This window comes from Sminthopsis crassicaudata, chromosome 2 (assembly GCF_048593235.1).
Source record: "Sminthopsis crassicaudata isolate SCR6 chromosome 2, ASM4859323v1, whole genome shotgun sequence".
In the NCBI taxonomy this organism is placed as follows: domain Eukaryota; kingdom Metazoa; phylum Chordata; class Mammalia; order Dasyuromorphia; family Dasyuridae; genus Sminthopsis; species Sminthopsis crassicaudata.
The window spans coordinates 269,893,604-270,037,782 of record NC_133618.1 but is presented as its reverse complement, the minus strand read 5'-3'; the positions used below and the strand labels follow the sequence as shown (position 1 = coordinate 270,037,782).

General features: G+C 36.0%; 2 protein-coding genes and 1 pseudogene across 6 annotated transcripts in view; 1 reads left to right on the top strand and 2 right to left on the bottom strand.

Moving 5' to 3' along the window:
• Positions 1-12,263, bottom strand: part of PAK6 (p21 (RAC1) activated kinase 6) — a 93,763-nt gene extending 81,500 nt beyond the window's left edge. For 2 of the 5 annotated variants that reach the window (XM_074289276.1, XM_074289283.1), the window contains exons 1-3: positions 12,081-12,263; positions 10,943-11,032; positions 9,971-10,081 (exon numbers count right to left, since the gene is read on the bottom strand). The gene's annotated coding sequence lies outside the window, so the exon portion shown is untranslated. Of the gene's footprint in view, positions 1-9,821; positions 9,839-9,970; positions 10,082-10,942; positions 11,033-12,080 lie in introns of those variants that run through there. The other 3 variants (XM_074289277.1, XM_074289281.1, XM_074289282.1) reach the window with 3 other exon arrangements.
• A 47,256-nt stretch (positions 12,264-59,519) lies between these two features.
• LOC141552797 (cyclin-G1 pseudogene) lies at positions 59,520-60,455 on the top strand (annotated as a pseudogene).
• Positions 60,456-70,735: 10,280 nt separating this feature from the next.
• Positions 70,736-136,481, bottom strand: BUB1B (BUB1 mitotic checkpoint serine/threonine kinase B). The gene is made up of 23 exons (XM_074289259.1): positions 136,352-136,481; positions 134,020-134,162; positions 132,965-133,024; positions 132,644-132,788; positions 127,165-127,361; positions 126,221-126,390; positions 124,713-124,912; positions 124,432-124,520; positions 117,138-117,367; positions 107,315-107,427; positions 104,581-104,669; positions 104,160-104,206; positions 103,157-103,217; positions 102,924-103,029; positions 99,666-99,943; positions 85,785-85,936; positions 85,407-85,547; positions 81,164-81,264; positions 79,518-79,679; positions 77,574-77,716; positions 75,575-75,746; positions 74,533-74,639; positions 70,736-71,256 (listed from the first exon to the last, which is right to left on the bottom strand). Exons 2-23 carry the CDS (start codon positions 134,151-134,153, stop codon positions 71,022-71,024), a joined length of 3,132 nt encoding a protein of 1,043 aa, XP_074145360.1. The 5' UTR covers positions 134,154-134,162; positions 136,352-136,481; the 3' UTR covers positions 70,736-71,021.
• Between the last annotated feature and the right edge of the window lie 7,698 nt (positions 136,482-144,179).

The window sequence follows — 144,179 nt, the reverse complement described above, 5'->3', positions numbered from 1 at the left end:
TCAGAACAGATTAATTATACCATGACAATATATGAGCAAATTGCTAAGGCTGCAATAAAAGCTTGGGGTGTCCTCCCTGGACAGAAAGATCGGGGAGAGGCTTTCACTAAAATAGAGCAAGGTCCCAATGAACCTTTTGTGGATTTTGTGGGATGTTTGCAAACTGCTGTCAAAAGAACTATTGGAGAAAATGCAGCTACAGAAATAATGACCAGATATCTGGGTAAGGAAAATGCCAATGAGATTTGCAAAATAATTATATGGGGATTAGACAAAGATGCTCCTTTAGAGGAGATCATAAGATGCTGTGCTACAGTGGGAACAAATGCTTTTTACACCCGGACTATGATGAACATGGAAAGACAGGGTCCCTCCTGGCAAGGAACTTCTAGAGAAGCTCGGCGATGTTTCCAATGTGGAAAAATTGGACATCTAAGATCTCAGTGTAAATATGGAGATAGAGTGAGAAGACAGGGTGAAAGAAGACCTAAAACCCCATGTCCAAAATGCAACAGAGGACTCCATTGGGCATCAGAGTGTAGAATAATTCAGGGAAATGGGATGAGGGGCCCATGTCCAGGACCCCAGGCAAAAAAGACTTGGGGCATGATGGCAGCTGATGTTACACCCAAAGAGCCTTTAGAAGGTCAGGACTCTGATTTGATCAACCAGCAGAAAAGCCATCACATGGCAGAAAGGGATTACCTGATAAGTCATCTAAAAGGCAATTAGATTGCAAAAATGGATTACACTTGGGGAGAATACAGGCCTTTTAAACCAACAGAGCTGTGTCCAGTGCAAACAACTCCAATGTAATTGCCAGATGATGAGGAGATTTAGAAAGTGGTAAATAGAAGGAAATTAGATAGGTTAACTGCTTGGGGGAGAGGGTTTGCTTGTATTTCTTCAGAAGGAGAAGGAATCAGATGGGTGCCAACGAGTCATATTCGCCTTGTCCATCAGAGAGAGATAGAAAAAGAGAAAGACCTCAAAACAAAGGAGGAAATCTAAGAAACATCTGACACTGAAAGAACATGGTTAATAAGAAGACTGTTAAAGAACTTTAAAAACCAGCAGGAATCATTGGATTTCCTAACACAAGATGAGACTAATGGACAATGGACTTATGGACATTTATAAATTCTCAATTTATGATTATTTGATCATGTTATTTGTCACATACTTCTAGCATGTATTATGTTACTATGTTACTATGTGTTTATGTAATCTATGTAATTATGTGTAATGTCTCCCATATTGATGGATTTATGTTTCAAGGTTATGACCACCCTATGTTCTAAATCAAAAGAAAGGGGGAGATGTTAGGTTCTTACTAAGTGCTAATGAGATAATGAGATATTAGGTTCTTACTAAGTGCTAAATCGGTACTTAACAATTCTCTAGTTCTGGCCTTTCCTGGGGAAGAGCTTGCTTGCATGCTTAGGAGGAGCAAGTTCATTGGTTGAAGTGATTTTTCCCAGAAGCCCTTGCATTATCCCACCCCCATTCTCTGGGAGGATAAAGAAGGCAGCTCTGGAGGAAAGAGGGAGTTTTTGTCTGGATGAGATTTGAGGCTGCTCTCTGCAGGAAGGGAAGTGGGCTCTCTATAGGAAGAAGAATCTGTCTGAGAGATTTGAGTTGGCACAGCAGATCTCCTCCCAGAGAGTGATCTGCAGCTTCTGGAGACAACGGCACATTGCAGTTAATCACTGTGCTGATCCATAAATCATAAACTGCTGCCTAAGCTACCCAGCCTTTTCTTTACTTTTTTTTTTTTTTTAAGTGTTCACAAGCTGTCAAGGAAATAGGAAGACAATAAAGCATTGTTTATAGACAGCTTTACTTGTCATTCAATGTCACTTAAATAAAAGGTCCGTAGTCTCAGAGAAGGGTGGAACCAAAACCAAGACTCAGGCCTCATAGGTCCCTGTGTTACCCATGATGTCTATTCATCTACATCCTTTCCTGAGTCTTTGAAGAAGAAAGCAGCTCAATAAGGACTCTTCCTTCTTCAATTAATCTGACAGGCTCCTGAGCCTCAGAGGAATTCCCTGGAAATTATAAGAAAAGGGGAGAGTCCCGGACATTTAACATTGAACTAATAAAATGCAGCGTTGACAAAACCATAACCAGGATTGCTTTGCTTCCTTAGCTTTTTGAGAAAAGGATAAAGGGGCAAATTAGGTATCTAGAAAGAATGCGAACTGAATTCTGTATGATAGGATAGCTAGACTTGGCCCCAAAGAAGAGATGGGAAAATATAGGGGCACAGTGTTCCAGTCCTGAAGTCAGAAGGCTCTGAGTTAGAATTCTGCCTCAGACACTTAACTAACTGTGTGACTCTGGACACGTCACTTAATCCTGATTGCCTCTAAAAAAAAGGAGATGTAACTCTTCTGTTCTTGGAAGAGGGTTAAGATGATAGCTAAGAAATGTTGTATTCCCAGGAGTTCTTAAACTTTTTCCACTAGGGATCTCTTCTTACCTAAGAAAGTTTTATGTGATTCCTAATTTTATTTATATAGATATATAAAATAGGCACACAAAGTAAACATTTAATGATAATAAATCATAATTTTGGGTCTTCCACATTCAATTATAAGACTCCATATGGAATCAAGACCCATAGTTTATGAAGCTGAGACATATTCTGAGAGGCCCAGGTGATAGATTGGTTAATTTTGCTGAATTATTTCCTGCACCCTCTTTCTCTTTTATTTTTTTTTTTTGTTGTTGTTGTTGAAATGGCATGGCTCAATAGGGAGGGAATGGGAGAGAAATAGGAAGCTATTAAAAATGTTTCAATAAGAATTGAAACAAAAAAAGTGAATACCAGATCTTCTTGGGACAAATTTCTTCCTCAAATTCTTAGGTGTCTGCTGTTGTAAGAAAAGCTCTCTCCCCTCGATATCATACTGCCTTCCAAATCCTTTTAGGATTCTAAAGAAAACCTTATCTAGTTCCAATGGTCTGGTGATGAAGAGATCCATGTGCACCCAGAGAGAAGACTATGGGGGCTGACTGTGGATCACAATATAGCATTTTCACTTTTTTGTTGCTTGTTTGCATTTTATTTTTCTCATTTTCTCCTTTTTGATCTGATTTTTCTTATGCAGTATGATAATTGTGGAAATATGTATAGAAGAATTGCACATATTTAACATATATTGGATTACTTGCCATCTAGAGAAGGGGTGAGGGGAAAGGAGGGGGAAAATTTGGAATACAGGGTTTTGCAAAGGTAAATGTTGAAAATTATCTATGCATATGTTTTGAAAAAAAAAAAAAAAGAGAGAGAGAATTTAGAGTTCAGCTTGTCCAACCCATTGGTGCCACTAGGGAAAAACAAGGTCCCTTTCTCTGATCCTTCATCAGAAGTCCAGTTTTATTGTTACCACTTCTGTTGGGCAGCCTGATTGTATGCTGACCACAAGGGTCAGTGAACAACACAGATCAAGAAATCTCACCATGTCCCACAAAGCTAGGTTCTTGGGAAATGGCTTGCTTTCCTTTTGCAGATTCAGTAACTCTCATGGCCTGGATATTTGGAGTAATGATATTTCCTTCCTGAGGACCACGGGCTTGAAGGAGCCATGCCTGAATCTGGAGTTGCTATTTGTTATGCTTCCCCAAATCCCATTGCTGATGGTGAAAATGATCAGCATTGACCTGTGCTTGTGTGTGTGTTGGGGATCACCCTGAAGGCAGGCTTTTCTTGTACATGGTACAGTGGAAAGAGCACTGAATTTTGTTTCAAGGGATCCAGCTTCATGAGATTATAGATTTATAGATTTTGCAGTAAAATGGACCTTCTAAGCCTTGTAGTTGACCCTCTCCCCACCTGATAGAGGATCAGAGAGTTTCCACGACTTGCTTTTGATGACATAGGTAGAAACTGGCAAATCCAGCATTGGAACCCAGGTCTTTTGCAGTGTTCACTATACTAGCCTCTTCTCTCTATACTAGTTCTCCAAAACAGCTCTTGTGCATCTTGGGCAACCCACTTAATCTGGGCAACTAGGAGGCAGTAGGTAGTACGGCCAGGACCTAAGTTCAGATCTACTCTCAGACACTCACTAGCTGTAGGACCCTGGACAAATGACTTCACTTCTGTCTTCCTCAGTTTCCTCAACTGTAAAATATGAATAATTATAGTACCTACCTCTCAGAGTTGTTGTGAGGATTGAATGAGATATCTGTAAAGTGCTTAACAAAGTGCTTGGTATAGAGTAGGTGTTTAATAAGTGCTTATTTCCTTCCTTCCTTTCTGAGCTTTAGCATCTGTAAAATGAGGTTAGCTGATCTCCAAGGTACTTTTTAGCTCTAAATACTAAGATCCCATATATAACCACTTGTTCATTAGGCCATTTTTCTGTTTATTTTGGGGTACCCAAGGTCCTCTTCCTGGCCAGCAGAGTCCAGCCTGACAACAGAATGAGCTCGAAAATCCACCCTAGGCCCTGTTATGACACATTGTTGAGGATTACACCGTCTGTAGTTGCAGGATTTATTAAAGCCTCTTGGCACCTTAGGGGAAGAACCTTCTGCTCTCTACCTGTCTCCTCCCCAGATCTTTAACAATGCCTTCCCTGTCCTTGCTTCCTGGCATGGCTCTCGTGCCCTGCCTGTTTGCTCTCTCTGCTTGGCACTGCCTTCTCATCGCTCATCCCTTCCCTGCTGTCGGGCTTGTCCAGCAACCACTCTGCCCATCTGTTCTCTGCCTCTTAGGGTCCAGCTGCTGCTCAGCTTGTCCTCCTGATGCTTGGCACTCCACAGCCACTGCTGCTCCATTTACCTGCTAGTATCCAGCTGTTTCCCAGTTGCTGCCCAGCTTCTTATGCTTGGAATTGGCATTTCATCTACCCAGAGAGAAAATTCCCAGGGTTGGAGTCACCTTTCAAGAGTCAGCATGCTGGAAGGACCCTCACTGCCTGGGCATTTCCTTCTTATGTGGCCAAAAGTCTTGAGTCACAGACATCAAAGTTGGGGACCTACCTGCCTACAGGGGGGAGAACTGTGTTTCTGAGATTCTTTTCTCATCTGTATTTTACTACTTGTGTTAAAGCTAGAAGGGAAAATAGAGGCCATTTAGGCAAAGAATTGGACTTAAGCTTAAATCCTGTCTCAGCCATTTATTAGCTGTTGGACAAGTCATTTATTTCTCTCCCCTCCGTTTCCTCATCTGTAAAATAGTTATTGAGGGCCCATAGCCCACAGGATTGTGTGAAGATCACATGAGATACCATGTATAGAAAGTGCTTTACAAACCTTAAAATGCTCTATTATTGTTAATCTAACCTCTTTGTTTTATGAATAAGGAACTTGAGATAGTGATTTACACAGTCACACTGGTAGTGAAGAGCACTTTGTTTCTTTGCAGGTGACCACTGATACTCACACCTATATGAATCAGAGCTGGACAGACTACTGCCTCCTTTAGCTTCCTCAACACTGACTCCTACTGGGTCTCCTCCTACCTGCCTGACTAATCCTCATCTTCCTTTGCTGGATTACCAGCCAATTCTTGCCCCCATAGTTCAGGTGACTCACAGAACCTCTTCTCTGTCTACTTTCCTTCCTTCAATGAGCTTATTGTCACACGGGTTCTAATATTATCAGTATAGAGGTAATTCATAGGTCTATACCCTTAGCTTTGCTTCTCTCCTGAGCTGCAAGTCTATGTGACTGCTGGACATCTTCTAATGTCTTATAGGTATCACAAACCAAACATAGATCAGCATCTTAGAGATCTAAGATGTGGAGCTGTGGGGAGGGAGCGCCTATTAGGCATGGGAGAGAACATCTGTGAATTCCTAAGAAAGATGGTTAGCCGAGTTCAGGGAAATGCTACTAGTCTAGTTTGGCTAGAATATTGACTTTGGTATGGAGAGCAGCTAAGAGGTGCCATAGTGCATAGGGTGCTGGCCCAGGAGTCAGAACCACTCATCTTCCTGAGTTCAAATTTGGCCTCATTCCCTTTTTAGCTATGCGATCCTGGGCAAGTCACTTAACCCTGTCTACCTCAGTTTCCTCCTCTGTGAAAATGAGCTGGAGTAGGAAATGATCTATCACTCCAGGATCTCTGCCAATAAAACCTCAAATGGGGTCATCGCATATGACTGAAACAACTGAACAACAATGTTAGTAGAGAAAATTCCCTCAGCCACAAATTGCCCATACCCATGAAATCCAAGGCTTATTTTTGAACTTAAGATCTTAGATTTATCTCTGGAAGGGATGTTATCCCCTTGTTTTACAGTGGAGGAAAGGGAGAGTTGAAATTACTTATCCAAAGTTATGCAGCTAGTAAGCTAGGATTTGAGCCAAGGTTAGTAGACTCCAAATCTATAACTCTCCAATATCATGCTGCCCATATTGTTTCTTTCCTCCTCCCCTAAGATACAAGTTCCTCGAGAACAGGGACTGTTCCATTTTTGTCTTTATATTTCTCTGAACTTAGCCCAATGCCTGGCCCACATTGAAAGCTTAATAAATGTTTGTTTAATTGAATTGATTCATCCCTTGCTACTCCCTCATTTTATGATGAGGAAATTGAGACTTAGAGAGAGAGTGATAATTTCCTTCCCTCCTTCCTTCCTTCTTTCTTTCCTTCCTTCCTTCCTTCCTTCCTTCCTTCCTTCCTTCCTTCCTTCCTTCCTTCCTTCCTTCCTTCCTTCCTTCCTTCCTTCCTTCCTTCCTTCCTTCCTTCCTTCTTTCCTTCTTTCTTTCCTTCCTTCCTTCCTTCCTTTCTTCTTTTCTTTCTTTCTTTTTTTTTTTTTTTTTGTGAGGCAATTAGGATTAAGTGACTTGTCCACAGCCACACAACCAGTAAGTGTTAAGTTCTGAGACTGGCTTTGAACTGAGGTCTTCCTGATTACAGGGCTATCTAGCTGCCCCTGAGGGTAATATTTTAACACCATAAAATGGTTTATTGGCAGGGCCAGGAATAGAACTCATGGCCCCCTTCCATTTCACTGAGACTGCTTCTCCTGGATGGGTGATGTCATTTTGGTTCTCTCTGAGTAGGAAGAAACCTCCCAAAGAACAATATGACTGGAGGAATGCATCCAGGCCCTGGTGCCTGAGCTAGTTAACATTCTGCTGCCACAGAACCTTTAGGAGATGGGAATAAGGACATGATTGGACTGTTCCATAGACCTGGCACAATGCTCTATAGTATCGTTACCCTTTTCTATTCTGGGAAAATGGACTTCAGGACTCACTAGCCTTGTTGGTCTTTGTCAAAGTGGCCTCTTGCCTAAGTCTGATTGTTGCAGGTGTCAGTCATCCAGACTTTTTGTATCCTCAAGTTCAGCCCAGTGCCAGGAACATAGGAGGCATTTAATATCTGCTTATTACTTGATTAATAGATTCTCCAATCTAATGCCTGGCACCTAGTAGGCACTTGATAATATACTTATTGCCTGACTGATTGACTGAAAGACTCCCCAGGGTCCTTTTCCAGGACCAGTAGGGGAAGGTGAATATCCTACCAGGGGATAGCTGACAAGGAGAAACCAATCTCACGCTTCCAGGTCTATATCTCCTATGGGAATCTCAGGGAGTTCCCTTAACTTAGATTCCTGGCTCTGATATCTTATGGCATTGGAAATCAACAAATACAACTCCCTCATTTCACAGATGAGGCTACAGCTCCAGAGAAGTTAAATGACTTGGGTAGGATCACAAAGTTAATACATGAAATGGGATTAGAAGCCAGGTCTTTAGTTGTTTCAAACACAGATCTGACCACATTTGCTCTCTTTTCCTCCTCCAACTCAATAAATCCCAATGGATCTTAATTACTTCTGAAACTAAATGCAAACAACTTTGGCATTCTAGATCTTCACAATCTAGCCTACCCTACCTTTCTTGCATCAATACAAATTGGTCTACTCTCTGAACACTGAGATCTAGCCAGTTTGCTGTTTCTCACACACAATATTCCAGTCTATGTCTTTTCCCAGGCCCAAAGCTAGAAATGAAGTCTTTCCCCAACCCTGCCATTTTAAGACCCCCTATTTTCTATCACAAGTCTACACAAATGCTACATCCTAAATGAGGCTTTCCCTATCACCTCAGTTGTTAGGGAATCTCCCCCCAAAATTTTCTACTTCAAAATTATTCTATTATCTGTCCATGTTATCGTCCCTATAGAATGTAAGCTATTTCAGTTGAGTCTATTTCATTCATGTAGTATATCATCCTTCATTGATACTTAATAAATGCTTGGTGATTAATTGACTAATCAGTAGTCAAACATTTTTAAACACCTTACTTCTCAAATCCCCAATTTCCTCATTTGTGAAACTGGAATGAACTTGTCCAATCTACTTCAAAGGCTTATCTTGAAGAAAGTACTTTGTAAACTATAGAGTACTATGAATGAATGAGTGAGTGAGTGAAAAGCATTTATTAAACACATGCTTTGTGCCAAACCTGTGCTAAATCCTGGGATGCAAAGAGAAAAGTAGCCTCATTCCTGCCCTCTGGGAGCTTGCATTTAGGACATATACCTTAAACCATCATAATCATTAATTCTGGTTCTAGATCATATTCCTGGGGTTTTCAGGCTGAACTGAAGGCCCAATTCCCTAGCAAGTTTCCCTGGCTCTCAGTGGCAGGATATGTGGACCCAAAGCATGAGCACTGTACCCAGGTATTTTAGACCCAGGACAGATGATGATGACTGCATTGCTGTAGCCTAGCTCCTCTGCTGAGCTCCAAGCGTTTGTAAACATGAGCTCATTGGTGCTTACAAAACCCCTGGGAGAATCAGGGGGAGGAGGGGGTCATTAACACAGCGTCAGAGACAAAGCCAGAGGAACAAATGGGGATGAAATGTGCTCAAATTCCCACTGCAGTGTGGACTAGAACCCAGGTATCCAGCTTCCCAGCACAGCACAATATTAACTAGGTCACGCTTCCTCTCTTGCATATCCCAGCAGACTCAGGATTGAGGGAGAAACACTTTTCTCCAGAGAGGGACAGATGGGGACCTATTAGGGAAGAGAAAATGCTTTATCTGCCCCAAAGGGGAACATTTCTATAAAAGGACCAGGTGTTGAAGGCTTTGGCATAGCAGGAACAAGAAAGGTAGTCCAAGAAAAGTGATTCCCTTGAACTCCCTGGCTCCTGCCTGGCTTCCATGATGCTAAGGTGGTCCCTTTAATCATAGAATATTAGCATCAGAAGAGATTTTCAGAGTTATATTGTAGCTCATTTGTAGCCCCTGAGTTTTACAAAGGAAACTGAGGCTACAAGTAGTTAAATGATTAGCCAGCTCTGTGAAGAATCAGAATAAAACCCTGCCTCCTATTCTGTTTCAGGCTCTTTGCCTTATCTTGCCTTTGTATTTCCATTCCAAAGTTTAGCACAAGGCTTGGTACTTTGTAAGTCCATTAATTAGTCAATTAATCACCAAGCATTTATTAAGTACTGATTATGGGCCTGACATTCCAGATACAACAACATAAATGAAATAGTCTGAATTGACAGAGCTTACATGCTATAAGGAAGATAACATAAGCATACAATAGTGCTTAATAAATGCACTTTTGCCAGTGCACCTTGACAGGTAGAATCTTAGGAGAGCACCCACCTTTTCTCAAACCCTACCCCTCAGATCTCAGCTGGACTGGGACCAAATCCCCATTCAGAAACCCACCCTACAGCTATGGGAAGGCTGCAGCCACTGGTACCACAGGCTTTTAAAGGTTAAGAGGGTTCTGTCAGATCTTGCCCTTTCAAGTTGGCCAATCAGAATTGGCCAAGGGGTTGGCAGGGAGAGGGAGTGGCAGGGAGCCAGGTGAATATAGTACCTGAGTCCAAACTCCTGCATCCAGGATTCTTCAGGGATCTCACTGTCTAATTCCTCCAGAAGGGCTCCTAGACTGGATGTAGAAGAGGCTGGACTACTGTGCTTCCTGCCCCTGAGCTCAGAATGCCAGGTTCTTGGAGAGAAGCTTACCTGGGACACTATCGGATCAGGCTCTTCTTGGCCCCTATTTTAGCAGCTGGGGCCCTTACAGCTCTCTGACTGCAGGCTGCTGCTTGTCTTTAACCCAGGAAACAGCCCTCCCTTCAGGCAAAAGAAAAAGAAAAAAAAATCTCAGTCCTTTCCTCTCTCAGCTTCTTTCTAAAGCTCCTGGTTTGCTGTCATCCTGTCTCCATATGCAGAGATCCTCCCTCCAGCTGCTTACTCACCGGCACTAACTTGCTGCCAGCTGCTGTGGAGGAGGGCAGAAAGGGGATGGCGCCCCCTCTCTCTGGCACATGCCAGGGGTAGGTACCTTGGGGGCTGAATACTCTAACAGCAGGTAGAGGTCAGAAATTTTGCTTACTGCTAGCTCTAATAGAAAGTTCTGGGCTCTTAATATCAGGTGAGAATTTCCTATCTTGGAAATAAAGTAAGTTAGGGATGCGTCTTGGGACCCCTTTTATTGCAACATAGTAGTGTGATTAGTGGAGAGGATAAGATTTAAGTGCTGAATGATGTTCAGGGAGTCAAGATTCCAGGGGAGAAAATGTTGTGGGTTTCCCCCCCCCGCAGATGCCTTAGACTGAACGTGTGCATTGACGGTACCTAGTGTACTATTTGTCCCTGTGAGGAACATACCATGGGGCCTCCCATTTTAATGCTCCCAAGTGGAAAAACTGCTGTACTGAGTCATTATAAATTCAATATCCCTTTAGACCCAGATCTATGGTGAATGAGGCTAGACCCTGGATAGGCAAGTGTTTTTTGTTTTTTTCTCTGTAATACTGACCAAATCTAGTGTAGTGCAGTGGAAAGAGCATTGACTTTGGAGTGAAATGTTATTCTTCAGTCGTGGCTTTTTATTATCCCATTTGGGATTTTCTTGGCAAAGATACTAGAGTGAAAAGAGGTGATGAGCAGAAAAAATTTAAAAAGTCCTGCTATAGCCACTTTGTCACCTACCTGCCCTGAAGTGAGATGGTCCAGGTTCAAATCTGCCTACTTCTGCAATTTTAGCCAAACCTCAGTTTCCATGGGTCTCAGATTCCTCCTCTGTAAAATTAAGGGGTTGGTCTAGGATTACTAAGGACTCCTAAGAGCAGCAGCATGGAAGAGTGGATAGAGCACTGGAATTAATATTCGGATAGATCTGGCTTCATATTCCATTTAAAACATTCAATACATGTGTGATCAGAGACAAGTCATCTAACTTCTGGAAACTTTATCTACAAGATGAGAAGGTTGGATTCAATGGCTTCTAAGGTGCCTTCCAATTCTATATCTATCGCTCTATTCCCCTTCCAGCTTTCAATCCATAATTCTGTGATCCTGATTGAAGCCACCCATCCTGCTGTCATTCCAGCCCCTTATGTGGCCTTCCAATGTTAGTACCAGAGACCTGTGATATCCCAGTGTTTATTGGGATAGAGCCCTCATGGAGTGCCCCATTGTTTCACCTGACCAACCTGCTGCCCTTGGCAATTCCACACTTAAAAGTTTTACAAAGATATAGATAGATAGATAGATAGATAGATAGATAGATAGATAGATAGATAGATAGAGATGTTTCTGTCTCTCTGTCTCTGTCTCTGTCTCTCTCTCTGACTGTATATCTTTGCCTCTGTCTCCTTTCTCTGACTCTCTCCATATGTGTGTGTATCCACACCCCACTGCCAACCCTCATTTCTACCCCCAGCCTCCAGAAATGGGTGCTTTCGTCTCACACTTCTCCTTGTGAGGGTATATTTATATACCCTCACAGTTACCCCATGAGGTATCACCTACCCATTTTACAGATAAAAAGATTGGGGCTCAGGGCAGTTGACTTGCCCATGATGGTTCAGCAAGTATGCTACTGAAGCAATTTTCAAACGTGTCTTCCTGCACCCTACTCCCAATACCACACTGATTCTCTCTATAGAATCTGGTTCATAGAAGAAACAGTCCATTGGGAAAGGAGATGAAACCTCCTGAGCTGCTTGCCAGATCGGGTGGAAATTACCCTTCTTTTCCCAGAATTAGAATTAATGAAATGCACACACCCCACCCCCTCCCCTTCTCCGGCAGCTTTCAAAGGGACAGAAAGAGAAAGTCACCATACCTGCCATTTGACTCTGCTAATTCTCTTCTGATCAGAGACACCCCAGGGCCACACAGCGCGTCCGGAACCACTGGTCCAGAAGAGCCCCACCGGTCATTTCATCCTCTTGGTACCCAAAGGGGGAAGGAGGGCGGGAAGGGGAGAGCTCTGATAATTGCTCCAAGTTTTCCAAGCGAAAAAAATCAGATCAAATTAAGAATTTAAAAAAAAAAAAAAAAAAAAAAAAAAAAAAAAGGAGGCACATAATCTAGGGGTGAGTCAGTCCCCGCTCTCTTGCTTAGTCACCTGGATTGCACGTTAAGGATGGGAAAGAGAACGCCCTGCTGCCCCCTCCCCCCAGCCTTCCTCCTTCTCCTTCCCGCTTTTGACTTAAAAAAGGGAGAGCAGCAGAAGGGGTAAGGCTTCACAAAGCCCTCGCCTCAGACACGTAAGGCTCTCCAGCCGATGAAAGCAGCCGCCTGCCCGGGAACCCATCACGGCTCTCCCCATGTTTCCCCAGAACGCACAAGCACCCGTGGCTCTCTCAATTAAATCATCGGGCTCGTTTTGGGGGCACCAAGTCTCTCCAACGTTGCTTGGCAATTTCGATATCGTCGGGAGTTGCCATGGGGAGAAGGGTGATGTCATTGACACAAAAAACCCCACTGAATTTACAAATATGCCGGGGCTGAAGCTATTTATAAAAGCTCGAGTGTTTAATTTATTTGTTTATTTTAAGCCCCCCTCCCTTTCTTTGTTGGGGGAGGGGAAGCTCTTCTGCCCATAGACTCCCCACCCCCACCCAGCCATCAGAAATGGGCGCTCTTGTCTCACACACCTGGCCCTTCCGAGCTGCCCGGTTTAGACTTCGCAGCATGCAATCTACAGATCTTGGCTTGAACTCCTCTCACTGGTTTATTATGGGTTTTCCCCCTTGAAGTGGTAGGAGGTGGAGCTCTAGGTAGGCTGAGGTTCTATCCTCAGTTCTATCAAGGATGAGAAACTAATCACTCCCATCCCTGTTTCCTATTTCAAAGATCAGGACATGTGTGTGTGTAAAGCACAGTGAGATGCTTAATTGGAAAGTGAGTTACCCCTGAGCCTCAGTTTCCCCATCTGTGAAATATACCCCCCCCCCATTTCTAAAACATTTCCTCATTACAAAAAAAGAGTTAATACTAAGACCCATTCCAGCACTATAATCCTGAATGTATTTAAGAAGCTCAGATTAGAACCCATTCTCTTTGTGAGAGAGGAATCGTGAGGGGGAAATTCAGAAGCCATTCAGTCCCACTCCATTTTATCCATCAGTTTCTCCAACTGTGAAAAGAGGGAGTTGGACTACATGTTCATTGAAATTTCTTTTAGTTCTAGATCCATGAATTTAAGAAAATTAACTTACCTTCTTCCCCACCCTGTCCTAACCCCTTCTGTCTTCTTTAGAGTTCCTAGTTCTGTGAAGGTCTCACCATCCGCTCAGGATTTTAACCTTAGTGATATCCTTGATTTTTCCTTCTTCATTCTCCTCCTATCTAATCAGTTATTAAGTGGATTATGCCTTTATGACTTTTTCCAAACTCTTCCCCTCACACAGCCCCTAGCCTAGAGTTCAAACTTCTCTAATTACTTCTTAGCTATCTCTCCCAGCTTCTAGTCTCCATACCTTCTCCAAGTTGTCTTCTACACAATGGCCAAAATCATCTTCCTAAAGCTCAGGTCTGACTGTGTAATTTCACTACTGAAAACCCCATTATTTCCAGGATAAAATATAGACTCCTTAGCCTGGTGTTTCAGGTTTCTCACAATCTGGCTTCATTCTACCTTTTATAGTATTTTCCTTCACACATTCTTCATGCCATCCAAGTTAAATCAACAACTATTCCCAGAACTGGACATCCCAAATCTTAATTTCAAGCATTAGCTCAGGCATGGAACCTTCCATCTCTAAGAAACATCATTTTTCTTTAAAGGTTAACTCAGGAGTCACCTTCTCCATGAAACCTTTCTGGCTCTCCATGTTTTTTATTCTTTCCTTCCCTTTTCAAATTATCTTGAATTTTTTCTTCTGGAGATGTAGAATTCAAGCAGAATACCAGTAGAATGAATACAAGTTCCATAAGGTGAGCGCCTGTCTGATTTTTTCTTTGTTTCTGAGCAGAATGCTTTGTATATAGGAGGCACTTCATCAATCTATTCAGTGTTGTGACTTCAAGAATTGTCTTTATGTTAGCAAATCTCCAATTCTATTCTCCATCTTTCATCCAGAATGCAGTAACTCCACATTTCCTGGTTGGTAGAATTTTCCATTCAGATGTTTAGCCAACTTAGAAGACAACATATTTAAAACAGACTCAACTTCCCCACCAGTCATCTCCCTTTTAACTTCCCCATTTCCATTATTGACCTATTATTCTCCTCTTAGTTTCAAGGTTTGAAGACTCAGAGCTATGTTTGAGTCTTTTCATTTCCTTTTAATATCCAAGCAATCACCAACTCCAGTTGATTCTTTCTGCAAAATCTCTCTTGGATGTTTCCTTCTTCCTTCCTACTGCTGTGGTTCTCATCACACAAGCAGCCTATCCTGACTGCCTCTCAGCAGTCACAAGAGACCTTTCTGATTCAGTCTCTCCTCCAATCTTACACATTCACTCCTAGGAGGAATTTCCCTAAAATATCATTTTTATAATTTTACTCCCCCATTTAAAGCCTCACAATGTTTCCCTATTGCCTATTGCACTGAATAAAAATCCCTCTGTCTAGTATTAAAGATTCTCTATAACATAAGGAACTCTCCTTTTCCATTTTCCCCACTGATCAACCCTCTCCTCCCCAACCCCAGACTGGCACTCCCAAAGTTTGGTATCTAAGTCACCCCTCTTTCTTGTTTTCTCTTCTCCAACCATCATATTCCCATGTCCATTACTTCCCACTCCCCTCTTTCCTGATTCCTGGAATCGGGGAAGATGAGAAGTCATAGACTATTAGCTGATGTGCAGGGGCTCAGGCTGAGTTAGAAAACTGGTTTCTGCCTCTTTGGGGCAAAACTGCCCTTCCATGGCAGCCTCAGTTTTGTACAATGCTCAACACATGTTTTCCTGATTCCTTTATCATATGCAAACTCAAATAACATTGAAAAATGCACGCATATTATATGTATATACATACCTATACACTATATATATGCAAGTATTTAATTAGTTATTCCATACACCTGCATTTAATATTTCATTCATAGCCCAAGGTACCTTGTCCAATGCTAGGGACAGGGAAGATCTTGTTAACATTTACTTACTGGTCAATTGATCAGGCTCAGACTACCACTGTTCAATTCTGCCCTTCCCTACAGACACAAAATATTTTCTCCATGATGGAAGAAGGGACTGAAGGGAAGGAAATACACATTTTTGAATTAACTGAAGTAAATCTCTTTTGACTTAATCCTCTGAAACGAATTCAAATCTTCATAAATAATCAATAAGCATTTATTAAGTATCTACTAGGTATCAGACTTTGAAGATGTAAAGACAATAAATGGAAAAATTCTTATTCACAAAAGCTCACATTTTACAAGATATACTTGTTATATAAGAAGATATAATGAAGAGAACAGAGACATATGTAAATATAGAGAGAATAAATATAAAGATAATAAAACACAAACAAGTATGAGACAGATCTCTAAACTATTTACATACGATTGAGCTTTTTGCCCTAATCTATTGATTCAATAGTAGTTGTAGTAGTAATAATAATCAGAATTTATAGAGTATTTTTAGGTTTGCAAAACATTTTATGAATATTATTTCTATAACACTGTGTGTTGTCTTTATAATCTCATATGAGTAAGTTCACTACTAATCAATGTAAACGCAATGCATTGTAGTAGAAAAAGTCCTCTCTTTAGAGTCAGGGGATTTGGGTTTAAAGCGATATTTTTCACTTAATAGAAACATAAGCAGAGCCAGAAATTGAACCCAAGTTTTCTGACTACAAATCTATGGCATGGGAATCTTTTCTTTCTTTTTTTTAAAAAAACAAATGTTTACTGATTTTTTTTTTGTTTTACATTTCAAAATTTGTTTTCTCTGCTTCTCTTCATTTTGAAGAGTCATATATATGACTTTTTTTTTGACAGTACATATGCATGGGTAATTTTTTACATTAGCCCTTGCACTCACTTCTGTTCTGAATTTTCCCTCCTTCCCTCCACCCCTTCCCCTAGATGACAGGCAGTCCCATACATGTTAAATATGTTATAGTATATCATACATACAATATATATGTGCAGAACTGAATTTCTTGTTGCACAGGAAGAATTGGATTCAGAAGGTAAAAATAACCTGGGGAGAAAAACAAAAAAGCAAACAGTTTATACTCATTTCCCAGTGTTCCTTCTCTAGGTGTAGCTGATTCTGTCCATCATTGATCAATTAGAACTGAATTAAATCTTCTCTTTGTTTAAGATATCCACTTCCATCAGAATATATCCTCATATAGGTATTGTTGTTGAAGTGTATAATGATCTCCTGGTTCTGCTCATTTCACTCAGCATCAGTTGATGTAAGTCTCTCCAAGCCTCTCTGTATTCATCCTGCTGGTCATTTCTTACAGAACAATAATATTCCATAACATTCATATACCACAATTTACCCAATCATTCTCCAATTGATGGACATCCATTCATCTTCCAGTTTCTAGCCACTACAAAAAGGGATGCCACAAACATTTTGAGAGACATTCTTTATAACAAATAATTTTTCTTAAGTAAAAGAACATCAAAGGATATGAACAGACAATTTTCAGATGAGGAAATAAAAATTATCTGTAGTTACATGAAAAAAATGCCCTAAATCACTATTGATTAGAGAAATGCAAGTTAAAACAACTCTAAGGTCCTACCTCACACCTCTCAGGTTGGCTAAAATGACAGAAAAGAAAATTATAAATGTTGGAGGGAAATTGGGAAAACTGGAACATTAGTGCATTGTTGGTAGAGTTGTGAAATGATCTGGAGAACAATTTGGAACTATGCCCAATGGTTGAGTAAGTTATGGTATACTAATATAATAAAATATTATTGTTCTATAAGAAATGATGAGCATGTGGATGTCAGAAAACCTGGAAAGACTTACATCAATTGATGCTGAATGAAGTGAGCAGAACCACAAGAACATTGTTCTCAGAACAGAAAGGTTGGGTAATGATCAACTATAACAGACCTAGCTCTTCTCAGCATTGCAGTGATCCAAGGCAATTCCAATAGACTTGGGATGGAAAAGGCCATCCATAAACAAAGAGAGAAGTGTTGAGAATGATTGCAGATTGAAGCATATCATTTTCATTTTTTAAATGTTTTTTACTTTCTCATGTTTTTCCCCTTTTGTTATGATTTTTCTTTCACAATATGACTTGATACGAAAATATGTTTAACATGATTGTACTTTTGTAACCTATATCGGATTACTTGCTGTCTTGGGGAACTGGGAGATAAGGGAGGGAGAAAAATTTGGAACTCAAAATCTTACTGTTGAAAACTATCTTTACATGTAATTGGAAAAAATAGAATACTATTTGTGGCGACCGCATTAGGACCCTGAGTACCTTAGAGTCAGCTGGAGTCAGGATAAGCAAAAATCTTTATTCTTGGTCTTTAGCACTAGAAGTGAAGAGAGAGGGGACAGGGGACACATAGGATCTCTGCAACCTCACCTCATTGTCTCTCAATGAAGTGACTCTGGCTAGTCTCACTGCACCTCCTAGTCCCTCCCACAATTCTCTGTATACACTACACATTTGCTTTTTTTTGTTTTAGAACACAGGAGGTCACACCATCCCTGACTTCTCAGGAAAGGAGATGAAAACACCGAAAAGGAGGTGATCACACCTTCCCTAACATCTCAGGAAGGGAGATGAAAAGCACCAAAGGGAAGTGGGGATTGCTGGCGGGTTTCTGGGTTGAAGGGTCTTATTAGAGACAGGTATGCACAAACCCATTAGCATGGGAGGTATTACACAAGCACATAGCAATAAGGCACAGGCTATTAGTGATAACTTCCCCAAAGCCAGTGCAGGCTCAATGTGGTGTAACAAACATGAGTTGTACATGCAAGTAGTGATATAATAAAAGATATGAATCAACACGGTGTTGTAAAAGATTTCCAGAAATTCTAGGAGGGTATGTAAATAACAATTACACATATGCCTTCTTCAGCAGTCAAGAGATAGTCTGAAACCAATCTATTGTCCATTGCTTCACGTTTCAGGGAATCCAATCATCCCCGCAAGTGTTTGAAGTCCTGTAAGAGTCCTTTTATGTGTTAGGGAATCCAATGATTCCTGCAGATTTTGAAGTCCTGCAACAGTTTTATCATTTCTCAGAAAATCCAATGATTCCTGAGGGTTTTTAAGTCCTACAACAGTCTTATCATGTCTCAGAGAATCCAATGATTCCTGAGAGTTTAGAAGTCCAACAACAATCTTTTCATGTCTCAGAGAATCCAATGATTCCTACAGATTTTGAAGTCCTACAACAATCTTTTCATGTCTCAGGGATTCCAATGATTTCTGAGGATTTTGAAGTCCAACAATTTTTGATGTCCATGAGTCAAATGCCATAGCTGCCATGCTCTTTCAGTGGTGGGCACAGTCAGCAATGGAACCACCCAATGTTTCTTGGGTCTTCTCCTTCGTTTCAAGGGTCTGCTCCATCTCTCTCTGATGGACAAGGTGAATACGGCTCATTGGCAGCCATCTGATTCCTTCTCCATCTGTAGAGATACAAGCAAATCCTCTCCCCCAAGCAGTTAACCTATTTGGTCCCTTCCATTCACCACTTTCTGGGTCTCTCCACATCATCTGGCAATTATCTAAAGATAGTGGAGCTGCTCGCACTGGACACCCCTTCTGGAGAGTTATAAAGCCTGTCTGCCAGAGCCAGTGCATCTTTGTCAAAAATCAAGAAGTTGATAGTATAAAGAGTTAGATCTAGAAGTTCTCTAGGGTTACCCATGGCTCCCCCTTTCTTTTGTTTTTGGAGGAGTGTCTTAATGTCTCTGTTTCTCCTCTCTATTATTTGCCTGTCCTTGAGGATTAAAAGGTATGCCAGTGGTGTGTAAAATCTTATACTGTGCACAAAAGTGTGCAAAATGTTTAGAAGTATATGCAGGTCCATTGTCAGTTTTTATTGCTTGTGGCACACCCATAATTGCAAATGCTTGTATAAAGAATTCAGTGACCACTTGGGCTCTCTTTTGCTGCTGGTATTGCAAAAATGAATCCTGAAAAAGTATCTACTACAACATGGATAAAAGACAGATGACCAAAAGATTTATAATGGGTCACATCCATTTGCCAAATTACATTAGGTCTCAAACCAAGAGAGCTCTTCCCAGGAGAGAGTGTAGGAGTGTGGAAAGGAATGCAAGCTGTACAGGCTTTGAGGACCTTTATCATTGTAGTATTCACATAGTTGATCTCCTACCAGTTTCCAATTATCTGCCCTTATATCTTCTTCCTTTAAGAACCAAGGAGATGTGTATTCTAATGTACCCAAGAGTCTAGCGATCTGCAACCAACTTATAATTAAGCCTTGTCCCTTGATCACCTTAAGCATGCTTTCTATAGTGCCCCTTCGGGGTGTGGGTGTGGGTGGGGCTGGGGCTGGGAGAGAATCTTTTCCTAATATTTGCCCCATTTCAGCTAGAAAAGGTTACTAGTTTAGACCTTGACAAAGTAAGTTCCCTGTTTGTCTATTAAAATACTCACCCTATTTCCTGGTCACCAGGGACTTCTTCAGTGAAATTAGGGTCCTTGGACCTGCCTTGGGCACCAAATGTGATAACTGAGTTAGCACCCTGGATACCTTCAAATCAGCCAGAGTTAGGATAAGCAAAAGTATTTATTCTTGGTCTTTAGCGGTAGAAGTGAACTCACTGCCTCATCTCTCAAAGTGACCCTGGCTAGTCTCACTGCACCCCCTAGTCCCTCCCACAATTCTCTGTATACACCAAACAATTGGGCTAGCATAGGATAGTGGGAAGGGCCATTTTTTAAGCATATTCTTAAAGAGTATTGTCCAATCAGTAATTAGGCTCAAGTGCTCCATTGTCCCACCTTAGTGCATTTGACTCAAGAGTTTCAGCCCTTCACACTATTAAATGAAAAAAAGAGAGAGAGAGAACATTTTGGCTACCCACCTGTCATTCCTCCTCATCAAGACATAAAGTCATTCTCTCTTCTTACCATATATTTCCTTGATACTGTTTTTTTGCTCCTTTTTTTTTTTTTTTTTTTTTTTTTTTGGAGTTCTTCATTGCTTTTGAGTTGCAGTCTGCTCACATTGACAGTGCACCCCTCCACTGTCCCCTGCAAAGGTCTCATTTCCTTTGAGGCTGAATCAATTCAATTCAACAACACTGGCAAAAATATTAGTATTAAACAAATCATTGATATGTCAGAGAACTGACATTTATCTATCAATCAACATATCTACATATCTATTCATCTATCACTCTATCTATGATGCAGTAACATGCAACCACTTTTTAATTTTTACTTATTTATTTATTCACCAGAAGTAGCAATATCAGAAGTAGATTGAAAAATATCCTCCAAGTGAGGGAAATCTGCTTTCCAGTAGCACTTCTGCTGCATGTTGATTGGGTGACCAGAAACAATTCAATTAACTTTAATCATCTAGGCAATCTTCTAAGATTACAAAGGTCAAAGAAAGTGCTAATATGATATACATTGGTAAAGGAAATTTTACAGGCGTTTCCTGTACAAATGAAATAACAGTTCCAGTCCTTATCCCTCTTTAAAAATAAGTTTTATTAATGCTTTTTGTTTTGACATTACATTTTAGGAATATTTTCCTTCTCCCATACCCACACCCAAATTGAGCCATTCCTTGTAATGAAGAAAATCTTTAAACAAAAATACCTAATTCCATGATAATATATACAGTATTCTTCCCTAGAAGTCCCTTCATCTCTGATGACACAAGGAATATAGGTTTTATTACCTAGTCTTCTAAATCCCTATTTATTTTTCATACGCTCAGTTTGACTTTTTGTGAGTGATCTTTTTATTTACAATGATGTGGTCAATATATGTGTGTGTGTGTGTATGTGTGTATGTATGTATGTGTATCTCAGAAAGTCAATTTGAAACTATTAAAACTTTAGAAAAGACTTCATGACTCATTCAAGATGGTAAAACCAGTAAATAGCACAGCTGAGACTATAATACAAAACTTATGGTTCCAGGAATTTCAGACAATGATCCTCATTTTTTTTAATTTATTAATTATAGTTTTTATTTACCAGATATATGCATGGGAAATTTTACAGCATTGACAATTGCCAAACCTTTTGTTCTAATTTTTCCTCTCCTTCCCACCCCCAGATGGCAGGTTGACCAATACATGTTAAATATGTTAAAGTATAAATTAAATACAATATATGTATACATGAATGACCCTCATTTTAAAAATTGCCCTAATGAACTGATAAGGTATTTCCTAAGGTTCATGAATCTGTGTTACAGATTATTAAAATGAAACAACTCTTGTTAAATAAAAGAGTTGTTAAATAAAAGATAGAAAAAGAAGAAAAAAAATGAGCAAAAATGAATAATACAAAGACAACCACCTCACAATGTATGCAATGATCCTTATTGCATATGGTCTCATGCACTTCTACCTTTGCTAAAGAGAAGTGGAGAAGTGTCATATCTCTTCTTTAGAGCCATATTTATTCTTTGTGATTCTGACCATTTATTTTCAATGGCCTCTTTTAATGTCCTACAAGTATTGGTATTTACCACAAAGCATATGTAGTACATGTATTTTGTAGCAAAGAAAAGATATCCAGGTCTCTAGTGCATGTTAAAAGAGTCACTCCTTAGGTCTTGAGGATCAGATTCTCAAAGCAGTACATACTTTTGTTTTCTTTCAGTTCCCACTTCCTGCTGTAACTTTGAATTAGATAGGCTATAAAGTCCTATCAAGTGAGATAATTTATTTTATTTTTTAAACATTTTAATTTAAAATTTGGAGCTCTTCCCATCCCTTTTCCCTTTCCTGAGAGGGTAAATAATCAGATATAGGTTATAAATGTGCAATTATGTAAAACATTTCCATATTAGTCATTTTTACAAGAAGATTTGAATAAAAGAAAAAATGACAAAGTAAAAAATAGCATGCTGCTGTCTGTACTCAAAACAATTTCAGTTCTTTCTCTGGAGGTGGCTAGTATGCATCATCCATGAGTCCTTTGGGATTGTCTTGTATCATCATATTGTTTGAGAATAGCTAAGTCATTCACAATTCTTCATCGAACAATATTGCTATTACTGTGTACAGAATTCTCTTGGTTCTGTTCACTTCACTATGCACAAGTTCATGTAAGTCTTTACAGGTTTTTTCTGAAAGTATCCTACTTGTCATTTCTTATAGCACAATAATAATTCATTATAAACATTCCATGGATTGTTTAACCATTCCTTAATTGAGTTCTTATTCCTAGATTCTGCAAAAAAGGGCTCCTGTGAATATTTTTTTATATAAATAGATCCTTTTCCATTTTTTTGGATGTTTTTGAGATATAGACGTAGCAGTGGATCAAAGAGTATGCACAGTTTTATAACCCTTTGGGCATGGTTCCAAATTGCTCTCCAGAATAGTTGGATCAGTTCACAACTCTATTGACAGTACATCAGTGTCCAAGTTTTCTCATATCTCCTCCAACATCCAGCCTTTTCCTTTTCTGGTCCTTTAGCTACTCTGAGAGGTATGAGATTGATATGGTCATTTACTACAATGTAATATATACCTAATTTATTCCACTGATCCACTATGGTATTTCTTAGCTAGTACTAGATTGTTTTGATAATTATTGATTTATAACAGAGTTTGACATCTGGGAGAGCTATACCGCCTTCTTTCATATTTTTCCCCATTAATTTCCTTGAGTTTTTGTTTTTCCAGAAAAAATTGTTATTATTTTCTCTAGCTCTAAAAGATAATTTTTGATAGTTTAGTATGGCATTGAATAAATAGATTAATTTAGGTATAATTGTCATTTTATTATAATGGCTCAGCCCACTCATAAGCAATTCATATTTTTTCCAATTCTTTAGATTTTATTTCATTTGTGTGAAAAATGTTTTTATGATTATGTTGATATACTTCTTGGGTTTGTCTTGGCAGATAGACTTCTATATTGTCTACTGTTATTTTAAGTGGAATTTCTTCTTCTATTTCTTGCTACTGCACTTTGTTGACAATATATAGATATGCTGGTAACTTAGGTAGATTTATTTTGTATCTCAAAAAATTGCTAAAATTGTTAATAATGTCAAGTAATTTTTGGTTAATTCTTTAGGATTTTCTAAGAATAACATTATATCATCGGCAAAGAATGATAGCTATGTTTCCTCATTGTTTATTCCAATTCCTTTCATTTTATCCTTTCTCTTATTGCTATAGCTAATAATTATAGTGAAATATTAAATAATAGAAGTGATAATGCATATCATTGTTTCACCCCAATTGTATTGGAAGGCATCTAGTTTCACCCCATTATAGATAATGCTTGCTGATGGTTTTAGAGAATATTATTTATCATTTTAAGGTAAGTGCTATCCCTCTAAAGCTTTTAATAAGAATGGCTGCTGTATTTTGTCATTTTGCATTTATTGAAATAATCATATGATTTCTGTTGGTTCTGTTATTCATATAGTCAACTATGCCAATAGTTTTCCTAATGTTGAACTAGTCCTGTATTTTTGGTATTAAAGAAAAATACCTGGTCAGAATATATGATCCTTATAATATATTACTGTAATTTATTTGCTAGTATTTTATTTAAAATTTTTGCTTCAATATTCATTAGGGAAATTTGTCTATAATTTTCTTTCTCTATTTTGGCTCTTCTTGGTTTAGGGATTAGCATCATATTTGTGCCATTCATGTCATTTGGTAGGACTCCTTTGCCTATTTTTCCAAACAATTTATATAGTATTAGGATTAATTGTTCTTTAAATGTTTGGTAGAATTCTTTTGTTAATCTATTTTTTCTTAGGAGGTTCATTAATGGTTTGTTCAGTTTGTTTTTCTAAGATTGGATTATTTATTTCTTTTTGCTTTTTTTTTTAATGAAAAGTATTTTTTATTATAGCTTTTTATTGACAGAACATATGCATGAGTAATTTTTCAACATTGACCCTTGCAAATAGTTCTATTCCAACTTTTCCCTTTCTTTCCTCCAGCCCCTCCCCTAGATGGCAAGCTGTCTCATACATATTAAACATATGGAAGTATATAATTTAAGTACTTTATTTCTTCTTCTATTAACCTGGATAACAATATTTTTATTATATTCATCAGTTTCATTTAGGTTGTAAAGTTATTAGTGGCAGAATATTATTGGGTAGAATAGTTCCTAACAATTTTCTTAATTTCCTCTTCATTAGTGGTTTATCCCTTTCATTTTTGATACAGTACTTTGATTTTCTTCTTTTCTTTTAAAAAAATCAAATTAACTGATCATTTGTCTAATTTATTAGTTTTTTCATAAAACCAGCTTCCACTTTTATTTATTAATTCAATTGTTTTCTTACTTTCCATTTTATTATTATTATTTATTATTTTTATTATTATTTGATTTTCAGGATTTCCAATTTGGTGTCTAATTGGAGATTTTTAATTTTGTCTTTTTCTAGAATTTTAATTACTTGTCTTATTCATATGCTTTTCTGATATTTTTAAAGCATTAGTAAAATGCCTAGAACATTATTATTCAGTTATGTTTCAGTCATGTCTGACTATTAATAATTCAATTTGGGATTTTCTTCACAAAGATTAGAGTAGTCATTTTCCCACATCTAACACCATATACCAAGATAAGATTGAAATAAATGGGTTCATTATCTAGATGTAAAGAATGATATCATAAACAGATTAGAAGAACATAGAATAGTTTTCCTCTCAGATCTGTGGAAGAGGAAGGAATTTGTGACCAAAAAAAGAATTGAAGATCATTATTGATCACAAAATAGATAATTTTGATTATATTAAGTTAAAAAATTTTTGTACAAACAAAACTAATGCAGACAAGATTAGAGGGAAAACAATAAACTGGGAAAACAATTTTATATTCAAGGGTTCTGATAAAGGCCTCATTTCCAACATACATAGAGAATTGACCTAAATTTATAAGAATTCAAGCCATTCTCCAACTGATAAATGGTCAAAGGATATGAGCAGACAATTTTCAGATGAAGAAATTGAAACCATTTCCAGTCATATGAAAAAGTGCTCTAAATCATTATTGATCCGAGAAATGCAAATTAAAACAACTCTGAGATACCACTACACACGTTTCAGATTGGCTAAGATGACAGAAAAAGACAAGGATGAAGGCTGGAGAGGATGTGGGAAAACTGGGACACTAATACATTGTTGGTGGAGCTGTGAATGGATCCAGCCATTCCAAGAGCAATTTGGAATTATGTTCAAAAAGTTGTGCATACCCTTTGATCCAGCAGTGTTTCTATGGGTTTATATCCCAAAGAGGTCTTAAAGGAGAGAAAGGGACCCACATGTGCAAAAATGTTTGTGTCAGCCCTTTTTGTAGTGGCAAGAAATTGGAACTGAAGTAGATGCCCATCAGGTGGAGAATGGCTGAATAAGTGATGGTATATGAATGTTGTGGAATATTATTGTTCTATAAGAAATGATCAGGAGGATTATTTCAGAGAGGGCTGGAGAAATTTATGTGAACTGATGCTAAGTGAAATAAGCAGAATCAGGAAATCATTGTACATGAAAACATCAATATTATATGATGATCAATTCTGATGAATGTGACTCTTTCCAACAATGAGATGCTTGATACCAGTTCCAATGATCTTGTGATGAAGAGAACCATGTATACCCAAAGAGAGGATTGTGAAACTGAATGTGGATCATAACATAACATTCTCACTCTTTTTGTTGTTGTTTGCTTGCCTTATGTTTTCTTCATCATTTTCTTTTCTAGTTTGATTTGATTTTTCTTTTACAGCAAGATAATTGTATAAAGATGTATGCATATGTTGGATTTAACATATACTTCTAACATGTTTAACATATATTGGACTTGCCATCAGGGGAGGGGGGTGGGAGAAGGCAGGGAAAAACTGGAACACAAAGTTTTGCAAGGGTTAATGCAGAATTATCTATGGATATGTTTTGAAAAATAAAAAGCTTTAATTTTAAAAGTTAAAAAAACCAACAAAGATACTAGAGTGCTTTTTTCATGTCCCTTTCCAGTTCATTTTACAGATGAGGACCTGAGGCAAACAGGGTTCAGTGATATGCCCAGGATCATATAACTAGTAAATGTGTTAGGTCATAAAAATGAGTGATTCTCAATCCAGTGCTCTATCCAATGCACCAAGTAATAGATGCTTAATTAATGTCTGTTCCCTTCTCCCACTCCTATCTAACACTAAATTTCCCAGTCTATCATTTTGGACCTTCTTACCATGCCAGCTGGCTTCCTCTGCATGTACCCCAGCAGGCTAATGAACATTCTAAAATTTGATGAGGACTAGACAAAGTATTTAGATTTGGTCAAGAAAATGAACAATGGGAAGGTTGGCTATTTCTCTTGTTTTGAAAATTATATTTCTATTGATGCTATCTAAGAGTGCAATAGATTTTTGACTGTTGAATTACACTGTTGGACACATGATATACTTGATATGTACTAATACCTCTAGGTTATTTTCAAATGAATTGCTTTTGAAACACAATCATAATAATAAATCAACAAGCATTCAATGCACACTTACACACTGGGCACTGGGCACTTATGGCACTGGGAATATGAAGAAAGATGAAAAGATGGTATCTGCCCTCAATGAGTTTACATTCTAATGGAGGAAAAAAAAAAAACCTGTGTGTGCCTAGAAGATATATATAGAGATAAATGGTTACATAACACTTAAAGTTTTGCAAAGTGCTTTGTATAGATCACACCATTTGAGCTTCACAATAACCCTGTGAAGGAGCCTCATCATTCATATCCAGTAGATGTGCCACTGATTTTTTTTTGAAATTCAAACTGTATTGCTTCATCTTAGTAGTTTTAATCCATGATTTCATTATGTCAAGATCGTTTTAGATCCTGAGCCCACCCAATATACAGGCATTCACTCCCAGCCCTGTGTCATTCACCTATTTGATAATCATGCCATCTAGGCCTATATTCAGTAATTAATAAAAAAATGACAGAGACTTGGAACATTACCAGAGACTTCCTTCCAATTTAGCATCCATGGATCTAATCATCACTTCTCTTTGTATCTAGTTAGTTAGAAATTATGCCATCATCCAGTTCACATTTTTTTTCCAAATGATCCACAAGGATTTTGTAAAAAAAAAATTCTCAAATGATTTGCTAAAATCCACATATACTCCAGCAGCTAGGTGGCACGGTTAACAGAGCTCTAGGCTTACTTACTTAACCCTATTTGCTGCAGTTTCCTCATGAGGAAAATGAGCTGGAGAAGGAAATGGTAACCCACTCCAGTATCTTTGATAAGAAATCCCCAAATGGGGTCCTGAAGAATTAGATATGACTAAAATGACTCAATAACTACACATATATATCACATCTATGACATTCTCCATGGCTGAGATGTAGCAGGGCCATGATAGCTCCCTCATCTTCTGGCATGGTTACATCGTTTAGGAAGTTTTGTGTTCTGTTCTGGACGCTGTGTTTTAGGAAGCACATTGGCAAGCTGGAAAGGTGAATGGATGGTAAATGGGCCCAACTTCATGCCACCCAAACAAGTAGTCAACTAACAAGTATTTATGAAGCAACTATTATATGGTAGGAGCTAGAATGAAGAAGACCAAAACAGACCCTGGTCTTAAAAAGCTTAGATTCATTCTACTGGGGAGGAAGAGAGAAATATTACATGTTCATAAAGAAGGAAATATAGTATAGACAAAATAAAGATTTTTTTTTTATTCATTTTTCCAAATTATCCCCTCCCTCCCTCCACTCCCTCCCCCCGATGGCAGGTAATCCCATACATTTTACATGTGTTACAATATAACCTAGATACAATATATGTGTGTAAATACCATTTTCTTGTTGCATATTAATTATTAGCTTCCAAAGGTATAAGTAACCTGGGTAGATAGACAGTAGTGCTAACAATTTACATTCGCTTCCCAGTGTTCCTTCTCTGGGTATAGTTATTTCTGTCCATCATTGATCAACTGGAAGTGAGTTGGAGCTTCAATAAAGATATTTTTAGAGAAGCTTTTCATTTAGACTCTTTTATGTAATATTTCCAGAAAGGAATATTAACAACTGGAGGAAATCAAGGAAAGCCAATCGAAGGAGGTGGCACTTGAGCTAAGACTTGAAGAGAGCTAGACATTCCAAAGAAGTAAAAGAAGAACATTTAAGACATGAAGAATGAGTGCAAAAGCATGGGACTGTTGGGAGACTGGCTACAATGTACAGAAACCAGCAAGTGGACCAATTTGACTGAAATGTAGAATGTATCCAGGGAATAATGTATAACATTCCTGGAAAGATAATTTGTAACTCTACTATAAAGGGCTTTAAATGCCAACCAGAAGCATATGCATTTTATCTTAAAAACAATGAGTGGAGAATTATTAAAGTATCTTGGGCTGAAGAGTGACGGGGACAGCCCTGTCCTTGATGAATATCAATTTGACAGTTGTGTTGAGGTTAGATGAGAGAGGGGATAAGATCCCAATCACAAGACTATTGCAATAGTTTGGGCAAGAGGGCTTGAACTAAAATGGTTAAGTGCAGCTGGAGAGAGAGGTATATAAATCATTGTGACAGATGTTGAGGAAACTAAAGAGGTTCACATTTCGGGGAATGAATGGCATTTGAATGTAATAGAATATCTGTCATAATAAGAAAATGACAGAAAGAACAGTGTCAGGGAAAACTGGAAAGAACTGTATGAACTAAAGCAGAGCAAAGCTGTCAGAACCAGGAGAACATATTACACAATAAGAACAGCTCATTTCTTAGTCAAAATAAACCATGAAAAAGCCTTTTCACATCAAGTCCTAAGTGGGCTGATTGTTTTGTAATTCATTCAAATTGAATAGTAGCGCAGTCATCCCTTAATTTCTGCTTCTAATTTTTGGACTCGCCAAGATTTGTAGCAACAAAGATGAATGATCAAAAAATTGTTTCTATTTCTTAGAGGCATTGTCATAGGCAGCTAGGTGATATAGTGGATAGAGCACTGGGCCTGGATTGAGGAAGACCCCAGTTCAAATACAAACTCAGACATTTACTAGCTATATGATCCTGGATTAAGTCACTTAATCTCTGCCTGCCTCAGTTTCCTCATGGGTAAAATAAAGATAATAATCACATTTACCTCCCAGGATTGCTATTTAGCACATTGACTGCTATATAGTAAGTTCTATATACAAATGCTAGCTATTATTTTTTTTTATTAGAGTCTTTCAGCTTACTTTTTCTGTACTCATAAGTAGTAATAGGTTTAGATTCTCAAAACAAGTTTATTTTATATGAGCCATTTGGATAACCTTTGGGCAACAGAAATAAGATCTGGTCCAGAGATCCCAATTGCTATAAAAAGTTTAATATTGATACTTTCCTCTTGCATTAGGCATTTGGAGCAGGAAATGGATGGTAGAGGTAAAAGCCAGACATCACTAGAGCCTTATTTTAAATATTTATTCATAAATCTAGAAAAAAAACTGAAATTCCAAGTCTTTCCATTTTTTTAAAGGAAAAAAGTTTGAGGGGGGATGGGAGAAAATTTTTTATTTTTGTTTCCAATTTTTCACAGGCATTTAGCTCTACTCCAAGCAGCTTCCCCTTCAGTGATGGAGAGCTTATCCAAATGATTTCTGCAAGATTAGATTATGATTAGGTCTATATGTTTGGGGGCAGGAGGGAAGATGGGGGAGCTTTTTAAATTGTTCTGTTCTCTGGAATGACTCCTGTACTCAGCTTGACTATATTTGCCCAAGTTTTCATTTACTTGTCTAAGAAGAAATAAGTAGGTTCTCCTTTCCCCTGGGCAGCCTCAGAAAGAAAGGAAGGAATTAGATTTGATGGACATATGTTCACCACTGAATGTCTGTCAAAGTCAAAAATATCCATAAGAGATTCTCAACTAGGGACATTCATGTAGAGCAGGCATCTCCCAAGCTCTGCTCAGCCCCTATCAACTTAATGAAAGTCTCTGCCAGAAGCAAAAATGCTTCCCCTCACATCTGGAGTTTCCTTCCCCTTGTGGTAGGTGAGGCAGCTGGCTAATCAAGTCAAACATTTATTATGCACCTACTATATAACAAGCACTGTGCTAAGCTCTAGAAATGCAAAAAAGGGCAAAAGATAGTCCCTGGTCTTCAAGGTGTCCCAATTTAATAAAGGATACAAAATATGAACGACTATATAAGCAAACAAGCTGTATAAAAGACAAATTTGAGATAATTAGCAGAAGAAAGGCAGGAAGGGGACTTAAAGGGGACTGGGAAAAGCTTTTAGAAGATGGGATTTTATTTAGAACTTGAAGGAAGTCAGGAAATGGAGTTGGGGAGGTTGAGCTTTCCAGACATGGAAGACAGCTATTGAAAATTCCTAAAAAAAGGAGTTGGAATTGTATACATTGAACAAAAGGTTTGGCAATTGTCAATGTTGTAAAATTACCCATGCATTTTTCTGGTAAATAAAAACTAATAAAAAAAAAAGAAAGAAAGAAAGGAGATGGAATGCCATGTGTTCAAGGAACCCCAAATAGGTTGGATTGCATAGTGTACGGAGGGAAAAAATGTATTAGAAGACTAAAAAAATAATAATTTTTAAAAGACCAGGTAAAAAGGACTTTGAATATCAAAGAAAAGATTTTATACTTGATCCTGGAAGAAATAGAGAACCACTATAATTTATTGAATGAGCAATCTGGGGATTGACAAGCTCAGATCTTGTTTTTTTTTAAGATAGATTTGACAGCCGAGTGGAAAATGGGCTGGAATGGGAAAAAACAAGGCAGGAAAATCAGCCAGAAGATTCTTGCAATAGTCCAACTGTATGGCAAAGATTTCCTGGGAGACAGACTACACTCTTTTTCAGTGTTTGTATTAGACTACTTGGTTATTGTCCTTCATTATTGAAGAGGACCAAAATAACATCACTCTGTTAGAGTTGAGTTACGGTGTTCTGACTGTGGTTGATGAGACCAATGTGAGCTTGGAATGCTCTGCCACAGGTCTGATACAAAAGTCCATATAAACATTTGGGGCAGCTTCTCTAATTTTATACATTTCTTTTTCTTTCTTTCTTTCTTTCTTTCTTTCTTTCTTTCTTTCTTTCTTTCTTTCTTTCTTTCTTTCTTTCTTTCTTTCTTTCTTTCTTTCTTTCTTTCTTTCTTTCTTTCTTTCTTTCTTTCTTTCTTTCTTTCTTTCTTTCTTTCTTTCTTTTTTTTTTTCCTGAGGCTGGGGTTAAGTGACTTGCCCAGGGTCACACAGCCAGGAAGCGTTAAGTGTCTGAGATCAAATTTGAACTTGGGTCCTCCTGAATTCAGGGCTGGTGCTCTATCCACTGCGCCACCTAGATGCCCCAAATTTTGCACATTTCAAGTTCCTAAAGGGCTAATTCAATTCTGCTTTGCTCATAGAGCATAGGATCTTCTCTGATGTGGGCATTCCATGCTGGGCAATCCTATGCCAGTGTCTCCTCTGTCATACAATCGATTTTAAAGTTCTTAAGAGATACCTCAAGAATGTCCTGATACTGCTTTTTCTGACCACTTGTTGTAAGCACTTGTCCTGTGTGAGTTCTCCATAAAATATTTTTTTTGGCAAGCATACATTTGTCATTGAAACAATGTAGCCAGTGCAATGGAGTTGTACTCCCTGCAGGAGAGTGGGAATGCCTGGCAGTTTAATTTAAGAAAGGACCTCAGTGTCTGGTACCTTATCCTGCCAGGAGATTTTCAGAATCTTCCTGAGACAGTTCAAATGGAAGTAATTCAGTTCCTTGCCATGGCCCTGGTGTACTGTCCAAATTTCACAGTCATACAAAAATGAGGTCAGCAGAACAGCTCTGTAGACCTTCAGTTTGGTAGGCAGCCTAATCCCTTTCCTCTCCCACATTTTCCTTCAGAGCCTCCTAAACACTGAGCTAGCTCTGGCAATGCATTGTCAATGTGGACATCCCTGGAAAGTCTACTGCCAAGGTAAGAGAACTTATCCTCATCATTCAGAACTTCACTGTAACTGATGGTTTCACATATGGTCAGTGCGATACTAGCTGTTGTATTGGACTAGTGAAAGGACAGTCCCAAGGTCAGGCATAGTTTTGTGACACTTCAGCTAAAGACAACTAATTTGGTTCTTTATGCCTCACCTTATTGGGTAAGAAAAAGAAGCAAAGACAAGTGAATTTCAGGACTGAGGAGAGTATTCAGGATGACAATGAAATAAAGGCCTCTTCCTTCCCAACTACTGCCTCAATCGCTAACCAGCTGAGTTGAAAGTGTAGGTGATTTTTTCTTAGAAGTGAGGGGCATGGGGCAGCTTGGTAGCCCATTAAAGAGAGTGCTGGTGCTGGAGTCAGGAAGAACTGAATTCAAATTCGCCTTCAGATACTTCCTAGATATATAACTCTAGGCAAGCCACTTAACCCTAACTGCCTCTCCATCCCCAAAAAAAAGCAATGATAGGCACAATTGGTGTGTGGCTAAACCTGTGGTAATGAAGGAATTCTGTGAATAAAATGGTTGTAATTCAAAAGTATCTGGGATAGAAAGTCTAAGATGGGAACGTGATAAATTAGATAAAATTTGGGAGTTAAGTGGACATGGGTTAAAATCCCATCTCTGATGTTTGCTAGTTGTGTGCTCTTGGGCAAGTGAATTAACCTGAGACTCAGTTTTCTCATCTGTAAAATAAGGTAGGGTGGTCTCTTCCGGTTCTAAACCTATGACCTATGAATCTTACCTCAGAAACTTAGTAGCTAGGAGTCTCTGGGCAAGTCATCTAGTCCATCAGAGTTTAAATTTCTCCATCTTTAAAATGGGTATATTCTACATCCCAGCATTATTGTGAAGGTTAAATGAGATAATGAAAGTAAAACCATTTGCAAATCTGAGAACTATATACCTTGTGTCTCTTCTGTCTACTTTTCCAGAAAAAAAAAAAAAAAAAAACTGGAGAATTAAAGCACTTGCTGAAAAAGTTAACAGAACTCAAGATCTGGCTGCCTCCACATTAAAGGATCAAAGGGCCTGGAACCTGATATTCCTAAAGGCAAAAGAACAAGGATTGCAACCAAGAATAAACTACCCAGCTAAGTTTAGCATTTTCTTCCATGGAAGAAGATGGTCATTTAATGAAACAGGAATTCCATATGTTTCTAAGAAAAAAACTAGACTTAAACAAAAAATTTGATCTACATCCACAAGACTCAAGAGAAACAGAAAAAGGCAAAAAGAACTCTTGAGAACTGTATCTCTGTTGTGGATATACAGAAAGTCCACATGGATAATTTTACTGATATAACATAAAATAAGGGAAGTAGTAAAGGGAAGGGGATTATCAGAAAAAGGGAAAGGAGAGATAAAAAGAAGGAAATTACATCCCAGGAAGAGGCATAGAAAACCTACCACATCTGAGGGAATTTAGAGAGGGGGAGAAACATTTCGTGAATCTTATTCTCATCAGAGTAGGCTCAAAGAGTAAATAATTGACATATTTGTTTTTCAGAGAATTCTCTCTCACCTCATTATAAGGGGGGAGAGGAAAAGGGAAAAGGAAAAGGGGAATAAGGGAAGGGTACAAGAAAGGGGAAGGAACTTAAAAGGAGGGGGAGGGATACTAAAAAGGGAAGGCTGTGCATCACAAGTGGGGTCCATAACCTAAATACTGGGGAAGGGGTTCAGGGGGGACAAGGGAAAAAAAGCATATTCAGGGGGTAATATGATGGCAGGAAATATAGAATTAGTAATTTTAACTGTAAATGTGAATGGGATGAACTCTTCCATTAAACAGAGGTGGATAGCAGACTGGATCAAAAGTCAGAACCCTATGATATGTTGTTTATAGGAAACACACTTAAAGTAGGGAGATACATACAGAGTAAAGGTAAAAGGTTGGAGCAGAATCTATTATGCTTCAGGTAAAGCCAAAAAAGCAGGGGTAGCCATCCTTATCTCAGATCAAGCAAAAGCAGAAATTGATCTAATTAAAAGAGATAAGGAAGGAAACTATATCTTGCTAAAATGTAGAATAGACAATGAAGCCATATCAATACTAAACATATATGCACCAAGTGGTATAGCATCTAACTTCCTAAGGGAAAAGTTAAGAGAGTTGCAAGAAGAAATAGATAGCAAAACTATAATAGTGAGAGATCTCAACCTTGCACTCTCAGAATTAGATAAATCAAACCACAAAACAAATAAGAAAAAAATTAAAGAGGTAAATAGAACATTAGAAAAAAACAGGTATCATAGACCTTTGGAGAAAACTGAATGGTGATGGAAAGGAGTATACTTTCTTTTCAGCAGTTCATGGAACCTATACAAAAATTGACCATATATTGGGACATAAAGATCTCAAAATTAAATGCAGGAAGGCAGAAATAGTAAATGCCTTCTTCTCAGATTACAATGCAATAAAAGCTACATTCAATAAGAAGTTAGGGGTAAATAGACCAAAAAGTAATTGGAAACTAAATAATCTCATCTTAAAGAATGACTGGGTGAAACAGCAAATTATAGAAACAATTAATAATTTCACCCAAGACAATGACAACGATGAGACATCATACCAAAATGTGTGGGATGCAGCTAAACCAGTAATAAGGGAAAATTTTATATCTTTAGAGGCTTATTTGAATAAAATAGAGAAAGAGAAGATTAATGAATTGGGCCTGCAACTTAAAAATCTAGAAAAAGACCAAATTAAAAACCCCCAACCAAAAACTAAACTTGAATTTTTAAAATTAAAAGGAGAAATCAATAATATTGAAAGTAAAAAAAAAAAACTATTGAATTAATAAATAAAACCAAGAATTGGTTTTATGAAAAAACCAATAAAATAGATAAACCTTTGGTAAATCTGATCAAAAAAAGGAAAGAGGAAAATCAAATTGTTAGTCTTAAAAATGAAAAGGGGCATCTTTCCACCAATGAAGAGGAAATTAGAGAAATAATGAGTTACTTTGCCCAACTTTATGCCAATAAATTTGATAACTTAAGTGAAATGGATGACTACCTCCAAAAATACAGGTTTCCTAGATTAACAGAGGAGGAGGTAAACTGCTTAAATAGTCCCATTTCAGAAAAAGAAATAGAACAAACTATTAATCAACTTCCCAGGAAAAAATCCCCAGGACCAGATGGATTTACATGTGAATTCTACCAAACATTTAAAGAACAATTAGCCCCAATGTTATATAAACTATTTGAAAAAAATAGGGGATGAAGGAGTCCTACCAAACTCCTTTTATGACATAGACATGGTACTGATACCTAAACCAGGTAGATTAAAAACAGAAAGGAAACTATAGACCAATCTCCTTAATGAATATTGATGCTAAAATCTTAAATGAGATATTAGCAAAAAGATTTCAGAAAATCATCCCCAGGATAATATAGTATGATCAAGTAGGATTTATACCAGGAATGCAGGGCTGGTTTAATATTAGGAAAACTATTAGTATAATTGACCATTAATAATCAAATTAATAAATACCATATGATCATCTCAATAGATGCAGAAAAAGCATTTGATAAAATACAACATTCATTCCTACTAAAAACACTTGAGAGTGTAGGAATACATGGACTATTCCTTAAAATAGTCAGGAGCATATATTTAAGACCATCAGTAAGCATAATATGTAATGGAGATAAACTGGAACCTTACCCAGTAAGATCAGGAGTGCAACAAGGTTGCCCACTATCACCATTACTATTCAATATTGTATTAGAAATGCTAGCCTTGGCAATAAGAGTCGAGAAAGAGATTAAAGGAATAAGAGTAGGAAATGAGGAAATCAAACTGTCACTCTTTGCAGATGATATGATGGTATACTTAGAGAACCCCAGAGATTCTAATAAAAAGTTATTAGAAATAATTCACAACTTTAGCAAAATTGCTGAATACAAAATAAATCCACATAAATCCTCAGCATTTTTATACATCACCAACAAAATGCAACAGCAAGAGATACAAAGAGAAATTCCATTCAAAACAAATGTCGAGAGTATAAAATATTTGGGAATCCATCTACCAAAGGAAAGTCAGGAATTATATGAGAAAAATTACAAAACACTTGCCACAAAAATAAAGTCAGATTTAAATAATTGGAAAGACATTCAGTGCTCTTGGATAGACCGAGTGAATATAATAAAGATGACAATACTCCCCAAACTAATCTATTTATTTAGTGCTATACCAATCAGACTCCCAAGAAACTATTTTAATGACCTAGAAAAAATAACAACAAAATTCATATGGAAGAATAAAAGGTTGAGAATTTCAAGTGAATTAATGAAAAAAAAGTCAGATGAAGGTGGTCTAGCTGTACCTGATCTAAAGCTATATTATAAAGCAGCAGTCACCAAAATCATTTGGTATTGGCTAAGAAATAGACCAGTCGATCAGTAGAACAGATTAGGTACACAGGACAAAATAGGGTACAACTATAGCAATCTAGTGTTTGACAAACCCAAAGATACCAACATTTGGGATAAGAATTCATTATTTGAAAAAAAAAAAAAAACTGTTGGGAAAACTGGAAATTAGTATGGCAGAAACTAGGCATGGACCCACATTTAACACCATATACCAAGATAAGATCAAAATGGATCCATGATTTAGGCATAAAGAATGAGATCATAAATAGATTAGAGGAACAGACCTACCTCTCAGACCTGTGGAGGAGGAAGGAATTTATGACCAGAGGAGAATTAGAGATCATTATTGATCACAAAATAGAAGATTTTGATTACATCAAATTAACTTTTGTACAAACAGAACTAATGCAAACAAGATTAGAAGGGAAGTAACAAATTGGGAAAATATTTTTACTGTTAAAGGTTCTGATAAAGGCCTCATTTCCAAAATATACAGAAAAGTGACTCTAATTTATAAGAAATCAAACCATTCTCCAATTGATAAATGGTCAAAGGATATGAACAGACAATTTTCAGATGATGAAATTGAAACTATATTCACTTATATGAAAGTGTTCTAACTCACTATTGATCAGAGAAATGCAAATTAAGACAACTCTGAGATACCACTACACACCTGTCAGATTGGCTAAGATGACAGGAACAAATAATGATGAATTTTGGAGGGGATGTGGGAAAACTGGGACACTGATGCATTGTTGGTGGAGTTGTGAAAGAATCTGGCCATTCTGGAGAGCAGTTTGGAACTATGCCCAAAAAGTTATCAAACTATGTATACCCTTTGATCCAGCAGTGCTACTACTGGGTTTATATCCCAAAGAAATACTAAAGATGAGAAAGGGACCTGTATGTGCCAAAATGTTTGTGGCAGCTCTTTTTTTTTCTTTTTTATTAATTTTTATAATTATAACATTTTCTTTGACAGTACATATGCATAGGTAAATTTTTTTTTTACAACATTATCCCTTGTACTCCCTTCTGTTCCGAGTTTTTCCCCTCCTTCCCTCCACCCCCTCCCCTACATGGCAAGCATTCCCATACATGTTAAATATCTTATAGTACATCCTAGGTACAATATATATGTGCAGAACCGAATTTTGTTGTTGTTGCTATTGCAAAGGAAGGATTGTATTCAGAACGTAAAAATAATCTGGGAAGAGAAACAAAACAAAACAAAACCAAAAAAAAAAAAAAAAAAACAAAAAACAATGCTCACAGTTTACACTCATTTCCCAGTGTTCCTTTTCTGGATGTAGCTGATTCTGTCCATCACTGATCAATTGGAATTAGATTAGCTCTTCTCTATGTTGAAGATATCCACTTCCATCAGAATACATCCTCATACTGTATCATTGTTGAAGTGTATAATGATCCCCTAGTTCTGCTCATTTCACTCAGCATCAGTTGATGTAAGTCTCTCCAAGCCTCTCTGTATTCCTCCTGTTGGTCATTTCTTACAGAGCAATAATATTCCATAACATTCATATACCATAATTTACCCAACCATTCTCCAATTGATGGGCATCCATTCATTTTCCAGTTTCTAGCCACTATGAAAAGGGCTGCCACAAACATTTTGGCACATACAGATCCCTTTCCCTTTTTTAGTATTTCCTTGGGATATAAGCCCAGTAGTAGTATGGGCTGGGTCAAAGGGTATGCACATTTTGGTAACTTTTTGGGCATAATTCCAGATTGCTCTCCAGAATGGTTGGATTCTTTCACAACTCCACCAACAATGCATCAGTGTCCCAGTTTTCCCACAGCCCCTCCAAAATTCATCATTATTTGTTCCTGTCATCTTAGAGTGGCAGCTCCTTTTGTAGTGGCTAGAAACTGGAAGATAAATGGATGTCCATCAATTGGAGAATGGTTGGGTAAATTATGGTATATGAATGTTATGGAATATTATTGATCTGTAAGAAATGACCAGCAGGATGAATACAGAGAGGTTTGGAGAGACTTACATGAACTGATGGCAAGTGAAATGAGCAGAACCAGAAGATCACTATACACTTCAACAACAATACTATATGAAGATATATTCTGATGGAAGTGGATATCTTCAACATAAAGAAGATACAACTCACTTCCAGTTGATCAATGATGGACAGAAACAGCTACACCCAGAGAAGGAACACTGGAAATTGAATGTAAACTATTAGCACTACTGTCTTTCTACACAGGTTACTTATACCTTCGGAATCCAATTCTTAATGTGCAACAAGAAAATTGGATTTACACACATATATTGTACCTAGGTTATACTATAACACATTTAATATGTGTGGGATTGCCTGTTATCTAGGGAAGGGAGCAGAGGGAGGGAGGGAAAAATTTAAAAAAAAAAAAAAAAAAGAAAAAGTTGACAGAATTTTCTATCTACCTTCCAGAAACTATCTTTTGCTTTTCTTTGTATTTCTAAAGTTTTGCCTAATGCTTGGTACATAGCAGGTTCAGTAGGTTTCCATTCATATCCAGTTCTTTATAACCTTAATCATGTCCTCCATCTTCTCACCATTGGCCCCCCTTTCCCTCTATAACACTTGAAAGGTAATAAGAAGAGATGTGGCCTTGCTAAGAAATTATGCATAAAGAAAGGGACAATATGTCCTAGTGGATATGGCTACCCCAGTGTGGATCTGGAGTCAGAGAGATGCAAATTTGAATTCTCCTTCAGATATTTTCTAGCAGGGTGAACCTGGGTAATGCATTAAATTCTCAGTGCCTCAGTTTCCTCATTTGTAAAATGAGTGAACTGAACTCTCTCTAAGTGTCTTTTGGATCTATGATCCTATGAAACTGGAATCCTTTGGGGGTGAGATTTTCAACTCTGCCTAAGCTGTTACTTAGCTGAGTATGAGATCAATGATTCAGGGAAGATACAAATATAGACTCAAGTCCTGCAAAGTAATCCACATATGTAATCATAGCTAATGCCTCAGTGATGATTACCTTCTTTTCCTTGGGTGGGGTTAGGAGGAGCTATTGGGGTCTTCAAACATTTAAAGAAAAAGTCAGGAGGATGAGATTTGTTCTGTTTGGTTCCAGAGGCCAGAACCAGCAACCACTGAGGAAAATTGCAAAGACTCAAATTTAGGCTTGAAAAACTTCTCCATAATTCAGTTGGCCCGAATGGAATGGCCTGCCTGAAAAAGTGGTGGGTTCTTCCTCCTTGGAGCTGAATCTTTGGAGGATTGATGTTATGTATGTTTCATGTATGGGTTGGACTGGACAGCTTTCCTTAAAATTCTGTGTTTACCTCAGGGATAACTTAAAGTTTTAAGTGAGATTAGAATTCCTCTGAGAGAGGATCATAGAATTAGGACTGAAAAGAATTTTAGAGGTCAATTAATCCAACCCCCTTATTTTACAGATTAAGAAACTAAGGTTCAGAAAATTTAAATTATTTGTCAGTGTTGCACGATACTATGAGAGGGGAATTTGAATTGAGGTCCTTTGATCAAATCTAGCTTTCTTTTCATTTCATCATGCTAATAATCATCATCTTTTGAGTGAAAAGGAGAAGAGGACAAGAGGAATGATGATTGCACTTAGGGAATTTCTTAAGGTGTAGATGAGAGTGGAAAGTGTAGAGATAGGGAATTCAGATAAGTTTTTGCTTCATCTCCAGCTTGGAACAGTGAACAGAGACAGCTGAGATCTGCCAAATACAAGCAAGCTGAATATAGGGTGTGGCTGGCCAGGAGGTCTCTGGAACTTGTACCAACATGACTAGAAGCTATCAGTTTATCTGTCTCTTGCAACTGGATCCAGTAAAGTTAGAGGCTCTCCAGGTACTGCTCATACCTGTTGTCTCTTCTGTCTACTTTTCCAAAAAAAAACCTGGAGAACTAAAGCACTTGCTCAAAAAAGTTGACAGAATTTTCTATCTACCTTCCAGAACTATGTTTTGCTTTTCTTTGTATTTCTAAAGTTTTGCCTAATGCTTGGTACATAGCAGGTTCAGTAGATTTGCAGTCATATCCAATTCTTTATAACCTTAATCAGATTCTTTCGGAGTTCTTTCTTTTCTCCCTCCCTCCCTCCCCCCTCTTTCTCTCTTTCTTTCTTTCTTTCTTTCTTTCTTTCTTTCTTTCTTTCTTTCTTCTTTCTTTCTTCTTTCTTTCTTTCTTTCTTTCTTTCTTTCTTTCTTTCTTTCTTTCTTTCCTTCTTTCTTCTTTCTTTCTTTCTTTCTTTCTTTCTTTCTTTCTTTCTTTCTTTCTTTCTTTCTTCTTCTTTCTTCCTTTCTTTCTTCCTTCCTTCCTTCCTTCCTTCCTTCCTTCCTTCCTTCCTTCCTTCTTCTTTCTTTCTTTCTTTCTTTCTTTCTTTCTTTCTTTCTTTCTTTCTTTCTTTCTTTCTTTTCTTTCTTCTTTCTTTCTTCTTCCTTTCTTTCTTCTTCCTTCCTTCCTTCCTTCCTTCCTTCCTTCCTTCCTTCCTTCCTTCCTTCCTTCCTTCCTTCCTTCCTTCCTTCCTTCCTTCCTTCCTTCCTTCCTTCCTTCCTTCCTCCCTCCTCCCTTCCCTCCCTTCCCTCCCTCCCTTCCCTCCCTCCCTCCCTCCCTCCCTCCCTCCTTTCTTTCTTTCTTTCTTTCTTTCTTTCTTTCTTTCTTTCTTTCTTTCTTTCTTTCTTTCTTTCTTTCTTTCTTTCTTTCTTTCTTTCTTTCTTTCTTTCTTTCTTTCTTTCTTTCTTTCTTTCTTTCTTTCTTTCTTTCTTTCTTTCTTTCTTTCTTTCTTTCTCTTCTTTCTTTCTTTTTAATAGTATTTTATTTTTTTCAATTACATGTAAAGATGATTTCCAACACTTTTATAAGGTCTAATTTTCATTTTCCTCTCTCGTTTCCTTCTTTCCTCCTTCCTCAAGACCACAATTTTACAAAGTTTATACATGTACAATCATATTAAACATATTTCCACATTTGTCATAAAGTGAAAGAAGAATCAGGACAAAAGAGAAAAACTAAAAGAAAGAAAAAACAAAAAAACCCCATGAAAATAGTATGTTTTCATTTGCATTCAGTCTCCATCATTCTTTCTCTGGATTTGGATGGCATTTTCTATCACGAATCTTTTGCAAGTGTCTTGGATTACTATATTGCTGAGAAGAGCTAAGTCTGTCATAGTTGATCATCACAATATCTTGCTGTTACCATGGTTCTGCTCCCTTCATTCAACCATCTATTATTTTTCAGGCACTATGCTAAGCACTTCATAACTATTATCTCATAACACTCTGGGAAATAGGTGTTATTATTATTCCCATTTTATAGATGAAGAAACTGAGGCAAACAGAGGTTAGGTGACTTTCCCAGAATAAAGCAATTCGTCAGTGTCTTATGCTCTATTCACTGTTCTACCAGGTGCTTCTTGGAAGCTTTTGACTTTGACAGACATCCAGGGCCCACGGGTGCCCACTAAATCCAATCCCTTCTCTCTTTTTGATCCTGCCTTGGGGGCAAGGAATATAGTACTCACTTGATGTCTTATGACATTTGTAAACTATGATTTCCTTATTTATATGTTCAAGTTTTTATATCTTGTCTACTCAACTGGAGTATAATCAATCAGTCAATCTATAATAGACTTCATGGGAGAGGATCATTATATTTTTCTGTCACACACAAACACACACATATATACACACAGTGCTTATCTATAAGATTTCTCTGAACATAATAGAGACTCAAATCTATTTCATTGCTTTATTTTATTTGACTATGTTCCAAGAAAGGCAGTCTAGTATAACAGACATAGGGCTGGCTTTGGATTCAGAATAATCTGGTTTGAAGCTCTGCTCCTGATACATATTGGCTGGGTATATGTCACTCTCAGTGCCCTGTCACCTAAGAAAGTAACCTACAGATTGTATATCAAGCCAAAGCAATAGAGAAGGCTTCCCAGGCTGGGAAAATCATTTAATGAAATCACAAAATCTCCAAATAATTTAAAAATATTCTGAGATGTCATTTACTATTGGGGGTTGGGGAGATAGATTTTGATCAGAGGTAAAACTAGATTCTCAAGTAAATAAAGACACCTAAGTTTAAGAAGGAGTTCAGATGGGATGGGTGGAATTTTAGGAAAACGGAAAGCCACGTCACCTAGTTTGAGATAGAAGGTGATACAGATAAAACCAAAGGACTCAAAAGTGAAATGGGGGGAGGGGGTGCAGCTAGTTTGCTTAGTAAAAAGAGCACCAGCCCTCAGGAGGCCGTGTAGGATTCAAATCCAACTTCAGACACTTAACACTTATTAGCTGTGGGATCCTAGGCAAGTCAGTTAACCCCATTTCCCTTCCCTCCTTTCCCCTCTTCCCATTCTCCATTCACAGAATGAAACAACTGGAGCCAGACTGGGAAAAGCAATATCGGGGAGTAAAATAGAAAATTTTATCCTAGAAGCATTAGGAGCGGTTTCTTTATCTAAAGATCACTAGAGATTCTTGAAGGGGACTGATAGGATCAGACTAGTACTTTAGATAGATTCTGGTGTGTGTGTGTGTGTAGGATGGTTTGGAGAGGAAAGAGACTAGAATTCAATCCCCAAATCCACTAGACATGTTTGTTCACAAACAGAATTAAGGTGGGTGTGTGTCGATTTGTATCGTATGGTAAACGATATATCAGAACTAGCTTCTTGCCTTAAGGCTTGTTTAGAATATTTTCAGGCAAATCATCCAATCCACTTGAAGCCTTTAACTTCTTTCTTTATAAAAAAAAAAAAAAAAAAAAAAAAAAAACAAAAAATAAAATACAAAAACAAATCCAAGCATACTTAAGAATTTGAGCATGTGAAAGAGGAAAGGTCTCCTCTCTCTGGAGACATTGTTATTTCATAAAATGGAAGTGACCCTTATACCATTAAATCCTCAAATATATGCAGTATATTTCCCAGCAGTATAACAAGTATTTTCAGGAGATATTTATATTGATTTGTCTAGTCCCTCATCCCAAAGAGTTAGGTGATAAGAATGCTAAATCTGCAGTCTAGAAGTCTGAGTTCAAGTTATCCCTCAAACACATATCTTCAGTAAATCATTTATACTTTGATCCCCATCTGTAAATGGGGATAACAACAACTATGATAATATTATTGTTATTAATAATAATGATAGCACCTACTTAATGAGGTTGTATCAAATGAGATAATTTGAGTACTTTGTAAATCTTAACTATTTAAGCATTAATTAGCTATTTTCCTGAGGCAGATAAGTGGCGTTGGACTTGGGATCAGGACTAACTTCCTTGGAAATGAGTAAATGGTTTTGCTATTTCAGTTATTTATGACAAGACCTGAGATATAAATATGTCCAATAAACTGTTTTGGAGGTTTGGGGGGAGAAAGGGAGGGAGAGGGGAAGGGAGAAAGAATAATTTTTCTCAAAAAGTATACAAAAATCACTGAAGTCAGAGAGGATATGATCCAGGGTAACTGGACCAGAAGCCAATCTCACTGTTCACAGTAAGGGAAATGCCAAGTTATTTGTGGAAAGGAAGTTGTGCCTTGTAAACAATTTCATTTTTAAAATGCGCTGGGATTAAATAGAATAAGTAAGAAAAACTTCTGAGAGCGTGACCGATCTTGGTAATAAAACTTTTTTAAGTCTAAATCTTTTGATTCCCAGAAGGGAATTTGTAAATTCTTCTCCTTTACCCCAAATAACTGATCTTCTCTGATCTTTAGGCTCCAGGATTCAGGGGCTATTCTTTCAATAGCCATTATCTAACTGCTTGGATTTTTTATTGTTGTCTGTGTTTGCTCCAGAGTAACATTAATATAAATGCAATCTATTTTAATTTGTTGCTGTTATAACGCTTACCATTGGGATAGTTATTGTATACATTGTTTTCTGGTTCTCTATCATCACTCCATATATATCTTCTCATGGTTCTCTTGTCATCATACTAATTTCTTCAGCATAGCAATATTCTATTATATTCATGCACCCTAGCCTGTTTAGACATTCTTCAACAGAGGAGTATAAATAAACTTTGTTACAAGTTCTTTGCTACTAAAAAAAAGTGCTGCTGTAAATATTTTGGTCTGTGGGGAGCCTTTCTTTTTTACATTGACGTCCTCAGACTGGATTGTCTGGGAGGGGAATCTTTGGGACAATCTCATGGCAACTTCTGGAAGCCCCAAGTAAAAATTGTCAGAAAAGAGCACAGCAGAAAGCCAACAATTGAATCTCAATGGTTTTAAGATTAGCGATCATGAAATAGATTATTTCTACCCACACATTAGGGGACAGAGCAGATTCCATGTTAAAAAAAAACAAAACTAGGTATTTTCAAAAGACTCCTTAAGAATTTTTTTTGTTACTTTCTTTGCACTAATTCCAAATGGTTTTCCCATGATGGGTTGGACCAATTCATAGTTCTACCAGTAATGGATATTTCTTTCTACAAGCCTCGAAGCCTCACTCTGCCTTTGGAATACATTCCTGATCTTATGCCACAGAAGAACTTTTAGTTACCGACCATTTTTCTCTAATGGGAAGCAACCATGGGACTGGTTCCGTATTTTTCACCTTTTTTGGTATCCCCAATAAACTTTAAAATGCTTGTTAAGAAGTCTCTTATTTTCTGAATTTCATCAGTTACCAGATCTCCTTTGCTATTTTTTCCTTTCTCAGACAGTATACTTATTTTAATATTCACTCATTTTTCTGGTATTTGCTTTCTGGTTTTTGTTTTTGAAAGGCCAGCTGAGTATTTCTGAATCACAGAGCAGGAACAGTTATTAAGGGCAAAGTTCACTTCAGCTACATAATGAAACCATAATATCAAATGGTTTAATAAAGTGTTTTAATGATCTCATATAATAGGTGCTTAGCATTTCCATTTAATGTACATATGGAGGGAGGGGGGAAATGAAGCTATTTAGAAAGTATGAGTCCTTTATAAATTGAAATAATAGACAGTATGACAAGCATTGTAAGGTCGTGTTGTAGGGTGTAGGATATGTTGTCATCTTCAGCACAGTGAGATGAATAATGTAGTGAGAGTTAAGAGGCCTCCGTACCAATTCTGATTTTTTGCCACTAGCCAATAGAACAAAATAAGTGGAGATTGGTTGGTTTGTTTGTTTCTTTTTGGAGTAAAACAGAAGGTGGAAAGGATGATTAACCTGGAAGCACATGTGAAACAGGTATCAGTAAGCTAAAACCACAGGTAGAAAACAATGACATTTGTTAACAAGAATGTGAAGTTAGTGTTTTGCCCATATCAAATACCTTGGACATTCATAACAGAATCCAGAATTCTCATAGCACAGGAACTAAATCCCATAGTAAACACTAAAACAAAATACCTGAAGGATCAACATTTAAAGACAATCATAGGAGCTTATGTATAATGTTATTCAACCATTTTATTCAATCAAGACCCTTTTTTGAGATGTTTTTACCAAAGACACTGAAGTAAGTGATTTGCTATTTACTTCTCCAACTCATTTTATAGAAGTGGAAACTGAGATAAACAAGACCAAGAGACTTGTCCAGGGTCACACAACTAGTAAATGTCTGAGGTTGTATCCAAACTCATAAAGAGAAGTTTTCTTGATAACAGGTCCAAAATACCTTTATATACAATTGATGAAAAAATTAATTCTCCATGGGACACAAGAATTACATTTACATATCTGTATATTCACAATACATACATAGGATATATACACATTCTTTCACAGTAGTCCTACTTTGATGCTTTTTTGTTGTGTGGAGATAATCTTGAATTTTTGAAGATTGAGCCAGAGGAGACCAAAAACTCCAGCTGCTTCTACAAGGTTTGAAGGGTTTTGTCTAGGGTTCCAAAGACATATTGTCATCTGAAGAACAGTCTAGTTTTGTCTTTAAAGGCATATCATGAGGAGGTTGGCCAGAAGGTGATGAAATTTTTTTCCATAACAACTCATGAAAACCATCTACTAAGATGTGGCATATATACATATATATATACATATATATATATATATATATATATGCGTAGGATTGGGATCTCTGCATCAGGGGTATGTGCAGTTTGATTAGTTATTTAAAATATATAATTCCAAATTGCCTTTCAATGATTGCATCAATTCATAGCTCCACCAATGGTGTTGGAGTGCCTATCTTTTTGAAACCCTTCCAGCAGAGATTACTTCCTTCTTTTGCCATCTTTGATAATTTCCTGGGTTATGACAGCAAGTACTGGGATTTTTGTTTTGATTTGGCTTCTACTAGTGATTCATCCTGGCAACAAGCATTTATTAAGGATAAGGATAGAGACTATGTTATGCCTCAGTTTCCCTGAATTATTATTCCCTGAATAAAATTATTATGGCCATCTACACACCCCCCCTCCCCTTTCCTGGCCATTTGGACTGAGAGAATTAAAATCACAAAGCTCTGACCACTTTACATTCCAAAGAGTCATAAAACTCCAGGTGGTTTATCTCAAATGCCTGCTGGGATTTGCCCCTCCAACTCCAGTCTCCTGCCCTCAACCTCCTTATCTTGACCCCCCATTCTGTCAGGACTAAAGTTATCCTTCCCTGGAATTATGGCTTGTCTCCCATCCAGTATGCTTGTCCCCTCCTTAACTGCCTTACTCAGGCCATATGTCCTGTGTATCTAAAAGAACATATAAAAAGTCTGTGCCTTAATTGCTACGGATTGGACATCTTTTGTACATGAATCCTGTCCAACCAGCTAGCCCAAATTCTCCACTCTTAAAATATTAAAAACTAATCTCTGTCTTGTTTCAGTTTCTGCAACATTACAACTGTGACTTCACTAATATAAGAGCTTTCTGTTGAGAAACTCTGTCTACCCGTGCAGATCACCACCTCTACAACTTAGAATCTGAGAGGTGCCTAACATTGTGATGTCAAAATCAAGTAGAAACATATCCACTGAATTATAGCTAGGGATCCCTGTGGGTCACAAACTTATAAAGGAATACATTAATATTATGTGTGTTTTGTTGTATTTTTAGTATTTATTTATAATATTTATTTAATTTTCCAAATATTGTTCAATTATATTTTAACCTTCTGGTTGGGCCTCTCTTGAGAGTGTTGTGGGCTGTGTTTGACATCTCTGATCTCAAGCATTGAGAAGCTAAGTGATTTGTTTTGAATCAAAAGTGGGAACTGAGCCAAGGATTTCCTGGCTCCAAGAAGAGCACTCTCTATATTATACTTTAATTTTTAAATTTTTTTTAGTAAGAGACCTACTATGTACAAAGAACTGTGCTAAGTAATGCAGAAACAAAGACAAAACCAAAATCATAAGCTCAATGGGCTTACATGCTAAGAAAACAACATGCATGCACATATAAAAAGTCAATCAACTAGCATTTTATAAAGCATCTACTATATGTCAGGTTCTGTTTTAAATAAGAGAGATATGAAAAAAGACAAAAATCAGTTCCTGTCTTGTAAAAAGAGAAACTTAAGGCTAAGAAAAGATTTGGAAAAAGCAAGAATGAGTCAGGTTTGAAAAGTCAGATGAAGGATTTTGTATTTCATCTTGGAGTCAACAGGGAAACACCAAAGTTTATTGAATGGGAGAGAAGGGTGTGATATTACCTGTGCTTTAAGATCAGTTTGATAGGTGAGTAGAGGATGGATTTGAGTGGAGATTGACTTGAGGCAGGGAGTCCAACCAATAGACAAAAAAGTAAATACAATCTGTATAGAAACAAAAAGTAATTTTGTGTCAGGGAGAGGTTTTAACAGTGGAAATTAGGAAAAGCCTTCAGGAGAAGGTGAATTGAACTTTTAAGAAAGCTAAAGATTCTATGAAGTGCACCTTAAAGCAAATAGTTTTATTATTATGTGTCAGACACTGTGCTAAATATTGAGGATACAAAGAAAGGCTAAAATCAGTCTGCTTTCATGAAACACAAAGTCTAATGGAGGTGAGAAAGGAGGGCTATTAAGCACTAGGAATAGTCTGTGCAAAGACAGAGATGGGAATTGAATTACTGATGTATAGAAAATCAGTTTGTTTGGACCATAGCATCCATAGAGAGGGAATAATGTATAAAAAAGCTAGAAAAATAGGCTGGAGTCAGAAGGTGAGGTCAAACAGGAATTTACATTTGATCCTAGAGGCAAAAGAAAGCGAGGAGTTTCTAAAGCAGGTAAAAGACATGGTCAGATCTGTACTTCAGTAGTTGTGTGATGAATAGAATGGAATAGAGAATAATGGAAGAAAGGAGGCCAAAAATGAAGTGACTACAATTGTGTAGGTGAGTAGTAATAAAGGTGGACAGAGCTATTGTATGAGTAGAGAAAGAAGCTACATTTATAAGATGTTATGGAAATTGAATCTATAAAACTTGGTAATTAATTGGATGTGGAGGTGGAGGGAGAGTGAAGAATTAGGGATCAATCAGATTGTGAACATAGAAAAATGGTGCTACCATTGATAGAAACAAGGATAATGTTAGGAAGAAATGTCTTCCACATCATCCTTCCTAGTTAACAATCCTTTTGAGAATCCTTTGTTCATATCTTTAGTATGAACTGGAAAATGGATCTTGTGCTTATATATCTATATTCCCATAATAATAGCTCTTAGACCCTTATTGGACATATCTGATGCAAATTTTTTTTTCCAGTAGGATGTTTCCCTTCTTCCTCACTGCATTTTTCTTATTTATTCAAAAGCCAAAATAAGTTTTTAATATTCTTTTTTCGAACAACTTAACTGTAGAGATAAAGGAACTCTAACAGCCAAAGTCTGACTTCTTTAAAAGCTTCGTGCCTGCTTAGAATTCAGTTAACACTAGGTGACTTTGCCTGAGGCTGTTCCAGGCCTGTTGCTGGAATCTATTTCAATATTCTGGGTGTGGTTTTATTCTGGTGTTCCTTAAACTTAATTCAAAATTCTAGTTCATGTTTATTTTAGGCAGATTTAAAATCATTCTCTTCTTCATTCACATTCCACTGGATCCTTTAAATTATTTTATATTCTGTAGCATATTTGTTCTCTTTTTTCTGAATCTTCTTTTTTCCCATATACTATTGTTATCCAGATCTATAAGCCCCAATAACAAAAGAAATGATAGGTAACAAACCAACCATACTGGAACCTTGCCATTTGAGGGTGTGGAGGCAACTCCTTCTACATTATATCAGAGAAGGCAGCAGCAAAATAAATACAGGAGCCAAACATGAAACAGTATGAACATATACCTCTACTTATATAGGCAGTCCCGAATGTTCAGTTAAAAACTTTTTATTAGGATTCCCTCATTAAATGAAAGAAGCATTTATTAAGTACCTATTCTGTTCAAGGCCACTGTGCTAGGCAATGGGAATGCAGAGATAAAAAATCCTAGGGGGATAAAATACAGAAATATCTGTGGAGTAATTTCATGAGGGAAAGAGCACTAATAAATGGACATTTATTAGGGTTGGAGGTCAAGAGGGTCTTTGTATAAGAGGTAGTTCCTGAACTATGCTGTAAAGGAAGTTTAGACTCTACAAAGAATTGTAAAAGGAGAATATTTCAGATGTAGGAGACTACTGGTGTAAATAAAAAGAGGTAAGTTAGAATGTTGTTTATATAGAGGGATCGCTCATAAATTAATTTAACTGTAATGGAAATTATGTAAAGGGTAGGGGCAGCTAAATGATACAGTGTATAGAGCAGCAGCCCTGAAATCAGGAGGACCTGAGTTTAAATATGAACTCAGACACTTAAAACTTCTTGGCTGTGTGACCCTGGGCAAGTCACTTAACCCCGATTACCGCAGGAGGCAAAAATATATGTAAAGGGAGAGGTGAGATAGATTTAAGGAGGCCTTTGAATGTTAGGTTAAACATTGATGTGGAATCAGTTACTTTAATTTTTAAGGTTTTTTTTTTTTAAGTTTAGTTTGTCAAGGTAGCTTTATTTTTTCCTTAAAAAAGTATTTTTCAACTAAAAAAGCATTTATTTTCTCTTCTTTCCATCTTCCTATTCCCTCCATGGAAAAACAAATCACAAAATCTTTGCGATAATATGTAGTTAAGCAAAATAAATTTCCCTAAGGGACATTTTCAAAAATGACATCTCCTTCTGTTGAGGTTGGGAAGGGGACCCCAAAAGTTTGGGGTCACAGACCAGTGTCACAAGATATCTCAAAAGAACCTTCAGGCTTGAACCTATTTCCTAGTCAAGAGACAAAATGTATTGTAATTGTAATGTAATGCCAGAGAAACTGAGGCAATATAGAGATTAGAGAGTTTTTAATATTTTACTTGGATTTCTGAGAGGGAGAAATTTTCAGGACCAAAGAATCCCTTTTGGTCCCAGGGTTGATGTCCTAAAGCATTCAGCAGCAGTAGCATCAAATGTGAGATTCCGTTGAATTATATATGTGGCTCCAAGATCGGGAGACAAAGGCAGGGGGTGAAGTCCAAACACTGAGAGCGGTAGAGGTAATTTCCAGGCAGGGACCATCAATCTGGTTCTGACAGAGTCGGGGGTAAGGACCATAAATTCTGATAAACTGGGAGTGAAAGGGGTAGTTAAACTAGAGACAGAAAATTTGGAACTGAGAGATAGAGGATGCCAATTAGGTATCTGAGATAGGACATCTGGAGTTTTTGGAATGCCGGAGTGGCCAATAATCCATAGCCCTAATTATTTCAGTCCTAATGAACAGGAAAGGGGGTTGCAACCAGGGCGATTGAGGCAGAACAATTAAGGAACTGAGGCAGAACAATTTAGGGAAACTGAGGAAGGACAATAAAAGGAAACTGTGGCACAACATTCCACACTCTCTGTTCTGAATATTCAAATCTTCCCTTAGATACCTGGGAGATCTTAGCACCATAATTTTGACTAATCCTATGTGAGGCAAAGAAACCAAAATAAAAGTAGAAAAATGCAAGGTTCTTATGGAAAGGACAAGTCTCTCCCTGATGACCCCAGACTTAACATCAGTACAAAGGCTCTCCCTGTTGCAAACATGTCAGGCCCTCTGAAGTTCTGGAGCATCATTTCAACCAGGGAATCCAGCTTGAGATGCATAATTCCCTGTGAGTTAGATCTGTAGTCATTTGTGCACTTAACAGCCTCTGCTTATAGAGGGAGTAGCTGCGCTCAAGATAGTTGAGCTACCCATCCTAGGAGGGGCACCCCATGACTGTCAAAAACTCCAGGGGGGCAGTTTCCCTAATTCCTTATCTTTTCTTCCCTTTTTGATTTCACTGAAAGGAATCATGCAAGGAGGAGTAAATAAATTGTCAAGTAACCATCCCACATATAAATCCTGAAAGTAAATTAAAGTTCCTATACATAACAGACTAGTACAGTAGGGTTTCCCAAAAATTCCTCAAACAATTACATATTCTGAAGGGAACTTCCTTAACAGCAATAGTTATACAATTTTAATATTTCCATCCTAAATCTTAAACACACAGTAATAGATGACCTAGTTAGGGTTTACCAATAATTCATCAACCCTTCCTAAATTCTCCATATTAAAGTCCATCAGGGGCAGGGGGTGAAGTCTCAGTCAAAACTACTTCTTGCTGAGAATGGGTGAAGGGCTGACTTTTAATCATGGAGGGGGATGGGTGTGGTGTGATGTGCTGAAAATGATCAAAGCTTCCAATGGGCTGATCCTGATCCCAGAAGCAGGGCAATATAGCTGTAATTTTAACCAAAATCTAGAACAAAAAACAAATCTAACAAATAAAGTTTTATTTTATTTATTTTTTTACATTTTTAAAAATTAATTTTATAATTATAACTTTTTTTTTGACAGTACATATGCATGGGTAATTTTTTACACCATTGTCCCTTGCACTCACTTCTGTTCCGAATTTTCCCTCCTTCCCTCCACCCCCTCCCCTAGATGGCAGGCAGTCCCATACATGTTAAATGTGTTATAGTATATCCTAGATACAATATATGTGTGCAGAACTGAACAGTTCTCTTGTTGCACAGGAAGAATTGGATTCAGAAGGTAAAAACAAAAGAAGAAAAACAAAAATGCAAACAGTTCACACTCATTTCCCAGTATTCCTTCTCTGGGTAGCTGATTCGGTCCATCAATTGGAACTGAATTAGATTTTCTCTTTAACAAATAAAGTTTAGTACAATATGAGAGAGAAAGATTGGTTTTCATAAAACAGAGAGAGGGCAGTATAGACTGACCAGCAGCTTCCCATGTGAAGAGACAAGTTTGCCTCACAGGACAGGCAAATGACTGTAGTCCCAATAAACAAAACAGCAGTTAGATCTGACAGACTATTGTTCATTATCCACTCATTATTTAGAAACCTTTAAAAACCTAAATATCCACAGACACAAATATTCAGTAACAGACAGATGACCAGGCTAAATACTTACTTGCCTAAGTATTTAGGATATAATGATTACATATAATCAGATTGGTAACAGCAAGGTATGACATAATTAAATTGCATTAACAATTTTTATTGACCATTTGCTCTGATCAGTCACAGGAGGAAAATATAAGCAGTCAAAACTGATTCTTCAGCATATACAGGATAAAATAGCCTTAACTCAGTTCTACTCCAGCTAATTGTCCCAATAACTTTCAGAAGGTGGAGCTTTAGAACCCCCCAAAATAATAATAGCTACAAGCCCAAGAAATCTTACCTCCAATAACAAATCCCATTAACCAAAGTTTCAGATAAAACCTTAACAGGTATTTTCTATGACCTTATACTGTTAACAGAAAGAAATTTGTCCCAGAAAGTTCATACAATTATCTTTCATATCTAAGTAGATGTTTCATAAGTGAACATTACACAAATCATGTTGTTTTTAAAATACCCAATACACAGAAAAATCCCAAATTGCATATTGTGCATCACAGAACCATTTTTAAAATAGTTTTTATTTACCAGATATATGCATGGTTAATTTCAAAACATTGACAATTGCCAAACCTTTTGTTCTAATTTTTCCCCTCCTTCCAGCCCCCCCCCCCCCCATGGCAGGTTGAGCAATACATGTTAAATATGTTAAAGTATAAATTAAATACAATATATGTATACATGTCCAAATAATTATTTTGCTGTACAAAAAGAATCGGACTTTGAAATAGTGTACAATTAGTCTGTGAAGGAAATCCAAAATGCAGGCGGACAAAATTAGAGGGATTGGGAATTCTATGTAGTGGTTCAAAGTCATCTCCCAGAGTTCTTTTGCTGGGTGTAGCTGGTTCAGTTCATTACTGCTCTATTGGAACTGATTTGGTTCATCTCATTGTTGGAGAGGGCCACGTCCATAAGAATTGATCATCATATAGGATTGTTGTTGAAGTGTATAATGATCTCCTGGTCCTGCTCATTTCACTCAGCATCAGTTCATGTCAGTCTCTCCAGGCCTTTCTGAAATCATCCTGTTGGTCATTTCTTATAGATCAATAATATTCCATATCATTCATATACCACAATTTATTCAGCCATTCTACAATTGATGGGTATCCATTCAGTTTCCAGTTTCTAGCTTCTATAAAAAGGGCTGCCACAAACATTCTTGCAGGTCCCTTTCCCTTCTTTAAAATCTCTTTGGGATATAAGCCCAGTAGTAACACTGCTGGGTCAAAGGGTATGCACAGTTTGATAACTTTTTGAGCATAGTTCCAAAATGCTCTCCAGAATGGCTGGATGTATTCACAATTCCACCAACAATGTATCAGTGTCCCTGTTTTCCCACATCCCCTCCAACATTGCACATTATCTTTCCCTGTCATTCTAGCCAATCTGGCAGGTGTGTAGTGGTATCTCAGAGTTGTCTTAATTTGCATTTCTCTGATTAATAATGACTTGGAACATCTTTTCATATGGCTAGAAATAGTTTCAGTTTCTTCATCTAAGAATTTCTGTTTAACAGAAAAATTTTCAAAAGGACAAAGGAAAAAAACTATTATTCTCAGAGGTCCTTTAAATAATGGGCATAACTTCAGAATGACTCAATATAATCAATTAAAACTTATGCAGAACATCCTATATGGAATATCCTACTTCCACATAAAAGAATCCAAAATGTTCTTTAAAATATTAATTAAACTTTTAAAAATAACTCTACCAAATTATAGATCACATTTATGACCATATTCCTTAAACAAGGAAACCATTATATATCTAAAGAAACAAATATTCAATCAATTTATTATAATAAAAGTGGGCTGTCCCTTTAAATCACAATTTGCTCTCTGCATCAAGAGCCAAGCTACTGTAACTTGGTAAAAAAAGTGGCTGGAACACACTTAGTGGGAGGAAGGGGAATTTGATTATCACCTTGACAAGGCTCTTTCCATGTGGTCATCCTTTCCCCACTCCACTTGGCATTTCTCCCAAGTCCATGATGCTTCCAGACTCCCATTTCTGACAGCTAACCTTGTCTGACATACTTTAAACAAATTCCCAGACCAACAACCCTTCCAACTAGATGCTCCATTTAAACTATTTATTGTATTTGCAAATTAATCTTTCTTATCCCAGTTCTTCAGAATCCCTGTCTTATCTCATTCCTTTCCTTTAAAAACTTTTAAGGTTCACAATACAATGAATAGCTAAATAACTTCATAAAATCCACACATATGTTCAGCAAAACTGACACAATTTAAAAAGCATAACTTATAATGTTTGCAAATTACCCAATTTGTGTTTCAGAAGGCAACATAAACTGAACCAAATCAAAAACAGTTTTTAAAAAGTTTTTTTCTTCAGTAGTAAAGTTTTCAATATTCAAACAAATTCTAAAATTTTATACTCAGAAAAATCTAGCATGCACAAAGCAACAGTAAAATTATTTTCCACAATTTCTGAATCATAATAACATTTTAAATTACCTAAAAAATATATTTTTTTCTTCTCCTGGCTGAATTTTCTTCTCACAGCAATTAGCATCAACTTCTTTGTTCTGCAAAGCTCTTATCTCTCCAGGCTGAGTTTGAATTTTATTGCTCTTTCCCTCTTCTCTAAGAGCTTTTCAGGAGGAAAAAAAGCCCTTTTCTGCCAGTTTTAAAAGTAGCAAAACTTTTCCTGTTCCTTTTACTCACAAATTAGGGCAACAGTTTAAGAAGTTAAGAACAATAAGCAATTTTAAAATACTAAACACATTTGCAACATTAAAATGACCAATTGCCAAATTTCTTAGTCACACTTCTTAAAACTTAACAGAGCTCTTAATCAACAAAACAACCAAACAAGTCACACAGAACACAGAACACTAATCACACAAACATAGGCTGCACAGTTACAACATTTAACAAGACATTTTACATGTACAGACTTCAGGAATGCCCTCAAGGAAGGTTTTTTTTTGTTGTTGTTGTTTTGTTTTGTTTTGTTTTTTAATTCAGCTCAAGACTCTTTCCTCAGAAATCCAGAGACTTTTTATAGGCTTCCAAACTCCAGTTTGGTGCATTTCTCTGCCTTCACAGAGAATGCCCACAGATAACCAGGCAGTGCCAAAAGACACTCAGAACCAGATCCAGAACACAGAATACCAGAACCAGATGACACCACAGCTACATCCGGCCCGTATCTCCCAGATTAACGGTTTATCAACCTAATGTCTGGGGACCTGAAGCTAACACAGACTGAGTAGACAGACAGAGAATCATTTACCCTGCAGAGATTTTAAAACAGACTCTCCTTTGACCAGGTGGAGGTGTTTGCAAAGAGTCTTGTAGCTGCTGAAAAACTGCTCTCTTCCCCAAAACTCTGGAGCAATCCAGAGGGCTAGCCTTTCCAAACCAAGAGCCCAGACTTCAGCCGTCCCAAGGCCCAAGGAGGAGACCCAAAGGTCTCTAATCTCTAATCTTGCTCTCATATCTCGCTGGGGCCTCCAAATGTAATGCTGAAGAAACTGAGGCAAGATAGAGATTAGAGCAGTGGTCCTCAAACTTTTTAAATAGGGGCCAGTTCACTGTTCCTCAGACTTGGGAGGGCCGGGCTATAGTAAAAACAAAAACTCACACTCTGTCTCCACCCTCAGCCCATTTGCCATAACCTGGTAGGCTGCATAAACGTCCTCAGCTGCTGCGTCTGGCCCATGGGCCGTAGTTTGAGAACCCCTGGATTAGAAATTTTTAATATTTTACTTGGATTTCTGAGAGAGAGAGAGATTTTCTGGGACCAAAGGATGCATTTTGGTCCCAGGGCTGATGTCTTAAAGCATTTAGCAGCAGCAGCAGCAGCAGCAGCAGCAGCATTGAATGTGAGATTCCAATGAATTATATATGTGGTTCCAAGATCAGGGAGATAAAGGCAGGGGGTGGAGTCCAAACTCTGAGAGCAGGAATTTCCAAAAAGGGACCATCAATCCGTTTCTGACAGGTTGGGGGTAGTCAAAAAGAGAGACAAAAAGCCTGGAATTTTAGAGATGGAGGATGCCAATTAGGTATCTGAGATAGGACATCTGGAGTTTTATCTTTTGGAATGCCAGTGGCCAGATCTCTACAGCCCTAATTATCTTAGTCCTAATGAACAGGAAGTGGGGTTGCAGCCAGGGGGATTGAGGCAGAACAATTAAGGAACTGAGGCAGAACAATTTAGGGAAACCGAGGCAGGACAATTTAGGAAACTTAAGCAGGATAATTTAGGGAAATTGAGGCAGAACAATTTAGGGAAACTGAGGCAGGACAATAAAGGAAATGGGCACAATAGCAAAGTGGGCTGAATTCCAAAAGAAATAAGCAAAGTTCTAAGAGAGAGGAGATCCCTTTATCCAGCTTTCTATCATTGACATGCTAATTCTATGGCCCAAAGGAGTGGTCTTCAGAATTTGGTTATCACTGACCACCAGATTATCTACCTGACAGTCAGCAATGAACTGAGGAGTGGCTCTGGAATTTGGTTCTTACTGACCAGATTATCAGTTATCAATGAATTGAGGAGTGGTTTATTGTCTCACAAATTTGATCTGTGGGATTATCCTGAGGCCAGAAGCTATCTGAGTGTGGGGTGATCGATTCAGAATCAGATTGGGCGTGGGAGTTTCCTGAGATAGACTCCAAGAGTCAGAAGATTTAGGATCACTGAATTATTGCCCCCCCTAAAAATCAGGGGACCACAAAATAATATTACATCACTTCTGCATTGAATCCTTTAACCCTCTGTCAGGAAGCAACATGCTTCATCAGTGGACTTCTTAGAATTGTGGTTTGGTCAATGCATTGACCAGAGTTCCTAAAACTTTCAAAGTTGTCTTTATAATGTTGTTATAATGATAATTTTGATGGTGACATTAATAATAATAGCATTTTTATAGCACTTTAAGATTTTCAAGGTGAAAGATTTTAGGGGATCATTTCCTGGCACTGGGTGCAGCTGGTGCTGATTGGGAACCCTATTGCCCATAAGCAATTCTAGGTCAAAGTTCAGGGCAGAGAGGTGCAATAGAACTTGTGACTGCAAGGGGACTGGGCTCTTCAGAGTGTCAGCCAGGTGAGCAGTGACCACACCTCTCCCTGGATCCCACCACCTTAGAAACATTGCTTTGAACTAACTTTGAAAACTAGCAGCATGAAAAAAACCTGATAGTGTCTCCCAATCTCTGTGTGAGCAGAGCCCAACTTTAACATACTAAAGTTCCAAGTCAAGAATATGCTGGGGAAAATGAAAACAACAACAACAACAACAAAAGACTTGATCATAAAAAGTTACTACGGTAGTAGAGAAGACCAAGACATAAATTTAGAAGACAACAATGTTAAAACAGCTACAAACAAAGCCTCAAAAAAAAGCTAATTGGAACCAAGAATTCCTAGGAGAGTTAAATAGATAAAAATGGTAGAAGAAAAATTGGGAAAATGAGAGTGAGGCAAGAAAATTATAAAAAGAGATTTAACAGCTTGGTAAAAAAGACACAAAAAATACTGAAGAAAATAACAGCTTAAAAAATAAAACTGACCTAGTGGTAAAAATTCACTATAGAAAAGAACTTTAAAAGCAGTGTTGGGAGAAACCCTCTTCATTATTTCCTCCTCCATCCCCACCCCTGTCTTTCTCTTCTCCCCCATATAGTTTTCTGACATCTGGATTAATTTTTCAGGATGGGGGGAGGTAAAGTATAAGGAGGGAGGCAGCTTGCTATCAAGGTTAGAGCCACCAGGATGGAGTGAATAAAACCCCAGATATTTGGTGGTTAGGTGGGCCATAGGCTGGGGCCTTCACAGGAGGCGTTTTTGGTTGAATTTAAGTGGAAGTGGGCCTTAGTTGTAGTGGACCCTTGGTAGAATTCCCACAGTTACTCCTTGAGGCAAAAAAGAAGAGCCATTAAAGGGATTATCTTGTCCTTAACTGGGCCCCTTTGCTATCCTTAAGTGGGCTTTTGTTGCAGTGGGCCTGGGTTGAATTTTTTGTGTATTCCTTGCACTGACAAAATTATCATGACCCCATAGTTACCAAACCCAAACAGAAGGGCAAGATCTAGATGTCAACCCCTAAGGTTATTTTCCTCTTATAAAAGAACCTACTGGTATCTTCTATGCTTACTCCTTTTAGGAACTTATTCCCCACACTGGTGTCTTCTCCTTTTGAATGGGGACTTCTGCTAGGGAACTTAGTCTGAGTGTTTCCCCTTGTTAATCACTAACTTCTCTTTTGGAATTTAGCCTGCTTCTAACAGCATAATAAAATCATTGCTTGATTTGGAAATGGTCTAAACCTACAAATTCTTTTAGATATCTCCAGACATTGTCCTGAAACCCCAATATATTTTTGGAGTTCAACCCCATGTTCCATCAGGAGGAGCTCAAGATGATAAAGGCACTGATAACTACTGAAGCTCAGAAATTGCTGCAGCAGCTGAATGTTCTGTTGGAAGAGAAGTCCAGATGTCAACCAAAAGTCTATGACTGAAACTAATTGAATCTGCTCATGATAATGGTCTTCGGATGACTGCAAGGCTGAGATTCTTTGACATGAAAGACTTTCTTAAACAAACTCAGTTCTTTGGTTTCTTTTTCTCTAGTTGTGAATTTATTGGACATATTTCTTTATTATTATTATTATAGCTTTTTATTTACAAGAATATGCATTGGTAATTTTTTAGCATTGACCCTTGCAAAACCTTCTGTTTATTGGACATATTTCTATCCATAATGAAGGTATATCCCAAACATCTTGGATGTGTGGGATTAGGTTGCTTCTCTCTGGCTGTGAAATGGACAGAGGAAGAGAGAACTGTCCCATTAGCCACTTATTTGATCTGAATAAGCTAATACAAATTCAGCTTCTGACTTGATGAGAATGGAAAAGATTCTTTTAGAGAAAGTGTGTTGCAAAGTTAAAAACTACTCCCGTCTTTCAGTTTCTACAATTGTATTATTCATTCATTCATGAAAATTTATCAGGTTTTGAAGACTGGAAACTCAGCTTAAGATATGCTATTGTGTTCTAAGCAAAGCCTTTTTTCTATATATTCTTAATTGCAGTGGAGATTCAAGCACAGAAACATATAGAATTGACAGGAGTAGACTATCTTCAGAAACATTCCAAGATAAATTGCAGAGATCTGACCTTCTGGCAGGAGCTTGTAGCAAAGTGCCTAACTGAACACTCATCAAACGAGTGTTCCAAACCAATGTTCAAAAGTTGAAATAGATTGTGTCTGAGCATACTGCATGTCAGTTGAAGCATAGTTATTACAAAATCACTCATCTTCCAACAATCTTAATAGGATTCTTATGGTGAAGAAATTCAACTATTTTGAAGGCTTATTTCACATCAGAACTGTGGACTCCAATATTAGAATGCATTTAAACTGTAAAGCCTGAAATAGAGCAACTAGGTTAGCAATGATGTTTTCAGACTTAAGGGAAAACAGGCTATAGTTGAAAATTGATTATGTGTGCTGCAGTTGGAAGTGTACTCAGGACTAAATTATGATCTTCTTTGAAGCAAGTTTGTAAAAACTAAAATTCAAACGTGAAATCCTAACATAGAATCAGGATGGGAGACTATGCAGTGAATTTATAGTTAATATTGATCTAATCTAGTGATATCTGGATTGGTATAATGAATATAGGTAGCATTGATGGCAAAATGTGATTGACTTTAATTGATGTTATTTGGATTATGAAGCAAGTTCATATCAAAACAGATCAATTTCAGAAAAATGGTATGATACACTTTAGTATAGTATAATTGTTTATCTGACTGAAGTGAATTGTCTGTCCAGATTCAAGTAAGTAGCAATTTAATTTACTAATTACGTGATAGTTGGAGCACTTAAGGCAAGTTGTAAGTTAATGAATCTAAATTGATATATTGAGTTGGGAAAGCTTATCCCCTTTAGTTAATCAGGGCAATATATAGTTTCCACAATATATAATTTTCACAATAGCTATAAATTGTTCAAATTTCTCTTTGGCATCATATTGTGGAAAAAACTTCCTTTTAAAGGTAAAAAAAACCCAAAAAAACAACCCAAAAACCATAGTATATATCTGTCTTATGCTTCATCATGTAAAGCATTTTGCAAATGCATTCTTCAGTTACTTCCAAACATCTGATTCAATGACGAATTTCCTTTCTAATTTATCAGTCCAAACTTAAATTGGCTGAAATAATTTAAGAAAGTACCGTCATATTCTGTAAGAAAATGATCTTTCAATAAAGCCATTAAAATGCAAAAACAATAGTAGCAGCAACAACAAACAAAATTGGTCAAATAGCCAAGAGACAAAAAAGTTCACTGAAGAAAAATTCCTTAAAAATTAGAATTGAGCAAGTAAAAGCCAATGACTCCATGAGACTTTAAGAAATAATTAAAACAAAGTCAAAAAAAGAAAAGAAAATGTAAAATATCTCACTTCACAGAAAAATAAATGACCTGGGAAATAGATTGAGGAGAGATAATTTAAGATTTATTGATTTTTAAAAAGATCCTAGACATCATATTTGAAGAAATTATAAAGGAAAACTATCCTGATACCTTGGGTCCAGATGGTAAAATAGAAATTCAAAAAACACCAATCACCTGAAAGAGACCCTCAAATAAAAATTCCCAGGAATATTAGCTCAAATACCCATTTCTATGTGAGACTTTTCCTGATTGCTATTACCTTAACCTTAAAATTACCTAGTATCAATTTTATATTGGTGCCTGAATCTTGATTTTACCCTTCCTGTCCCCTTAGAATGTAAGTTCCTTGAAGGTAAAGCTATGTTATGTTTATCTTTAAACCTGATAGAAAGTAGGAACAAATGCTTGATTAAAAAAAATTTGCAAGTGCTTTATTTTATCATTTGAGCCTCACAATAAGCAGAAGCAGAGAGATTGTGACTTGCCCAGAGTCAAACAGCTATTAAGTGTTAGAGACAGAATTACAACTCAGGTCTTATTGAGTAGTCTTACTGACTACTGCTCTAACAACTTTCCAGTTGGTTCTGCTCATTTCACTCTTTATCAGTTCATACAAGTTTTCCTAGGTGTCTCTGAAACTGTCCCCTTTGTCATTTTTTATGGCACGATAGGATTCCATTACAAATGCCCAAACTTGTTCAGCCATTGCCCAAGTACTGGTCATCCCTTTAGTTTCCAGTTCACCACAAATGAAACTGCTATAAATATTTCTGTATATATGGGTCCTTTTCCCTCTTTGATCTATTAGTAGTGAATCAAAGGGTATCCATAATTTAGTAAATTTTTGTTCATACTTTCACATTATTTTCCAGAATGCCTATGCCAACTTATAGCTCTAGCAACAAAGCATTAATGTGACTTTTCCTGAAGCTCCTCCAACATTTATTTTTAATTAATTTTGTCTTAAAGCAGAATCTTAGGATTGCTTTAGTTTGCATTTCTCCAATTAGTGTCTCAGACTATTTTTTCATATGGATATTGAAAGTTTGAATTTCTTCCTATAAAAACTGCCTGTTGGATGTCTTTTACTCATTTGTTAATTGGGAAATTATGAAAATATGAAGCAATCAAGTACTGGATTCTAGGAATACTTCTTTTGTCCTGTTGACCTAGTTTTAAAAAAAATCAGATTGGTCATTAATTTGCTAAGATGAAATGTCTTTCTGGTACAACTTCCTCACTAAAGAAATGTCTCCCAAGTAAGCTCTAATTACATTAGAATTACTACAATCAAGCTGGAATTCTTCCTTTTTATGTATAACAGGACAAGAAAGAATTGCTTTCTTCCTAGCTTTGCTAAATCCAGGTGACAGCTTAAAGACCATTTCACCTGGAACCATTTGAAAGCCTGTTAAGCTTTTCTACCTCCTTCAGTTGGGCAGCTTAGCAACAGTCCAAAACAGTCTTAATTAAGAGATAAACTTCTTCATTTTTCACAGTCCCAAGGGAGCTATGCATTTAGTTATATGGGTAGAAACAAAATGTTTTGTATATGTGGATCTAATAGCATGTAGGTTTGTAATGATTGGATCATGATACTGCCATGTTACTATTTTCTGAATCTCCTTTAGTGTAGATTTTGAAAAATGTTTATGGTGAAAGAGTGTGACAGTGTATAGAGAACCAGATTTGGATTCTAAAAAATCTTTCTTGGATCCAAGTCTCATTTCAATAGAAAGTGGCTGTGTTGAACATGGACAAACATTCAAGCTCTTGGTATCCTAGCAACTCAATGTTGAGGGGTGAGATACCCTAACAGTGATGGGGGGCTCCAGTCCGGTGTGGCAGGTTTTGTGAAAGAATTCACAGTTCCAATCTCCAAGCGAGGTTTTTGGCAAAAAAATAAAAAAATAAAGAAAAATAAAGACGTCTCAGTGGGTTAGTTCCTGGTTAGGAAATTAGCAAAGGTTGGGATACAAAGTCTTGATTTTATTTAACTTTCTATGGCTCAGGACTAGGGAATGATTGAGGGGCTAATTTTCAAATCAATAAGGTTGGTGATTGTTTCCCAGAGTCAATTTCCCAGATCAGTTGGAGGTAGGAGTTTCCTATGGAAACCAGGGAGTTTTCCCAGAACCAGGAGGAGTTGAGATTGAGGGTTTTTCTAATCCAGGTTCTCCTCTCCTCCAAAGATCAAGGGGACACAGTTTATTACATCATTAAGATTACAGGAAGTAGAACTGATGCAGATTTTCTATGGTAAAGCAAATTACTTATTTAGACCAATGAAGAATTCAAAAAAAAAAAAAAAAAAGAATTCTTACATAGTTGAATACTATATTTAGTCAGGAAGATCTAAGTAAAATCTGCCTCTGACACTAGCTGTGTGACTATGGCCACATTTTAATCTGTTTCATTTTCTTCATCTATACATGAGGCAGTTGGAACAGATACCTTTAAGTCCATTTCAAGACTATATCTATATTCTATGTCTTTTAAATTTTTTCTGAGTTGATACACACTTATATCACTTAAGTCAACAAGACATTGAAAGAATCAACTAAAGTTTACAGTGAAAAATAAGACTTAATGAATCTAACACTGGCAAAATGGGCACACATCCATTTGGCATTTAACCTTAGTCAAAAAGACCATTCCCTACTGAAATATGTACAGGTCAAGATCTCTTATTCTACTACTAAGAGAAGGATGGGGAGCCAAGGTCAAAGATCCCAAATCAAGTTGTTTCATTAGACATTTTCCCTAGACATTGTTCATGAACTAAATTTCCCCATAGGAAGAACAGATTTGATTTAGCAGCATCTTGGCCAAGAATAAATACTGAACAATGTATTGGATAGGAAAAGAGGGCCACAAGTAAAGCCGGCACCAGTGCAAACAAAATGGCAGCCTCCCAAGGCAGGGCAGAGATATAAGTAGCCAGGGACTTTAGAAGTGATAGGGGCAGATGGGCATTGACCATGATAGTACAGAAGTGCTCAGAGTAAGAGTCTGGTTCAAGGGCTCTGAGATTCCTATCACTGTGTCCTGAGATGGGTTAGAACTTCCTAAACTTTTTACAATTGTGACCCCTTTTCACCCAAGAAATTTTTATGTGGCTCTGACTATAGGTCTATGAAATGGGTATACATTTATTGATCAAACATTTATTGATAATAAATCATAATTATGTGACCCCCACATTCAGTTACAAGATCCCATATGGGGTCACAAACCACAATTTAAGAAGCTGGGCTTTAGTGGGCCTGGAAGATTCAGGTAAGTGAGATCTGGGCTCAGCACAAAGCCTAAGATCAGGAAGTAAAGCTAGAGAGATGAGTAAACCAAGAAAGACATAGAATAACTCCATGATAACTGTAAGCAGAGACTTAAAAGGAAAAAGAACTACAAGGACTATACAAATACCTGGAATGAAGCAAAAGATCAAGAAAATAACTGTAAAATACAATTTTGAAATACAAACACATGTCTAGTGAAACCAAGAAAGGTAAATTTATTTCAACAGTTAGGAGTTGTGATGTAGTGCTAATATTCTAATAGAGGGAAAAGAAATGAATCTCTACAGTCTGAATGTCTTCCAAGGAAAATGGGGCAATTAAGAAAAAGGGTCCCAAGGTATAGGTTTGGTTCTGAGAAAGCAAAAAAGGAGTCAGTCAAAGGAGAATATAGAAGCAAATAATTTATGAAGTACCTGCTGTGTAGCAGACGTATCTTTTTGTTTTCTTTTGTGAGGCAAATGGGATTAAGTGACTTGCCCAGGGTCACACAGCTATGAGGTGTTAAGTGTCTTGAGACCAGACTTGAACTCGGGTCTTCCTGACTTCAGGGCTGGTGTTCTATCCACTGTGCCACCTGGTTGCACCTATCCATTCATAATTATTTCATTTGTTCCATACAATAATTCGGCAAGGTAAGTGCTATTATGCCCATTTTGCAGTTGAGGAAACTGAGTCAAACAGAAGTTAGGTGACTAGCTTAGGAGCACACATTAGTGAATTTGAGGTTAACATTTGGACTCAAGTCTTCCTGACTTCAGGCCCAGTGCTCTTTGCACTGCTACGCCCTAGCTGCCTCTAAGAGGAAAGATTTAAGATTAAGCTGGACAGTTATAAACAAATGTTACAATTCTGAAGAAGAAAAAAAACAAAAGAGGGATTGTAATTTAAGTGGGGTGGGGTTTCTTAAATTCTGTTTTAAGACAATTGGGGAATGGTTGAACAAATTATGGTAGGAAGAAAACAAAAACATTAAGTACCAATTATGTGCCAGGCACTATATTAGGTACTTTATAAATATTATCTTATTTGATCCTCGTGACAACCTTTGTGAAGTAGGTATCCCCATTTTACAGTTGAAGAAACTGAGGTGGAGGGTAACTTGTCTAGCATCACAAAGATAATGTCTGAGGCTAGATTTGAACTCTATGTTAAAGTCAAATGCTCTATCCACTGTGCACCTAGCTGTCTCCTGGTATATGAATGCAAAGGAATGTTATTATGCTATAAAGCAATGACAAAAGAAACAATTTCAACAATTTTTGTGGGTAGTTATAAACGGATACAGAGTGAAATGAGTAGAACCAGGACAATTTACATAAGGACAGAAATGCTACAAAGAAAGGTTACTTTTAAAAACTTGAGAATGCTTTTTTTTTTCTTTTTTTATTAAAGCTTTTTATTGACAAAACATATGCATGGGTAATTTTTCAGCATTGACCCTTGCAAAATCTTCTGTTCTAACTTTTCCCTTCCTCCCCTAGATGGCGGGTAGTCCAATACATGTTAAATATGTTAAAATATATGTTAAATACAATATATATGTGTGTGTGTATATATATATATATATGTATATATATATATATAGTTATAGTTATAGTTATAGTTATCTTGCTATACAAGAAAAATCAGATCAAGAAGGAAAAAAAAATTGGAAAAGAATACAACATGCAAACAAACAACAACAGAGTGAGAATGCTATATTGTGGTCCACACTCAGTTCCCACAGCCCTCTCTTTGGATGTAGATAACTCTTCATCACAAGACCACTGGAACTGGTTTGAATCATCTCATTGTTAAAGAGAGCCATGTCCATCAGAACTTGTCGGATAGTCTTGTTGTTGCCGTGTATAATTATCTCCTGGTTCTGCTCATTTCACTCAGCATTCAGTTCATGTCTCTCCAGACCTTTCTGAAATCATCCTGCTGATCATTTCTTACTGAACAATAATATTCCATAATATTCATATACCACAATTTACTCAGCCATTCTCTAGCTGATAGGCATCCATTCTGTTTCCAGTTTCTGGCCAGTACAAAGAGGGCTGCCACAAACATTCTTGCACATATACAGGTCCCTTTCCCTCCTTTAAGATTTCTTTGGGATATAAGCCCAGTAGTAATACTGCTGGATCAAAGGGTATGGCACAGTTTGATAACTTTTTGAGCATAGTTCCAAATTGCTCTGCAGAATGGTTGGATCTGTTCACAATTCCACCAACAATGTAGAAGTGTTCCACATCCCCTCCAACGTTGGTCATTATAAACCTTTTCCTGTCATCTTAGCTAATCTGATAGGTATGTAGTGAGTGATATCTCAGAGTTGTCTTAATTTGCATTTATTTTGGTTAATGATTTGGAACACCTTTTCATGTAACTACAAATAGTTTCAATTTCTTCATCTGAAAATTGTTCATATCCTTTGACCATTTATCAATTGGAGAATAGCTTGAACTATTATAAATTTGAGTCAATTCTCTATATATTTTAGAAATGAGGCCTTTATCAGATCCTTTGGATGTAAAAATCTTTTCCCAGTTTATTGCTTCCCTTCTAATCTTGACTGCATTGTTTGTACAAAACCTTTTTAGCTTAATATAATCAAAATTATCTATTTTGTGATCAATAGTTCTTTGGTCAAAATTCCTTCCTCCACAGATCTGAGAGTAAACTATCCTTATGTTCTTCTAACTTGTTTATAAAATTCTTTACATCTAGATCATGAACCCATTTTGACCATATCTTGTTAGGTGTGGGTCAGTGCCTAGTTTGTGACACACTAGTTTCCAATTTTCCCAACAGTTGTCAAAATGAATTATCCCAAAAGCTGGGGTATTTGGGTTTGTCAAACACTAGACTGTTATAGTTATTGGCTATTTTGTCCTGTGAACCTAATCTAATCTGATCAACTAGTCTATTTCTTAGCCAATATCAAATGGTTTTGGTGACTGCTGCTTTATAATATAGTTTTAGATCTGGTACAGCTAGGCCACCTTCATTTGCTTTTCTTTTCATTAATTCCCTTGGAATACTTTTGTTCTTCCAGATGAATTTTATTTTTTCTAGGTCATTAAAATAGTTTATTGGGAGTCTGATGGATATAGCACTAAATAGATTAGTTTAGGGAGTATTGTCATTGTTATATTCGCTCAACCTATCCACAAGCACTTGATGTTTTTCCAATTGTTTAGATCTGACTTTGTGTGTAAAGTATTTTGTAGTTTTGCTCATATAGTTCCTGACCCTCCCTTGGCAGAAACATTCCCAAATATTTTATCCTATCAACAGTTATTTTAGATGAAATTTTTGAGAATGCTTTTCAATGCCATGATCTTTGTCTTCAGAGTATACATGATGAAGCTTGATGTTCACCCCCAGAATGGTAAGCACAAAAGGTATTTGACGTATATTTTTGGACAATGCTACTATATGGATTCATTTTGCTTGACTTTGTTACAAAGACTGTTCTTCACACCCCCAGCCCACCTATTTTCCTTGGCTTTTAATTAGGTTGAGAGCTAACAATAGTGATGAGAGACAGACGTAGAGACTTTTTTTTTTTTTAATTTTAAGGAAGAGAACAGATGTAAGTTCAGAAGGAAGTTCAAACAGCACTGGTTTATATATATATAACTAACAAACATTTGTATTTTCTTTCCTTTTCCCTAATGGAAAAACAAAACCAAACAGAACTCTTCTAACAAATATAGTCAAGCAAAACAAATTCCCATATTGGCTATGTCCAAAAATCTTAACTCTCATTTTGCATCTAAATTAGGACAGTTTTTAAAGTAACATGTAGAATTTATTATATGCCTAATAACAAAAAGAGCAAGCAGCATGGAGATTTATTGTTTCATATAGAATCTTCTTTTTGTGTTCTGCTATGTATACAGAAAAAATGCTCTTTTTTTGGTTAAGTTCATTATAAAAATGTAATTATTTTAAAAAAATTCACCAGATGGCAGGAGGTAATTTATGTTTGCTTTTTACAACAGTAGAGAAATAACTTTACATGTCAAGGCAGTTCACAGGATCATAGGATTTAGAGCTGGAAGAAGCTTCAGAAATCATCTAATCCAAATCTTTCAATTTATAGATGAGGAAACTGAGGCCCCGAGAATTGTTAAGAGGTTAAAGTACTAAGTGGCAAAATTGGGACTTAAATACACATCTTCTGTGCAAATCCAGTGTTCTTCCCATGATACCAAATGATCAGGCTATAAGGAAGAATAAAAAGGGTGACATAGCTGTATATAGATTTTATATCACAAAAGTTTACAAATATGAGAAAATATATGCATTTGTACTTGAATTTTCCTTAATAATGCCTTCAAGGTCATACCACCCTTTTAGTACCTAATCTATCTCTATAAACATATTTATGTACACATACATTCCTAAATTATTTCTAGTTTTGATGTAAAAATTCTGACTTTTTTAGTAATCATATCTAGGTAATAGTTGTCAGTTATTGTTTCAAATATGTATATGTTCTAAATGGCATATAAGATTTTATCAGTGCCTTGGCAAAACCTCAACAACATTGGCAAAAACTGTGAACCTTGTCCTCCATCTCTGCCTCTGATGGATTATGCCTCCATGTTGCCTTTTGGCTGGCCAAAAAGTATTAAACACTTACTATATTGCAAGCCCTGTGCTAAATGTTGGGATATATCTAGAAAATAAAGATACTTCCTATTCTCATGGGCTCACACTCTCATTTGAGAAAGACAACACATAATACAGTCCAGCTGTACAAGGTGAATGTCAAGGCCAAGAAATCCTAAGGGCCATGGTATATAATAAGTCTCTGGGGTTTTGGGGTTACATTGTTGGGTTAGATGGCAGCAGAGGGTGAAGGAGTCTGGAGGGTATAGAAGTGGGGTAGATGGTGGGATCTAGTTGTCCTCCCTCGACTGGAAGGAATAGTGATTTCCATCTTATCCAAGCTGTGTGAGCTGTCAGCCTGGATGGATTGTGGGCAGCCTAAGTGGGGAAGCAAAGGGGTGGTAAATCTTTAACAAACATTAAATACCTATCCCAGTGGAAGGCACTGGGGATAACAAGGGGGGAAAACCCAGCAGGCCAACCTATACGTGTCCTACCTACAAAATAGTGCATGAACTAAAATTATCCTTATTTCTTTTTCTCCCAGTAAAAATTTCCATTCTAAGGCTACCCACTCATTCATCCACCCACAGAAAAATGAGGTATTTCTACAAAGTTGCTGATTTTTTGCTATAAACTATTTATTTATATCATATCCTTAAACTATAGGCTCCCAAAGCAGCAATGTTCTTTTGAGTTTGCACCAATAAAAATTGAAATTAATATTGAGATGGCCAGAGGGGTAAATTAAAGGGATTTTGCCATGAATTCTTGGCAAAATTTAAGAAACTGAGCTTTAAGCAAAATATTTGTTATTTGTACTTCAGCATGCTAATTAAACATTTCCTAATACCTAAAGCAGTAACAGGTTCTCATTGGGATCCTGTCAGAAAAACTTTCAGAGCTTGGGATAGATGTAATGATAGTCTACTTTTATGAAAGTGTTTTAACTTATACAAAGTACTTCCTCATAACCACCCTGTGAACTGGGTAGTGTTGGCAACATCACTTGCATTTTATAGATGAGAAAACAGAAAGAGATTAAGTGCCTTACATGTCAGAGCCAGTACTCCATCAAAGTCTGCTGACTTCAAGTCCAGTGTTTTCTAAGTTGACTTTAAATTTATAGATTATAATTTGTAATGGTCAAAGTACCAATTACCTTCATAGCTATGGCATGGATTTTATTATCTAGTAAAAGCAAATTAAAACTTGAGGCATTGAAGTACCAAATGCAATTTTATTTTTACAAAATAAACAATGATCATTAGTAAAAGGAACAGGGAAACCTACAGTGAGGTCAGATAAAAGATATCCATATGCATTTTTAAAACCAAGAAGCTTTTAAAAAGTTCTAAAAAAAAAAAAAAAAAAAAAAAAAAAAAAAAAAGCCAACATTGGCGACATCATTGTATCAAAAAATACTAGGTAGCTAGGAGTATACCTCTACAAAAAAAGACCAAAGTGTTACCAGTGCAGCAGAACATATCCTAAAGTAAATCATATTACAGTCTGTATTCTCCTTAGTAAAGTTAACCTTTATCTCTAGGGAGAAGAATGGGGGGGAGACAGTGACTGACCACCAGTTTGGGAGAGTAAAGCCCCTGAGCTAATCAGTTTTTCCACTTTCCATATAGCTCTGTCCAGGTGACTTTGAAAAGAGTCATCAAACACTCTACTTGTTTCTTCTTTAAGCTCTCTCAAAACAGACATAGTAGAGTCATCACTGGCATTTAGAATCTGACCAAAGAACTTGCTCCACAAATCACCATCTCTTATCCTGAAAACACACAAAGACATTTTCAATAGGATCAGATACACAACAGAGTTCAGTCAACATTGTTTTTTGTATTTAGACAACAGAATTCTGCTCCCCCCCCCACTAAGATGTAAGAGAAAAAAACATTACCATGGTTGGATGCCAAAGATGAAAACAACAAAGTATTAGTTTATCAAGCTGCTAGAATTCTATCTTTTGCTACAATAGGCCCATACACAGAGAATAATTAAAACAGCCCATTGAAAGCTCATCGCCATACACATACATAAACTTGAAGAGACCATATAAAGAAAGAAACATAATGTACATAAAGTGAAAGAAACTATTCCATCTCAGTCTATAATCTCCTTTTTCTGGTCACTGAGATGAGAACCATGGATACATTATAATGGGCCAAATGTAAGAAAATGGACCTGTTTCCTTTTCTTTTTTTTTTTTTTTTTGAGCCCAATGGAAAGAACACTGAAAGCTCCTTTACTGCCTTCCCACTGTTTTACCATCTCCATTTTACCATATTTTTTTACAATACCATTTACCAATTTTACTATAATTTTAGCAGAAACAGAAACTTATCACTAAAGGAAATCCCTCCTAGTATTGTATAAAATTGAATTGCCAGGAAACAAAGACTGACCCAACTTGTCTCTGGTTGTGTTAGCTGTGTCAACAATCAACTTTGAGAATCACAGGAATCTCAAAGACAGTAAAAGATAAAAAAGATAGATCACTCAATCATTTTACAGATGATGAAACTGCAGTCCAGAGACTTGCTCAAAAGTATATAGCTAACTAGCAAGCAAGAAAGAACTAAACCATAGCTGAGAGACCAATCCTATATATCTTAAATATTTTTGTCTATATACTAAAACAAAAGGAATCATATGTGGTCAAATTGTAAAACATAAGCACTTTTATTTTATATATTACATATATAATATAATTATATTATTTTCATTAAATACTTTCATTTAATCTTTAGAAATTTAAATTCAACAAGCATTTTATTATCTGCTAAGTACAAGACATTTTACCAGTTGTTGGGAACATAAAGACAAAAACAGTCCCTGCCCTGAAAGAACTTATATTTTACTGGATTATACAACAAACAGAACATAGATACAAGAGAGATCAGGGAAAAAATTCCCTACAAAGTGGTACCCAAGTTCCATCTTGGAGGAAACCAGGAATAGAATTTTATAAGGTAAAAAGGGAGCTATTCAATATATAGGAAGCAGTTTTTACCATGTTGCTGCAAGGAAACAGAATGCTGGAACAACAAGTGTTTGAATGAAAACAAAGTACACAAAGGGAAAAATAGGAATAAGTCTGGGAACATGAGTTAGAGGCAAAGAAGCAATAGAGGATCATAGAAAAATCATGGTCAGGGGAATGAGTTTTGTGATCTAAGTGAAGGGTGAATTGGAGAAGAAAAAAATGGAAGCTAGGATGCCATTATTGAAATAGTTCAGGTGAGAGATGAGGTGATGAGGGTCTGTGTAAGCAGAGAAAAGATGGATATATGATAATGAGAAGGGAAAATAAGAATCAGCAACTGGATATACACAATGAAGGAGGGGGAAGAGTGAAAAATGAGGATGGCCTCAGCAGAAAGAGGCAAAGGAGGGTAGATTAAGGAGGAAAGAAGATAATCAGTTTCAATTTGGACATGTGGAGACTATGGGACACCGATGGAAATGTCTAAGAGAAAGTTAGTAATACAAGATTGGAACTAATGCCTGCTTCCCCAGTTCCAATTTAGTTAAGTGTACAGGAAGAAAAATACAAAACATATCCTCAGTCCTGTATAGCCCACCCTTTCCACTTCTGCAATGATGGTTGAACAGTGGGAAAAGGGGCAAAGGATGCTATACCATTTGCTCATAAATGGTTTTGTCCTGAGTCAACAAGAAAAATCTTAGCTCTTTTCTGCCCTTTGTAGCTGCTTTAAAAAAAGACCATTTATAATAGGCACCTCTTATCTCTTCTCACTGTCTTTACTCCTTATGGTCTGACTTCTGACCTTATCATTCCACCAAAGCTATTCTGTCCAAAGTTACTAGTGATCTCTTGCCAAATTCAAATGCCCTTTCTCAGTCTTTATTCTCCTTGACCTTCCTGCAGTTTTTGTCATTGTTAATCACTCTCTCTCCTCTTTGATATGTTCTTTAGTTTTTTTGGGAACATTCTCTGTTGGTTTTCCTCTTAATCTATGTCTCTTTTGCTGAATCCTCATTCAGACCATGTTCTCCAATCACAAGTGCTCCCCAGGATTTCTGACTTGGATCTTCTTCTCCCTCTATACTAATTCACTTCATGATCTTATCAGCCTCCATGGATTTGATCATCTCTATGCGAACCATTCTCAAAATCTACCTATCTTGCCCTTACTTCTCTGCTGATGTCCAATCTCATGTCTCCAAGATGTCAGTAGACATTTCCACATGCACCACTCCACATGTGCAAAACTAACTTATTCTCTTTCTCACTAAATCCTCCCTGCTTTTTAATGTCTTTATTATTATTGAGGATACCATCATCCTCTCACATCTTCAAGCTTGCAACTTAGGTGTCATCTTTGACTCCTCTCTATCTTTCACTCCACATTTTTTCCTCAAAGAAATATGCTCCCTTTCTCTCTTCTGACTCTGCCGCCATCGTGGTACAGGCCCTCATCATCTCATACCTGTATTACTGCAAAAAGTCTGCTAATGAGTCTACTGTTCTCAAGTCTCTCCCCACTCCAACCCATCATTCATTTAGTCACTAAATTTCTCTAAAGTGCAGATCTGAATGTCACCAATAATATTAACTCCAGGCTCAAATACAAAATGTTCTATTTAGTATTCAAAGCCCTTTATAACCTAGCTCCTTTCTACCTTTCCAATCTTCTTATAATCTTACACATACACTTTGATTCACTAACAATAACCTCCCCTATTGTTCCATGAACAAGATACTCCATGTCTCCAACTAAGAGCATTTTTCCCCCCCTCTGGTCATTGTGCCTAGCCCAGAGCAGGCACTTAATAATTAACTCTTATATAGTGTACTTTACATATATACATATATTGAAATATTCATGTTTGTTATAAATCTGCCCCCCCCCCATTTATCTCATATAATCCTTATAACAACCCTATGAGGTACATGGCATTATGTTTGTTTTAAAAGAGAACACTAGGCTCAATGAGGTCAGATAACTTATCTGAGGTTATATATCCAAGGGATGAAAGAACTAGCTCAAAAAGAAAGACACTTGTATTTGGTAATACTTACTTAGAAAGGTTATGAAGGAGTTTCCAGTGAGAACCATCCCAGGTAACTTGTAAGTGCTCCTTAAACAACAGTAAATGTGCTAAATCGGCAATACCAATCAGGTCAACCTGAAATTACCAAAAAGATCAACTAAAATAATTCCCCCCTCATTATCATGGAAGCTAATTAAAAGAAAAAGAATTTCGCAATCACTATTTCAATAGTCTAAGGCTAGTGCCCCACCTCAAATGACCTTATATTTAATTACCTTAAACTTACATTTATGCTATTTAAAAAAGATGTACTTGTCTCTCATTAGAGCTTAAATTTCTAGCAAATAAAGATTGTCTCATTTTTTTGTCCCTGTATTGTTAGTGCTTTGCATAGTGCCAGACTAGTAAGTACTTAAGAAATACTTGTTTGACCCCTCCACAGAACTGAGCAGCATAAACAACTCCAGGGAATAGCCTTAAAACCAAGGACAAATACTTAAACTGCCAAACTTAAGAGTTTCATATTCCAGATGATTTATATGCCTGGCAGCTGACATCTAGAAAGCAGTACAAATCATTCCTAAGGTACAAGTTAATTCATTAATTATGAATACCCAGGGCAAAATTAACATAATAGTAATAATGCCTTAATTTCTATATCACATTATTTTTATCATCTTATTTCTAATATATTTTCATATAGAACAGATCTAAACAATCCTTTGAAATAAGAATAAAGTTTACTTTCATTTTATAGGAAAAGAAATAAGGTTCAGAAGTTGACTTGATCATGGTCACAAGACTTAAATGGCATATGGGAGAAGAATTCATTCTCACTTATTTATGTTGGTGGGGAAAGGTGGGAAAAGAGTCTGTACGGTTGTATCCCTTAGTAAAATATTTAAACAGCCATGTTATATTTTACTTTATAATATTTACAAAAAAAAAAAAAAAAGTAGGATACAAGAACAGAGATAGATAATAAATAAAGAGCTAGGTCATTTAGCTCAAAAGAGTTAGAATCTAAGAAGTTAGCACTATTTTTGTTTATGACTGTTTTATACACTTACTTGGTAAGGAGAAATACAGTTAGCAAAAATTTTTTGTCCTTCTAGGATCTGTACAGTCCGAAAGCCATGTAGGGCAGGAACTTCTGGCTGTACCTTCAGGTCTACACTGTAGGAGAAGTCCACTATCTTCAAAGCCTGATCATTTTCATTACAGACACAGGCACTAATGATCCTGAGCACAGATTTCAAAAGGAAGAAAAGTGCTAAGTTATAGCATCTTGAAGTTGCCTTGGGGAGAAAACAAAGAATAGAACAAAACAAAACTTATACTGCAGTTACTTAGCCATGCCTATGGCCCCCTCCAATGGTTAGTTCAGAAAATACATCTGAAAGAGTACTCCAATGAAGAGCAAAAGGTTACTTGGATGAAGAGGATACTAGGAAAACCATTTCAAAAGGGATCAATAATTATTTAGAAACATTTTTGCTGAGATGCTACAGCACAAAGGACAATGAGGGCAGTGTGTGGCAGTGTTCTCCACTGGATTTTAACATGTGTGACAACAAATTTCATAGGCTGATTAAGAGTTGTGATAGAGGAAATGAAAATGCATATAAAGATAAGCCATGATTGTGTTCACAGCAATCATACACTATTTTCTAAGAATTGTTCACATTCTTCCTTCTTGAAATTATCCAGAAACAATAGAAAGATGTTTTTCTTAAAAGTTAAATAAATGGAAGTTTTAGATACATTGTGAAACTTACTGGATTTTCTATTAATTTGACATTGTACATATCTTTGTTCTCAAATGAAGCATCCTAACATATTTTACTAGAAATAAAGATTATAACGACTTCTTAACACTTGGCTAATTAGTAATCATGTCCTTGGGACTTATCTATATAGCTATACTTATCTAAGGTATATAAAGCTGTTCTTCAAATAGAGAAGCTTTCATGAAAACTCAAAAATAGCTATTAATTCCTGATAGAAACAAATGAACTATGTTTCACCTTCAATTCTCTTCTTTTTATACAACTAGGAAATATCATATTCCTTTTGCATTTGTAATAATTTGCATTTATAACTGATCCAAGTGCATATTCACTTAAAACCAGGACAGGCTCTTTCACTTAAGTTTCTAATTGCAGGTGTTTTTATTGGCTATAGAACCTCACTTTTTAAAAATTATTAGAGTGGAATTCTGAAACACTTTTGGAATTGAAAGAACTAGAGGAAAAAAAAAAAAAGGCTTTACAATGTTAATTCAGTTTCCTTATGGATCCATCTATGTATTTTACTGATGCCCCCTGGTGGCTTGGGGAAGAATTTCCTGTACCTGGCTAAGTTTAAATGCTATTTAATTAATTAATTAATTAATTAAATTTTTTTTCCCTCCCTGAGGCTGGGGTTAAGTGACTTGCCCAGGGTCACACAGCTAGGAAGTGTTAAGTGTCTGAGAGCAGATTTGAACTCGGGTCCTCCTGAATTCAGGGCTGGTGCAATGCTATTTAATTTAAACAGGGAGAGCTGTAGAAAGCTATAATTGTCATTAGCCAAGATCCTCAGTTTTGCATTGCAATCCTGGCTGACTTGTAGGGCTACTTAGGATGAGCTGACACTGTCTATTTCATTCAAGGGATTTATTATCTTGCTCTAGATTCTAGAGCCAGTTTATTATAGATACAGGCACATAACTGAGGCTCTTTCCCCCTTTATGGTTATGATCATCTAGTCCAATCTCTATTCAAGAACACCAAAATCAATAACCATAGATTAGGGTTCAATTGATTGCTATGTAATGTTGTACCTTATTTGAGGACATGGCCATATTTCTTTACTTCTTGAGACTCAAAATATTAATCTCAGACAGAAAAATAAAAAACTCCTGAAGGTGGTCCCAAATAGACTGTTCTTAACCATCACTAAGTTTTAGTAAGCAGAAATTTTATTTTTAAATGCATTCACGTTCATCAAAAGACATGAGAAAGTAGCAAGAATTTCAAGTCTTAAGGCAGAGCAGAAGTGAAACACAATGAAAAAACAGTATCCAACCTGTTTCCAAGTATCAGATTTCGAGGACCCAAATCTCCATGTACTATTTCTGCTTTGTGCAGTTTTTCCACTAATGCCAAGAGATTGTGAATAAATAAAATTGCTACTCCAGGGTCAATGGATTCACTGTGCTGCAGGAGATCCTGGAAACAGAAAACAGAAAACTAATGGAAACATGCCATAAGCTAAATTCTTGTTTCAGATGGATACACCATGCATAAATTAAAAGTATACCTATCGATAGTTCTAATAAGTTCAGAATTTGAACAAAAGTTTAATTCCCAGGATATCCATCAATCATCCTCTCCCTTTCATCCATCTTCAGCTCTTTCCCTTATCTACAAACATCAAATTTTCCCACTCAAAAAAATTCTGCTAAATCCTTCCCCTCTACTTCTCCCTCAGCATCAAGTTCTTCTTTTAACTCTTTGCAATCTGACTTCAATTCTAATCAGGATTTTCTAATGACCAACCCAATGATGTTTTCTTGGTATTTCTTCTCAAACATTTGAACCTAATTCTTTTTGAAATACTTTCTTCACTTGATTCATGTAATACTCTCTACTGGTTCTTTCTGTCTGCTCTTTTCTTCTGTGAGCTCTCTCTTCTCCCAAAAACTAAATATGGGCTTTCTCCAAAGTTCTATCTCCTCTCTTCTCATAACTTTCTTTGCAATCTCATCTACTTCCAATGGCTTTAACCATCACTTTCCTGTGAATAACTTCTAGAAGTACAGCTCTAGCTTCAATCCTTCTTTCAAGAGCCAGTCTGCATTTCCATTTACTTGTTGAACAGCTTATCAAGTCCCACTGGTACCTCAAAAACATGCTCAAAACCAAATTTAATATCCCTGCATTACCCTCTACTCTCTTGAAATCACCACCTCCTCCTAACAGTCTTACTTTTCTCATCACCATTTCACCAGAAACCAAAGTTCAAATCTTTAGTCATTCACTTTTCCTTCCCCTCATTCTCCACATAAAACTAGTCCACCTAAGTCTACCCTCGTTGACAGTCCTACCTTTACTCCCTTTTCCATTCTTACTTCCATCATCCTAGGTTAGAATTTTTTTTTTTTTGGTGGGGGGTCTGAACTATTATAATAGCCCAAGTGATTTCTCTATTCTAATTCATGCTAAACAAAACTGCCAGATGAATATTTTAAATATACATTTATCATCTTTTCTCTGCTAAAAAAAAAATTCAGAAATTTGTTCAGTTCAAACTCATTTTTCTGACATTCAAAGTCCCTTCAAACATGACTCTAACCTATCTTCCTAGTTTTACCTTGCATTACTTTCCTGTAAGTATTCTATGATCCAGGCAAACTGGATAACAGTAGAAATGTAGTATAATGGGGGAAAATTGAACTTGGAGTCTATAGACATGTATACAAAATTCAGTTTTGCTGCTCACTACTATATAATTAAATAACTATAGGTTATTTAACCTCCCTGGGCCTTAATTTTCCTGCCTGAAATGAGAAAGTTAGAATGGATAATTTCTAACATCCTTTTCAATTTTGCATCTTATGGTTTTATGGATCTTTTGGTGACAAATATACTCCAAGAATTTTGACTCATTTTCTTTTCTCAAATGTGAATATTGTCCCACAACCACACTAGACTACTAAGATCCTGCTCTGTTCTTGCAGCCCGGCATATAAACTCCTGAGGAATACTATACTTATCTCTTAATCCTCTGCAGCACCCAGTACAATGGGTTACATTCATAATACATGCTAAACAAGTGTTAGCTAAATTGAATGAAATTTCATTCCAATCAAACTCATATGCTTTTCCTGATGAATGTATATGCCAAATAGAAAAGAAACAGAACTAATATCAGACACTCAATTAACAAAACCTCTGCAGGTCATATTTCACTATATTTACTTCAGAAATATATCCATGTTACAGTTTTAAAGAAAGTAATCTAACAAACCCAAAGCGTGAAAAAATTTATATTCTGGTGCAAAATAATACAGCCATCTTGGTATAGGTAACAGCTGCAGTCAGCACTGAAACTGTGATCAAACTCTTCATTCAGACGCTCTCTTAAATTGAAGATGATATAATAATCCCACGGTACAGGCTGAGAATACACCTGAAAATGATTGTTTAAAAATAAAAAGATTAATTGTTATCAATTAAGTTAAATTCAAAGTCCCCACACTTTCTTTTTTTTCCTTTTTTCTCTCTACAGAAGTGGTGATTAGGAATGGATAATGACAGATAATGTCCAACTTTCCCCAATATTGGTTGGTTTTTATGAATTGTTCTCCCCATCCCCCATTCCCCTTTTATTCTAAAGGAATTCTCTTATAATAAAAGCTATAAAAACAAAAGAAACTAACCAAAATTATTTGAAATATATAAACAAATCAGTCTGTCTTAATTCCAACAGGCCTGTGACCCAGAAATCCCAGGTCCTACAAACAGCTGCAACAAAGATGTGGCCATAGCTAAGTCACCTCTATGATAGTTCCACTTCTAAAATGGACTAAATTTTGCTGATTCATTTAGAAAGGCAGACCAAACAGTCAAGTGAAATCTTTTAGCATTCTAATGCTAATTATAAAAGCCTGGCATCTAAATCACATAAGTACTGTTCATGTGCAAAAAATGTATTATTTGAACCCCACTATGTCTATAAAGCTACATAGGGGCAACTCAGTGACAATGTATGGAGACACCTGAATTCACATCTGGTCTCAAGACACTCACTAGCTGGGTGACCCTGAGCATGTCCCTCGACCCTATGTGCTTCAAGTTTCCTTATCTGGGAAATGAGATGGAGAAGAAAATGGTCAACCACTCTATTTCTTTGCTAAGAAAATCCCAAATGGGATCATGAAGAGTCAGGAAGGACTGAAAACTGAACAACAGCAGCAACACATTTGTAAGGGTGAATTATGATTATTGGCATGATCATCAAAACTCAGTGACCAAAGGGTACAGAGCAGAGAAGTAGAGTCCTACTTCACCTCTTGGCCCATAACCTTGGTACTTCTGGGTATGCTGGGGTGGATAGGAGAGTAGAGGAAACACTCCTGCAGCTTTCCTTTTGGTATAAAAAGAGAAATTTTGTTTCCTTTTAACTTGGTTTTTTTATCTAATTCAGTCAATAGTTAGATTACTAAATTACATTTCCTTCTTCAGCACATCTAAAAGTTAGCGAACCTCTTCTGAACTACTAGTCTGAGCTAAATTCAAGTTTTCTTCTTTGTTCTCTACTTCCTGGGCTAGTGATGGGAATTTTTTCTAGCTTACAAGTCTCTGTGCCATTGCCAGTTACAAAATCTGGTATCTTAAAGCTGAGAGGCTGACATTATTCTGACACATTTTGCTTGATGTCTAATTTCTATTACACGTAGTTCTTGACTCTTATCCACTAATCACTAATTCTTTTTATTTGACCCCAGCCTTACTCAAAATCGGTGTTTTTTATCCATGGACTTTCAGGAAAGGGAATTCTGTACATTTTTGGAGAAGCTAAAAGTACCAAGTATCCCATATAATTACTGATGCTAGAAAAATCTATTCATATAAAGTAAGTTGAAATGGAGAATATAAACAATTTTTTCCTACCTTTATTAGAGTTAATTTTTCAGAGTTGCTCGGAACTATCCAAAATATCCTATAATCTTCACCGATCAAGTTTTCCTGCTTGATGTAGTAATCCTCATTACCTGTTAAGAAATTTTAAATTTTTATGAATTATACTAAGCATTGCTACACTTAGCCTTACTGTCTGACTTAAGTGTAAGAAATATATTCATATCAAGTGGCATTTAGAATAACTTTCAAAATAATTTTTAATAGTACTTTTCCCACCAATTACATATCAAAACAATTCCGTTTCTATCATTATATTTTACTGATTCTGTTCATATTTTGCCACCACAAAAGGGTCTGCTATAAATAAATTTCTGTACATGGTCTTTCCTTTTCCCCTTATGATTTCTTCGGGATACAGACCTAGTATTAGTATTGTTAGATCAAAAGACATGCAAAGTTTGATTGTGCTTTATATATAGCTTAAAACTGCTCTCCAGAATCTGATAGGTGTGAGATAGTACTTCAAAGTTGTTTAATTTGCATTTCTCTAATCAAGATTTTGAGCACTTCTTTATATGCCTATAGAAAGCTTTGATTTCTTGACTGGAAAATTTCATTTGTATCCTTTGACCTCTTATCAATCAGGGAATTGCTTGCATTCTCATTTACTTGATTCAGTTCTCTCTATATACTTAATAAACGAGGCCTTTATCAGAGACACTTGCTGAAAAAAAGTGTTTCTCAGTTTTGTTTTCCTTCTAATCTTGGCTGGATTAATTTGTGCAAAAAGCTTTTAAATTAATCAAATCTGCCTATTTTAATTTTCATAATGTTTTCTATCTCATTTGGTTATGAACCTGTAACTCAATTCTTCCTTTAAGAATTTGGATGCTACACCAGTTGGTTCTTATGTTTTTAGTATTGCTATTACTTCATTGCCTTTGTTATCTTTTAGCAAGATGTAATTTCCTTCCTTCTCTTTTAATTAGCTCTATTTTTTTTTTAACTTTGCCTGACATCAGGACTGCTACTCCTGCTTTTTTTATTTCAGCTGAAGCATAGTAGATACTTCTCCAGCCCTTCACATTCTCTGTGTCTTTCAGTTTCAAGTGGATATCTTGTAAACATGTTGGAGGATTTTGATTTTTGCTCCCCTCTGCTTTCTAATTCCACCGTATGAGATTCTTCATCCCATTCACTTTCAGTTATGATAACTATTTCCCTCCATTCTATTTTCCCTCCTGCTTGTTTTCTTTCCTTTCACTCTTTCCCTCAATAGTACTTTGCTTCTGCTACCACCTCCCCTAATCTGTCCTCTCTTCTGTTAGTCACTCTTCTCCTCTTTTTATCTCTCACCACCTCTTACTTTTCTGTTGTATAATATAGATTTCTTTTTTTCAACTGATTATGTATATTGTTCCTTTTTTAAGCCAACACTGATGAGTAAGGTTCAAGCAATGCCTATCACACATCCTCCCATCTTTCCCTATACTATAATGGGTTTTTCTGTACCTCTTCATGTGAAGAATTTACTCCATTCTACTGCTCCCTTCCGTCTGTACCCAGTGTACTCTTCTTTCTTATTCCTTATTTTTTAAATGTCACTTTAATTCACTCTATACCAAAATCCTCGATGTAACAGTTAATTTAAAATTTAAAAAAAAATTTAGTACAAGTATCTTCCCATGTAGGGATGTAAATAGCTCAACTCCATTGAAATTTATATTTTCGATTCCCTTTTTAACTTTTTTAGGCTTCTCTTGGGTCTTAATATTGGAGATTGTATTTTTTGTTAGTCTTATGAAAGCTTGAAATCCTCCTATTTCACTGAAGTACCATTTTTTCCCTTGACATATTATGCTTAATTTTGCTGGATCCATGATGCTTGGTTGTAGTCCTTTGTCTTCAGGAATATAATTTTTCATGACCTCTGATACTTAGCTATTTTTATTTTATTTTTTCCTAATTACATTTTTTTCTTTTTATTGAATAATAAGAAAAAACAATAGAAAAAAGACAGAAAAGAAAAATGTCTTGGGCCCACCAGAACATCAGGGAGGATTCAAAATATATAACAATAAGTTTCCATTTCAAGAAAGCATATATAATAGAAAAAATAATATTCATGAGTATCTATTTTTTTTGCTTACTTGTAGGTTATTTTATTCTCTAAATATTTTTTAACCCCTTTTATTTGCCCCCTCTCCTAAGCATAAAAATATTTATATACACATATATACATATTCACATAGACTCACACACATATACATATAGCTATAAATGTGCATACATAGAATTATATGCCAACATACCCACATATATTTCAGACACACACACACACACACACACACACACACACACACACACACACATATATACACATACATCTAAAATATGGCTGACATATAATGTAGATTTCTCTCTCGACTCAATCTTTAATTTTGACTTTGTCTAATATAAATGATTACTATCCATAATAATAATATTATCATACTATTTATAGCATAAATAGTAAATAAATTCTTAACTATTGTAGCTCCTTAAAGTCCTGTGTAATCCTTACTGTGGCTCCCTGATATCTGAATTATTTCTTTCTGCCCACCAGCAGTATTTATTCCTTAATATTCCTTGGAGTTTATTTTTGGGGATCTCTTTCCTGAGGTGATTGGTAAATTCTTTCAATACCTATTTTGTCCTCTGGTTCAAGGATATGAAGGTAGTTTTTCTTGATAATTTCTTGAAAGATGCTGGCAGATCCTCCTTTTGATTATGGCATCAGGTAGACCAATGATTCTGACATTGTCTCTCCTGTATCTATTTTCCAATTAAATATTTTACTCCTTCTTCTGTTTTTTTTTTCCCCCATTTTTTTGAATTTAATTCTCAGAGTCATTAGCTTTCATTTGCCCAATTTTAACTTTTTTAAGGAGTTGTTTTTCTCAATTAACTTTTGTACTTTCTTTTCCATTTGGTCAATTGTATTTAAGGAGTTGTTTTTGTCAATGGATTTTTGTATCCCTTTTCCCATTTGGTCCATTCTACTTTTTAAACAATTCTTTTTTCAACCTGTTGACCTTTCCCCCATAACTCCTCTTGCATCATTTTCATTTCTTTTCCCATTTTTTCTTCTAATGTGATTTTTAAACTCCTTTTTGAGCTTCCATGAGTTCTGGCCCAAAAACCTTTGGGGTTTTGCCCATAGGTTGATACTGTTGTCCTCTTCTGAAGTTTGTGTCTCAATCTTCCCTGTCACCATAATAACTTTCTATGTCAGACTCTTTGTTGTTTTTGCTCATCTTTTTGGCCATTTCCTTTTCTCTTAAATTTGAGGTCTCTGCTTTCAGAATGAAAGGGGTACTCTCTTAGTACCCATAGTGTGCTAGGGGCTATATACATAGGCCCTTGGCTATTTACATAATGCTACACTGATATTACCCTGAGGGCCACCTTCCCATATGGTGCTATATTGATGGGGGTACCATGGAGGGTGGCTGGCACTGTTGGAAGCTACAGGGTTCTAGCTACTTTTCTAATGTTGAGCTGGGATCCCAATACTAAGGTGAATGAAGTATTTCTGTGTTTATCTGGGGCTACACTAAAGCATGTGGTGGGGTTCTGCCTACTCCATCTCACTGGGATGCTTCCTGTCCTGGATTATGTTCCTCTTTGACCCAAGTGAGACAGACTTTCTTGCTGATCTTCCAAGTTTCTTGGGCTAAAAGATTGGCTCACCCTGTGATTTATTTTATTTTATTTATTATTATTATTATTTTTTGCTGAAGCAGTTGGGGTTAAGTGACTTGCCCAGGGTGACACAGCTAGGAAATCTTAAGTGTCTGAGGCCAGATTTGAACTCAGGTCCTCCTGACTTCAAGGCTGGTACTCTATCCACTGCGCCACCTAGCCGCCCCGATTTATTTTATTTTTTGCTGCTTGTGTTGTTCCAGAATTTGACTTGATACATGTATTTGGGTTGTTTATAGGTGAATACAGGAGAGTTATGGTGATTTACTGCTTACTCTACCATCTTGGCTCCCAGAAGTCCGAGGGTCATAATATCTGATTAATTCATCAAAATCATTTGTTTAAATTAAAGAAGCTTACAGGATAAATGACAAATTGTTATTGATTAAGCCCTGGTTCACCATTATTTTTTATTTCTATACGTCCTGTTTTCCTACCCAGAAACTTCTAAGATATTTGCTATAGCATCCAAGTGTACCTAATCATTTCCAAGAGTTAAAAAGGGATGTATGCTTTTAATGATACTTACCTAACTCAATCTCTTTCTCTACTTCTAACTCAGGCATGGATTTCTCCTCTAAATAGAATTCTGGAGAGGCCCTTAACTCTAGCAGTGAGTCTAGCAGTTGCTTACGTTGTTGTAAGCACCAGGGTGAAAGGGAAGAATTATCTGTAGGGGCAGAAGTGAAAGTGTTATCCAATACATCTGAAATTAAAAGAGAAATTTCAAATGAAAAAAGAACATAGAGTATATGACCAATATTCACTTATCAAAGTGATTTCCAAGATTAAATCAGGGCCATGCTATACACTTTAGATGTTTCAGGATTCATGGCCATTTCTCTGTAACACATTCCAGAACTCATTGAGACAGGTTAAGTTTTTACTAGGCATAGGAATCACTTACCCAAAGGATGAATGATGCTCTCATCATTAGTAAGTTCTAATTTCTCAGGGATCTGAAGGTATTTAGTTGAGGAAATACTCGTAATTGAGGAAGCAGAAGAACCTGAGAATCCAGAGGAGTAGGTGTTTTCTTGACTGTTTTCCACAATTGGGCTGAAAGAAATACAGGTAAGTGAACCCCCAGCAGAAGTAATAAATGCTAATTCTTTCTCATTTAAAAGAAAAAAAGAAGAAAGAATTTAACTCTAATTTCAATAGCCTTTAAAAAAAAGTTGTTTTCAACACTATCCCAACAAGTTATTAACAACATAAATAATTTCCAGATATACACTCTCTATGCCCTCCCCAAGTGAAACTTCCTTTATAACAAAGAAAAAAAGTTAAGCAAAAAGAACTGACAAAGCAACCATACACTTAGTCCTTCACTTCTACAAGGGAAGAAAAAGGAGTTTCTCATCCCTTATCTAAGACTAAGTTTATATTATAACATTTACTTTTGAATTATACATCATTCAGCTTTATTTAGTAGGAATTTTTTACATTATTGTAGCTATTGTATATGCTGTTTTTTCCAATTTTTCATTCTTTATCCATTGACACAAATCTTCTCATTTTTCTCTTCTAGATGTCTCATAATTTTAATGTGTTAAGGCCCAATTCAATTGACTTGCAGCTAGATTCTGATTTAACAGCAATATTTAGCCATTTTAACATGACAAACAAACTTTGGACTTTTGAATAAACATTCAATTGTATTTATGGACCTTGTTGATATTAAATATTGAACTATATAGCTACTTAGATTATTTGTAACTGTTCAGACTTCATTTTTTTTCTTTCGTCCTCTCTTCTCATTTGATTTTTCACTCCTTTAGTAAACTAGGGCGCGAATATGAGAAATGAAACTCAAATGATTCAATTTCATTAATACAATGATCCAAGATATTTCCAAAGGGCTCTCATGATCAAAGAAGCTATCCACCTCCAGAGAGAAAACTGATGAATTGTGAGTATATTGGTTTTTTTGCTGTTTTTCTTTCCCATTTTGGGGACAATATAACTAATACAGAAATAAGTTTTGCATGACTTCACATATATGATGAGTATCATATTGCTTGCCTTTTCAATGAATGGAGGAGGGACTGGAGGAAAAAGAGGAATTTGGAATTCAAAATTAGAAAAAAATGAATTATGAAAATAAAAACAACTTGGCTCCCTATTAGCATACATGAAAATAATTAGGTTTTGGGAATAATCTTCAGATTGTTGTTTCTGAAGCTAAGTAAGTAGAATTAGTCCATTACCTAGGGCTTCCCACTCAGTTTGGTGCATCCATAGATAAGGATGTACCTTTCTCCAAACATCAAGAAATAAATTCCTTCCTTCCCATGTTATTCTCTTCTCCCCATTTGGCTTAGTAGTCTCCTTAAAGCTGATTGTCATGAATTCCCACTTTGCTGCATCATTCCTATTTCTCAATCAGTGCTTCTTAAGTTATGGTATGCAGATCTCCAGAGGTCCCTAAAACCTTTGCAGGGGGTTAAAGTTATTTTCATAATACCACCAAGATGTTGTTTGTCTATTAAAATACTCCTCCTTCTTCCACCTCCTTATCTGTGAGGTCCGATTTTTTCCATATATTCCCAACTAAAATGACATATTATAATACATTTAAAGCAGAAGCAGATTTGAGAATACAGCTGTATTCTATTAGGCTATTTATTAAAGAGACTTGCAAAAATATCTAAAACAATGTCACTCTTAATTTTTTTTTTTTGGAACTATGATAGTTATGTTAACATGTAATAGGTTTATTTTAAATTAATTAATGTTTTCCAAAAATTATCTCTTAATATATATCTCTTTTATACCATAAACATTAGCATAGCCACAAGAACAAAGCTTTTGGGGGTCCTTCTATAATTTTTAAGAATGAAAAGGAATTCTGAGACCAAAAAATTTGAGAACTGTCCAATGTGTTTACTCTTATAAATGCTATTAGTGCTTAGCTTAAGGTCTCGCACATATTAGGCACTTAATATTTATTGAGTGATTGGTGTCAGTGACCTCTCTCTACTCCTGAGAATAAAACCATGTAAATTCCCAAATTCAGTATATAGTCATACCGTGATCCTGATAAAACTAGCTATCTCTTCCTTGGATCTCACTTAGGCTAAGTTATGTCTCAGAAGAAAGATGTATAGAACCCAGGAGGCTATATCACAAATGAGTATAGGTATCTTGACTCTATCCTAAGTGGTGACAAATTATAACTAGCTAAATTCCTTGTAAAGTTGAGCTTTACCTTTCCTTCCTCAAATCTTGAACTGAAAAGTATACATATTCACAATGACTCATTTAGTAGCCTTATCATTATCAATGATTTCTCTATCAATTTCAGTCACAAACTTCACTTCTCTATCTACAATTTCAGTTCCTTTTTATATGCTGTCTTCCTCCCTTAGAATGTGTACTCCTTGAGAGCCTGGGCTCTTTCTTTTTGCTAGTACTTACCTTTCCAGTATTTAGCACAATGTTTGGCATACAGTAAATGCTGAATAAAACTTTGTTGACTAAGATTCTGTGATCTTTATTGCAAAGTTTCTTAACCTTTTGTCTGTCCCTGACCTCTTTGACAATCTGTAAAGACATTATTATTTTCCCACCAAGTCCCCAGACCCCAGATTAGGAATCTCTTTTGGAATAGGTACTTTGAAATAATATTTTCCAACTATAGCTTAGTTTCTTTCCATTTCTCCCACTCACTCACATCAAATTTTTTTGTCCCTGACCATGATATATTATCCCAGATCATCTCTCTCATATCAGTTATATTTGTCTCCCTAAATCAGCCTCATAATCTACCACCTTACTATTTCACAGCCTTTAAAAACTCTCATAGGACAGTTCAGCGGCACAGTAGATCAAGAGTTAGGAAGACTCATCTTCCCAAGTTCAAATTCAGCCTCACACACTTACTAGCTTTGTGATGCTGGGCAAATTACTTAACCTTGTTTGCCTCAATTTCCTCATCTATAAAATGACCTGGAAAAGGAAATGGCAAACCACTCCAATGTCTTTGTCAAGCAAATTCTAAATGGGGTCACAAAAAGCCAGACTGAAAGGACTAAACAAACTACTCTCATAGATCTTTGGGCTCTCTTGACCTTCACTATTTCAATTCCTCATATATGAATAACCCTATTTCTCTGCTCCTGTCTCCATCTGCCAACTATCACCGAATAAAGCCATGAGATCAGTACAATCTCATCTACTACAAATTAGTCTATAGACTCAGCTAGGCCCTTTGCTATGACTCAATAATTTTTTTACTCTTTCTACTATTTGCTTTTTATTTTCTACAGAAACTTTCAAATCTCCTTTTTGGTCTCAGCACTTCCCTTTTCTTAATATTTATAGTAGCTAATTTATGCTTCCTACTTCACCAAAGGGATTAAGAAATACAACATGGCTTTCCCCGGGATCCCACCTCCCTTTCTCAAAATTTCTTGGAGTTATTGCTCTCTTTCCCACTTCCTTTCTCCTGATCACACTAACTCCAAAAGTCTTCTAAATGTGCCTTCATTCTATTTCCTGCCCAATTATGTTCCAGTTTTTAATCATCTCCTCCCTCTTTCATATAACACGTTACAAAATGAAGCATACATTGTCAAAGAGACATACAACTGTTGGCTTTGTTTAACTGTGCTTCTCTGTTATAAGGGAGAGATGCACTTTTGGTCATAAAGGTGGTAGATATTATTAGGAAGCAATAAAAAGTGTTTTTAAAAATACTAGATTTATCTCAAAATATCTGTCTCTGACACTAGCTATGTAAGTTACTTAAACTTTGTAAACCTCAATGTCCTAATTTGTAAAACAAATTAATACCAGAAGTATTAAGACCTTATATTGTTGCTGGAAAGGTAAACTGAGATAATGTATGTGAAGTACTTGTTAAATCACCTTGTTAGTCACCAACTGTTATTACTGTAGTATAATGACAATACTATTATTATCAAGAATTGTCAGTAGCTTTTCTACTAACTAAAATGACAGATTTCTGAGCTTGTCAATCAAAGCCTACCCATGCATCCTTATTTCCCATTATTCTTTTTCATACATTCTTTATCCTAGTCTATTTAATTTGCTTGATGATCCCAAACCTCCTCTCTCTATGCCAGTGTGCTAATTGCCCCTTGTACCTGGAATGTACTTCTTCCTCACATCTGTTCGGACGCCTAATTGATGGGCCACATCTCATTGAAAACCTTATTTGATACCACTGGTTAATGATGACCACTCTCTTATTTAATTAGTTTGTATTTATCTGATACATGTTGTAAGCCTTAGTAGAATGTCAATCTCTTGAGGACAGGTTTTTTTAATTTTGTCTACATCTCTTAACACCTAGGGGCTTATATAGAACAGGCACTTAAATTCCATTGTTATTTTGAAATCACTGTCTCTTTCCTACATGATCATATGGACATAGAGTAGTCCATACTTTTATGTTTGGGTCTCCTCAATTCTAAAATACCTGTTACTTGACTCGTTTACTTTCTGCAGCCACTGTCCTCTATCTCTCCTCTCCTTTGGCAAACGTCATGAAGTTGTCCATTTCTATGACTGTTAATCAGTAAATATTTACTAAGTGCTTACTATGTGCCAGGTATCGTGCTAAGCTTTGGGTTACAAAAAGAGGCAGAAGATAATGTTTACCCTCAAGAAACTCACAATCTAGTGGGAGAAATAACAAACAAACAAGATACAAACAAACTACATACAAGATGAAAGCACTAGAGTTAAGGGGCTGGGACGGTTTACTGGAGAAGATGGAATTTTATTTGGGGTAAAGGAAGCTGGGGAAGGTAGTAGGCTAAGATGAGGAAGGAGAGAATTTTAGACATGGGAAACAATCCGAGAACATGTACAGTTGAGATTCAAAGTATCTTGTTCATGAAACAGCAAGGTGGCCATTGTTAGTAGCTCAGGGTCTATATCAAAATAATGGCAGAGTCAGAGAAGAGAAAGGGAACATCTTTCTTTCTTGTCTGAGAGACAAGTTGCAAAGGGGAAACTTACTAGGCCCTTACACCTGACTGGATATATGGAGTGAAAAAAGGGTGAGTCAAAGATAATGCCCAGATTACAAATCTGAGGGACTGGGAGGGTGTTCTTATCTTCTACAATAATAGGGAAATTAGGAAGTAGGGAGGAGTTAGAGAAGAGGATAATGAGTTCAGTTTTGCACATGTTGAAAATCTGTACTGGACATTTAGTTTGAGATGTCCCAAAGGCACATGGAGACGCAAGACCTGCTGGGGAGTTGTTTCAGCCATGTCCCAACTCTTTGGGATCGCATCTGTAGGTAAGAGATTCTAGCAGTAATTTGCTTTTTCCTTCTCAGCTCATTCTTGCAATCCAGAACTTGAGGAAAACAAACAGTTCAGGTCCTCCTGCCTCCAAGCTTGGCTCTTGGCCCACAGCAGCACTAGCAGAGAGGTTAAGGAGATAGGTGGATCCAAAGATTGGCGAATGGTTAGAAAGGCAGACTGGAAATATTGTCCCCCCAAACTGAGATGGGAGTATCACAGAACTGAGAGTAAATCAGCAGTGACAGAGGCCGCCGAGGGGTTGAGGAGGAGGTGGAGACATGACCCTGGATAGAGCAATTAAGACATCCCAGGTAAGCTGAGGAGAGCAGTTTGGGGGGGGGAGGGGGGGGAGATTTGGTGAGGCCAGAAATCAGACTTTAAGAGGGGTGGAGGCCTGTAGGCATCCTTCTCAAGGAGTTTAGCTACAAGGGTAGAGGAAGTGTGGGGCAATCGTTAGAGGGACCAAGAGAGGGTTTTCTGAGGCTGGAACAATCATGGGTATATTGGAGGCACAAGGAAAGAAGCCACGAGATAGAGAAATTGAAGATAGGTAGAAGCATAAGGATGGCATTTCCCTTATTGCCCACTCTCTGATCCACTTGTTGCAATCTGACTTTCAGCTCCATCACTTTCACTGAAACGGCTCCTTCTAAAGTGACCAATTACTACCTACCTTCCATCCTACAATGAGCTTTTTTCTAGCTTATCCTCTCTGATTTTCCTCAACTTCTGAAAAACTTCTTAAACTCTAGATTTTATCTTTTCTAATTTTAACAGAAATAGTTCTTCATAGGTCTGTTCTTGGTTTTCTTCTCTCTAATCTTGCCCTAGACAATCTTACTCTTCACCTATTGCTTCTGCATCTCTAGTTCTAGCCTTTCTTCTGAGTCCCAGACTAGAACTCTAAATGCCTACACTCTGTCACTGTGATGGTCTCCTTAGAATCTCCATCTCAGAATTTCCAAATGTATGAATCATACTTTTCTGACTTCAATATCCCTATTAATAGTATTAGCATCCACTCAGTCTCCTTCTTATGAAATCTTACTGTTTTGATTCTTCCCTGTTTCTCACTTCTCATATTTAACTGGTAACCAAGTCTTGTTCATTTTACTTGCGTAACATTTCTCAAATCCACCCTCTCCTATCTATTTCCATTGCTCACATCCTAGTACAATTCCTCATTAGCATTTGCCTAAACTATTTCAACAACCTTGTAAGAAGTCTTCTTAACTCTACTCTAATGCATTCATTATGCCATTGTCAGACTAACATAAACAGACATGATCACATCATTCCTCTGCTCACTAGAAAAAGCACTGAATATTGGAGGCCACCAAAGTACTATTGAAGCTTTAAAATAATCCAATCATTTTAGAAAATAAATTGGAAATATATCCCAGAAGTCATTAAACTGCAAATCCTTTGATCCAGCCATACCACTATACTAAGTATGTACTCTAAGATAAATAAGACAATATGAGAAGCATACTGTTGTAGCAAAAAAATGGGAAGGAAGTGCCCATCAATTGGAAAATGACCAAATAAAAAATGGCATATGGATATAACAGAATATTATTGCACCATACTAAATGATGAAAGGGATAGATTCAAATAAACCTGGAAGAACTTATATAAAAATGATACAGATGACATGATGGTATACTTAGAGAACCCCGAAGACTCTGCTAAAAAGCTATTAGAAATAATTCAGAATTTTAGCAAAGTTGCAGGATACAAAATAAATCCACATAAATCCTCAGCATTTTTATACATTACCAACACAGTCCAACAGCGAGAGATACAAAGAGAAATTCCATTCAAAACAAATGTCGAGAGTATAAAATATTTGGGAATATATCTACCAAAGGAAAGTCAGGAATTATATGAGCAAAACTACAAAACACTTGCCACAAAAATAAAGTCAGATTTAAATAATTGGAAAGACATTAAGTGCTCTTGGATAGGCCAAGCGAATATAATCAAGATGACAATACTCCCTAAACTAACCTATTTATTTAGTGCTATACCAATCAGACTCCCAAGAAACTATTTTAATGACCTAGAAAAAATAACAACAGAATTCATATGGAACAACAAAAGGTCGAGAATTTCAAGGGAAGTAATGAAAAAAAAATTAAATGAAGGTGGTCTAGCTGTACCTGATCTAGAACTATATTATAAAGCAACAGTCACCAAAACCATTTGGTATTGGCTAAGAAATAGACTAGTTGATCAGTGGAATAGGTTAGAGTCACAAGGCAAGATAGTGAATAAAAATAGTAATCTAGTGTTTGACAAACCCAAACATCCCAACTTTTGGGATAAGAATTCATTATTTGACAAAAACTGCTGGGAAAACTAGAAATTAGTATGGCAGAAACTAGGCATGGACCCACATTTAACACCCCATACTAAGATAAGATCAAAATGGGTCCAAGATTTAGGCATTAAGAACAAAATCATAAATAAATTGGAGGAACATGGGATAGTCTACCTCTCAGACTTGTGGAGGAGGAAGGAGTTTGTGTCCAAGGGAGAACTAGAGACCATTATTGATCACAAAATAGAACATTTTGATTACTCCAAATTAAAAAGTTTCTGCACAAACAAAACTAATGCAAACAAGATTAGAAGGGAAGTAACAAATTGGGAAAACATTTTTTCTGATAAAGGCCTCATTTCCAAAATATACAGAGAATTGACTTTAATTTATAAGAAATCAAGCCATTCTCCAATTGATAAATGGTCAAAGGATATGAACAGACAATTTTCAGATGATGAAATTGAAACTATTGCCACTCATATGAAAGAGTGTTCCAAATCACTATTGATCAGAGAAATGCAAATTAAGACAACTCTGAGATATCATTACACACCTGTCAGATTGGCTAAGATGACAGGAACATATAATGATGAATGTTGGAGGGGATGTGGGAAAACTGGGACACTGATACATTACTGGTAGAGTTGTGAAAGAATCCAACCATTCTGGAGAGCAATCTGGAATTATGCCTAAAAAGTTATCAAAATGTGCATACCGTTTGACCCAGCAGTGCTACTCCTGGGCTTATATCCCAAGGAAATACTAAAGAAGGGAAAGGGACCTGTATGTGCCAAAATGTTTGTGGCAGCTCTTTTCATGGCTGGAAACTGGAAAGTGAGTGGATGTCCATCAATTGGAGAATGGTTGGGTAAATTATGGTATATGAATGTTATGGAATATTATTGTTCTGTAAGAAATGACCAACAGGAGGAATACAGAGAGGCTTGGAGAGACTTACATCAACTGATGCTAAGTGAAACGAGCAGAACCAGAAGATCATTATACACTTCAACATACTGTATGAGGATGCATTCTGATGGAAGTGGATTATCTTCAACATAGAGAAGAGCTAATCCAATTCCAATTGATCAATGATGGACAGAATCAGCTACATCCAAAAAAGAAACACTGGGAAATGAGTATAAACTGTGAGCACTGTTTTGTTTTGTTTTTTCTTCCCAGATTATTTTTAGCTTCCAAATACAATTCTTCCTTTGCAACAACAACAACAAAATTCGGTTCTGCACATATATATTGTACCTAGGATATACTATAAAATATTTAATATGTATGGGAATGCCTGCCATCTAGGGGAGGGGGTGGAGGGAAGGAGGGGAAAAATTTGGAACAGAAGGGAGTACAATGGATAATGTTGTAAAAAAAAAAAAAAATTACCTATGAATATGTACTGTCAAAGAAAATGTTATAATTATAAAAATTAATAAAAAAAAATTAAAAAAAAATGATACAAAGGTGAAGTAAATAGAACCAGAAGAATAACATACACAGTGGTTGAAACACTGTTAAACAACTCTGAAAGATAAAATAAGCCCTCTGATAAATGAGATGGCCAATCATGTTTCTAAGGGACCTGTGAAGAAATATGCTACTTATTTTCTAAAAAGGGATGGATTAAGGTATAGAACAAAACATATCACAAGGTTAATATGTGGATTTGTTTTGTATGATTGTGCTTTTTGTAATAATGAACAAGTTTGGGGTGGAATCGGTAGAGATAAGTCTTGGAGGTCAAGTAAGAATAGTAATAATATAGTCATGCAAAAAAAGAAAAAAGTTTAAAAATGTTATTGAAGATTTTTGAAAAGGAACAGAACACAAAAGAAAGATCAGGAAAAAAAAAATTTCCCCACAGATAAGCAGGCAGAATGGTTTAAAAACTAAGATGTCAAATATTTATATATTTATATGATCTTTAGGATAAACTCTGCCTGACATTCAAAGTCCTCCATAATCTGGTTCTGCTTCTACCTTTTCATGCACATTCCTCCTCTGCCCACTCTGTTGCAATCCTGTTGAATTATCCTTTCTCTAAGAATATGTCCTGTCATCCTTGTCTCTATGCCACTGCTGTTCTACAACTTAACTTTCTCCTTCTCCTTTTGCAGCTGACTGACATAGTGAGCCCACTTTATTTCCTGGCTCGCCCTGGACAACCAATCACACTTGGCTTTAGATCCCAGTCAGCAGGCATTCTTCCTATCTGTCTGTTGCTCTCCAATGGGCCCTTTAATTAGGAAAATAACAAATGTTTGCTGAATGAATAACACTTGATTTTCCAAAGCCTCAAACCTATTCAGCTCATCTAGCTCAGGCTTTGATTTCCATTTTTGCTTTCTGACTCCTACCTTGGTAATATTTCCTTTCCTAATACTTTAGGGAACTACTGTTCCAATGTCAAAGTACTGTCTTTCCCCCATTCCTTGTTACTAGTACAAGAAAAATGTACTGAGGGAAATGCCTTCTACCAATGTAGATTATTCAGTCAATCAACAAGTATTTTTCAAACTCCAGCTCAGTGCCAAATAATTACTGGGTACTCTGGCAAGACTGGTGTGACTACCTTTGCTAGTGACCTAAATTATCTTTGGTCAATGGTGATGAGTGTTTTTCAGCATCTCACAATGTACTGCACTAAAGCAGCCTGTGTTGCGTAGACTAGGACACAGGTCTTAGATGACATACTAGGACATAGGTCATTCTCTATGGTGACACAATTATAGACCCTTATCTTTTTTACTAGACCCTGGTGCAAGCTCCTGTCTTCCTGGCTATGATCACAGCTTCAGGCTTCCTTAACCTAACCCTAGTTCCTTAGCTGGCCTTTTCTCTCTGAACACCTTCCCCAGTACTCATCTGCTGGCTGTTTCTGTGTAGATGTGGGCTGGCAAATGCACTTACTTTTTTAGATTTTTTTTTTTTTTAAATAATTTCTTCAGGCTTTTTTAAACTTCTTGTTGGAGTACTTGTGGGAGAACTGAACTGTTGTCATCCCACTCATTCCATCACATTGAGCAGAGTTCCTCTTCATTCTATTTATATAATGAATCTAAGTGTTGAACTGAAAGTTTAATTTTCTCCTAAGCTCCCAGGACCACCAAGGAAATCTACTGCCTATTTCTCTAGTTCCTCCTCCTGCCTTAGGTTTATCCAGACCTATTTTCCTAATTTCTCTGACTTTCTAAATAGGGACAAACAAACTAACCTCCAATTACCACAAAAACTGTTTCATTAAATTAATTGAATTTAGTCTTATCCTAATCTAATGCCCAAGTATTCAGTACTGCTAGGAAGGCATCATTCAATTTCTCCTAGCCACTTGATAATTACCTATTAGCAATTAACTCCTAACAATTACTCTAGCCATTAGAATGTATAGTCATTTAAAAGGGTACACAAGAAGCAGGGAGCCCAAAGATAGAATGCAAACACTGGAAATATGCAAATGAAGTCTTTTAAAATGGAATTTTCTTTATATTCTATATAACAATCCCAATCCTGCTAATTCAGTGGATAAATTGAAGATGGTCCTTGCTTAGTCTTCAATGTTTAAACTATAGCACTGTCCTTCAGCATTCTTTGTTTAATAAAACCAAGTATTTGTTCAGTTATTACTAACTTAAGCCTCCCCCACCTAAAACTGTGAAATGAGCTAAGCAGCCAGAGATTAGAGAGAACAGAGAAGGATGGAGAGATTAGAGGCCCTCTTAAGTATGAAAAAGAGGTTTAGGAAGAGTGAGAAATCAAAGGACAGGACAAAAAGGAATTCAGAATTCATGATCACAAAGGTCATGATCTCTAAGATACAATTGCACCTTTACATATCTGAGACAAAGTGAAGAATTAATCTAAGTCAGAGGAGTTGAGACCCAGTGAGTCATTAAAATGTATGCTGAATGTTTCAAGTATAATGGCAGGAGTAGGGCTAGCAACCTGCAGAACAGTGGAAGAGTTAGGTGAGACATAAAATATGTGTGCAGAGGTTGGAAAAGCTAGGAAAAAAGGATACTGCTAGTTGACAAGAGTTGCTGTTTTCCAGAGCCTCTTCCTTTTGTTTTACTCACTTAATGGCTAATTGATGTTTACAAATAAATTAAGCCCCTCTTTTCATTTCATTACCCCTGATATCACCCCTGAAAATTACCTAACAATGGATGATTATGAAAGCCTTAGATCATACCTATACAGAATCAATTAGAAAGTTAGGAAATACTAAACACAGTAAACATTGAGCAACATGATAAAAAAAAAGAAACTATATTCTGAGAAGAAACAACCATATACCAATGTAGGACTCAATTCTACAGAATTCTTAGAGAACAAATCAAAATCATTATCAAATTAGAAGGATGAAAATAAGAAGATATGGCATGAAATTGAGGGAATGCTAATCTGGTTTATTAGTGATCTCAAAATGAGGAATTAATAAAAAGAGCAGACATCAACATTAACTACTACTATTTCCTAAGTGTAGAGATATAAATCAAGTGTCAAAAACAGAATAAAAGAATTTAGAAACTAGCCAATAAACATTTGACATCCTCATCAAATGAAAAGACACTACAGTCAAATCAATTTAGAATATAAATTTGTTCACAAAATCTTTTGGACAATCTGGTATAATGGACAGAGAGCTAGTCTCAAAGTCAAGAAGAAATTGGACAGGCAATATAGAAGCACAAAGAACTAGGCCTGGAATTGAGTAATATAAGAAGGAAGTTGAATTGTAATTTAGAAACTACACTAGTGCTATATACTTACAAGTCACAAAGAATTAAAGTTGCAGTTTACTAAAAGGTTAATAGAGAGGCACAAAACAGGTGTGAACATATAACCTAAGAAAAACTGTTCTTAGGAGAAGTAACATAAAGGAGAGTCCAGGAGAGAGATGTTAGGTGACTCATACAGTAAAAGCAATGGAATATGGTACTTGGGTATTCCAATGGTATCTGTGAAATGATGCAATCAAAAGAAAAGCCCCTAGTATGTTGTCTAATATATCTGTGAAAAATACGGAGTGAGGTACAGACAAGAATCAGATAGGATAAGCAAACATAGATCTGTACATTGTTGGATGCAGCATGCACAATGAACTAGAAGATCACAGGATCACAGCAATAGAGCTCCAACAGGAGAAAACTGAGGCCCCAGGAGGTTAAGTGATTTGTTTAAGATCTACAGCAAATATCAATCAGTAAGAAAAAACTTACATCCACCATATAATTAGTCATCATCTAACCAATGAAATGCTCTGTCCAGCATCCTTTCCATTAGACACCAAAATAAGTATAGAGAAATTATTTTGTTAATAATATTTGGTTAATTCCAATAATCCTAGGATGGAAAATACCATCTTCATCCAGAAAGAAAACTAAGGAGACTAAATATTTTCACACCCCCCCTTTTTTAAAAAAAATTCTTTTGGGGATAGCTAGATAGAACAGTGGATAGAGCATAGCCCTGAAGTCAGGAGAACCAGAGTTCAAATCTGGCCTCAGACACTTAACACTTCCTAGCTGTGTGATCCTGAGCAAGTCATTTAACCCCAATTGCCTCAGCAAAACAAACAAACCAAAAACCTTTTGGTCTGATTTTTCTTGCATAACATGATATATATGGAAATATGTTTTTAAAAGACTGTACATGTTTAACCTATGTTTAATTATATGCTGTCTTGGGGAACAGGGAGGTAAAAGATGAGGGAAAATTTTTTGGAACACAAAGTCTTATAAAAATGAATGATGGAAACTACATGTATTTGAATAAAATACTATTGACAATTTTTTTTTAAAAAAGAGAAAAATAACATTTAACTAGTGCTGATTCACTTAAAAGTTGAAACATAGTAAAAATAATAAAATAGTGATTTTAACATTATTTGAGAAAAGAGAAAATGTTTCAATAATCATTCCAGACCACACTGGTTTATCTAACACTTTGAGTTTAGCATTATAATGAAGTTAAAGTCTAGATACCCATGTTAATTTTAAAAATTAAGAACGTAATTTTGAACCACACACACACACAAAAAAAATTAGAATTAAAGCATCCCTGGATAGCCAGAATATAGAGAAACGGTATTCTTGGGAAATAACAAGATCCACACGGAAGAAGAAAAAGTACAAATAAATAAGCAGATTCATGTATAGTCCACAATTACCTCAATTTCTTCATGCCAAGAGCTTGATTGTAAGTAACCTCACAAACAGTTTGCTGGTTTATAGACTTTCTCTTCAGCTGTAGATCTTCTGGTAGAATTCTCTCAGGATTGACGGATGGTGGGTGCTTCTGTGTTGTTATTCCATGAAAAGGAGTTGATACAAAGCGGGCTGCCCTAACAAAGTCACAAGTATCTTCTGGATTGGGACATATAGGCATATTTCTAAAACCTGTGATAATGGCATCTTCACTCAGGGGCTCAATTCCAATGAATTCATCCTGAAATATTTAAGAGAAAAGATTTTTATGAGAAATAATTTTTATCAGTTCCTAAATTGATTTTAAGTTTAGAAAAAAAAAAAAAAAAAGAAGCAGCCTTGGATGTTATAATAAACTACTTGAAGAACTTATGTTATTATAATGTGTTTATCCTACATGTATAATCTAACAAGAGTACCTAATATTTGCACCCTCCAGATTGTGGCCTGTTGGCTATCATTATAACACTTGAAATGCTACATAAATGTGAGGGATTTTGTACCTGAAATGCCAAGTCTAGCATGTCATTGTGATACAAAAATATCCCTGGGTTTTTAAAGGCTAACTTACCACAATTTGACAGGCTCTACCTAACTAAAAAGACTCCAAAAATAAATCTAACAATGAAATGCAAACATATCTTAGCCAAGTTCAATCAGACATCACCAACTGATCGAATATTTAGTCAACTCACAAAAGCCATTTTACCAATGCATGGATAGGTGATGATCTGCATTACTGAGAAAGTACCTTTCTACCAAGACCAATGAAATCACAGAATCTTGAAGAACTAATATTCTATATTAAGAATTCTTGCTATTCCTATGTAGTGCACTTCAGGTATAAGAAGTTTGGTTTAATAAAATCAAATTGAAAAGTAGTGTGAGAGGGAGGCAGAAAAATCTAAGTGACATTAAGCATTACTAAAGCTAGAATTTTAAAAGTACCAAAGAAAAGATCTACAGTCTTTGTAGATCTGTATATATTTTATATGACTACTTTATAAATTTAAATGGATCTGTGGGGAAATGTGAATGGATATTAAAATCAAAATCAAAAACAGGTAGAAGTTATGAGAAAAGATATTAAAAATAGATGAAAAAGAATCCCTTCAATGTCTTACCCACCCCAATTAACTTTGGATAAAAGTCTCTGAATGTCTAGCAAAGCCATCTAGAAAAAAACAGCTAATCTTTTCTAGGCTTTATTCATTTTAAATCCAATTACCTTTTTCTTTATCCATTTGATAAAGCTCTTAATGTGCATGCATATTAAGTCTTTATTGAAAACATTTTTAGAGACTTCTCAGAGTAAAACTTTGATACAAGAGCCAAGCCCATGGAATGGAAAGGAAAAGATACTGTAAACTAGAAGGAATTTTAGAGATCATCTAGTTTTAATCTCTTCTACAACTTCAGGAAACTTTTCTACAGTACATCCCCAGTCCCCTTCAGATAGTTACATAGTCTTTTGCTTGAATATAAACATGTAAGAGCAGACTAATTGATTCATGGCAGCCTCTTTGTTGGATGGCTCTTCATTACAAAGTTCTTTATACTAAGGAGTTCTTTATACTCCCTTATAACTCCAACTCAATTTTAGGCTTCGATGAGAAAAGGAGAAAGTCCTTGAGCTGCACAAGGAGAAAGAAATCAGATAGATGACTTAAAAAAGGGACTAGCCTACCCAGCTAGGTCAGAGAATGAATCTGAGAATTTTGAGAGAGTAATCTCCAAACCTAGACACTGTTCCAGATTTTATTTCTGGGTAGAAAGAGATTATAGTTTAAAATCATAGAAACAAAAACTAAGGCTGAAAATCTTAATTAGAATAGAAATTTTGACAGGCTAGACTCCTAGACTTAATCTAGAAGGATGGAATTCAAAAAGGATAAAGGTAAGTCTTATAACTTGGATAACAACAAAAAAATCTACTTCACACAGTGTAGAAATATGGCTAACTTGTAGTTAATATTTTAATTTTTCCCAATTATATGCAAAATAATTTTTTTAGACATTTGTTTTTTAAAACTGAGTTCCTGATTTTCTTCCTTCCTCCACTGAGAAGCCTGATGTAAAGTTATGCAAAACATTTCCATTAAAGTCATGTTTTGAAAGAAAACAAAGATCTCTATCCATCCCCCATTCTAATTTAAAAAAAAAAAAAAAAAAAAAAAGATGCTTCAATCTGTATTCAATTACAATCAATTCTTTTTCTGATTATGGAGAGCATCTTTCATAAGTCCTTCAGAGTAGTCTTGGATCACTATTGTTGAGAATAGCCAAATTATTCACAATTGACCATCGCATAATATTACTTTTGCTTTGTATACAGTACATTTCACTTTGCATGAGATATAAGAATTTTAATTGGACTACAACTCAATATGAAAAAGCAGTATAATGTGGTAGCCAAAAAAAAAAAAAAGATTAATACAATTTTCAGCCATATTAATAGAAGTAGTTTCTAGGAATAGGAAGGTGATAGGCCCATTATAATCTGCCCTTGACAAACTTCACCTGAAATTGCATATTCAGTTGTAGGTGACTTACTTTAAAAGATTATTGATAAACTAAAGAGTAACAAATTAGCAAATGGATCTTGAGTCCATGCCAGACAAGGAACTGGGGATTGTTAGCTTGGAGGAAGAAAAGGTTCAGGAGAGAATAGAATAGCTGTCATGTGAAGAAGAGCTGAAACTATGGTCCTAGAGAGCCAAATCAGGTGCAATAGATGGAAATGTCAAGAAGGGAATTTAAATTTGATGTCATGAAAAACTTCCTAACAAAGAATTTCCATAGTGAAATAATCTTCCTCAAGAGGATGGACAATTATTTGTACAGGGAAGATGCTTTCTGTGTTGTACTAGGTAGATGCTGAGGTGCCTTCCAGGTCTTTAATCCTGTTGATCTATGATTCCTCTCTACTTGATCACTATCCTAGGCAATCATTTGTACCCTCAGGAAGATCAAAGAATAATCTAATAATTTTTTCCAGATGATAGAAATAAAGATATTTGAAGGAATCTATTATATCATTCTCTACAACATATATCTATATCTTATCTAAATACACACACACATACATATATATTTATAGTTCATACATTGTTGACCTAGGGATCATATTGTGATGTGTATTCCACTCCTTATATTTTCAAATTTAGACAGCATTAATCCAAAAGATTTTTGCTCATTTACTTAAGGAGACTGCTACTTACACAAACTTCTAGAGGAAGATCTTCCCTTGGGGTCATGTCTTCTGAAGATTTTAGCACAGCAAGGGCTTTTCGCTGGCTTGATGCCTGTAAAGGTTCTGCAGGAAGACTGAGGAAAAAAAAAAAACAAAAAAAACACCACCACACCTTCTGTTCAGTACATTTCTTTCTGAGTTGGCATAGTTACCCCCAATCGAGTCTTACATAAATATGAATATTTGTGAAGCAAATCAAACCTGATGTTCTGGTTTTCTGAAGGAACAGATTCATCAAAAATGGAGAATGGTATGATGGGCCCTATAGAACAAGACAGATTGAGTCACAAACTAATTTTTAATATAAATATAATTCCTCTCTTAAATCAGCTTCCCACAAGAATGATTCATAAAAAATTTCCTTAGTACTCCTTTAACACAAATGAAAAAGAAAATACAATTCTTAAATCAATTATATATAAAAGCAACGAGCCAAATTACACCCTTGATTTTTCTCTATAAAGTATTCCAAATCTCACCCCATGGCCTAAACTGCTGAACACCATCTAAAGGCTCTAGCAGCTATCCTGGGAAATTCTTTTTTGCCATTAGCTCAAGTTTATTTTGTTCCAAAGATTTTCTAATTACATGTTAAGTAAAGTTTGTTTGAGTGTACTTATAACATATCAATCCTACAGTTCCACATCCTAAATTCAAGACTCTACTTCAAAAGTTGCTCCAATGATACCCTTCTCTCCCCTCCCCCCAAGTCAATTATAAATGTTGATAAGTCAGTTGAGAAATATAGGAATTTTTGCTGTCCAGCCTTGGTTATCAAAGTCAATGAACCTTATGTGGTTAGAGCTCACAGGGCAAGCATGAGAAACCCTTGGTGACTAAAGAAGCCAAGTCCTTGGAAAACAGTAATTGGGTTTTTCCCCCTACCTATTATAACTTCTTTATCATATTCTCATCTACTTTTTCCTCTAGACCAGAAAGGTCTTCATTTTGTAATTTGAGGGCAATAAATGCAATAAAAAAAATCAATCATACTGCTGAGCTCATATAAAATCTATGTAAATATTAATACACTCCCTTTAAACAACAAGGTTTTAGAGACTTTAAGCAGAATCAGGCCAATAAGAGGTCTCCTTTTCCATTTCTTTTATCCTAATCAGGAAACTTTATGCTATTCATTACTTTGCATACATTTTCTCCCTCACTAACAAAATTTCCAGTTTAGAAATTTCTGAATATTACTTACCTTTAGAAGATAGATCCTTCCAAGTATTTTCTACAAGTGAAGTTTCCCTGTTAACAAGTTTACATTTTAAAAACCACACTTATACTTTAAAACAGAACTGTGCTTTTATTAAGCTTAAACCTAGTCACATGAATTCCTCCTCCTTCTATGTAATTTCCAAAGCAATGAAACCATTCTAAATCTGTGATCCCTACCCCCTTCAATAAGTTAGTACTGTACCCTACCTCTCTTCAGTTCTATTCTAAATTCAAGATACAGGAAAATACCTAAAAAACACTAACCTGTACTAGGAAAAAATTGCAAGCTTTTAAGTCATGAGTACAGAGCTATTTATATTTCAAAATACTCTTCTGTATTCCCCTTTTCATCAATGAAGCATTGGTCCCACCTAAAATAAGAGTTCAGTGAATAAAAGGCAGACCTGAACAGAACCTCCTCTCCTGGTATATCCTGAAGCCTGGAAGCACATCCTCCTTCAGCTATCTCTCTTGTTGGCATACCTTCTCCAGGCTGTTAACATTTTAAACAAATAAAATCAATGAGTCACTACATTCTAAGAAAACATATTTTTACTTTCAGAAATTCATATTTTCTTAAAAAGCAATCTTGACAAGAATTAGAGAATCTGAGTTTTCTGCTATGACCTTGATGAAATGTAACTCACTCTCAATCATCACCTCTTTTCCTTTGTAGATGCATATGTACCTTCTCATGTCCACACATATGCCATATGACAAGGGTTCTTCACTTTATTTTGTGCCATGAACCCCTTTTGTTATTGAAACTTACAAATTCCTCAGAAAAATGCTTTATAAAATGTACAAAACAAAATACAGAGGCTAACAAAGGAAACCAAAACATTCAACAAAAACAAGCTGACAGGAAGGTTGTGATCATGTGCCATTTAGCAACAGGGTTTGGCAGCAGGTATAAATAACTATAGCAATTTCAAAATAGTGGTAAGCAAAAATTTGATCTCTAGATATGGCCACCCTCCTACCTTTCTTTTTTCCCTCCTTTCCCCCCTTCCCCAGATGACAAGTAATCCAATATGTCAAACATGTGCAATTCTGCTAAACAAGTAGGTCTCCTACCTTTCCAATTTTCTTACACTTGATAAAGACTCATACTACAATCCATAAATCCTAGTCTCTCCTTGCTGTATCTCAAACACAATACTCCATTTTCCTCATTTAGCAACTTTTCCACCATCTCTGACTAATGATTTTTTTTGACTTCTTTCAAGTTTCCCTATTTTCTTCAGGAAGCCTTACCTGAGTCTTGACTAGCCTTCCTTCTGATATTACCACTAATTTACCATGAATATAACTTGTATGGACATAGCTATTTACATTTTTGTCTTCCATTAAAATGTGAACTCATTCATTAATGCAATGTTGGAGTCGTGAACTGATTCAACCATTCTGGAAAGCAATTTGGAACTATGCCTTATGTCTAAAGAACTATCAAAGTGTGCATAACCTTTGATCCAGCAATAGTTCTACCAGGCTTGCATCCTAAAAATATCTTAAAGGAGGGAAAGGGACCCACATGTGCAAAAGTATTTGTGGCAGCCCTTTTTGTACTGGCAAGAAATTGGAAACTGAGTGTATGCCCATTAGAGAATGGCTGAATAAATTATTGTATATGAATGTTATAAAATATAGTTCTGTAAGAAATAATCAACAGGATGATTTCAGAGATACCTGGAGAGACATATATCAATTGATGCTGAGTGAAATGAGCAGAACCAGAAGATCATTTTATACAGCAACAGCAAAATTATATGATGATCAAGGCTCTCTTCAACAATGAGATGATTCAGATCAGTTCCAATAGTCTTGAGAGCAGACAGTGGAAAACGAATGTGGATAACAACATAGTATTTTTACTCTTTCTGTTGTTGTTTGTTTGCATTTTGTTTTCTCATTCCCCACCCCCCCTTTTGACCTCATTTTTCTTGTGCAGCATGATATTTGTAGAAATATGTATAGAATACATGCTTGGCATATAATGGATCACTTGCCAACTGGGGGAGGGGTAGTGGGAAAGGAAGGGGGAAAAAAATCAGAACACAGGGTTTTGTAGTACGGGTGAATGTTGAAAATTATCCAAATATATATTTTGAAAGAAAAAAAGCTTTAATGGTTAAAAAAAAAAAAAAACAAAAACTGAGTTCCTTGAGAGCAGGAACTGTTTCTGTTTTTCTTTTTTATTGTGTGCCTGCATATTTGTTATGGTCAGGACCACAGTAAATATATTTAAGAATTGCTGTTTGGTAAATGCTTCTTGATGTTTAACCTACATTAGATTGCTTGCTGTCTTGGGGCAGGGCAAAGGGGAAAAAGAAGAAAGGGAGAAAAATTTGGAATACAAGGTTTTGCAAAGGTGAATGCTGAAAACTATCTTTACATGTATTTGGAAAAATATAATACCAATAAAAAAAGATATTTACTGAAATATGCAACAACCATAATGTATTATGAAAATATTTATGATTTTTATTGGTGATAAAGTCACAAGTTCTACTAATGCTGCTGCAGTTTGTCGCCCACATTCCTAAAGGAAATGGCATTTTAAAGTTAGACATTAATAACAAGCTATTTTTATGCAATAATAGTTTTCCCCATTCAAGATCACAGACACCTTGAAATTTCTCCATGAATCCCTATATAACCTAGGGAGCTTAACAAAACTCTACTTTAGTGGGAAGCATGAAAAAATAAAAGTGTTTCTTAACAATTTGCATTTCCATCATAAAAAACTAAATATCCTCACAAATCTAGATTTAGCCCAATGACACCATGATATGCTATACTTTTTTTTTATTTTAATTTTTATTAATTTTTATAACATTTTCTTTGACATATGCATAGGTAATTTTTTTTTTACAACATTATCCCTTGTACTCCCTTCTGTTCCGAGTTTTTCCCCTCCTTCCCTCCACCCCCTCCCCTAGATGGCAGGCATTCCCATACATATTAAATATCTTATAGTATATCCTAGGATATGCTATACTTTTTCAGAAAACTTAAATCTTCTCAGATAGTGAATCAAATTCGAAGAGGGACATAGGCCAAAATGACATCCCAAAATTCATTTTTTCAACTCAACTTTTGAAACAATTTGCTGTTATTAGTAGCTAAGAAATTTACCTGGTCACAGGGCCTTTCTTGCTGGGTTGTTTGAATTTCCTTTAGCATCTTCTCCATCTCCTCAATTTGCTTCCGCATTTCTGCTCTTTTCTGTGCTCCAGTCAACAACTCAGCTGGAGAAAAGAAAGTCTAGTAAGACATTATACCCTTTAACAACCCCATTTTCTTCATCCTTAAACTATCTTTTAAACTTACTATTTTGATTCTAAAAGTATCAATCAACATGCATTCATGAAGTACTTCCTATGTTCTGGACATTATGGTAGGCATTTGAGTTGGGGTACAAAGACAAAAATGAAAACAATTCTTGCCCTCAAGGAGTATATCTTCTTATGGGGAAAAACGGTACATCCACATTTCACACATGTACAAAGTAAAGGTAACCTGTGGGGAAAGACATTAGCAGCTGGAAATTCTAGGAAAGGCTTCACACAGAAGGCAGTATTTGAAATGAATCTTGAAGACTAGAGTCAAAGAAATGGAGGTGGGAGATGGTGTATTATGTGTGATGAACATCAGAAAGTCCAGTTTGTCTAAAAGATCAAACACATGAGAAGGAGCATGTATTTTTTTTTTTTTTTTGTCTTTGTCTGATGCCAAATTTATTTATTTATTTATTTATTTAATTCATTTTTCAAAATTATCCCCTCCCTCCCTCCACTCCCTCCCCCCGATGGCAGGTAATCCCATACATTTTACATGTGTTACAATATAACCTAGATACAATATATGTGTGTAAATACCATTTTCTTGTTGCACATTAATTATTAGCTTCCAAAGGTATAAGTAACCTGGGTAGATAGACAGTAGTGCTAACAATTTACATTCACTTCCCAGTGTTCCTTCTCTGGGTATAGTTATTTCTGTCCATCATTGATGAACTGGAAGTGAGTTGGATCTTCTTTATGTTGAAGATTTCCACTTCCATCAGAATACATCCTCATACAGTATTGTTGTTGAAGTGTATAGTGATCTTCTGGTTCTGCTCATTTCACTCAGCAACAGTTGATTTAAGTCTCTCCAAGCCTCTCTGTATTCCTCCTGTTGGTCATTTCTTTCAGAGCAATAATATTCCATAACCTTCATATACCACAATTTACCCAACCATTCTCCAATTGATGGACATCCATTCAACTTCCAGTTTCTAGCTACAACAAAAAGAGCTGCCACAAACATTTTGGCACATACAGGTCCCTTTCCCTTCTTTAGTAATTCTTTGGGATATAAGCCCAGTAGCAGTACTGCTGGGTCAAAGGGTATGCACAGTTTGACAACTTTTTGGGCATAGTTCCAAACTGCTCTCCAGAATGGCTGGATTCTTTCACAACTCCACCAACAATGTATCAGTGTCCCAGTTTTCCCACATCCCCTCCAACATTCATCATTATTTGTTCCTGTCATCTTAGCCAATCTGACAGGTGTATAGTGGTATCTCAGAGTTGTCTTAATTTGCATTTCTCTGATCAGTAGTGATTTGGAACACTCTTTCATATGAGTGGAAATAGTTTCAATTTCATCATCTGAGAATTGTCTGTTCATATCCCTTGACCATTTATCAATTGGAGAATGGTTTGGTTTCCTATAAATCAGGGTCAGTTCTCTATATATTTTGGAAATGAGACCTTTGTCAGAACCTTTCCTTTTAAAAATATTTTCCCAATTTGTTACTTCCCTTCTAATCTTGTTTGCATTAGTATTGTTTGTACAGAAACTTTTTAGTTTGATGTAATCAAAATCTTCTATTTTGTGATCAATAATGATCTCTAATTCTCCTCTGGTCATAAATTCCTTCCTCCTCCACAGGTTTGAGAGGTAGACTATTCTCTGTTCCTCTAATCTATTTATGATCTCATTCTTTATGCCTAAATCATGGACCCATTTTGATCTTATCTTGGTATATGGTGTTAAGTGTGGGTCCATATCTAATTTCTGCCATACTAATTTCCAGTTTTCCCAACAGTTTCTTTCAAATAATGAATTTTTGTCCCTAATGTTGGCATCTTTGGGTTTGTCAAAGATTAGATTGCTATAGATGTACCCCTTTTTGTCCTTTGTATCTAATCTGTTCCACTGATCTACCGTTCTATTTTTTAGCCAGTACCAAATGGTTTTGGTGACTGCTGCTATATTAATATAGCTTTAGATCAGGTACACTTAGACCACCTTCCTCTGACTTTTTTTTCATTAGTTCCCTTGCAATTCTCGACCTTTTATTCTTCCATATGAATTTTGTTATTTTTTCTAGGTCATTAAAATAGTTTCTTGGGAGTCTGATTGGTATAGCACTAAATAAATAGATTAGTTTGGGGAGTATTGTCATCTTTATTATATTCGCTCGGCCTATCCAAGAGCACTGAATGTCTTTCCAATTATTTAAATCTGACTTTATTTTTGTGGCAAGTGTTTTGTAATTTTTCTCATATAATTCCTGACTCTTCTTTGGTAGATGGATTCCCAAATACTTTATAATCTCAACATTTGTTTGGAATGGAATTTCTCTTTGTATCTCTTGCTGTTGCATTTTGTTGGTGATATATAAGAATGCTGAGGATTTATGTGGATTTATTTTGTATCCTGCCACTTTGATAAAATTCTGAATTATTTCTAATAGCTTTTTAGCAGAGTCTTTGGGGTTCTCTAAGTATACCATCATGTCATCTGCAAAGAGTGATAGTTTGATTTCCTCATTTCCTACTCTAATTCCTTGAATCTCTTTCTCGGCTCTTATTGCTGAGGCTAGCGTTTCTAGTACTATATTGAATAGTAATGGTGATAGTGGGCAACCTTGTTTCACTCCTGATCTTACTGGGAAAGGTTGCAGTTTATTTCTATTGCATATTATGCTTACTGAAGGTCTTAAATATATGCTCCTGATTATTCTAAGGAATAATCCATTTATTCCTATACTCTCAAGAGTTTTTAGTAGGAATGGATGTTGGATTTTGTCAAATGCTTTTTCTGCATCTATTGAGATGATCATATGGTTTTTATTAATTTGATTATTAATATGGTCAATTATACTAATAGTTTTCCTAATATTAAACCAGCCCTGCATTCCTGGTATAAATCCTACTTGATCATAGTGTATTATCCTGGGGATGATTTTCTGAAGTCTTTTTGCTAATATCTTATTTAAGATTTTAGCACCAATATTCATTAAGGAAATTGGTCTATAATTTTCTTTCTCAGTTTTTGATCTACCTGGTTTAGGTATCAGTACCATGTCTGTGTCATAAAAGAAGTTTGGTAGGACTCCTTCATTCCCTATTTTTTCAAATAGTTTATATAGCATTGGGGCTAATTGTTCTTTAAATGTTTGGTAGAATTCACATGTAAATCCATCTGGTCCAGGGGATTTTTTTCCTGGGGAGTTGATTAATAGCTTGTTCTATTTCTTTTTCTGAAAGGGGACTATTTAAGCAGTTTATTTCCTCCTCTGTTAATCTAGGAAGCCTATATTTTTGGAGGAAGTCATCCATTTCACTTAAATTATCAAATTTATTGGCATAAAGTTGGGCAAAGTAACTCATTATTTCTCTAATTTCCTCTTCATTGGTGGAAAGATCCCCCTTTTCATTTGTAAGACTAACAATTTGATTTTCCTCTTTCTTTTTTCTGATTAGATTTACCAAAGGTTTATCTATTTTATTGGCTTTTTCATAAAACCAACTCTTGGTTTTATTTATTAATTCAATAGTTTTTTTACTTTCAATATTATTGATTTCTCCTTTTAATATTTGTATTTCAAGTTTAATTTTTGGTTGGGGGTTTTTAATTTGGTCTTTTTCTAGCCTTTTAAGTTGCAGGCCCAATTCATTAATCTTCTCTTTCTCTATTTTCTTCAAATAAGCCTCTAAAGATATAAAATTTCCCCTTATTAATGCTTTAGCTGCATCCCACAGATTTTGGTATGATGTCTCATCATTGTCATTATCTTGGGTGAAATTATTGTTTCTATAATTTGCTCTTTCACCTAGTCATTCTTTAAGATGAGATTATTCAGTTTCCAATTACTTTTTGGTTTATTTATCCCTAACTTTTTACTGAATGTAGCTTTTATTGCATTGTGGTCTGAGAAGAAGGCATTTATTATTTCTGCCTTCCTACATTTAATTTTGAGATCTTTATGTCCTAATATATGGTCAATTTTTGTATAGGATCCATGAACTGCTGAGAAGAAAGTATATTCCTTTCTACTGCCATTCAGTTTTCTCCAAAGGTCTATCATACCTAGTTTTTCTAATGTTCTATTTACTTTTTAAATTTCTTTCTTGTTTGTTTTGTGGTTTGATTTGTCTAAATCTGAGAGTGCAAGGTTGAGATCTCCCACTATTATAGTTTTACTGTCTATTTCTTCTTGCAACTCTCTTAACTTTTCCTTTAGAAAGTTAGATGCTATACCACTTGGTGCATATATGTTTAGTATCGATATGGCTTCATTATTTATGCTACCTTTCAGCAGGATATAGTTTCCTTCCTTATCTCTTTTAATTAGATCAACTTCTGCTTTTGCTTGATCTGAGATAAGGATAGCTACCCCTGCTTTTTTGGCTTTACCTGAAGCATAATAGATTCTGCTCCAACCTTTTACCTTTACTCTATATGTATCTCCCTGCTTTAAGTGTGTTTCCTGTAAACAACATATTGTAGGGTTCTGATTTTTGATCCAGTCTGCTATCCTTCTCCGTTTGATGGGAGCGTTCATCCCATTCACATTTACAGTTAAAATTACTAATTCTGTATTTCCTGCCATCATATTATCCCCAGATTATGCTTTTTCCCTTGACCCCCCTGAACCCGAGAAGGAGCATGTATTAATGAATGCTGACTTTTCTGTTATTATATAAGAGTTAGGGCTGGCTTTCTCCTGTGGCCTTAACTTCAAAGCCTCTGTCATTTCATACATTCTTCATGTATCTAGTCTAGCATCACCAAGTACTTATTGGATATTTTAAATTTCACACTTCCTATAGACATTTTAAAATTGACATGCCCAGAACAGAAACTCATTGTTTTTACCTTCATGTTTTCCAAACATTTCTATTATTGTTAAGGGCATCATCTCCCTTTCCCTCACCAAAATTTACAATCTCTGTGTCATCCTAGATTTCCGCTTCCTTACATGTATCCAATCAGTTGCCAAATCTTGTCATGTCTTACACACACACACACACACACACACACACACACACACACACACACACACACACAAAGACACACTCTCTCTCATCTCTACTTATATCACTATCATACTAATTTAGGTCTTTTATAATTCTTTGCAGTAGTGTTATTTTTTTTAATTGAATTTTTTCCTGCCTCCCTTCCTCTTAGCTCTCCCAAAGAATCATCCCATATTAAAATTGTTGAGATGGGGAGGGGAAAGCTGTAAAATTGGTATGTTAAAAAAGAATCTGACAATAATTACAATATTCCATATTCATGAAATCCCATTTATCCAAAGAGATGGTAGTGATGATGATATAACTTGGGGCCATCTATCTTTTCTTGTGTCTTCTTTATGGCTATTTCAATAACCTTCTAATAAGATACTCAGGAGTTGTGTGTGTGTGTGTGTGTGTGTGTGTTTGCTGAGGCAATTAGGGCTAAGTGACTTGCTCAGGATCACACAGCTAGGAAGTATTAAGTGTCTAAGGTCAGATTTGAACTCAGGTTCTCCTGATTTAGGCCTGGTGCTCTATTCACTGCACTACCTAGCTGCTCCAATACTGTTTCAAAGTTGCCTATTCCAATCCTTCCACTTAACTGCTAAAGTGATTTTCTTGATATCTGATGTCACTGTTCTCTATTCTGTGAACCCCAATAGTTCAATTTTTATTTGGATTTTAAAACTCTTTAAATCTTCCCCTTCCCATCTTCATAGTCTTTTCACATAGAACTCCCTGCTATGTACTTAAAGTTATACTCAATACCTTATTATACCTCACAATGTTCCATTTATTTTGTGCTTAATGCATTGGTAACACCTGTAATACTCTCAACTTCTACCTTTAAGACTCAACTCAAACACTACTTCCTCTGACAGGCTTTTTCCAATCCTCTTCAACTTCTAGGATCTCCTTCATAAGGCTACCTTCCATCTCCTTTGTACTTATGTATAGATTTAGGCATGTGTTGTATCCTCATTTGAGGCCAGGAATTTTTGCTTCTTTATGTAACCTTTGCTTAGCACAGTGCCAGACACAAAGTAAATGCTTAATATTTCTTGAATGATCTATTTTCATGTTTAAAAATATAATAAACAATTACTAATAATAGAGTTGAATAGTCAACAACAAACTTAGAAAAAAATTGCCAAAAGATTGACAAAGATAGAAACTACATAAATTGGGCAATGAAGGAGTATAAAGATTATATATAAAGTATAATGTAAGATATATGTCTTTATCTTTCACTCTAAACTGGATATCACTTGGATATGCTCAATCCTCAACATAGGTCACCTTCTCCCTAGAGGAGAAGATCAAAATTCAAATTCCAGACTGCTTCTTTAACCACTTTGGACTTTTCCTTAGCATCTTCTACCCACTAAGGAAACAGTGTTTTATCATTTCAATATCATCAAATACATATTAGGTAATGACTATGTGTCAAATATTGTGCTAGGCTCTAGGAAAAATCACAATGTTTAGCTAAGGCATGCTACATAAAAATGCAAATTTTAGATAATGCTATTTGGGGATAAAACATACAGAGATAAATACCTAACAGAATAAGTTGTGATAAGCCCACCGAAGAAGGGCAATCCAAATTACTTGTGAAGTGGGGGCTAGAGGTAGTAACTGATTTGGGGTAAGGAAGAAACAGAAGAGGCACTAGCAGATTCATGGATTTACAGAAAAGTAGAAACCCAAAGGTTAGCAAAGGAAAGCATAGGAGATTATAGGCAGAAGGAATAGTTTGAGCAAAGATATTGCGACAGAAAGGTGAAGAATTTTTTAAGAAACAAGTTAGTCAGAGCAACCAACAGAGAATAGTTATAGCTTTTAGAACATTATTTTTATTTTTAAAAAGATAACTAAATCCAACATAACTAAGTTGTCATGTCCAGGAATAGAGATCAGGTGAAGAAACTAACAAAAGTTTTTCTGGTTAAAAGTAAAAGGACTGTGACAAATTTCCACCATCAAAGAATTAATTTATCAGTCAACAAAAAATTATTAGTTACATCTACTATGTGTATTACACTGTGTGCGGTGCCATTAAGGAAAGAAGAATCTGGGATCTCATTGTTCCATAATTAATTTAATCAGGTGGCATTTATGGAGTAATAAACTTATGTCAAGGATTGAAAAGTGAGGAATTGTTATTCTTATTTCTCTTTAAGACTTTTACAGCTCTCATAATGTTCTCCCCCCCCCCCCCAGGCTGGGGTTAAGTGACTTGCCCAGGGTCACACAGCTAGGAAGTGTTAAGTGTCTGAGACCAGATTTGAACTCGGGTTCTCCTGAATTCAAGGCTGGTACTTACAGCTCTCATAATGTTGGCAAAAATTCTCCATCCTTAAGAGCAATTCTGTTCTGTACAGGGTATATCTAAACTTGTATATTACAGAATGCTTTATATCTTTCAGGTTATATTTATATCCCTGACAAAACTTCACACTTTTATAGTGAGCCTATTTCCACCCCAAGTTTCTTATAAAATTCACTCTAACTCACTCATTTCCTGTTCTCTGCCTACTAGTTAGATGGCTGAGCTCTGTTTTACTTCAAGCTAGAGCCTGAAATTGTATCTTTCTTGATTGGCAATAACCTATTACTAGTAAATTTTTTAAAAATGCAAGTTATACCACAATCATAAAATAAGGAAAAGCAAAATAACGTTGACCACTCATGACTGAAGACTGATAATGAAGCATGCTTTTTATCTCTGGGCAAAGAAGATGAAGCAGGGCTGGAAAATGAGATCTTTTCAGACAAGGCTAACATCTTATTTTATTTGACTATACTTATTTGTCACAAGGGAGGGCAGCTTCTATTGAGGGTTAGTAGGAAAATACAAAGATGCAAAACAAAACCAAAAACCCCATTATCAATAAAAGACCTACACTACACACACAACACTCCAAAAAACAAAATCAGAAAGGTACACAAATAGGACAATTTCGTTACCAACTTGCTAAGTATAATATCTATCTTGTGACAATTTTTATTTTTTTAAATTAATAAGCATCAAAAAATAAATAAATAAAAATAACCCCCTCCCACATCCAAGAGGATAACAGCAAATCTGAAAAAGAAAGCCCCAAACATATAATTGATACAAACTATTAAACAAATGGCCACTTTAGTCATGTCTGTAATATAAGTACATCACCTCTGTCAGGAAGCAAGTGTGGCATTCCTTTGGACTTGTGGTTATCATTGTTTGGATTAGATTTCTAGAATTTTTCAAAATTGTCTTCTCTACAATTTTATTAACATATATAAATTGGTCTTCCATATCTGGTCACTTTGATCTGTTAAATTAGTTCATAGATGTCTTCCCAATTTCCTAAGAAATTATCCATTTCATTGTATATTATGGTACAAGAATATTACATTTGTATTAACAAAATTCTATTAATTTCCAATTTTTGGCCTATCCAAAAAGAGTCAGTATAAATATTTATATACTAATATAACTTTAAAAAGAAAGAACACAACTTTATCCAAATTTCTTTGTATATCAATGACTATCAAGCTCATAATAAAGAAGAAAAATTAAAAAGCAAAAGCCAAAAAATATACAGCTAGTTCATAAACTGGGGAATGGATAAACAAATTGTGGCACTTGAAGAGAAGGATGGGAAACATTTGATAGAGATAAGCATAAAGTTAATATGTAAAAAAGACTAGAGTGCTATAAATGAACCAAAAAAGAAACAAAGAATAGAAACCAAATGCTATATAAATATGACTGACTTTGGCCCTAAAATACAGAGGATGGGAACTATAGATGTGAAATACTACATATACCACAAAAATAAAGATATTAGTTAGTTTTATTAAATTGTTTCCTCCCCTTCTCCTTTTTAAATAAGAGATAGCTTGATGTCTATATTTGAAAATATATAAAAACAAAGAAATAGCGATAAAAATAAAATCTAAAAAATCAAAGTACAAATGGATTTTGAGGATATAATCTTAGGAATTTGAAATGCATTTTTCCAAAGCAACAATATTATCAGTGCTAGTTAGGTGCCTAGGCCATAGCACAAAAACTTCTTTAGTCCATAATGTGGCTTAACTAAAGAATTAGTATTCTAAATCCTAAGATCTGGAGGCCATATGGACTAAGAGGAAAGAAATAGAAAGGTTTCTTCTTGCTTTCCTGGCATAAGACCAACGTTAAGAAAATTTTAAAACAAGTTAACTTATTTGACACCTATCCATCTCAATTTCTTTATTCTTCCCAGTCTCACAGCATTCCTCTTATCTTCCTATTTCCTAACGACTCCACTGTAAGAATGGATAGAAAGGGTAGAAAGAGATAGACTTGTTCTATTTCCCTCAAATAGTCTACTTGCCAAACTCATCTATCTACTCCATCAAATCAGCAGCCCCATTCCCTCAATGATAGTGATATGCTAAGACAATCTAATTAAATTCACATTAATGTAATCTTCTAGACATATTTGCATTTTTAAAAGAGGATGCTAGTTACCTCAAGTTAATTTCTTAAATGATTGAATTTTAGATAGTTGTAACAAGTGGAAAAACTTTAGGCAATAGAAAATATAATAATGTAATTTTAAAAATTGTTGGAAAGGGCTGTTCAGATTTCTAGTAATAGACGGTAAATATGAAATAATGATACACACCTTCCCTTTTTTCCTTCAATTTCTTCCAGAAAACTTCAGCCCGGATTTCCTCAAAGGAGAACTCTCCAACTCCAGCATAAATCTTCTCCTTACAACACATCATCTTCTCCTTCTTTTCCTGAGCCTCTTGTTGATGACTTTGTACACGTTGCAAGGGATCTTCTTCCTCCTTTCCAGGTTTTCTAGTACTGAGGATATGATTTATGCTGGGTTCAATTTTACAAGGAGTCCTAAAAAAAGGCAAAACAGTTGCTACTGACTGCAGTTTCAAAAAAAGATCATAAAATTGTTCACAGGTTAATTTGAGAACACCATATTTACTATATATGCTACCACAAAAAATATATTCAGTATATTAATAATTGTTACCAAAAAAATAAAAACACCTAATAATCAAGATTGCAGTGAAGAAATTAAGACTTTTCCAAGTCCTCTGACAACTATCACAGAAAACTATACTAAATTTGTCACTGCAGAGAGAAGATACTAAACATGTTCTTTTCTCAAGGAATTTTCTAAGGTAGGTAATGATACATAGCACAGAGGCCCAGATGTTCTTTACTTTAGCCTAACCCAGTGCATAACAAAAAAATTAAATGATTTTTAAAAATATGACACATAAAGATTCAAAAGGTAACTTTATAAACAACTCATTTACAAAAAATATATATATATATTCAAACTAAAGGATCTACATCAGAGACTAATGACAATGTAATATTGAGGAGAATTGATTGGTTGGAAAGTCTGAAAACCAGAAAGTTTATATTAGGTTTATAGTGAGCTGAAGGATTTTGAGTGATAATGATTTTGGATGAATAAATTCCAGCCCCCAAATATATAAAAGAGACAGAAGACATTATATTAAGCTGAAAGGTTCTACATAAAATGAGAATGTCAATCTTAAAAATATGCATATAATAATTCTGTAGTCAAATTTATGAAAGAAACCCATTACTGTCTTTAAAAAAGAAATTTTAAAAAATAATAAATATGGGTAAACTACTTATAGCTATATAAGACTTAAAGTGCACATTATTCAGTAGTGAAGCAATGGTCAAAGGACATAAACACAGTTTATAAATTAAGAAATACAAATCATTGGGGGCAGCTAGATGGCGCAGTATATAGAGCACTAGCCCTGAAGTCAGGAGGACCTGAGTTCAAATGTGGCCTCAGACACTTAACACTTCCTAGTTGTGTGACCCTAGGCAAGTCACTTAACCCCAAGAAATACAAATCATTAATCCCAAATCTGTTTCCACCCATCTATGACTATATTAATTTCTCTGGTTCTCAGTTTTTAATCTATAAAATGATATTTAGATGTCCAGGGCTCACCAGATTCCCAAATGCAAACTATTTCAGTAAGGCCTCTTTTAATAATACCTATTGGAAAAACTGGAAAATCATAGGGCAGAAAGTAGGTTTAGAACATCATAAAATATATATTATATTCTACAATAGTCTCCAAAAGCATGTGACCTACATAAAACCATAAAAAATTAGAGAAGAATGAAAGGGTATATCTTGTACAAACACAATTGGGGGAAAACAACTAACGATCATCCTAAAAGACAAAATAGACGATTTTAAATATATATAATCACAAAAGTTTTTTTCATTATCAAAATCAATACATCTAAAAGGAAAAAAAGCTTTTCTGGGAAAGTTGGGGGGAGGGGAGTCTTTGTAGGAAATATCTATAATAAAGGTTAAATATCCAAAATATACAGAGAACTGGCACAAATATATAAATGAGCCATTTCCCCAAAAATTAAGAAATCAAACCAATAATAATGTTTCCAAAAAAGAAATTACAAATTTATAATCACCATATGAAAGAATGTTCCAAATCACTGAAAAGAAAGAGAAAATTAAAACTGAGGTTTTACCTGACACTAATCAGAATGACAAAAATGATGTTTAACTGTTTTTCTACTGCAGATTTCTGTATTTCTATTACTGTATTTCTAAAATCTCAAAACTTTTTTTCCCACCAGTTTTGGATTCTTTCCCTCTCCCCAATGAGAAAGCAAAAAACATAGAACCATTACAAATACGAAGTCCTGCAAAATAAATTTCCACATGAGCAATGAAAGAGACAAGGGTAAGAGGAAGAGAAACATGCATCAATCTGCACTGCATCCATCATTTCTTTCTATTAGAGGTGGATAGCATTTTGTATCATGAATTCTTTGAAATTGTAGTGAGTTATTGTACTGATCAGTTACAAAGCCTTTCACAGTTGATTATCTTTACAATGTTGCTATTAAAAGTGTATTTTCTTGGTTTTGCTCCTTCACTTTGCTTCAGTTTATAAAAGTCTTCACAAATCTTTCTAAACTATTATTTCATTATTTCAGTTTATTGGACATAGTTCCAAACTACTCTCCAGAATGTTTGGATTAGTTCACAGGTTCATCAGCAATGCATTAGGGTACACATTTTCCCATTTTCCCTTTCAAGAATGTAATTTTCCTTTTCTGTCACCTTAGTTAATCTGAGTGGCAACTCAAATTGTTTCATTTGCATTTATCTAATTATTAGAGCACTTTTTCATGACAAATAGCATATATACACATATATATACATATTATATGTATGTATATATCCTTTTAAATAATTTTTAGCTTTCCTATGTATGTAATAAATGATTTCCTCTTAATACAATTCTCCATGCTTCCCAATTGCCCTTTGTTCTGCTATACAATCCTGACAAATTTCTCCGACAGAAGATGAAAATGGTTAAATGTTGTAGGATCTACAAATAGACAGGCTCATCAATGCCTGTTAAAGAAATAATAAATTAGTTCAATTATATGGGAAAATAATTTGCCATTATACTAGAAACATATCCTTCAAGAGTGTTATCTATACTAAGAATTAACTCCAAAATAACCGAAGTCAGATGGAAAGGTTCTATATATAGAAATATAATTTGCACCAATTTTTTACTGCATTACTGCAACACTTTGCAAACAACTGATAATCAATAAGTATCTACTATATATAGCCAGGTATTGTGTGAAGGAACTAGGAACAGAAAAGAAACTAAACAGTTCCAATGTACAAGAATTCTACAAGAATGAGAAGAGAGGGAGAGGAGGATGACAACCTTACTTTTTCTCTGAATTGGCCAACTCGTTGCCAAGTGCCTTGGATTCTGAACTAGAGGTCCTTTACCTATCTCAAACTCATTTTACACAAAATAGAACTCATTATTTTCCATTACTTTGAACTATTCTCTCCAACACCCAGGTTTACAATCTATTTTTATTTTATTCCTCACTCTTACACATGCTACATATTTAATTTTCAAATTTTGTTTCAACCTTCATACCTTCTTTTACACATGGTCCCTTTTCTTCACTCACACAGCCAACATTCATTATCTCTTGGCTGGACTACTTCCCTAGCATTTTCATTGGTCTCCCTGCCTCAAGAAGTCTATTGCAATCCATTCTCCACTCAGCAGCCAAAGTGATTTTTCTAGATATGTTCATGTTCAATGAGCTCCAGTGGTTTTCTGTTTCCTCCAAAATCAAATAAAAAGACCTATGCTTGGCATTTAAAGCTTTCCATAACTTTGCTCCTTCCTCCTCCTTTTTGAGTCTCTCATCTCTTTCTCCCTTCCATTTACTGTCACATTGGTCTATCTGCAATTCCTTAAAAAATGACTCACATTTCTGTGCCTTTGTCATGACTGTCCTTCATGCTAGGAAAGCTCTGCTCCCTCACCTTTGCTTTCATCTCAAAGCACACTTTCTGAAGGCTTTTATTTATCTTTTCAACTATTAATTCCTCCCTTTTCAGATTATCTACCATTTATTCTAAATACATTTTAAATGTTCCTAATTATTTGCCGGTTGTCTCTCTCCCCCATCACTCTTTCCTTCCATGATGAAAAATGCTATCCACTTCCAGAGAGAGAAAACTGATGAATACTGAGTGTGAACTGAAGCACACTTTAAAAAAATGTTTTTGAAACAGAAATGTTTTTCATGACTTAACATAATAAAAGCAATACCATATTGACTGCCTTGTCAAGGAACGAGAGAGAAAATTTGGAACTTGAGATTTTTAAAAAAATGAACACTGAAAATTAAAAAATATATATAATTGGGAAATACCTAACAAAACAAATATATAAATAATGTGTGTTCCTTGAGTAGAAGGACTATTTTTTAATCTTGCTTTGTATTTCCAACCCTTAGAATAGTGCCTAATACAAAAGAGCTGAACAAATGCTGACTCACAGGTAGCAAGTTATAATTTAAGCTGAATTTTGAAAGGAACTAATAATTTTATGAAGTAGGGGAGGAAGGATTAAGTAGTCCAAGCCTGATGGACAGTTTGTGCAAAAGCAGAGATAAGAGGTGGAATGTCATCTATGAAGACCAGAAAGCAGTTTGGTTGGCCTCTAGAATACATGAAGGGGAATGTCTAATAGGCCTACAAAGATATGTCCACACTAGGTGGTAAAGAGTTTTAAATGTCAAACAAGAGTTTGCAATTTATTCTAGAGGCAACAAGCAAAATATTAGAGCTTTTGAAAAGAGTGAGTGACATAATCAGACTCATGCACCTGAAATTTCACTTTGGAATTTGTGCATAAAATAGATCACAGAGCGGAGAGAATTAAGGTAGAATGTGCCTATTGGTTAGAAAATAGCTAAACCAACTAGTACATAAATTAAATAGAATGCTACTGTAGTATAAGAAAGGACAAATAAGAAAAATTCAAGGAAACTCGATAGGACTTATATAAAATGATGCAGAATAAAGTACACAGAAACTAGATAATTTTACATACCTATCATAACAAAACAACTCTAAAAGACACTGGAACACTGATCAATGTAGAGTATAGAATCGATCCTCCACATTATTTTTGTTACTTGCTAATAAAGCATTCTTGTCTTCTTTGGAGGTTAAGTGTGGAATGAAGCATTTATTATCAAACATAAACAATATACATTTCTTTTGGTTAGGCAAACTAAGGCAATGTTTGTTTAGCTTCAGGTCTTTGCTGGGGAAGGAAAGATTTATTGTGGTAGGAGCAGGAAATAGATATACTAGAAAGTGACAGTTTTTTTTTAAATTAAAAAGTCCATCAATAAAACACAGTTTAAAGATATAGTGAAAAGGTTAGATTATTTGATCTCGTTTAGCTTCAAATCTATGATGGACAAATTCCATAATAATCAGATAATCAGACTCAGATACCATCTACCTCAATCAACTTGAATAGCAAAAATGTTTAAAAAAAAAAAAAAAAGTCCTAAATCCCCTATTGGTAAACTTCTGTATTTTTATCTATATTTAGATAAATATTTCCTAAGAAAAATATACCTCTTTCTCACTATCACACATTATATAAAAGTGAGACTTCAGATTTTTCATGGTAGTCTGAAGAGCCTCAAAGAATCCATAAAAAAAGATCTACTGCAAAAGAAAATAAAAAGTTTAAATGAATCTAAGTAATCAATGTCTCAAGGAATAATCTAAAAAGCCTCAGAGTTTTTCACATTGCTAAAATATTTCAGACATGTAACTTCTTACATTTCATTCCAAGAATTGAAAAGTAATTTCTCTCTATTACAGTAAAATTAAGTACAGATTTCACAGTAATTTCAGAATTCTCAAACTCAGGGACTGATGGGACCAGAGGCATTAGTAAGTAGTAGTTTCAAAGTGTAGATAATAGCTCTTCTCTGTTCCAAATTTTGAACAAAGGAAAAAAAAAAAAACAAACCCTACTTCTTTTAAGAATTCTTAAAGAAGGAAAATTATGGCTTCAAAAATAAGTTGTTTTGCATTAAATATCTGTGATATCTCATATCCATGACATACAGGGAATTTAAAACACCCACCCACCCACATGAATCACTGCCCATAGTAGAAGTCAAGAGATGCAGAGTTTTCAAAAGAATTGCAAAGATGATAAAATTTAAGATTATTCCAAATCATTACTAAGAGACATGTGAATTAAAATTCTGAGGTTTCACCTCAGACACAGAGAATTAGCAAAGATGATAAAAGATAGAAATAATCAATGTTAAAGAGACGGTGGGAAGATAAACAAACTTATGGTGGAGCTGTGAATCAGTCTGGTCAATCCAGAAAGTAATTTGCAATAATGCTAAAAAATAGTGAGTAAAATATACACATTCTTTGATCCAGAAATCTTACTTCTAGAAATAAATTCCAAGGGGGTTCAAGACAAAAAGAAAGGTATCATATGCCCCTAAATATTCTTAATTGTGTGTATATATATATATATATGTTTTTTTTTGTCAACAAAAAATGGAAATGAATTAGACATGCACTGATTGAAAACATGCTATATAAATGTATTATTACTGTGTTTTAAAAAAAGATAAATGAAGAATTCAAAGAATCATGGATTTATGTGAATTGATGCACCAGTGAAATGAAGCAAACAGAACTAGAAAAAACATTAATGACTACAACAATGCTAACAAAAAAAAAAAAAAATCAAAAGAAACAAACATATGCTATGTAATTATAATGACCAAGTCTAATTCTAAAAACAAGTTGAGAAAACACACTTCTCCCTTACTTTGCTGCATAGGAAAGGGACTTTAGTTATGGAATACTTCAAACTGTCAAATGAAGTCAATGTGCTAGTTAGTATTGTTGAACTATTTTTTCCTTTCCACTTTGTAAATCTTTGTTTCAAGGGTAGATTTTTTTTTAGCATAGAAGGGAGGAAATATTTGCAAACAAAAGTTTCATACATAAGCAAAAGACATTAATACAAAATAAAGATTTTTATCTTTTCTTTGAGAACCTACTTATTCCTTAAAAGCAAAACAAATATATATATACACATACATATAGGTGTATATATGTATATACACTTTTAAATTAAAAAAAGAGCTGAAATAAATTATGTTCTCAGTAGATACTCAAAAGTTACAATAAATGAAAAGATTATCATGGTAACTTATCATATTCCTTGAAAAGTATAGCTTATTCTTAATATTTCCTCAATATGGAAAATTAATCTGAGAAGCTAAAAACAATTGAATTTTGTTAGCTGCTAATTAATGAAAGCAAAACATTTATCTTAAAACAAAAATGATTATCCTGTGTAAAAAGAGCTCAATTCCTTTAATAATGGCTCTTCTCCACCGAAGATACTGGCTACTATTTCCAGAGTATATGCAGGTATAAAGAAAACATCAAAACTAGCTTAGGCTAAAAATATGAGCAGTCCCCATTACTTATTAATTCTTATTTAAGAGCATCTGAGAATCAAACTCACATTATTTGTTGTGCAGACTCTTCCACATATGGGATAAAATTTGGTACTGTGGTTGCCACAGTGGCCACAGAAGCTGGATTACTACGAAGCTGTTGGAGAGTAAAGTGGGAAAAGATTTAAAATGAGCAGATATACTGGCAGTAGCTCTTTCATTCAAGATATTTTCAAAAACTTCTTCCTATCCTACTGAGAAGCCAGAAAATGTAAAGGCAAAATTATTTCCATTTCTTTCTCCAATTCTAACCCTCTATTAGCTCAATGCAACCAAGGTGTGTCCTTACTCGGCCTTTGGTCCAAGGTCCCGCTTGCAGCTCATTCTCTTTGGCCCTTCGAACTGGTGGTGCTTTCCATGGTTCAGCGGTAACCATAGGCAGCTCTGTTCTAGAGGCTCCATCAGCATTTTCATCAAAAACAGCAAATTTAGAGCCACTCAATATTTGCTGATTAACCGGATTTGGAAGCCCCCGGACCTGGTTTGAAGCTAGGAAAAAAAAAAAGGTAACTTGTAAAGAAAAAAATAAATAAATAAAATAATAATAATAATAATAAATACACACACACACACACACACACACACACACACACACACACTTTTTTTTTCCCCTGAGGCTGGGGTTAAGTGACTTGCCCAGGATCACACAGCTAGGAAGTGTTAAGTGTGTGAGACCAGATTTGAACTGGGGTCCTCCTGAATTCAAGGCTGGTGCTCTATGCACTGTGCCACCTAGCTGCTCCAACTGGTATATTTTCAATAATTATAAACTTAATAACAACCACAACTAAACAAAATATGAATTTTTTAAACCTCAAATTACTATTAACTATATTTAACAATAACAATGATTTATTTGCTTTTTGTCTTATGCTGATCTCTTCTGTTAGCATAGTTAAACAATGTTCTGTTTTAGGTTTATTTTTTTTTTTAAATATAGTTATAGGCAATATGTATATTATTATTCTAATTCTGATAGTTACTTTGCAGTAAAATAAGCTTTTGAATAAAAACTATTGTTTATAAATCAGAGTAACTATTCTTGAAATTAAAGATATTCTATTTTGTAGCTATGAGTAGTTTTGTCTATTAGCATAGAATTAAAGATGGAAAGGCTTTTCCACTTATCCACTAATTTTAAATTCATCACTCTTTTTTGGCAGTCCTTTCCAAAACTTATCAACTTCCATAAAGAGATCACACACTCCCTCCGGGTACTGCCAGCTCCTTTTTTGTGCTCACGTAGGGTCCAGGATTGCAATCTAAGCTATTTTTCTATCAATGAAGACAAAGAGGTCTTGTCTAGTTATTCTTCATCTGTTCAAGACCCTAAAATCACCTTTTACCCTTTTTTCTACTCTGGACTAAAAAAACAAAACAAAACAAAACAAAAAAAACTGTTGTTTCAGCCTGTCTTCTTGTACTAATTTTCCAGGTCTTTCACTGAGTCTCATGCTTTTCTCCTGAATTTATGAGTTCTTTATTAAAATGAATATAATTCCTCTATGAAGTGTCTGTTGCTTTTGCCAGTGCCAAGCAAGGAGATACTAACAAACCATCACTTCACTAACAATCACAATCCAGAGCTTGTTTGCAATGGCACAAAAATTTCTGACTTGTAGTACTATTACTTGCCATTATACCTTCCCTTTACCCCCAAATGTCATACAGTGTGCAGTACAGCATTATTACATCCTATTTTTGAAATCATGATCTCTTCCTAAGTCAGCTTGCCGTTAACCTGTTTCTTCATGTTAAGTATTATTCACAAGACTGATGTCCTTATACTGAGCTTACCCTTAAGAGCACCTCCTACACGATTAATGGGGACTTTTGCTATTTTTTTTCCTTTGCTTTTCAAATCAGCCAGAGTGCTTCGCTGAGGTCCAGAAGCCTCGGGGATATCTTCTTCCTCCTCTTTTTCAAGTGCCAACAGAGTGTGTCGAGACACACGAAACTGGAACTGCCTAAAGAGAATGAACAATGGGTTGAAGTAATGTGGAGTGCCATGGGAAAACTGCAGGCCCTGGAGACAGCCAATAAAGGTCTGAGTATCAGTTCTGCCACAGATGTTTGTCTCACCCTGTGTGACCCTGGCCAAGTCACTTTCCATCTTTAGATCTTAATTTCTTCATCTTCTCATCATAATCCCCTTCGAAGTTTTTCTTGGCAAATATGCTGAAGTGGTTTTCCATTTTCATCTCCAGCTCATTTTATAGATAATGAAAGTGAAGCAGAGTTAAGTGATTGCCCAGGGTCACACAACCAATAAGTATCTGAGGCCAGATTTGAATTCAGGAAAATAAGTCTTTTTGTTTCTAGGCCCAGGGTTCAATCTCCTGTGTCATCTAGCTAACCTCAGCTAGAAGAAGCTTTTCCTAATGCCTTTTCTTTCTTTCCTTCTCAAATTATTTTGTATACATGCTTTTGTTCACACATTCTATTTCCCAGTAGAAATTAAGCTCGAAAGCCAGGGCTTGTTTTTGGATGTGTCACCTCCAACACAATATTTTGCACAAAACAAGTGCTAAATAAAATTTGTTTTACTGGATTATGTAGTTGCAATCACAGTAAAAAAATCAAGAGTGGCCATCCAAAATATGAGGATTAAACATTTGCCAAAGATGGTCTCTATCACAGATTAGCATGCATTTACAAGCGAAAAATACTAGGTCTCTACTAGCTCTTTATACAACTTTTTTATAGTAGTTATCTCCATTTTATCTAAGAAGGTAGCTTACCGATGATGTGACTGCAGTTTGTCTAGTGGCTCAGCCTTGCATTGAAATCCTTCTTGGTATATCAAATCTGCTTTCTTATAGTTTTCTCTGGCCTCATATTCTTCTGCCCATGAAATGTAGAACTGGGCTAATGAAATGCCGATCCCCTGACTGTGTAAGTAACTATACATATCCAAAGGTTCGTTGCATAAACGTCCCTGAAATAATTTCAACATTTTAAGTTGTTCTTTTTTCTTTCAAGTTTTAATAATGCACCAAACCAAAAATACACAAGACAAAAATTTCCCCAGACAAAAAAATAATTTAGATACTAGATAACAGATAAGTAATGAGGGTACTAGAGAATCAGGGTTAAGATCATACAAATCTTGGATTTAATAAGTAATAGTAAGATAGAAAGCTTTCAATTCAGTAATGAGTCACTACCAGTTTTTCCCTTATAACACAAAGACCAGATGAATTGGACAAGGGAAATGACAGCTGCTGGTTTATCTGGCTTAAATAAATAACCTTTAAAAGACACAGGGGAAGGGAAAAGAAAGTAAACCAAGGTAATTCTTGTTGATTTAAATGGTATAAAAAGAAAAGAAGAGTTAAGCACTTTCCCAGTAGGCAGGTAGTAAAAGTATTATTTCCTTAGGTTAAGTGAACAAAGTGAAGCAACTTCAATAGTACTAAATGTTAGAAGTGAGCTTCAAATAGAAGTATTCTGTGTTCTTACCAATATGACACACAATTCCATTATCTGGCTCTAAGCATTACCTTTCAATCAACCATAGAAAGACACAATTGGCCCACTTATCCAAAGAACTTAAGGCTCATGAGCATTCTTATGCTTCATACCTTACTGTCCTGTAGAAAACCTATGCTATGGCCACCTTCAAAGTACTTTATCATTCCAGTCTTCCACACTATCTGCTATATTCCTCTGAAAAAATTCATTTTCCATTTTGTCTAATTTCCCCAACATATCTTTTTTAATAAAGATTTTTTTCTCCCCCTTTTTTCCTCAGTGGAAAAAAAAAAATCCCCCAAACAAAATACTTCTAACAAATAATCAGCCATGTATTTCTATGTGGAGAGGCTTCTGAATATAGCTTACTATTGAAAATAGTGCTCTTCTTACTGAAATTTTTAAATTTGCCATCTATAACCCTCCCTAGAATTGGCTTTACATTTTACTCTTAAAGCCCATGGAACAGATAGATCTAAAACAAGGATGGAGAATGTCTGACCTGTAGGCCATGTAAGGCCCATGAAATCATTTGGTCTGACCCTACCATGGCAAATGCAGGTGATGATGAGCTGAAAGCTAGGTCCAACAACCTCCTACTGCTTGAGTTTTTAAGATGGTAATTTTGTATGGCTTGCAAAGATGTTATAAATATCCAAATGGCCCTTGGCAGAAAAAAAGATTCCTCACCCTGGACTGAAGTTTTCTTTGTTAATATTTGAATGCCTCTGATCCATTGAGTCTTAGGATTTTTTTCTAGAACAAAAGTAGAAAAGTTTTTCCTTCTCTAAAACTATTTACTAAAGAGATGACTGTTCAATTGTACAAATATTGCTATCTCCAGAAAAGCATGCTTTCATGCCAATAATGATTTGTTTAGGAAACTTTTAAAAATAAAATTAATTTCAGTTTCACTCTTACAGTATTAGATCTAGATGTTAATAGAAACTCCGCAAAAATATCACTTTTCATATAAATTATAAAAATAGCCTTGCCTGGATTGAAAGTTCAAATTTCTATTTTGCTTACAAAGAATATTAAAGGATAGAATATGGCTCATTGTATAAGTTGAGTAAATGCTTGTTGATTTATCATAACTCATTTGAATGGGAAAAGCAGAAAATAGCAAAAGAGTAGTTATTGAAGTTATTTCAACAGTTATTGAAGATGACAATACATACAGATATAGGACTATAAAATAAGAGCAACAGAATAGTGCTCAGAGTGGGTAAAGAAAATATATCTCTTGGAAACAAAAGGATAAAAACAGGAGAACGTCCAGTAGAATATAAATTGAGAAAATAGCATCTCCTTAGATTATGGTGGAGTAGGCCAATGGCCTCTAAAAGAAGATCACCCACAGTCTGTGATAATAAAAGGCTTATTTAAAGTTTATTTTTCCAATATATATATATCAACAAGTTGCTGAGCAAATTAAAAATCCCTCTGGCAATTGTGTTTATCTTATTATACTACTTAATCCAGAAGATTTTCAAATGTAGCTGAGATATTTTAAAAACAAGCATTGCATACGATCAACAGTTAGTACCACAAGAGAGTACTAGTTACTTTATGATCTAAAAAGCACTAAAATTGAAAAAATTTTTGACTGCAATTTAAAAAAAAGTTATCATTCAGGTTGATTATCCAAATTAATAAAATTTGGTGTGTGCTCTTAGTTTTTTGGGGAAATGTGCTGCCCTCTATTGGCTGTCAGTATTAGCTCTAGTCATTGACAAAGACTATCAAGTGAATTTTGAAAACAAAAAACTCTCCTCTTCTTTAAATTCACTATACCCACAGATTTCTGAGAGTTCTTGTAACATAGGGTTATTTAATAATAAGGTTATTCCACAGTTTTCAACTAGAACACTTTAAGAGAATAAACTCTTGAGAAATATTAGAGAATTTAACCAAGTAAGGTTAATCTAAGTTTGAATACTACAAAATTTTGATTTAGTATGAGTTATAAAATGTCCCGGAAATGATTAGTGCATATGAGGATGTAGCTAAATATACCAATGTTCTGAAGAACAAAATCAATGGTTTATACATTAAACAACACATTTTTGATGTAGATGAGATTCCTTCTAGAACCTAGAAAAACTCAATCTGGGATTTTTAACTAAAATCAATGCTCAATGTCAAAATTCTTGGATTCTGAAAAGGTACAACAATCAATCACTTCTATTTTTTTATTGACCAGATGTGAAAGCACCAGTGATTAAAACTTGTTTTTTGAAGATTGGTTTTCAAGTTTTTTTTTAATCCCAACTATTGGAAAATATTGCAAGGACAACAATAATCACATTTAAAGCATTACTGATTTAGTTAATACTTTACATCATCCAACTATGCTGAGATGATTGTATGAGAATATGAACATGCAAATTTACTGAGATATAGGTACCAAAATCTGTACCTAAGAGTCTGTACAAAGATTAAAGAAAGGACATTTCAGTCTTCAATGATAAAACATTTTTAAAGAAAATAACTGTTTTAGTCAAATAATGTAGAGTTATCTATCTTTAGGTACAATATTCAGCAAATTTTTTAATTTTTAAATTTTGCTTTCATAACTACTCTGAAATGCCCTTTTCTTATCCTTTGATGTTATATTAGTAAACAGAACTTTAATTTTTAAAAATTCATGATATATTTTCAGTGTGCTGGAACCAATGACCACATTTTAAATACATAATACAACTACTTGGGAAGTAGCTCATTTGCACTAATCAGTAATTTAACTGTGCTGAGAATACTTAAAGGGAATAAGAAATTTCCCTTTTCCAAATTTCCAAAATTAAGTAAATACAAAATTTATAAATATTGGCCTTTTAGTACTCTAGGTTTTTGACATTTATTTTTATAAGATTTTGATTATTGCCATTTTTGCCTTTCTCCCTCCCCAAGATGGAACTCAATCTGACATTGTACATATACATGTATAATCATATTAAATTATTTCTGACTCTAGGAAAACTAGAAGTGTCCCCTAAGAAAAGGATGTAAAAGGAAAGCTTATTTTGACTGAAGGTACAATTTGCTTTTAGCAATAAATTTCTTTTCCTCAAAATGAATAGAATTTTTAATGTAAAAAACAAATATAAACTTTGGTGCCTATTCCAGTAGTTATATTAGCTATATGACTACTAGTTTGAGCAAAATGATGAAGCCACAGGTACAAGGGATTGGGAATATGCTACTCACTATGCTCATACCCAATCCATACCATATTACCTTCCAGATTAAAAAAGAAACCAACAAAACAGGAAATAAGAGTTTACTCCTGGCTTGATAATTCAGTTTTGTGCATCTGGGACCTAAGTTTCTTCTTATTTTTCTTTTGATTGTCTTTTCACTACTCATAAATAAATCCAAAGGCCAGCAAGAGAAATGAAGAAAAGATTTCAAGTTAAACATATATTGGATTACTTGCCATCTAGGGGAGATGGTGAAGGGAAAGGGGGGAAAATTTTGGAACAAAAGGTTTTGCAAGGGTCAATGCTGAAAAATTATCCATGCATGAAAATAAAAAACTTTAATAAAAAAATATTTTGGGGGGCAGCTAGGTGGCGCAGTGGATAGAGCACCAGCCTTGAATTCAGGAGGACCCAAGTTCAAATATGATCTCAGACACTTAATACTTCCTAACTGTGTGACCCTGGGCAAGTCACTTAATCCCAGCCTCAAAAAAAAAAAAAAAAAAATAAAAAATTTAAGATTTCAAGTTAAAAAAAGCAGCAGAAAAAAGGTATTTATAATTAACACTAGAAAGACCAACACTGCCCCTAATTACAATAAGTTTATTTTGTAATAAAAATTTTCATCTTTATTTTCTTTTCTTTGCCTTAGGGATAAAAAAAAAAAAAAAAAAAAAAAAAGGCCCTGTGCCAATTAATGTAGCTTAGTCCCCAATTAATGTAGCTTAGTCCTTAGAAGTATTCTCAAATACACTCCTTCTAGTATTAAAATTAATTCTTAAAAATTATGCATTTTAGGCATTCTCATAATTTTGATCAGACCATAACTTACATATACTCTCATTCTAAACCAATTGGCTTCCTTGCTATTCCCCATAAACAAGAAGTCATTCCAATTTTGTCTTTCCACAGATTGTTGGTCCCCTATACTAGATTTTACCTTCCTCACCTCCACCTTATGGAATTACTGTCTTAAGCGTAGCAAAGGCCACATCCTAGAAGAGGCTTTATATCTCATCCTCCTAATCATTAATATTCTCTAGCACACTTCTGAAAATCATTCTATATTTATTTTATCTATAGTCACATGTGTCTTGGATAATGTAGCTCTTAGCATTATCTGCACCCATTATCTGCATCCCCCCCCCCCCCCGCCACCCTCATGCTCAAGGCCACAGACTGTTTTGTTTTTGTCTTTGCATACTGAGAGCCCAGCTCCTAAAACTTAACAAAGGCTCAAATGTTTGTTGAATAGCACTGAAATCATGAGCAGTGAACATATGAGGACATAAGATCCCTTTTCCTTGTAGTATTATGACTCATTCTGTCAATCTTCAAAAAAATTACTCTAACAATATCATTCATCAAGTATTTATTGAGCAGCTACCATTTTCAAAGCACTGTGTTAATTACTGACATAGTAAACAATCCTGAATCAAATTTTTTTCCACATAAATTAGGTTATATCATTTTCATAATATATTAGATATCTCTAAAAAGTAAAACAGTATTTTAAAATAGTAGGTTCTTGACAATTACTCACCAATTTAAGCCAAAGACTGAGATATCGGGGATCATTATAATATCGTTTTTCCTCCTGAAGGGCTTCCACAGCTCTTTCTAATAATGTTGACATATTACTTTCCTTTCCACCTTGAGGAAAGTTCTGCTCTGTCCAGTTAATATATCTAAATTAGTACAAAAGGGGATAAAAATTAAACTAAATATATATTTTTTGTTCTAAGATCTGTTCTGAATAGAGATGCTATTCTAATTTAGAACAAAAATAGTTGTTCAAGGGCAGTTTCCAGCCTCCATCTGTCAAGGTATTTCATTGGATGATCAAAGTGACAAGAGCACCTACCTCATCCAAACATCTAGTGGATCATCACCCGTATAAAAGCGAATTTCAGATTCAAATGCTCTGCAACAGATAGACAATGACTTGTTAGCACTTCTTACAATTGAGGAAAACGGTTAAATGAACATCTTAATTCTATTTTCATTTATTAGGATATATTGACGAACTATTGTGTGCCTGGCATAGGCACATTAATGCTTATAATCTAGGCATTATAAGATTTTAAATTTCAAAATGTGCATGCTCTATGCTAGACAGTATATACAAAGAAAACAAGTCACAGAGGTAAAAAACAGATCATCATAGAATTCAATAGTCATATACAATATATACACTGAGAAGGACTGAGAAATAGATTTGATCCAACTAGGAAAAGGTTACTAGGAACCTAAAATGAAAGCTCAAGAAGCAGGATCAGGATCCAAAGTCTATATAGATGGAATCTGAATGTCTCAAGGGAATTTCCTGACTTTTCTATAGTTACATAGTGAAGGTTTTTAGCATCAATTTTCGATCTGGAAGGGAGCTTGGAGGTTAGAGAAGCAGAGAAAATTTAAAGAGAGAAAGGATCTTACAAATTATGAAGCACAATATCTTTTATCTTCTATATGATCAACTAAGGCTCAGAAGGGTTAAGTGGCTTTGTCCAATAGCAAAGTTATGTAATAAGTGGCAATCAATTATTTAACTTTCTTCTGGCTTCCATAACATACTAAAATGTCATTTATTGCAGGAGGTAGGGAGGATCCTTTTCTGAGATACCTTTAAACAGCATTATGGACAATCAACTAATTAAAATGAGAATACATTAAGATTCCACTTTAATCTCAAATGAAAATAAATCTTCATCATTGAAGAGAAATTGCCTTAAGTTAGCTATTTTGCTGATAAGGAGATAAAACACACTACCAGTTACCATAAACCAGGATTTTATAATTATCATTAATACCCCTTCTGCCACCTGGCATTTTCCTACCCAAGTAGTTGGTTTATTATTACTTAGGATAAATGGAAGCCACAAAGAAACTGAAGAATTGATTTTTGACAGTTCCACTCACCTTTTTTGCTGATGGAGAGCAGTATGACTGGAAGTATCCTGCTGTGCCAGTGCTTCCTGCAGTGTGGACACAATCCGGCCTTGCCTCAAGGGTAGTACATTTTCTTTACTCAGCTCCCACTCCTCCCCCTCCATGGCTTTACTCTATAGAACAATAACAAAATCAGACTCCTCTCCAAGAATCAAGAATTTATTGATTTGTTAAAAGAATTTCACTGATTACAGAAGTAGAATTTATAGATTCTTTTAAAAATCCTAAAACAATTATTCTTGCTGCATAGATTGAGCAAAAAGTATGGCATTAATGTGAAGTCATTATCCTACTGGGGAATAGATTCTTTTAGTTAACCTGTTATGATGTCTTAATGGAGTCTAGCAAAAGGTATTATTATTTGCTAGTATCATTGGACCACAGTTGAGGAGAGGCAAGCAAAGTAAATTACTATTTTGATATACAAACAATAAAATAGAACTTCTATACCTATCCCTGAAAGTAAAACGTTTAGTTAAAAATGGACAGTAATAAAACTGTATAGACTCGTTGACCTTGTAAAACCCCTACTAGTACTACATTCCAAAGAGATCAAGGGAAAAGGATCCATATGCACAAAAATATTTATAGCTTTTTTTGTGGTGATGAATAATTGGAAATTGAAGAGATGTGCATCAACTGGGGAATAGTGAACAGGACGTGGTATATGATTATGATGGAATATTATGATACTATAAGAAATGACAAAGGGGATAGACTTTTTTGAACTGAAGCAAAGTGAAATGGGCAGAACCAGGAAAACATTGTACACAATAACAGCAATATTGAAATAAGGATCAACTGTGAAAGACTTAGCCCCTCTGATCAAGACAATGATTCAAGCCATTTCCAAAGGACCCATGATGACAAAGCTATCCAACTCCAGAAATAGAACTGGCAGACTCTTGAGAACTGACTGAAGCATTGTTCCCCCCCCCCCCCCAGGCTGGGGTTAAGTGACTTGCCCAGGGTCACATAGCTAGGAAGTGTTAAGTGTCTGAGACCAGATTTGAACTCGGGTCCTCCTGAATTCAGGGGGGCTGGTGCTCTATCCACTGTGCAACCTAGCTGCCCCTGAAGCATTGTTTTTTAATTTTTTTCTGCAACATGGCTATTATGTCAATATTTTGCATGACTTCACATGTATAACTGATATTATAGTGCTAGTCTAGACTTTTAATTTTTAAAATTTTTTAAAAAATGAATGCTAAAAATTAAAATTAGAGGAGAAAAAAATGAACACAGTGGTAGTCAATCAATAGCTGATCTTTCATCTGATGACAAAGATGTTAATTCTGTTAAATATGTAAGCATATTTAACATATTAATAAACATAATTAAATATATATATGTAACCATAGCACATTAACAGAAAAACAGTTAATAGAGTTGGCCACCAAAGTTTTTTTTATTCATCTCACTTAGGGAAGCCCGGTTATTTTGTCTCCTAGCAAGGTAATTACATAATTCTCTGGTTCTCAAAGAGAAGTCTGGGAACCCTGGGAAGGAAAGGGATGTCTCCAAGTTTCCTTCTGAGCGTCTACTAAATCAAAATTCTTTTCATGATAATACTAAAATATTTAATTTTTAATGAGAAAATATCAAAACATAATCCACAAAAACAAAAGTTTGGGGAAGTCTTCAATACTTTTTTGGAGTTGTAAGGAAGTCCGGAGCCCAAATGTTTGAGAACTGCTACCACCATGACTCATACACTGACAATCTCAAAGCTCCCAAACACAATCCAAAGGCCCAGAGTCATTAACCACTCACCTATAATTAAATCTACTTAGAAAAAAAATACAACACTGAAAGAAAAAGAGCATTCTTCAAAATCGAAGGACTGATAGTCCGAGGCCCTTTTAGGGTTCTTTGAGATCAGTATTTTCATAATGCTAAGATGCTTCAGTTGCTAATACAGTTAATACCACTAGATATAACCCTCTTAAACAACCGTTCTTTGGGAGATTCTCAACAATAATAAATAATAAAAATGTAAACAAAGGAGCCCAAGCCTCTAATGTTGGAGAACTGTTGCTTTACATCAACCCATACTCTTTTCCACATCCCCTTTTGCCCTTCACTACTTCCTCGGCCTTCCGGGTCACACAATCCCTTCCCCCATGGCCTCCCTTCACGGATCCAAACACCTCTCCCGATTCCCCACCCCCACTCGCCCCCAACCCCCAACTTGAAGGCCTCTCCCCAACGCCATAACCAGCCGAGCTGCCATTCTACTACTGCTCAAAAGGCCTCTCCTTGACTCTCCCTAATTGGGCTCCAGTCCCTCCACTACCCTCACCGTTAAGGATCCACCAACGGCGGTCACCAAACAGCCTCCTACAACATACAGTCCAGGCAGCTTTCTAGTTTCAAATTCAACGGTCCCGCGGCCAGCGAGGCCCCGCCCCTTCCGTCCTCTCGCGACACCTCATTGACTCCGGAATGGTGGAGAGAAAAGAGCGACTGGGAAGTAGGCATTGTGGGACTTGTAGTTTCTTTTGGGGGGGGAGGATGACTACGAAACAACCGGCTGCCTCGTGCCGGATGCATTATGGGAGTTGCAATTAGGAACTGAGACAGGAAACTGAGTCAGGACAATAAAAGAGAACTGGGGCACATTATAAAACTGTGAAAAAATTGTTTTAAATGTAAAAATATTAAATAAATAAATAAGATTAAAAGAAAAATGAGATGTTGTGATGACCTTGAAGTTCAGTACCAAATGATGAGATTGGCTGAGCACCTGGTATCCAATGATGGGGTCTCTCAGAAATTAACATGAAAAACCCGATGGAACTCACAATTAGCCAGGAGAAAGGGAGGTGGGAGTATGCCATTAACTGCCAGGGGAATTGGGCCCCCTAAGACTTAGCTGTTACAAGAAGGACACCGTGAGGCGCGTGGGGGAGGAGGCGGAGAGGAAAGACCCCATGAGGAGAACCCCATGATGGGCAAACCCAAAAGAGATTCAGCAAAGACAGTGTGGGCCACGGACGGATTTACACAGGAAAGTGACCCTCGGGAGTCGGCTCTTGGATGGGATGCAGTCAAGTGGGGCTACCTGAGACTTCTGCAGAGTGGGACTGAGAGATTAAACCGCTTGCCTCAGGGAGTAATCTCAGCAGTACTCCAGGCAGTCTCTACCAACCCCACCTGATCCCTCCTCAGTTGGGCTAAAAAAAAAAAAAAAAAAATAGAATAATAGCTAACACTTACAAAGTGCTAAAGGTTTGAAAAGCGCTTTCTGTGCATTATCTCATTCACAGCCCGTTAAGACAAATACTATTAATGCCATTTTACAAATGAGGAACCAGACGCTGAGGTAAAGTGCTTGCTCAAAGTCACACCACTGATAGTCAAAGAAGCACAAATATACCCACCGGGCTGTGCTCCTGTGGGCTTGTCCCGCCCCGTCTTCCCCTGTCTGGTACCTTCTCCTACTCTTCAGACCAGGGGTACTCACACTGTGGCCCACAGGCCAGATGCGGTCCTGAGGACGTTTATGGGCCTGTCTCGTTATGGCAAATGGGCTGAGGGGCGGAGGCAGACTGTGAGGTATGTTTTTACTGTACTCCGGCCTCCCACAGTCTGAGGCACGGTGAACTGACCCCTATTCAAAAAGTTTGAGGACTACTGATAGATTCTGGGCTTTTATCTTCCCCATTAGAGCACATGCTCCTCAAGTGCAGAAACTTTTTTTTTTCTATTATATTTATATCACAGCATTTAGCACAGTGCCTAAGCACTTAATAAATACTGGTTAATTTGACAAAAAGGATTCAAATTCAAGTCTTTCTGGCTCTATTGCACCTGTTGTTGTTCAGTTGTACGAGACTCCTCAGGACCCCAAGTTTGATTTCCTTGTCAAAAATACAGGAGTGGTTTGCTATTTCCTTCTCCAGCCCATTATACAGATTGAGGAACTGAGGCAGGAATTGACTCTTCAGCCACTGTGCCACCTATGGGTACCTTATCTAACTGGGCTAAAGTTCTTTTACCTTTCAGGGGGTACCTTTACATTCACTGAAGCCCCGCCCAATCCACAAAGGTCCCCTCTGCAGGCTGTTTGAACATGCCTTATCTGCACCAAGGCTAGTTAAGAAATAACTTGACAGGAACTTGGTCACATAGTGAGAAAATCCCGCCTCAGATATTTACATGCTGAATGGCTGTGGAAAGAAATTTTTTCCTCTCAGCAGCATCATCTGTAAAATGGGAATAACACTGCCACTTACCTCCCATTATTGTTGCCAGGATCAAATGAAACAATGTATCAAACCTAAACACAGGCTACAAAGACTCCAGTCCAATTTAGATTAATTCACTCCGTTAACTCCTCCCTTACTAAAAACTCTCTCTGACTTCAGATGGGTTATCTCTCCCTCTGCGGGATCTTGCTGAGATTTAGAAGGCACGGGACACCTTCCCCTACCAGATGGGTTAGAGTCCCACAGATTCTTCTCTTCTTTGGCTAGTGTTCATAACTCAAACAAGGAGAAGGGAAATCTGTTCTGATGGTGACAGGGAACTTAAGAATGAAGATTCATGCGCACAGGTTTCAATTAGCTGCTCTGGAGGCCTGCCTGACACAGTGATATTTGATCTCTTCACATTAAGTTTTACTTGCAATTCAGCCAGACACCTGATAAATTATGGTACTTCATACGGCACCAGCAGGCTAGCTCTTTTCCCATCTATGTCAGAAAACAGGGGAGGTGACAAGGCAAAACAGGGAAAAGATTCTTCCTATGTTTAGAATATCTCTAAATTAGTAGTCAGGGACTCCTATTGTGGCATATAAAATCAATTCAATGCCTAGGTCACTGTGGATGCTCCATAGTTATTCAGTGATGCTGATAAGAGTTCAGAATTATTTATGCCATTCACTGTATATTAAGGGTTACCAGTTTATAGATGTTACATACAAGGCTCTTGCCTTGCCAGAGGTTATAATGGATACAAAGTTTGTCTTTGGGGCTCTTTCACACTTACCTCCCCTCTATCCTCCTCCCCCCAAATTTACCTAGGCTTCCTTGTATTTCCCAGGTGTTTCCTCTCTTCCTCACCTCTCCATCTCCCTCAATCAATGAACCAGTCTGGGGTTTTTTCTCTCCTCTTTTTCTTCTCTCCATTTTTTTTCTCTTTCTCTCTTTTTCAAGTGTCGCTCTTCTCTGTTCTTTCTCTCTTCTCTTCTTCTTTCTCTTTTCTCTTTCATCTCTCTTTTCTCTCTCCTTTTTTATTTTTCTCTCTCTTGCTTTTCTTCTCCTTTTTATTCTTTCTCTATACTCTCCTTTCTCTGCACTTTCCTCTCTTTTCTTTCTTCTCTCTCAGCTCTCCCTACTTTTCCTCTTTTTTATTTCTTTCCTTTCTCTTCCTTTCTTTCCTGTCTCAATCCTCTTTTCCCTCCTCCCTCTTTCTTTTTCTTTTCTCTCTTCTCTTTCTTCTTCTCTTCCTCCTCCTTCTCTCTCTCTCTCTTTCTCCCTTTCTCTCTTTCTCTCTGTCTCTGTCTCTCTCCCTCTCCAAGCAATAACAGATATTTACATAGATTTATATAGTTCTTTAAAATGTACAAAATATTTCATATATTCCATATATTTTCACATACTCACAACAGGTAGGTAAAGTAGGTATTCTAGTATTTTTATCATTTGCTAAATTGTCATCTTTAAAGCTTACATAATGCTTCACAACAGCTCCACTAGCAGGGGTGTACTGGTAAATATTTAACAACCAGCTCTTTGAGGATTGGAGTGGGGCAATGTATACTTAACACATTTGCATGTTTAATCTTATTTATTACTATTTTTCTCTATCAATTTAAAAAATCAAAACATTAACAAAATAATATATCACATTCATATTTGTACCATTTAAATTTTAAAGATACAAATACGCTGCAAATTTAACAATAAGTTCTGGTAAGAACCAGCTCTAGTACCTCCACTTTGAGGTAGATTCTACTGATGAGGGTTGGGGTCCCTTTAAGATTTCTAATTGCCCAACCCATGACTGACCTTGATTCACAAATCCTGGTCAAAGGCACCCTTTGAATATCCGGGTCCAGCCCCCACTCTCAGCTCAGCTTCCCCCAGCCCTCACCTGATCTGGACTAACTGAAAAGCCCACCAGAACTGGGTACCGCCCATCATCTTCTAGGTATAAAAGAAACAAGCTGGACCGCCCTCTTTGCAGGAGCCCTTCCAGCCATGTGAGGGTCCCTGCCCGCCAACGGCCACCTTTGGCTCTGGTGTCTTTCTAACTGAGCTTTACTTCCAAATTCCTACAATAAATCTTTTATATATCAATCTAGGTTTTCGGGCCTGTAAATTCATTTTACAGGGGACACTGCGCCTCATGGGATCTATGCACCGACAAATGGGGTTCCCCCTTTCCTTTCCCTCATTACTACCATTACCCCCATTTTACAGAAAAGAAAACTGAAGCTCAGAGAATTTGTGTGACAAAACCAGTTAATCAAGATGAAAGGCAGAATTTGAACTCACATCATCCTGAGTTCAAATTTGACATTCTCTCCATTTCAGCAAACTATTTCATGAAAATTTAACCATCTTAATGGTTTCTTATTTTCAGCTAGCTATTATATTAGAAAACAACTCAATAAATTCCTTCTGATAATGATTTCACATGTTCCTCTCCTCAAGAGGTATTCTTATTTTAACAGGAGATTTCTTCAAGAAAGAAAGATAATGCCTTAATCTCAGGATCTTGATCTCTAATAATGGTGTTTCAGGTACCACGTCAAGATGATAATAGGAATCTTTTATTTCAAAATATGTGGGCAACTGCATATTCCATTTAAGAATAAACTCAGCCCTCAAAAGAGGACTGACTTTATCAACACAGATTGTAGAAAATGCTAGGGCTCCTAAAAGATAAATCTTCCAAAGATGACAACCTCTGTTTGGGTCTCCAGGGCATTCAACGACCATTTGTTTACTGTGCTATTGCAAGAGGTGGGAGGGAATAGTGGGAGTGGGGGGGGGGGCAGGAGAAGGGGATAGGAGATAGGGCAAGAGTGGGGAAGGGAAAGGGTTTCATTGAGAGCCAGATGGAGTCCACATCTGGGAAAGTAGCATCACAGTGCTGGACTTTCCCTCAGCAACTGATCAGCCAATCAGAACACTATCTACAATCCTAAATTCACCAAGGAAACGGTGTCTAGAAGTGGAAGAACCAATGAAAAGTGTAATAAGCAGAAACCAATTTGTGTTGCCAGGAGGAAGGGAGGTGAAGGATGAAAAGATGCATTAACTCAGGCCTGGGGCAACTGACTGATGGCCAGCAGGAATTCTCTAAAAAGTGAAATTCCTCTTTTTTTATTCAAAGTAGTCACCTTTGTATCCTTAAGTTTGTGATTATCTATAGGACACCTTTCATAAAGCTTCTCTGAGTGATGAATATTTTGGAAATGTAAATTGCATACCCTGTATAAGGCAAACACACCCACATACACATACACACCCATACACACATCTACACAACACACTTGGAGGAGGTGGCACATGAGTTGAACTTGGTAGGAAGAAAGGATATTGAAAGGCTGAAGAGGTGTTAATAACGAAGACCTATGGAAGTTGGAGGGAGTGTGTCCAATTCATGGGAACAAGCAATAATCCAGTTTGGATGGAACATATTTGAGTAGCTAAAGGGGAGTAACTTGAAGTAAGACTGGAAAGCTAGGTAGAAACTAGATTGTGAAGGGACTTAAATATCAAGTTAATAAAGAATCTGTGCTTTATTCCTTTTTAAAAATAGCTTTTTACTTTTTCCAATTACATATAAAAACAATTTTTAGTGGGAAGTAACTGTCACTGAGACTTGCCCAGGATCACACGGATTGAACAGAGGCTGTATTTGAGCTCAGGTCCTCCTGATTCCAAGATGTAAAGACAATCTTAAACATTCATGTTAAAAAAAAAAAAAATTCTGAGTTCTACATTTTTCTCCCACTCCCTAAAACAGTAAGCAATTTGATATAGGTTACATATGCGCAATCATGCAAAACATATTTCCATATTAGTCATACTGTAAAAGAAGAAAGACCAAAAAAAAAAAAATTGAAAAAAATAAAGTGAAAATCATGTTTCAATCTTGCATTCAAACTCCATCAGTTATTTTTCTGGATATGGATAGCATTTTCCACCATCAGTCTTTGGAATTATTTTGGAGCATTGTCTTGCTAAAAAGAGCCAAGTTGATCATCACACAAGGTTGCTGTTACTAAGTATGGTGTTCTCCTGGTTCTGTTCATTTCACTTTGCCTCAGTTCATGTAAGGTTTCCTACTTCTAACATTTTTGAGTTTACACTGAATGATTAAATGTAAACTACTCTTACTAGGAATTTTGGAGAAGGTACATATTCATATAGAACAATAGCTTAATGGAATAACTATCAAGAGAATTTTTTTTTTTTCCTGAGGCAATTGGGATTAAGTGACTTGCTTAGTCACACAGCAAGGGAGTATTAAGGGTCTAAAATCATTCAGAACTCAGGTCTTTCTGACGTCAGGGTTGATGCTCTATCCACTGCGCCACCTAGCTGCTCCTAAGAGAAAATTTTTTAAAAAGCATCTTGAAGACCTGAGGATTTTTATAGGCATTGGGGAAGAAGGCAATTGAAAGGAAAAGATTGAAAAGGTGTAAGAGAAGGGACAGGGAGAATAAGAGAGAATTGAATCAATAGCACATAATTCAGGGGGGCGTCAGTTTTTTTCCTGAAATGAGGTATATCATATAGAAGAGAAATGACCCCTGCTCCATTTGGCTCCAAAAGGTAGAACTAGAAGCAATAGAACTTAAAGGTGTAAAGAGACAAATTGACTGAATGTAAATCAACACAAAAGATGTTCACTTTTTTTCCTTTTTTCTTTTTTTTTTTTTTCTCTCATGATTCTTCCCTTTTGTCTGGATGTTTTCTTCTCCCAACATGATTCATAAAGAAATGTGTATAAAAAAAATGACTATACATGTATAACCAGAAAAAAAATAAAACAATTAAAAAAGAGAGACAAATTGAGATTTAGCATTAGGAAAAATTCTGAATATTTAGAGCTATCAAAAAGTATGATGTGGCTATCTCAACAGGTAGATTTATTCTTCCTCCTTGGAAGTATCCAAGTAGAATAACTTGTTTCATAGGTAATAGTAGATTCTTTAATGTACAGGGATTCCTTTGTTGTTTAGTTATGTCTGACTCTTCATGACCCCATTTGGGGTTTTCTTGGCAAAAATACTGGACTCATTACCATTTCCTTCTCCAGCTCATTTTACAGATGAGAAAACTTTGGTAAACAGGTTTAAGTGACTTGCCTGGATCACACAGCTACAGCTAGTAAATATCTGAGGCAAGATTTGAATTCAAGTAGATGAGTCTTTCTGACTTTAGGCCTGACACTCTGTCCACTGTGTCACTGAACGGCCAGCACTTTGTATGAGATGGTCACTAATGACCCCTCCAACTGTTAAATTCTGTGAATCTGTGATCATCTCTAAAGTTTCTGTCTCCCAGTTTTAATGGCATCTGGGGGCAGGAGCAATTTATGGAATTTTATGTTAAGAGGCTCTCAGAAAGAATGAGACATATAAAATTATAAAACCCTACAGAAATCTTACTGCTATATCTTACCTGATATGGAAGCAGAAATCTGACTAGCAAATTTGGCACTCAGAAGTGGGGCAAATGAGATCCTTTGAGATGAGAAAGAGTTAGGCCATGGGTTATTGCTTATTTTAACTAACTATTCATTCTAACAAGGTGCTAAGTTCATTTGTTTTCATGCTCCTATTTTAGAGAATGTTAGAATCCTCTAAATTTCACCATTATGTATCCAAGACCCATTCCTCTGACCTAGTTATGGTTCTCTGTGGATATCACCCTGAGTCCTCATAAGTTATGCAAAAGGAAAATGTATCTTTTGGCAAGTTTTATCTTCTTAGTACTGGTCCAGTGAAGATTGTATATCTGTCATTTAAGTACCAGACAGGAGTGGCTCCTTGTTAAAAAAAAAAAAAAAAAAACTGGCCACCAGGTGATTAATTCATTCATATGTTCATTCATTCATTTCAATTCTAAAATGGTTCTGTGCTCTCATTGAGTTGCATCTTC

What these genes read in the sequence shown, in the direction of transcription:
- BUB1B (XM_074289259.1), bottom strand. Translation starts at nt 134,153, where the DNA reads ATGGAGGGGGAGGAGTGGGAGCTGAGTAAAGAAAATGTACTACCCTTG. An exon ending in AAACTGCAGTCACATCATCG is followed by an intron (nt 126,391 to 127,164) that starts GTAAGCTACCTT and finishes CATTCTCTTTAG; the next exon opens with GCAGTTCCAGTTTCGTGTGT. An exon ending in AGAGAAAGAGATTGAGTTAG is followed by an intron (nt 81,265 to 85,406) that starts GTAAGTATCATT and finishes ATTTCTTAACAG; the next exon opens with GTAATGAGGATTACTACATC.